Source organism: Lampetra fluviatilis, chromosome 13 (genome assembly GCF_964198595.1).
Source record: "Lampetra fluviatilis chromosome 13, kcLamFluv1.1, whole genome shotgun sequence".
In the NCBI taxonomy this organism is placed as follows: Eukaryota; Metazoa; Chordata; class Hyperoartia; order Petromyzontiformes; family Petromyzontidae; genus Lampetra; species Lampetra fluviatilis.
In genome coordinates, this window is record NC_136287.1 from 6,475,043 (window position 1) to 6,619,221 (window position 144,179).

The 144,179-nt window shown below is 44.8% G+C and overlaps 1 protein-coding gene across 1 annotated transcript; it reads left to right on the plus strand.

Moving 5' to 3' along the window:
- The first annotated feature begins 15,150 nt into the window (after positions 1-15,150).
- LOC144935476 (A disintegrin and metalloproteinase with thrombospondin motifs 7-like) lies at positions 15,151-113,523 on the plus strand. The gene is made up of 24 exons (XM_078862170.1): positions 15,151-15,381; positions 15,935-16,284; positions 16,827-17,052; positions 17,158-17,354; positions 17,914-17,997; positions 18,714-18,841; positions 19,352-19,501; positions 36,664-36,807; positions 37,968-38,115; positions 40,186-40,278; positions 42,471-42,616; positions 57,146-57,315; positions 59,454-59,587; positions 60,546-60,666; positions 61,973-62,217; positions 62,553-62,694; positions 68,667-68,793; positions 79,793-80,006; positions 88,321-89,298; positions 89,574-89,726; positions 92,062-92,235; positions 100,967-101,113; positions 102,048-102,207; positions 112,991-113,523. Exons 1-24 carry the CDS (start codon positions 15,234-15,236, stop codon positions 113,149-113,151), a joined length of 4,740 nt encoding a protein of 1,579 aa, XP_078718296.1. The 5' UTR covers positions 15,151-15,233; the 3' UTR covers positions 113,152-113,523.
- Positions 113,524-144,179: the final 30,656 nt, after the last annotated feature.

A 144,179-nucleotide genomic window follows, 5' to 3' on the forward strand; every position in this document is an offset into this window, starting at 1 on the left:
CATGGAAATCTGCCATATTAATTATAATACAAATACGGCCTAAAACACGATGGCATTATATTGAGGAAATACAAAAACATAGCATTCACAAAAAAGGTCGCTTACAGGCAATTCATATTTGTACCTCGTATAACTCTTTACACATTGGCAGCTCGGCAGGAATTTACTTGAAAGTCGTGATTTAAAGTGAGTGATCGACGGAAATGACTGCAGACCAGGTTTTGTGGCAATATTGTTCGACAGACGAGGGGCAGCCACCGAAAAAGCTCGTTCACCATAACATGTTTTATATACTTAATTTGGAGCTTTCGTGACTGCAGGAATTACTCTTTGGTTCTTTCGGTGAAGTCACGAATAAAGAGAAAATAATAAATTAAACACTACCATACGACGTTTCGATTGCGACACAAGCAATCATCATCAGGTATAAATGAAATGTTTTATATCTGGAAACGTTCGAAATGCAAAAAAAATCCGTTCCTATTCTACAGAGAATGCTAGCAGAGCTAGCCTGTGTGATGTAAACTAAACTCTTACATCCCTCATCTTGTCTCAATGCATCTCCACTTGTCTCTCTGCAGCTCCATTTGTCTCTCTGCATATCTGCTTCTCTCTCTCTCTGCATCTCCGCTTGTCTCTGCAGCCCCAATTGTCTCCCCCTGCAGCTCGGATTTGTATCTGCAGCTGTTTTTTTTGCAGCTCCATTTACCTCTTTGCAGCTCCGCTTATCTCTCGGCAGTCCACCACTCTCGCGAAAAGAACACCGCTCGCAGAGCCATGTCGGAGAGAGACGTGTTTTGGTGACGGAAACAGAGAGCTTCAAAATGGTGTCTCTGTGTTGCGAGGCTTTACCAAAATGTGTTTTTTTTAAGAGCAGGGGTACATGGGGCTTTTGAAAAAAGGTCATTGTCGTGCACTATAAAAACCCAAGCCAGTCTCTATGAAGTGCACAATGCCTAGAATAAATAAATAAAGGTATGAGAGGAATTAGCCGTTTCCAGAAGAGATGAAAAAAATCTGGGGTAAAAACACAGATCTTAGGATCTCCGCCCCCGTAGATTATGGGAGTTGCAAATGTTAGGATGCGTGGATTATTGGAGGGCGTGTTATTTGAGTTCTACTGCATTACAATGATCACGATATCAGTTTCGCATCTGAAATTGTATTTAACATTTTTATCATTTTGTTTTTCTGCGATGACATATTCAAGTATGGCTAAATATTTTTTCAAGTTCTGCAACTGCAGTTAAATCCAACACAAGCCTTTCAGTTTCAGAAATCTTCTATTTAATGTGACTTACAAACCTGCAATTCTTATAATGCACGTGCTGTCAGAAATGGTATTATCATGTAATCACTGTGCCATAATTGCTCCGGAAAGCGTTTTACAAAGCAATACCTCGGTCACAGCATTTTTTTAAAACTTTTATTATTGTTGTTAAACTTCAATTATTAAGTCACAAATATTTTGTTAGCTATTTAAACATTTGAGAAAAATAAAATGCACCACCTTAATCGTGACATTACAATATTTTGTTAATCTAACAATACGATTACTGTGTCTCTTATATCACAGTATTGCCCCATCACAAAAAAACCCTCTAGAACATTTTTATACCGTATTGTTGAAATATTCCCCAGTGAATGACCATGGATAATCCTTTGAAAATACACTCTAATTTAATTGAGTATAAATAGACCTATTATTTAGGTCTCAGTAGATGACTGCTGGAACACGCCTAAGTATGACTGCATTGAACTCGCTTTGTCTCTATAGTCACCACAGGGACTCGAGGGTGTGCTGACAGTATTAACAAATACAGATACTACTCGACTTACGAATTGTTTACGTTCCTTAGACCCGTTCGTAAGTTGATATATTTGTATCTCGGAATTACATATTTAACTGTGCATACGGCCAGTGTTATAAAATGTATTATGGTTCAACGTAAAAGGAATACATACTGCATTGTATATACACCATAAAATAAAGTCACGTGAAAAAAAACAAAATCTGTTTCATTTACCTTGAGTCCTGATGCTGGTTTGTTTGTCAGAAGGAGGATCGTTCCGCCCAACAAAATAGTTCCACGGTTCCGGTTAGTAAGTACGACCGAACGTTCACAAGTAGGATGGTTAAAAAATGATGACGATTAATACGCGCACTAATCAATGTTCCATGTTTCCAACCGTGCATCTTTCCATTGCAGTACTGTTATCACGTTGTAATACTTGTATCACATTGTAATGCTGTTATTACATTGTACTATTGTTATTGCATTGCGATATTGTTATTGCATTCATCAGGTGATGGTGGTAACTGCATGTACGTGTCGTGTAAACGATTCAGAGACATAATTTCTCGGAGGCACTTTCTTAATTAACAACTTTCACGGTCTCGTCCACACACTCTCCACAGTAGCTCATTCTAGCCTGTACACAACACTAGCCTTCTAACACTGACGGCGCTGACTGAGATAGCCAACTACTATCCTTCATAGCGAAATATCCAGCGAAGACGTTTAGAAACGACGGCGACGAGACGACAGCAACGACGAGACGGGTCCATTCCCAAAACCGGCAGCCTCCAGCTCCCCCTCTCAGCTCCTTTTATGCTCCCAGCGCGGCCTGGCTCCGCTCTCCGCACCTCCCTTCTCGAACCCGCTAGCAGGTTCCAGGGGCCTCCAGACAGGGTCCTCCGTGACCCTTGCCCCAGTTCCTCCGCCCTGCCCACACCCCGCACACACCCTCACTGGCATGTGTACTGTCTGTCCACCACAGTTGCCGCTGCTGTCCACCAACTGACGCTATTACACTACATATGTAACATTGAACTTCTTTCGCACCGTACGTAGCCAACCGTGACAATGCAAAAAGCAGTTCAAAGAAATGAGTTCTTAATCTAGACATAATCATGTATCATGCATTCCTAGACATAAGCAACTTTAGTTCAATATTGCTTTGAAGCTTTCGTGACTGCAGGAATCCATACTCTTTGGTTCTTTCGGTAAAGTCACGTAGGTATAAATAAAATAAAATAGTTCAATTAATTATTATATTTTCCAAGTTCATTCATTCATCTTCCAATCCAGATTAGAAATTAACATAGTCTTTGAGTAGTTTTATGTTGTCAGGTTTCTATATATAATTTCTGAAGTGGACCAAACGTAATTGCAGGTGGAACCCCATGGCGATATTCATGCCTGGCATTCACAGTGTGACATATCACACCTCTTACTCAACCCTAAATTCGCTGTCGACCTGAATATTGAACAAAAATTCTGCCTCCGGCCCAGTCGTACATAGTAAGACTGCCATTCTTGATTCAAAACTTTCGTGACTGCAGGAATCGATACTCTCTGTTTCTTTCGGTAAAGTCACGTAGATAGAAAAAAGTAATAAAAGAACACGACGTTTCGGTCGCAACACAAGCTGCCATGTAGGTTGTCGCAGCTGTGCTTAGCTTCCCCGATGTGTTGTCGGGATGTACTCCGTATTGTTCGGCACGATGTCCGACGCTCTTTGTGCTGGAAACATCTTGACGGAATTCATCTCCTCAAAATAATATCCTGAAATATATTTTCCGAAGAAGCTCCAAGCTCGTGGAGTGAAATGTCAGACAATGCCAATCAACATGCGGTACACCCCAGAAAACCCATCAGAGTTACAAATCGCAATCATAACAGCGCAGTGGAAAGCTTCCACTTCCCTGCTGTACTTCAGAATAATAAACTCTCCAGCACACATTGTTAGATTTAATGACAGCACAAACGAAACAGCCTGGCATGGAGAGGCGGAGAGGCCACTTGATGTTTATATATGTGTTCTTTCACCTCCGATGCATCTTGAAAAATATGCATGTTGTATGCTGATGTAATTTGCCAAGTGTATGGTGAACTTCGTTCGCACCATACATAGCCAACCGTGCGAATCGTAGGTGTGGGAAAGTGTGAGATTCCATTTGAGCTTGAGATCAATATAATGGAATTTTGGCATGCGAGTGTTACGAGGCTGCAATGGTTGTTAATGCGTTGGTTTGTAATTGTGACTTCGGATAGCTGAAAGGGACTGAACCGTGTATTTATCTGAGTAATTGCTTGAACTGGTTCATTTATATTCAACCTCAGACATTAAAAGACACCTGCCCATTACACGTTTATTGTTTGTTCATCAATAAATGCACACATTACAAGCAGTTTCATTTACATATGAATTGAAAGCTAATGCTGCATACAGAGATGATTAGTGGGTTTCAAAGCTATGAAAATACATATTATAATAAATACAGCAAGTGCACAATAGATTAGATATTCGGAAAATATGTGTGCTGTGTAGTTATAGTGAGACACCGTACCATGGCTTCTAACAGCTGTCTAGATTTGATGCTTTGAATGTATATTTGTCTCATGAAGTGGCGTGCGGTGAGGTCAATGGTTGGGGAGGCACTGGCTAGTATCAGAGCCAGATTTACACATATATGAACCCGATAGAGGTAGCTTAAATTCACCATTAAATTGGCAGGTTGCACAATGACTATTGGTTAGGCGGCCGTATGTTTCATATTTAATATCAGCATTCTTTACAACACACGCATACAGGTCAGGTACGCATTCGATTCACGTTTTATTGGTGAATGCAGTTCCACTATTCATACTCATTCAACACAAATGAAAAAATATATTGCATGGTCTTTCCTTCTGGACAAATATGTCAGTGACTTTGTTGTAGAACTCCTCTTTATTCTCTTTTAGTTTTAAAAGTCTCTCCGTCTCAATAGAGATGATTGCCAGGGATGAAAGTCGTCCTTGGTCAGTCCGATTCCGACTGTATGTTTTCAGTCGTTTCAAAGCAGAGAACGACTTTTCAACGGACGCTGTTGTGGCTGGTATAGTGAGCACCGGCTGGAGTAACTTTGTCGCCTCGGGAACCGTCGGCATCAGATCGTTCTGGGCCAAAAATCTGAGGAGCTGTCCGAGTGATTTGCCTTCGTTCCTCACTATTTGTGAACTATACTCATCCGATGAGGTCAGCCTTTAGTCTAACAAAGTCAAAGTACCTTGCATATTTGATAGGCTCTGCAGTTTTGTGTCATCGAAATGTTGTGACATTTCATAAATTTCGTGCAATCAACTAAACCAAGCAAAGTTAGCTCACCGAAATGATCAAACCTAGCTTTCATTTGAACATTAATATTGTCCAGAATGTTATAAAACATTATTTTCCTCTCATCTCTGATCGGCTGTTTACTTCGGGCATTGTCTGCCAGGCCAAGTGTGACGCATTTCTGCTCGAATCGATCATAGAAACTGTCAAACGCTTGTCTCTGGCGTTCCACAACTCCCATTGTGTCGCGGATTCAGGCACAGCAGAATCCAATGTCCATTACTTTATTCTGCAGCACACACAATAGTGCATCGGTTTCATTGAAAATGCCCTCATATGCCATTATGAAGAAGCAGGTTGATGCTTTTGACAGCCAGAGATCATATCCGGCGGCCATCATCAGGGTGTCATTGTCCCAACCATTGGGATTTTCGCTCATTATCCGGAACACAGCACGCAGATCAGATTGGTACATGCTGATCGTCTGAACTAGTCTAGAATTTGAGCTCCATCTCGTGGGCGCTGCTCTTGGTAAACGTCGCTTCACAACATCGTCCAGGAGGTGGGTGCGCTTGGTCTACTTATTGAAACACGTCGAAATTCCCTCAACTGTTTTAAAAAACTTTACACTCAGGCATACATTTTGCTGAATGCGAGAGCACCAGGTTCAATGTGTATGCATAACAATGGGTAAACGTGGCTTTAGGTACCTTTTCTTTAATCTTGGCCTGCACCCCATTAAGATCTGATGCCATCACAGAGGCTCCGTCATAAGTCTGAGCTACCAGCTTTTCAACGCAATCGTATTTCCCCAACACTCACAAAACATAATCAGCAATAGCCGGTGCTTGTCTGTCATCACTGACATAATCAAATCCCAAGAACGCCTCCCTCACCTCACAAGTCACCTCACTTTTAGCCACATAACGCAACATTACAGAGGCCTGGGCTTTGTTTGTGACATCCGTTGTCTCGTCTACTTCGACTGCAACAAATTGGGCTGCATTCATCTCCTCTTTGATATCCTTTCTAATTACATCACCGACTGCTTCGATTAAATCGTTTTGTATTCTGTTTGATAAGGCAGAAAACACAGTGGATGTTTCCAAATGTCTAGCTTACTTTTAATCTTTCTCAGCAAAAGCCGGTAATAGCTCTACATAGTTGCCACGATAAGAAGAGCTTGCACTCTCATCGTTACCACGAAATGCTAATTCCTGCTTGGCTAGGAAGCAGGTCGCATTAATAAGGTTTTTTTTTAAACCTGTCGGTTTTCCTTTATCTTAGCATTGTGGATGCTGATATTTAATCTCCGCTGTTCAAAGCCAGATCTATCCTTGAAGCTCCAAAAGTTTCTAAAGCAATTTGGCTTTGAATGTGAGTTGTCGATGTTTCATTTTTTTTTAGGCTCCTAGGTAGATTTTTCAAGTCACAAAATCCCGCGTTAGTCCAAACGTTGTCGGTAGCGGAGAACAGAAGGTAGGGACAGCAACAAAGGCGATTCTTCGTAGCACAGCCACACAGCCAGTCTTTTCGTTGGTACCACTCCATTTGAAACGACCGTGTTATTTTCTGTCCCTTCGTTTGAAGTAGGTCCTTAAGCTCGGGCATTGGTCCTCCATTGTTTTTCACTCACTGTTTTGATTGAAAGTCCAATTTTGAGAAATTTTTAAGGTTAGATATAACGTTTTCCATTTTTGCAGCCGCTGGAATTTTTTTGCTAGAGCTGGCTAACGTGGAGGGAGAGCGAGCGTCAATTATGCAGGCTCAAAACACACCCCCCTCAGTGAGGCAGATGTGATAGCCGCCTAACTGAGGGGGGCGTGTTTTCACTGAGGGAGGCGGGTCTGACACGCCCCACTCAGTGAGGCAGATGTGATAGCTGCCTCCCCTGGTGCTTTTCCATTGCAGTTTCATGACGAGACCAGCGAGCCTAAATATATTTATACACATACGTGAAATAAGTTACCTAGACTATGGAAGGCGAGGACATGAAATGAAGGGGTCTACAAACATTACATTGGTGACATACAGAGAGATAGTACCAGGCACGCGCTTATTGCCCGCGCTCCATCCAGTTTCTGAGGGGTTGGGCAATCAGAGGGGAGGCTGAGCTCGTCGCTGCCTCACCTCTCGTCTCTCTCTGTATTTGCAGCGAAGCTCCGCAAATTTGGCGATTTTGACTAGAAAAAATTATTGGAATCATATAGAAATGACATTTATAACACAAATCAGTGGAAAAATCTTCATATTTATTTTATTATTTACTTTTCGTAACAGTTATTTTCATTAGCGTATGACAGGTGAGGCTCTGCCTCCCCTGCCTCCCCTGACCGCACGTCTCTGGTCTCATGGTAATAGTTAATTTTTAGAAATGTTTACGCGGCATTCTTGATGACCATGACATACATCATGATGTTATAATGTCAAATCCGAAAAAGGTTAGGTAAGTCTGAACATGTTTCATCGTGCACTTTTATGAGTTCAGTTCATCACGAAAACACACAGTAAGCTCCTTGGAAAAACACTGCTTTAAGTCTCTTGCAAAACTGGCACAGACTCAAAGATGGATTCCGATCATCTGCCGGTAACTGGTTACAGGTCTTCGGGTCAGAGACTCTGAATCTGCGCTGGCCGTATCGCACAATGTTTAAATGCAGGTACAGCAGCGCAAGCACCTTGGGCTGCGAATCATAGAGGGTGTCTAATGGGGTCCATTGATGCTGGTACACACTGCTCGGCAACATAAGCTGTTCTATGAATCACTCATTGTATTGAATTGATTATTAAAAGAGAAAATCCCAACCAAGGGTTCATGGTTCAAAGAATGGTCCACAAAAGTGATTGGCAAGGGTTTGGCGCGCGCATAAATGGGTCCTCCAGATATAATCTCAACATCCTGTCCGATGTGTTTTTCGGTTTGTGCCAAGTGATGTTCTGCACGATGATCGACATTCCGCATCGCATTCCAGGAGCTTCTTCAAGAATCTGAAGTTCCTGACGAAGCTGCCAGCACATGCGGCGACTTCACGGCAAACGCACGGCACAACCCAAAAAGCACATCGGAGAGTGGCGCACAGCACAACTGTGAAAAACCTCTGCAATGGCATCTCCACACCTTGTCCACTCCACTCAGCTCCTGACCTCTCTCCACCGTAACCATGTCCCCAATATATTTACATTTGCTGCCAAGTTTCAATTTAAAGTGGCGCAGCAAAAATATTGCATTTGTGTTAGCTGTTTATTTCATCACACTCACTACATCCCAGAATATTGTTATTCCTTGTGTGCCTTCAGCTCAATGTCATTACCCACTGTACACCTCCACTCTTCTGAAAGTCTCGCGTGGCCAAGAGGCGTTAAATGAGACAATTACTTGCTGCGACCCACTCAAGTCACGTGCGGTGGTGGCTGCAAAAGGGTGAGAAGGACTTGCAGCGCAGCATCCCGACTGCTCTGCTCCCAGCGGATAATAATGCCACGGTGTCACGAGCATTGCCATAGTGAGTGCAGGTATAAGCACATGTTACAGAGATCCCTCCAGCTATTGCCGGGGCTGCCAGAGACTGTCGTAAGCAATAAAGGTACTGTCGTAATAATACATGTCATGTTTTTATTAAGGAAAGCCTCCTTGAGTGTGGGATACTGTTTTGTTTATTTCCCCCAAGAGGATCCTGTGTCAGGATGTTTCGCTGGTTCTATTTAAGAGTGGTATGTGGGTGGAAATCAGAATTGCCAGGAGAAAAGCCATGCAACATACAAAGGAACAACACTCAAAGCTCCACACAGATAGACGGAATAATGCACTGCTCTACTGCCGTCTCCTGGCCGCTTCACGGCTGTAGCATACAACGCGTAATATTCTCATGCACTATCCCATCGCAGGGTCAGCTCTACTTAGCGTCCTGGATCTGAACACCCTCTTAATAATGGATCTCTTCAGTGAAGTATCGTGTCGTAGTTGTAATTGGGCCTGTTGTAAACAATGTAATAAATAACAGGTGTTTTAAAACATTGACCCGATTTGAAATCGCTATATCTCTGCAACCACGAACCGCCCATGAATGAAACTCTTACCACTTGAAAGGGCGGGGCATAGAGAGGGCGGGGCATAGAGAGGGCGGGGCATAGAGTTTCAAATGATTACCGCGGGATGCCTCTCCCAGCGCATAAATAGCCCCTCCCAGTGCATAAATAGCCCCTAGCCTAAGTCATTCGCAAGACACACTGCCTCAACGTTGGATAGGTCGCACGGGACCCCAAGACTTGGCGCTACACTCTCGGCCCCCAAGATCCCCAGACATCACACCCTGCGACTTTTTCTTGTGGGGATACGTCAAAGACCGTGTTTTTGTGCCACCATTAGCGACTAATCTGGATGACCTCAAAAACAGAATCACGGCAGCGGTAACTTCAGTGGAAGAAGACACTTTGAGAGACGTTTGGGACGAATTCAACTATCGTCTCGATGTTGTCCGTACAGCAGGTGGAGGGCACATAGAGCATTTATAAAATGGTTAGTAAAATTTGATAACTCATTAAACCGTTTGTAACTTTTTGTGTAATTGTAACACGTTGCCATCGTTAAATATACTGCTTTTAAATTGTGTCCATCTTTTTAAACACCCTGTACAGTATAATAAAACAACTATTCGTTTAAAGAATCAAACATGTATGTATTGTCAAACGAGCACTTTCTTACAAATCCAATGTAATAACTTTTAGACCGCAGCAACATCCCCGATTTTAACTCTAAACTTGAGAAAGAACCTGGTTGAAATATCGGCTCGCTGCCTGGATGTGAACACAGTATCTTAGTGGGCTCATTGCTCCAACCTCTGAGCTACCCAGCCTTCAGATTTAATATTAATATGCTTTGTGCTTTGCGTGTATTAATTGAACAAAAAAAAACATTGTCTGGCATGTACCTTTCAGTATCAAGAATTTTAAAGCAACGCATGTTTGGAATTATCAGCCCAGGAGTGTCACCGTATATATTGTGTTTGAGATAGTGTAAATGCAACAAATATCGATACAGATGTATTCATAATATCGTGAATCAATCGGGCATTATGAATTTTAATATTTTTAATCATAATTTCAGCCGTAAAAACCTACACGTTGAGATAGGTAAAGATAGTGTAAACAACGGATGTTGTGTGTACTGAAAGTCAGCAAATTGTTTCACTGCAGTCTTCAGTGTCCCTTGGGTAACCTCTGACAGACTCAACACCATTATCATCAAAGCAATTATGCAGTGGCTCCATATATTATTTGTGCTGGTCATTTTTACCTCAAAATAATTATTCCATTTGATCTTTGACGTAATGAAGGCACAGTATTTATATTCATAAATTACATTTTTTTTCAAGCACTGTAAAGTTTTTCCCGATTTACGTCTCCCCCTTTCACATCGAATACGTCGTCACTTTACTAGCACCACTACCTGATTTGCGTCGCCTCAAGCTACACTTTCGTCACTGACAGCATCATCCGTCCATGTCCCGTATCCGTCGCCCCTCAGACTTCGCCTCCACCTAGCCCTGCAAATTGCTTTGATTCACGTCGTTTCGAAATTCGTTGCACCTTTCAGGAACGCATGCCCGACCTAAACTGGGATAATACTGTATTGCCCTTTTGATCCTGATTCGATGATTTTTAAAGGGAAGGTTACATCCGATTTGGTGGCGCAGCGGGAGAGCGCACGGATCGAAATTGGAAGGGACTTTGTGAGGAAGTCAACAGTGGTGTGGATATGGATAGCCTCGCCCACAGCATTAGGAATAATCTTGGGTTTTTTCGGTAAAGTCACGTAGGTAAAATGAAATAATAAAAATAATACAAAAAATTATAGAAATAAAATAAATTAAATCACGACGTTTCGGGCGCAACACAAGCGTCCGTCATCAGGTGGGACAACCACAGCAAGAAACAAATGCTGTGGTTGTCCCACCTGATGACGGACGCTTGTGTTGCGTCCGAAACGTCGTGATTTATTATTTTATTTTTATTATTTTTATTATTTATTTTTACCTACGTGACTTTACCGAAAAAACCTAAGAGTATGAATCCTTGCAGTCACGAAAGCTTCATATCTAGAAGCATTAGGAATGCCGGGTTTCCACCAGAGGCTCAGGCCTGCGAACAGGAGACAAGCACCATCTTAATGCCTAATGGAGTGGAAATCCCTTAAATGTTTTGATTGCAAGGTCAGACCAGGAAGAAATGCCGTGTATTCAGCCTGTTGTCTGCAGTGTTTATTTATTACAGAAATCAATAATACCAGATGCTAAATTGGTCATTACAAGGCATTTCCCGAAAGAATTTGCAATGATGACAATCTGTCTTCAATTCATCGAGTGGATGAAAAGGCGCAATCTGCAGTTCAGTTAGGTTTATACTATAAATACGTATACTGTATACAAAATTCGACATCTTGTACCCTGTGAAATTTCACAACGCCACCTCACATAAACGACTGCGTTTTAGTTGCAATGCTTTAAGATATGGCTGCTGCCGAGGTGTAAAGGTTAACAAACTGAACTTGCAATCCAAAGGTCGCTGGTTCAATCTCCGACCAGGGCAGTTGAAACAGCTGTGCATGTTTCTTAAATCTCCACCACCTCTGTTCACCAAGCGGTACAGGTTGGTATTCCACAGTTGGTCAGCAGGTCGGATGTGTGGTGTGGGAAATGTGGGTACTCCCACCCCAAGACGTTTAGAGCAGAGAAGAGTCGACCACATCCCGTCTAGAGGGACTCTCTAGAGCCCTTTCAAGTAAAGGCCCTTATATTCTGTTATTAGTAAGTGGCAATTACAACCGATTTTGTATCCACCTACTTCACGTAATAACCATTATTGCGCTTGTTTACCCAGAAAAGTCTCAACTTTTTTTCAGTTAAGCTTTCTTATTAGGGGATGACAATTGCTACGCAGTTCCCAATTAAGTAATTTTCAAGTTATTATTCTACACTATTTGAAACCTGACCCCAATACCCAATGGCCCGCTTCTTTTAATAATGTCACAGGATCTTGAGTGGCTACCGTGAAACATGGCGCGAATTTTATGGTTTAACAAATCCGCCAGGCGGACTGCTAGGTTTAAACCACGAATCTCTGCAACAAGCCACGTCGCCATCCATTTGGGTAACTTTGTTGACGTTTGGCACATACTACTCGCCTGGCACATTCATTGCAGTGATTAAAGCATCGTAGAGTACTTTGAACGCAGATGGTTGAGACGTTTTCATGTTCCACACACTGACAGCAGTGCCTTGAAATTAATCATGTGTGCCCCCCCCCATCGAGGTGAAAATGGGTTGTCGGGAGTTGAACCGTGAAGAACAGGCGGTACAACCCGGTTTGGTGTAACCACCAAACTGCCTGTTCATGGTACAACCTGACAAGCCATCGCAGAGTTATACCGCAAAACCGCAACAACAAAAACTACCAACTTGTGAATTAAATAAAAAGTTTTTGTTTCTTCCTGGCAGCACTTGGTTTTATCCAACAAACTGAAGTTTGTATTCAGGTGCATGAATTGGTTTAAAAGTAACGACCGTCCAGTGTTGGCTGGTCATGCAAACTGCAGAAGAACCCATTTTTTCCATGACTTGATGCATTATTTACAACCCAGTATTCATAAAGTAAGCTTGATTGTCTCAGCGCAGTCGCCGCGCTTGAGTTAGTTGTGTCCTGCCCTGAGTGTTTACGACCAGGTACAGATTTCGGGCAAACATGAAAGATGGTCTGCCCAGCAGAGGGTGCTCTTTCGGTGCAAAGATGAGGCACTTTAAAATGACACGTGCATGCAGTGCTGCATGCACGGCTGAGATGCGCTCAGTGCTGACTGAGAGACCCAAGATGCAACACAATGTCTGTTCTTTATCAATCTCTTCGGTTGGACATCAAATCCAGAAAAAAGGTTTCAATCATCATTTTTCCTTCAACGATATGAAAATAAAATATTTCAAGGCACAAGCTGCTGGTAAAGTCATGAATGGATATTGCGTTTCGCAAGAGTTACAATTTTCTTGGTTTTTCCTAGACACAAGCGTAATTCTGACCATGATCCTACATGAATAACGCATGAGGCACCGAAAATGGCAGTTTCATTGCTCCTCAAAACAAATTGCATGACCTGATTTTTTTTCTTTTTCCAGAACACCATTGGCATGTATTCTGCATCAGCAAAGACACGGTGTGAAATCCCCGAAACGCAACCTGATCCTTGTATCCTGGGTAGCCTGTGTGCCTTGGTTTCATGATGTGCTTCTGCGGCCGCCTGGAATGCTCTTCCTTCCGATTTTAGGAAGCCACTGGAGTTACGCACTTTTAAATCTAGATTGAAAACTAACTTCTTTGTGTTTAGTTTGTAGCATTGTTTGCTACGTATGGTGCAAAATAAGTTCAACATACATACGTGGCCCACTCATAAATAGGCTCTTTTGACCCAGGAATGACCCAAGAACAGCCTAACAGCCTAAGGCCCAGGAATGGCCTGTAATAGAGCAGGGCCATAGCCTACATCCAGGCTGCTTTCTCCACCAATGGAAGTGCTCTGAAAAAGCAAACCAACAAAATGCTTGGGTCCCCAGGCAATTCAAGAGGCCGCGGATTCATGAAAAAATAGAGGTTCATGAATTATCATGGAAAGGTGTAATCCTAATAAGCATTATGAGATCATTACATATAATACAATCAATCTCTCTCATCTCTATCTTGAACGGAACACTCTTCGCTCATATTACTTTTCTACATTTTTTTCATATTTCTCTGTCAGTTGCGTATTGATGCAACATCACTTGTGACCTTGCATTTACACGTAGTTTCCCCTTCCTTCTAGTATACTCTAAACACCACTTAATAATGAAACGATTTATAATGCGTACATTATCACGAAAATCCAAGACAATTTCTGGTCGCGACCAGTGACAATTTATCTTGTGCCAGTCTATGTCCAAACCCAAAACGTGTAAATTGCTCTCAGCTAAATGATAAATAAATAACGTTTGATATATATGTATGCATACTTACGTATGTTTATTCCTGTTATCCCAACAAAATTACACTCACCTGGCAGAGAAAAATTTCCTGAATTTATTCACAATTTTTGAGATGGCGAACATCACATTCGGCCTGCTCTCTCATGCCCTCTCTCATGACAATCATAACGTTAAATAAAAGAGCATAAATAACTCGGCAAATGAGGCACTAAAAGTATTTTTTTGTGAATGGAAATTCATGGTTTTGTACAACGAAAAGATTTAAAGACACTGATTACATCTGGTTTTCATCAATATTCTCTTGCGGACGAATACCAATTCACTGCTTCACTCGCATTCGCTTCATCTCAGCGTTTCTGTCTCTTTAATTATTAAACTTTACTTCGCTCATTATGATTGCAGCTTTGAGGTGAAGCGTAAGTGACTTTGTCGCGTTGTTCGAATACTTGACTCGCCCTTGGGCAATCAGTGTGATGCTTGGAAAGTAACCTTTGCTCTTCTCGCAAAAACTCAGACCTTATGCACTTTCGCACTTCAACCACACAGTGAACTCATTGCGCCATGGCACACCACTGTCGCTGCTGTTGCTGCAGCACATGGATTCCACTTGGAATAGTCATGGGTGGGTTGGCGGGTGAGTGGGTGGGTGAGAGAAGGGGAACGAAAGGGGAGTGTGGCTGGAGGAGGCGTGGGGGGGAAGGGCTCACATATGCTCTGGACTGAAACATGAATCCATCCCACTGGGGGCCCCAATGCAAGAGGAACCCTGGACATAAATCCAAACTCCCCTCCCAACTAGCTTGCACCCCAACCCCACTCGTACGAGCACGCCTCCTCCCTCCTGCTAAAGCAGCACAACCAGCGCGTGTGTACACTCGCACCAACTCAACTGTACTCCCCGCCATGGGAAAGGACCACTGACAAACGCGGACCTCTTGCTTCCCTTCTTTGTGTCGTTATTGGATTTTTGTTTTCTTGCAGGCAGCTTGAACCCCCACCACCCACCCACCTCTCCGCCGTCCTTCCCTGCGTGAACCTCGTACATGGGGCGAAGGGGCAGTCCCTGCCACGTTGGCCTGACGGTGTCAGGGGGTGTCCTGCAAGTTTCCGCCGCCGCCGCGTGCCATGCAGGGGAGCTGGGGGTGCCACGAGCCCAAGGGGCACAGCTGCGTGCGCGCGCGGCCACCGCTGCTGCCACCGCTGCTGTTGCTGATTTGCCTCCTCACGTGGTGCGCGGCGCTCGGAGAATTTACATTCCCAGACCAACGCCAAGGTGTGTCGTCGCTAAAGTGCTCTCTTAAAAACGATGCATTTATAAGATGTGTTTGCGTACCAAAACCATATATTGTATACATTCGAGTTTATTGAAATGCATTGCTGACTGCCGTGCGCATTTCTTGTTTGTTGCCGGGGGAAGTGCTTGTTTTTTTGTTTGGTGCCATTAAAGGAATGAACGTCACGAAATATTCCTTACGGCAGCCGCAGCAGCAAAACTTGGAAGGATTACAAAATGAAACTTGCATAACAGTGTAGGAAGCGAGAAAATAAATGTTCCGTTGTGTATAAATAGGTCAAGTTGTGACTGCTGAGTGAGTACATTCCAAACGAAGTCATGTGAATGAGCAAAAGCAAGCAAGAGAGAGGCACTTCGGTGGTTGTCAGGTGGGAGAAAGACTAATGTCTGCAAATAAGTAACCTTTTTTTTTTATCATCGCCTGCTGCAATATCAACCACGGCGACAGGCTCTTGACTTCAGGCATACGCGTGTGTGTGTGTTACATTGCTGTTGTTGTCGATCTTATTGTTGTTGTGTGTGATGCTGCCAGAAAGTTTCTTAAGAAGTCTACAAGACTTCCAAGTGGTGTACCCCGCGCGAGTCGATGCTTCGTCGCGCTTCTTGTCGCACGACCTGCTTTACCACGAGCCCCTCCATCAACCTGGTCGGTGGCAGGTGCCAGCGGACGCCTCGTTGCACTACGTATTCGAGCACGATGGCAGGCAGCTACACTTGAACGTGACACTCAACAGTGGCTTGTTGTCGGCCGGGTACGTGCTGGAGCGACAGCAGGGTAAGACCCACCGACAGGGCTCCAGAAACACGTGCCACCACACTGGAGACATCCTGGAGGGAGCGGCTGTCCGAGGAGCTGTTGCTGTCAGCACATGTAATAGTTTGGTATGCTTCTCGACACAACTTGTTTTGTTGTTTTTATTTCACCCCTAAATATGAAAAGCCACCGGCGTGGCCCAATGTGAAGTTGACTTGATGAACGTAAAACAAGACATTGCGTAGGAAATTAGGCATGTAATGGTTTATCCCTTCACCTACCTACCTGCCAACCCCACTCCCTCCACTCTTGCCTCCCCCACCAAAATCGATTCCATGAATTGTCAAAATTTGGGGTCGCGATTCATTTCAAGAAACACTTTGTTTTTGGTCTCGCTTCTACCATCTTTATTTCTGTCCTGTTTTTACAGGTCTGTTTGCTCCATGAGCCAAATGCAACATTGACAGACTTCTTTTATATAATTTGCCTAAATTCGAAGTAATAGATTCTCACGCATGATTTAATGTATCGCAAGTGAAAGACTCGACTTTAACCGATTCGTAAAAGTTGTATAAACATTCCACTATCTCGCATACAACTCACAGAAAATGAAGAAGAAGAATAAAATCTAAAAATACTTTTCTCATCTTCAAATATTTGCCCTCTCCAGACTGGGGTTCTTTCTTTCTCCCATGGAGAGCACTACTTTATAGAACCAGTCCGTGGTGTCGTCAGAACAGAGGGATCTCCACAACCACACGTAGTCTACAAGCGTGACCCGGCAAGTGGCCATCACGTCATCTCCAAACGTCATGCCCTCGTGCACCCTTCACCTTCAGGCGCGGCGATTCCTGGAAATTCCACCTCGACAAAGGGAGCGTCGTGTGGCGTGACGGGTAAGGCTTGAGAACGAGGAGCTCTGTAAGGGCCGGTACAAGGCTCAGCGACAATCGTGCCCATTTGGTTGTAGATTCAGAGGTTGGCAAACGCGTGCATTTCAGATGCCCCACGGCACGCGCAGAATGTGGAAAGGCAGCGGGAGAGGTGGCAGCGGAGGCACGGGCCTCGTCGGAGAATCGCCCCGAGGTCCACAAGCACGGAGCGCTGGGTGGAGACATTGGTGGTGGTGGATCCCAAGATGGTGCAGTACCATGGAAGGGACAACATAGAAAATTACATCTTTTCCATCATAAATATGGTACGGTGGAAAACAAGGTTACCGGGTGGGTAAGGAGGATGAGGCCATTGATAAACCATTGATCAAGCATCGTTTGTAATCTTAAGACTGAAGCGTCTGATTACCATCGAGTACAGAAGTGATGTACAAATAGTCTGTTCTTGCCTTATTACTGTTGCAAATAATTTACAGGTGTGGAATACCTGACCTTTTCATAGCCCTGTCAGTATAGATTAATAGATGTTGACAGTTTTTAGTAATCTGAGAAAAGACACAAAATGTGAATGTGTGGCTCATTGTTTAACTCAGCTGCGTTTATTGTGCTTGTTCCAGTATTGATGAAAACATTCGGTAAATTTTGACTTTATTAAGCCAATATAATGACCAATTGTTTATCATTAATCTCAACACATTAAACACTCTAACCTTAAATGGGAAAAATAATATTGACGAATGAGTTGATTTTTTAAATTGTGCTTGAGCACCACTGCTGTGGCAGTGTCATCAAATAGTGTGTTCATCGTTGCATGACAATTTATTCTCACGAATCTTTTTTGTTATCGCTGTTTCATGCTTGCAGGTGTCTGGATTATATCACGATGCGAGCATTGGGAACCCAATAAACATTGTTCTGGTCCGACTTATCATTTTGGAAGAAGACCAAGTAAGTTGAAATAAGGATTATAATGTCACCGTCATCTGAGCACACTTTTCTGTAACTGCTGAGAATTTTCTTTTTATTTATTGGCAGCTGACAAAGGATTAGTCACGACTGGGAAAATTTAAATGGAAAGAATAAAACAAATGTGTGGAAGTGCACGGCCATGGCTGTAGAGAACCACAGGCAAAATAATACTTTTATTAACTAACGCTGATTTATTTCTGAAAAGGTCAACAAGAAAAATTCAATATTTGGAATACTCTTGCCAAGAGCATATGATAACCCAGCAAAAATGTATTAAAGTCTGGCTGCTAATAAGACTCAGAGGGTTGAAATTGTACAATAGTTGATGGCTTAAACAAGCACTCATTGACATTGGTCTGGAAAGTAAATCAATAGGCTGATAGACAAAAGATACTTTTATTTATGGAGAAAACAGAATGGAGTTCTGTTAATACATAACCTTTTAAGGAATGGCACATTTTCAAAACAAAGAAATAATGGTAAGCTTTTACATGTCCATTTATGTTGACGCATAGATTCGAGCGACGTTTTATTGAGTGCCCACTAATGTGGGCAAGCAATCTCAAGCTTTTCACCACAACAGCAGCTTTGATGAAGCAGCTGCAAACCCGGGCGATGCGGTTCAAACATGGTCTTGTGTTTTTATGATATCTTCCAGCGATCACATTTGCGTGCAACACTGTTCCTTCCCGCAGGAAGGTTTAAAGATCGTGCACCATGCTGACAAGACTCTGGCCAGCTTCTGTAAGTGGCAGAAGAGCCTCAACTCCAGGGAGGAAGAGTCCAACGCAACTCGGCACGACATCGCAGTGCTTGTGACTCGGTATTCAACACGCATGCTCCGCATAACCTCTCGGCGCTTGACATTGGCCAAAAAAGAAAACCCCCAATGGGATTAAACTCTTTACTTAGTTTTACTTTTTATCTCTGGGAACTTTTGGTAATAGTACATTTCAGCATGTATTCTTTAGGATAATGTTCTTTTTGCACATAATCTAAGACAAATTACATGACTACATTGATTTGCTACAGCACAATTGGTGCACAGCTTGATGAAGTGGAAGACAAAAGTTTTTACCCTTTTGTGTCAAAAATCATACCGGCCACATGCCTGGTATATTATGTTTTTTTTTGTTTAAGCAACGGTCCCAATTATATCGATTTAACCTGCAGACGCATTTGTAGAGCATAGTTGAGATGACAATAATATATTTTTACATCTTTGACTCTCACAAGAAATGGGTGTTGTTCCATGTGGTTTTGCACTGTGAGGTGGGAAACTAATGAACAACTAATGATGCACGAATGAACGCTGCTGCTGCTGCTGCTGTAGAAAGGACCTGTGCGTTGGGATGAATCGGCCGTGCGAGACCCTGGGACTGTCCCACGTGTCGGGCATGTGCCAGCCGCACCGCAGCTGCAACATCAACGAGGACACAGGTCTCCCTCTGGCCTTCACCGTGGCTCATGAGATGGGGCACAGGTAACCAAGCGTACCTTATTTCAACATCATCAGTATCATGAGCTGGTGGATGAAGGTCCTCTGCGTGACACTGCCATCTCTCGCGATCCTCTGCTATAATCAGTGGCTGGAGCGAGGCATAGGCGAAATCTTAGGGCCCCAGTAAGCTCAATGGGCTCGATATGCATTAAAACAGATATGGATGTGGAAAATACTATATTAGCTTCAATACAGATCCTAATTACTATAAAATGCTCATAATACTAATAACACTACAAAAAAAACTTTAATTGTATATAGTTTATTACAGGGGTCGGCAACCAAAATAACCTTTTTTTTTTATTCCGTAAAACACTCAATATTTCAAGAGCCGCGATGCACGTGCATACAAGACGGTCCTTAATAAATAATACCACTAAGCGGTCCTGAAAAGAAACACATGCTGCTCCGGAGCCGCATTTGCCAACCCCTGGTCTATTAGCTTAATGATTTCACAAAAACTCTGATATTAATTCGTGTAGCGTGTCCATTTACAATGTTTGTTGTCATGTGACACGCTCAAAAATAATGTCTGCTTCGGTGCCTGCAATAGGTTTGCAGCATGAGTGGATGTGACAATCCACCCAGCACCTGCACACGAGCTGATTTTATCGCTCTCTCTCCCCCTGATGTACGTCCTCCCGGACATGTTCCATTTCTTGGCTGTCACTCCACGATTATTCTTGAACCATTGTCCTTCATCTGTGGTCGCGATGTGTCTTGCCGAATCCCGCTTTCTTTTCTTAACAGTTTGTACGATGTCATCAATTGGAGAACATTCTCTAATCACTAGCCTTTTGCCCGTCCAAGGACGGGTGTATTGCAGTAAATCTGAAATTTGCAAGCGAAAAGCAGACCGCGATGTGATATTCATTGCATCAATGCGTGTGCAATTTGTAAGGCCGTGGTGACACAGACCTATTTCATTTAAAGGTTATAATCCCTTGTTCATCATGACGTCCTTTTTACTTCTATGTCTCAATAGCGTTACAGAGATCGCGTGACGTGAGGGTTCTGCCTTTGTAGTGAGGGTTGTAAGTTGACGCTGTAGGCGCAGCTTTCTTGTTCCAAAAAAATAAGCTACGCCTTAACCTGTGGGAGCAATAAGTCTGACGTGTGTTTCACGTGAGGAGGCGCCTCGCCCCCCCATGTGGAGTGACGTCACCTGCAAATTATTATTAATGAGGGGGGGGTGCTACATGCGGAGTGACATCACCTGCTCATGATTATTAATGAGGGGGGCTGACCGACGTGGAGTGACATCACTCTAGGGACACACTGACATTCTTGGCTCATTATGGTAGCGAATGATGTTCCTGTCTCAAGTTGTAATTCCATGCACGCATCCCGCCATGCAAATCTATTCATACCCTGTTTACTAAACTTAACAAATTTAAACCCGTTGAACATATGGCATGCCTCTAATTTCTCCTGTTAATTTGCTGAAATTAAGACAGAATATGCGTGTTTTTATTTGTTTTATAATGGTTCCCACATTTAGAACAAATATTGAATCGGCCTTTCATTCAATAACTAGTCCTTTAAAAGGCCGCTGAATTCCATACTTAGACAATACAATACGTTTCTAATATTCCTTCATTTAATCATTATAAAAGCACATTTTTATTTCTACCTTATAAATATTGATTTAGGATTTTATATCGCCGTGATTTACATTGTCATTACTAATTACCTTAAATTTATATCACTTGTTTACATGTAAAATATATAATCGTCAACATTTTATTATTTCATTATTTGCTTAATTCATTAATATTTCATGGACGCTGAATTGTTTTGTTTACACTTCTTTGCATTTTGTTTCACGTTACATTTGATCTTGTTTTTATTCTAAAATGCATTAATTGAATTCTAAGCATTCCTTAACAATTCTTCTTCTATTATCAATGGCTTCGTAATAATTTTCAGCTGTGTCAATCCATTGCTGAATGTCGGCCTCCCTGTGCTGTGACAGTCATGGGGGGGGGGGGGGTGTTTAACCTACTTCACCATGTCGTTCAGTATGGATTGGTGAAGGAAGAGGGGGGACATGACCGGTTTACCTTCCATTAAATTATTTCAATGGGCTCTAACCTAGTTTTAAATAAAAGATATTTATCTATGCAACCATGGATGCCACAAATATAGAGGACTGATGAGCAGTGTTAGTTCATGTGCTGTCAATGAGCCATCTCCTCAAGAAATAAATGCAATTATTTTATCATCTTATATGACGTGACATTTCATTCAACAAGATGCCATTATCACTCCGGTGCCTTTAACCCACTTTTCCAGATTAGAAAATGACCCATAATTACGCCATTCTGTAATTATTAACGCATCCTTCCCTGCCTTTCTGACTACAATAAAAACATATCTGTGTTTGCGAGTGGTGGCAGTGGCCTGTGCACCCCTGTTACCCAGCACCAGGGAGGCAATGGTTGGTGGATCACACACATTTCATGAAACTCCCTTCCCGTAGGTTTTGAGATCACCATATCCTGGCTTGCCAGGAGATGGCAGTATGGCAAGTTGACTAATATCCATCTAGTTGCATCTGTATGGGGACAGAGTGTTCCCCCCCCCCTCACATGTGTGGGGTTTTCTCCAGGTGCGGCTGTTTTCCTCCCACGTGTATAATGACTCATTGACGGAGTTGGCAAAACGTCACAATTCAGGTCCACAAGGCTTATAATTTCTCTTCTTGGTTCTTTCGGTAAAGTCACGTAGAAGGGAAATAATAAAATAATAAACATTTAACATAATAACATAATTCTCACGACGTTTCGGCCACAACGCAAGCAGCCGCCCTCAGGTGAAGACCAGGTCTGTCGGGGAGACAGACTTCAGACGCTGTCTCCCCGACAGACCTGGTCTTCACCTGAGGACGGCTGCTTGCGTTGTGGCCGAAACGTCGTGAGAATTATTTTATTGTTTTATTTTTATTATTTTATTACTTCCCTTCTACGTGACTTTACCGAAAGAACCAAGAAGATGAATCCCTGCAGTCACGAAAGCTTTAAATCGAGGCTTATAATTTGTTGTTCACCGGTTCTGGCTGCCTTCCCACGTGTGCGTGGTTTCCCACATCTGTGAATCTACAGACACAATACCGCTACAAGAAAGAGCTTGACCTCAACAACGTCCCTTACTGCCAACTCAGGTCCCGAGTCGGTGGTAAGGAACGTTGTTCTGGGATCGTGCTGTCACCATCCCGGAATCTCATCCAGATCTGTTAGAAGGCTAGTGAACAGATTGGAACAACGTGGACATCCAGAATGAACACCTAGTTTGGAACCCAATCATCGTACCTCCTGGCTTTGACATTTCTCGAAGACACTGGTGTGACCATGAACGACATCAAAATATCAACAGGCCACTGCGCACATCTCCTTCACACAGTCGTGTGTCTGGCCATGCAACCTAAACTATGGACTGTACAATAAACCACTGTAGTCTGCGCTCCTTGAATAGCAAAGAGGAATAGCAAAAGTACACGAACTCTCTCCTCAAGCCCTCTCATGGCCAGCAGATCTCATCATTGGAATTTAGCTCCTGAATATATTGCGATACTCAAGAATAGGATGTAATTGTGACTCAAGCCAAATTGGACAATAGTAGAACATGGTCGGCAAAAATTAAAGCTCTTGTGCATGAGATTATATCAAGGTTGAAGAATGACCACAAGAAAAACATCGGCAGCCTGTGCTTAAATATAATTAATGCATCAATATTTCACAACAACGAATTCCCTTGTCTTCATCATCGGGGTCAAAGATAGAAATGGATTTTTATTTTCAATGACCACTCTCTGTTGGACCATTTCTCCTTATTTAATGAGAATTATTTTAACAAAGGTCCATTATGTGGGTCACAAATATACGTAGCGGTTAAAACCAATTCAGGAACCTTGAATACATCATGACATCGTCAGTGAGCAGTGCTTTGCCTACATAATTACCTTGGGATTATTACAGAATATAATGTGTTTAAATTACTCACGGGAGATAAATAATAAAAGATCAAAACAGCTAATTAGACAAGGGAATAGAGTTCAGTGTCCAAACATTGCTTGGGGCAAGGTTAGGATGAGGTATTGCGACCAGGAGGGTGACTGTACCTCTTGTTGAATTTTATTTCAACCGAGTACCCCCTTGCCTGACCCAACATGGTTCTGAGAAATACATGTATGAATAATGAACGTGAAAATTTTTACCAAATGTCCATTTTGTGAGGTATCTTAACTGGCTGACAACTGCAAGCAAATGCAAAAACATTTATTCGTGCTCGCTGGTTATTTTTGAAAACCACATTGTTTACGATCAATGAGTTTAGAAATGTATTTTTTTTATTGTTCTAGGTTACCATATGTTTTTTTTTATGTTATCATAGTTACTTTATTCTGTCAGAATCATACATGATTATTCACCAATGACTCTCATGTATGATTTAATTTCATACATATTCTTGGTTCTTTCGGTAAAGTCACGTAGATAGAAAACAAAAAATCTAAATTAAAAGCAAAAAAGCCACGACGTTTCGATCGCAAAACAAGCGGTCTTCTTCAGATGGAAAGAAAAGAGGGCAAACCTCAGATGTAGCTGCTTATACGGGCTCCAGAGGGAGTGGGCGGGGAAAAAGGGCTGCGCGAGAGACAGGGGGAGAGAGAGGGGGTGGGGCACATATAGGGGGGAGGGGCGAAGAGATAGAGGTAGAGACGGGAGGAGGTAGGGATTGCACCTCGTTATACCCATCAGACAATGGGGGGGGGGGGGAGGAATGGTGATACACCTGCTGCGAAAGGGACAGGGGGAGAGAGAGGGGGTGGGGCAGAGATAGGGTGGAGGGGTAGAGATGGGAGAGGGGGCATTTAGACAGGGGGAGAGAGATGGGGTGGGGTAGAGATGGGAGGAGGGAGGGATTGCACCTTCGTACACCCATCAGACAATGGGGGGGAGGAATGGTGATACACCTGCTGCAAGAGGGACTGCTGATGGTAGAGGTTGACAAGGAAACACAAATTCAAATCATGACCCAAAGTGGTTGATGACATCTTTCCAATGATTGCTGAGTTTAAAACCGTCGTCTCGGTTGAAATTGTGTCCGCATATATGGATGGCTTCGTGATCGAATCTTTGTTGATAGCCAGTCGGCTTGAAAAGTACCATCGTCTTAGAGAAATCAATTTCATGTGAGCCAGCCACATTCAAGTAATGATCAGCTACGGCAGAAGTATTGGTCCTGCCGTGTTTCAGATCTGCCTTTTGTTCATGAACACGGTCCGAGACGTCGTTTGGTTGCCCCAATGTAACTACTGCCGCAGGTACAGCTTAGCTTGTAGACGCCGGGATATTGCATGTCAGAAATCTTGTCCTTCACAGATGGGATCAGGTCACGAATTTTGTGCACTGTGTTAAATCGGACCTGGATATTGTGTTTGTTAAATATTTTGGAAATCTTTTTGTTATCCCTGCTATGTAAGGTAAGGTGACAGTTTTGATTGGATCTTCAGATGATTCCTTCCTCACGTTTGGGTTGATGGCTTTGCAGATTGTGTAGTCAGAGTATCCATTCACTTTGAGAGCCCGGTGTACATGTTTGAGTTCACTGGTCAGGTGTTCATGGTCGGAGAAACATTGAGCTCTATGGTGTAGCGTTTTGATGAGGGAATTCTTCTGGGATGGATGGTGGTGGGAATCAGGTTTTAGGTAGGCGTCAGTATGGGTTACTTTCCTGTAGACAGAGTGGCTCATTGAGCCATCTGGTCTCCTTTTGATTAAGACATCCAAATAGGGTAGCATGCCATCCTTTTCTGATTGCTGGGTGAATGGAATTGATGTGGTTGAGAAATTGTTTCAGAGCCGGTCGGCCATGTGGCCAGATGACAAATGTGTAATGCGAGCAAGGATTGAGGGGGGGCGGAGTCTGGGTCACGTGGGGAGTGTGTGGAGTTAGGGTCACGTGGGAGAGAGGATTTAGGGGGAGAACCGGAAGGGGAAAAGGGAGTTGAGACAGAGTGAAACAGGAGGAGGCCACGCTGGGCAGGACAGAGAGAGTGGCGCGGTCGCCACGCGGTGGAAGACGTCGACACCGTCAGCCATCGGTGTCAGACGCAGAGAACTAGCGGCTGTGGGAGGCTAGCTGTGTACGGGGCAGCAGTGAAGCTAGAGAGCGGAGCAGCGGTGTGGCTGCAAGGTGGAGCAGCAGGGAGACTGCCTAACGGAGCAGCAGGGAGACTGCATATCGGAGCAGCCGAGTGGCTGTGGAGAGATCGTCGGGAGGGACGTGGGCCTGAGCGATGACGCCGTGGTAACGAGATTCTACGAACCCAATAAAGGACAATGGAGATCGACATCTGAGAGAGAGTCCTTTATTACATTGGTGTCAGAAGTGAAACGGCATGTCAAAACAGCTCAGGAGGAAGACCTTCCCTGCACCATCTTCTGCAGCATCTTCTAACGACGACCTCCCTCCAGCGGTGGCGCTACCGACAATGGAGGAGGAAAGCGGCGCGGGGACGAGCGGGGGTCCGGGCGTGCAGGACGTGGCCGCCTCGGTGGGCCCATCCGCGCGACTGGACGTTGAGGACGGATGGCGACAGGTGGCGGCGCAACTGCAGGCGCTGAAGACGGTGTTGGCGCAGTTGTGTGACCTTGTGACGCCAGCGACGACTTCGGGGAGGCCCGGCGGGGAACAACGGGCCGGGGCCTTGCCGTCGCCATCAACCCTCTCGACCACGCGGCACGAAGACGCCATCTTGGGCGTGGCCGAGGAGGAACGGCGGGAAGCCGCCATCTTGCGCCCTCCGCCGCGGGAAGCCGCCATCTTGCACACGTTGCGGAGTGATGCCATCTTGTCGCTGCCGCGTGAGTCACCATCGGCGGAGGACGGCGGAGCAAGAACCCGCAGCCGTCATTTAACAACGGTCAAAGAATTCTCCATCGGCGGCGATTGGAGCGCATTCGCCTGCCGTTTTCAAGCGGCCGTACGCTCCGCCAAATGGACAAACGCGGAGGCCCTGAAAGTCTTACCAACACTTCTCGACGACGAGTCCGTCCGGTTCTTCCGCTCCATCAAGGCCGACAAGAAGAAGACGCTGCAGGGTGTCTTCGAGGAAATGGCGGGTGCGTACGAGCCTCCGGACGATGCCCATCGTAGATTTGTTCAGCGCCAACGGGCGCCTGATGAATCGCCGGTGGCTTTCAGAGGTGCAGTTCTGGAACTGGCGATGGCAGCATACCCCGAGACGGAGCCGGATTTGTTGAAGCCCCTTGTGTTGGGCAAGATGCTGGAATTGTCTAGAGACCTGGGGATCCCCATGCCGGTGTGCAGCCATGATAAATTGACGTCCCGTGCTGCGGCTAAGTGTTTGGACGCTCAATTTAATCTCCGACGCTGGAAGCAGGTGTCAGCTTGGATGGGGGGCCCCATCGTTGAAGGCGGTGCTACGGGGTGGGATCCTAAGAAGGCGGTCTACGTTCCTGATGACAAGGGTCCGCAGGAGTTGACGGCCGCCTCCGCCCAGTGGCCTGCTCGGGGGGGAACGGGGCCGAGGTCCGGCCTGCTGGCGCGGGAGCGTCGGGACAGAGGGGGTGCCGCGCGCCGGAACGACGTGGAGTGTTTCCGCTGCGGCCGTAAGGGCCACTTCGCCAGGGACTGTTGGGCTCGCATCCCGGGGCCGCCCCAGCAGGAGGCCTCGACCACGGACGTCGCGCGAAAAGACCAGCCAGGACAGGCAAGTCAGTGCGCATCAGACACCCGGCAAGGCCTGTCACCTCATGCATCACCATCGCTGCGCGGTCCGTGTGTCGTTAACAACGAGGTGCCTCCGATTGACCCATGTCGCTCGCTGACGCAATGGCGCCGATTGGCACGGAGGGTAGTTGCGGCCACTACGGGGTCGTCCACGGTACCGGGTTCTATTCAGGGGGTCGAGGTGCGTATTTTGGTGGACTCCGGTGCGTCCGCGACCATTATATCGGATGTCATTTTCCATCTTTTGGGCATTCCGCCAGGGAGAGTGCGAGCGGTTTATGATTCATGCATAGCGGCGAACGGGGGAAGTATGGGCATTGTGGGCCAGGTGGACGCCAACATATCGATTGGGGGGGTGTCGGCTTCAGGGACCGTTTTGATCTCTAGGTCCCTCACGGTACCCTGTTTGTTGGGGACTGATTTCCTGGCGAAAGTGCCCATTCAAATAAGGGTTGATCAAAATTGCATTCTATTACCAGGGGGGCATCAAATTTCGTTCCTACCGTTGCCATGGGGCCGGCCTGCCCCTATTTGCCAGGTGCAGGTGCTGTCCGAAGTATCTGTTGACATTCTACCTGGTTCGCAGATGATTATCCCGTTGAGATATCGGAAGCCAGTACCTGGCGTTGAGGGAGCGGCGGGGGTTCTGTTATCGCCGTCCACGGCTATAACGGGCGGCTCGGTGCTGGTTGGGGCACAAACGATTGTCCGGCCGGGCCAGCCCCCGTTCTTACAGGTGCTAAATGGGAGTGCGGAGAATGTCAGTGTCCTGGCTGGAACGGTTTTGACTCACGCCACGACCGCGTTCACGGCCCATGACAACCGGGCCCGCCGGGACAAGGTAGGGGGGGTTTCGGGGCCTACGGGGCAGGATGACCGTTGGGTTGCCGAGTTATGCGGGGAGAATTCATCCCTGACCAGAGAACAACGGTCCGCGCTTCGCGCGCTGTTGCTAAGTTATTCCGACGTGTTCAGCTCGGATGATTTTGACTTGGGACACACCTCCCTGCTTTCCCACCACATTGATACGGGGGATGCCGCTCCGATTCGGTTGAACTCTCATCGGTTGAGTCCGACGGAGCGGGATCAGGTCTGCGGTGCAGTGGAGGACATGCTGGCCGCTGATATAATATCCCCGTCTAACAGTCCATGGGGCGCGCCGGTAGTCCTTGTGAAGAAGAAGGATGGGAAACTGCGATTTTGTGTCGATTTTCGAAAATTGAACAAGGTGTCCGTCGCAGACGCGTACCCCCTGCCACGTATGGATGATTCCCTCGATGCCTTGTCTGGAGCGAAGTTTTTTTCAACGCTGGATCTCTCTTCGGGATTCTGGCAGCTTCCCCTCGACGAGTCCTCGAGGGAAAAGACGGCTTTCCGTACGCCGCAGGGACTGTTTCAGTGTAATTGCCTTCCGATGGGCTTGAATGCGGCCCCCGGCACTTTTCAGCGCCGCCGGTGCAGTCTATACAGGTGTCTAGAATTAACGAGTTGGTGGCGCTGGATATTTTTGGACCCTTCCCACCATCCGCTAGGGGTAATAAATATTTGCTGGTCGGGGTGGAATATCTTTCCCGTTGGCCGATGGCTTGGCCCTTACCCGACCAGTCGGCGGCGTCTATCACGGACGCCTTCCTATTTGGATATGTGCTGGACAAAGGGGCGCCGGATAGGCTACTCACGGATCAGGGGCGAAATTTTTCTTCCAAATTGTTGGCGGAAGTGTGCGCTGCTCTGGGAACCAAGAAGGTTCGTACGTCTCCTTACCACCCGCAGACGGATGGCATGGTGGAACGGCTTTATCGGACGCTGTCGGCCATGCTATGTCACACGGTTGACGAGAAACAAGCTGATTGGGACTTGCATATACCTGGGGTACTCTCCACGTATCGGATGACGCCTCATGCGTCCACAGGGTATTCTCCATTTTTTCTAATGTACGGCCGCGAGAATGTGCCGCCGGTGGAAGTACAGCTGGGTACGGGGACGAAGGGTCCTGTTAAACCTCTCCCCGAATACATTCAGGACACTTCGACGCGTCGCCGAGGCACAGGAAAGGGCCCGATTGGCTACTGCCAAGACTCAGGCGCGAAACGAGCGTTGCGCCCGGCGCTCGACCGGTACATGCCCCTGGCGAGTGGGGGACATGGCATGGCTGCACTGCCCGCAGGTGCGGCCGGGGACCTCCCCTAAGCTTCACAAACCATGGCAGGGGCCGGTTAAGCTTATTGAAGTCCCACACCCGCAATCCGCACGGGTTCGGTTCGGATCGCGGCACTGGTACGTTCATACGTCTAGGTTGAAGCCCTACGTGGCCCCGCGGACGGATGCGTCATCCCCTGATGTTGCCTTGCCGGTGTCTGTTGCACCCATCGCACCTCTGCCCTTGCCTGTTGACTCTGCCAGCACGCCTGTCGTGCCTTCTACAGACGAACCAGCCGTGACGCAGGCGGATGTGGCGAATCCTGCTCTGGGTGGGCCTACCACGGCGACGGGGCCACTTGACCCCACTGCCCCTCCAACCCCACCACAGACACGGTTGCCAGAGACCCCGGACTTGGGTCTCTCTGGGGGACGGGACCTTGGCGTTGACGGGCCTCCAACAGCGGCGGGCGGTTCTACTCCCGTCGATCTTAAAACCCTGTCGCGTTCTCGGTCTGTGGGGAGACCGCCGCCCGTTCGTGACGGGCCGGCGACCCGCACGCGTTCCAAATCCCTTTCCTTTCGTTGATTGTTCTTGTTCTTGTTGTTCTTGTTATCGTTGTTATATTCTCCATTGTCCAGTGATGCCAGATGGTTACAATGTTGCTCGCATTAATTTATTATATTTATTGCAGCCGGTGACGGCTGCGGTTTCATTAGGGGGGGGGGTCGTGTAATGCGAGCAAGGATTGAGGGGGGGCGGAGTCTGGGTCACGTGGGGAGTGGGTGGAGTTAGAGTCACGTGGGAGAGAGGATTTAGGGGGAGAACCGGAAGGGGAAACGGGAGTTGAGACAGAGTGAAACAGGAGGAGGCCACGCTGGGCAGGACGGAGAGAGTGGCGCGGTCGCCACGCGGTGGAAGACGTCGACACCGTCAGCCATCGGTGTCAGACGCAGAGAGCTAGCGGCTGTGGGAGGCTAGCTGTGTACGGGGCAGCAGTGAAGCTAGAGAGCGGAGCAGCGGTGTGGCTGCAAGGTGGAGCAGCAGGGAGACTGCCTAACGGAGCAGCAGGGAGACTGCATATCGGAGCAGCCGAGTGGCTGTGGAGAGATCGTCGGGAGGGACGTGGGCCTGAGCGAGGACGCCGTGGTATCGAGATTCTACGAACCCAATAAAGGACAACGGAGATCGACATCTGAGAGAGAGTCCTTTATTACAAATGTGTCATCCACGTACCTCTTCCAGTGCGCACCGAGTGTTTTACCACACTACAGGTGTACCGAGGTGCAATCCCTCCCTCCTCCCATCTCTACCCCACCACCTCTCTCTTCCCCTGTCTCATCCCCCCTTCCCGTCTCTACCCCTCCCCCCTATCTTTGCTCCACCCCCTCTCTCTCCCCCTGTCTCTGCCCATTCCCCCCCCCCCATTTTCTGCTGGGTGTGTAGTGTCTTGTAAAATCACTCAGTCGGACACGTTGTTATAGGTCACCTGCTTACACTTTATTACTCTATTCTTGCACCCATTGTAGGCACTTCTGTTTCTATCTATACGGCCACTTTTGTTAACTAACTTCCCCTATCTACTTTACACCTCGCTAACCTGCCTGCGGCAGCTCTTCCTCTCAGCAGCTCCGCACTCACAGCTCCGCACACAGACAACAGCTCTCGCTCTCAGCAGCTCCGCACTCGAGGCTCCGCACAGGGCAGCTCCCGCTCTCGGTAGCTCCGCACTCAGCAGCACTCACACAGAGCTTGCACACAGCAGCGCTCACACAGAGGCTCGCCCACAGCAGCGCTCACACAGAGGCTTGTACACAGCAGCGCTCACACAGAGGCTTGCACTCAGCAGCGCTCATACAGAGGCTTGCACACAGCAGCGCTCACACAGGGCTTGCACACAGCAGCGCTCACCCAGAGGCTTGCACACAGCAGCGCTCACACAGAGCTCACACACAGCAGATCTCACACAGAGGCTTGCACACAGCAGCGCTCACACAGAGGCTTGCACTCAGCAGCGCTCATACAAAGGCTTGCACACAGCAGCGCTCACACAGGGCTTGCACACAGCAGCGCTCACCCAGAGGCTTGCACCCAGCAGCGCTCACACAGGGCTTGCACACAGCAGTGCTCACACAGAGGCTCGCACACAGCAGCGCTCACACAGGGGCTTGCACACAGCAGCGCTCACACAGAGCTCACACACAGCAGCGCTCACACAGAGGCTTGCACCCAGCAGCGCTCACACAGGGCTTGCACACAGCAGCGCTCACACAGAGGCTCGCACACAGCAGCGCTCACACAGAGGCTTGCACACAGCAGCGCTCACACAGAGGCTTGCACACAGCTTCCCTCACTCTGCGCCACTGCCCTCGCCTACGTACCCTCAGACCCGCTCACTCATCCGATCCAGGTGGGGGGATCAACCACCACCTGCCCGGCGACTCACGAGGGTTGAGGTCCGTCCCTGGCTTGAGCGGCAGCGGCGAGATGTCTTCACCTTGGTCCCAGCAACCCGAACTCCCACTCCGCTCTCACGCGCCTCCTTATATCCTCCTCCCAATTATCCAGCTCCTCCCTTGTATCTATTTAGGGCCAGACAGGCTGGCGCCTGTCAGGCCATCAATCACCCCTTATCGCACGTCTCCCTGGCAACACCTCCGGTGTCAGCGTGCAACCCGGGCCGACCCCTTCTGCACCCGATTCTCCCCTTAATGAGGTGGTTTGCTCGTGCAACCTCACGTTGCACACGCGCACCTGCCTGCCCTCGGTTGCCCTCGGCCAACAGTGTGCACCGCGTGTTTTACCACACTATAGGTGTAACGAGGTGCAATCCCTCCCTCCTCCCATCTCTATCCCTCTCTCCTCCCCCCCTATCTCTGCCCCACCCCCTCTCTCTCCCCCTGTCCCTCTCGCAGCCATTTCCCCCGCCCACTCACTCTGGAGCCCTTATAAGCAGCTACATCTGGAGGTTGGCCCTCTTTTCTTTCCAACTGAAGAAGACCGCTTGTGTTGCGATCGAAACGTCGTGGGTTTTTTGCTTTTAATGTAGATTTTTTGTTTTCTATCTACGTGACTTTACCGAAAGAACCAAGAATATGAATTCCTGCAGTCACAAAAGCTTCAAATCAAGATTCAACTTTAAACAGTCGTTCTCAGGGTGTATGCATGAAATGACAGAAATAGTTTTACATCATACATTTATAAACAACCTGACTACCCCTAGCGGTCCGCGTAACCCCGGTTACGCGGACCGCTAGGATTAGTTTCTGAGTCATACTGACTCAAAGGAGCTTCAAGAGGTTATAATGGTAAAAGGTTGCTCGGATTGAGAGTTTGTGATTGTGGTATGGGTCTGGCAGGGATGGTGGATCAAAATAGGGTGGAAGCCAAACTCGCGCAACTCATTTTACATCGAGCCTTTAACTCAATACAATATACAAATAATGAGTTAAATCTAATTTATTTCGTCACAAAATAAGCATTTCCTCTTGCAAAGCAAAATAGTCAAAGAAATATTACAAATAATAAATTTTATTTGTGAGGTCAAATGTCGTAATTATGTGAACCGATAAATTTAATTCAAAAAATTAAAGTGTGTCGTGAGTGAGAGCTGAACAATTTCTTGGTAGAGAATATGTATGCTCATTATTTTCACATTACGGAATTACGTCAACTTGACTGATCATAAGCGGAGCAGATTAGGTATGGCGATTTCAACCGTGAATGTAACACGGCAGTGTTGAGGGAGTGGGAAGACGTGCCAATCAAATCAGTGCTTATAAAAAGGAGGATTTTTGTTGTATACTTAATGATTGGATTGCACCCATCTGAATGAAGACTTGTGAGATTAAGAATGACATACGTGATTTGATTACCGTGCATTTATGGAGAGGAATTTGTGAAGTAGCTGCGAGGGAGTATTCCCACCGCACATGGAAAAGTAGCCAAACGCGAACTTTTGATGAACCATGCCAAAGGATTGGGAGATTAAAGAAGGCTTTTGTGAACACAGGTACCAAAATTAGAAGTATTGTAAAGATATGTGCAGTGTAAGTACAAGTACAGGACCTTAAGATAATCAAAGGCCACCAATTGAAAGAATCCAGACTTAAGCGGATTTCTGTGTAGAGTGGTATTTTTAAATGGAATACACATTGGACTTAATCAGATTATAGTGCGAATTCTCAAATATCACTTCTAATTGTCATTTCACAGCAGTGATTTTATTTAATAGGATCCACTCAGGACGTGGGACATGTTTTGCGTCATATTTCTCGGTCCATAATGTACTCTCACAGTTGGATGAACCACCTTGACTAGTGGGATGTTTTTTTTCCTTCCCTTTTTAATGAGCTTCACAGCTGCTAGGTGTAATCGCATACTAAAATGCATATTTGACTCTTGCGCTTTAAAGATAGGCACACACTGAATGATCCCCCTTCGTTGTGTCGAGTTTGTGGTGGAGCACTGTGGCAGTGGTTCACGCACTGCACGATGCATCCAGCGAGCCGTGTTCGAGTCCCGGCCACGGTCAATGTTAGTGGCGAATTATTTCTGACCCGGGCTTTGTTGATGCCTCTCCTCCGACCTCTACAAACCAACCGTGGTGAAGTATGGTAAAACCAATCCCCATGACTGACGTGGCATGGGGATGCCCTTATTCCAGCAATAGATTGACAAATTACTGTTAGATTAAGTTGATTGCGTGACTTTATTGTGTTGAGTGTCTTGTAAATGTAGTGGAGGGTTTATTTAAATTGGAAAAGCAGCGCTGACTCGATGGGATTGTGTCATGAACGAAGACGTTCGGAAGCGACTTGGTGTGGCCCTCATTGCGGACAAGATGCTTGAGGCAAGGCTTCGGTGGTACGGCCATGTCATGCGAAGTGAAGAGTCATCAGTGGCCAAAACTGCCATACGTATTGAGCCAGAGGGCCGCCGCCCACGCGGACGTCCGAAGAAGCGATGGATGGATCGAATAAAGGAAGACATGAAGACGGTCAACACATCCCCCGAAGATGCCCTGGACCGAGCCAAATGGAGAAGACAATGCCGAAAAGCGGACCCTGTGCCACAGCGGGAACAACGCTAGGAAGAAAGAAAGGAAAAGCAGCGCACATGTCTATGAAAGGAAAACAAATATATAGAGCCCAAAAATACTGTGGAGCATGACTAAAACACATTCCCAGCGAGTAGTATTACATATCCTTGTTAATACTCTCTTTGGTTCTTTCGGTAAAGTCACGTAGAAATAAAATAAAATAAATAATAGAATACGACGTTTCGATTGCAAACATACACAGAAAGAGACGCATAAACAGAGAGACACACAGAGAGAGAGAGAAACATACACAGAGAGACAAACACAGAGCTCTGTGTGTCTCTCTCTGCGTGTATGTCTCTCTATGTGTCTCTCCCCCATGTGTGATGTGTGTCTCTCTCTCTGTGTTTGTCTCTCTCTCTCTCTGTGTCTCTCTGTGTATGCGTCTCTCTCCGTGTCTTTGTTGTCTCTCTCTCTCTATATGTGTGTCTCTCTCAAAGCTTGCATTCATTCACACCTGATGATGGTTGCTTGTGTTGCAATCGAAACGTCGTATTCTATTATTTATTTTATTTTATTTCTACGTGACTTTACCGAAAGAACCAAAGAGTAATCCATGCAGTCACGAAAGCTTAAAATCATCCTCGTTAATGTTTTTTTTACAGAAGTTATATGTTAAGAAGTTATCTGCTCAGGGCATTATATAAGTAATTAGCTATTCATCAAAGCTAACACAGGAACATCCCTTCAGATCAAGTCATCTCATGGGCTCAAAGCAAAGTTCCCTACTTCACAAATCATGTTCGCCATCCTTGTTTTGATTTGTCTTCTCAGATAAATTTCACCAGAGCTTAGAAATAATATACTGCACACCTGCTACAGGGTGGACTTATGCGTGCACATGAACTTGGCAGCCCGAAGTTGGATTCCCAGCCACAGCTAACATTAGTGGCGTTAAATATCTGAACGGGTCCTGGTACTCCCCAATCGTTTCACCAACCCGTAATGACCAGCATGGTGAGGTATGGACAGACAACCATGATTGACACACGGAGGGGGGCCTTCATGCAGCAGTAGATTGACAACTTAATGAATGCCTGCCCATGCCAAGTTGATCATGGTGGGTTTTTTCCCCCTACTTCACCACACTGCTCATTGTGGGTTGATGGAGATCAGTAAACAAAGGGATAATAATACATGACATACACGTAGTGAAAATACAACTTTAAATACAATTCGAGCTTGTTTATCGGAGATAATTGGAATTTTCATGGATTCGCAAAGGCCACCTCTATTACAGCAACGGGATGTCATGACACCAGGTGTGAGTGACTGAGATCTACGTGATGGTAGGATGCAAAGCAATTGCCCCATGCTGTGGGCATGTGACAAGTTTTAACAACATTCAATTCGATTAAATTAACTACAAATATAATCATGATGCTCTTTTGAATCTCTGAACCGTTTATTGATTTTCTAATACAGCCATTCGTTTCGTCATTTAAAATATCCGTTTTTTACAGAACTGCCCCAGAGGATGTCAAAAGCATCAGCTGGGTTACAGATTGATGAGACAGTCTATATATAAGATACAGTACATCGGCACATCATACATAACATGTGCTATAGAGTCAGAGATGGAAGACGTTTTTAAGGCCATATAAATAGACACGGGGATAGGCATGTTTTAATAGCAATGTGTAACGCTCAAGAGACATTCCTGGTTCTGAGTAGGTGGGGCAGCGGTTACAACAAAAACAAGCTTCTGGAAATTTTAAAGGCATTGGGTTATGTACCCTGGATGAGTTTTGGATTTAAACGTTTTAGATTTAGGATTTTCATATATTTTTTAGAGTGATTTGAGATATTTTTTAGGGTCTTCAGATAATTTTGCACCGTGTAATCCTTTCACCTGTCCTCACGCTCACAAAAGTGACATCACCGATGTCGCATTGCCCCACTTTTGGTAATGTAATTCTTTACGATAAATTTGAAACTAACTAAAACAAATTCGGATCATCATTTACATATATATACCCAATTTTGGTTGAGGTCTATATTAGCATGGTTGGCTACATATGGTGTGAAAGAAAATATTTATACATATACACATTTTCAGATGATCTTGGATTATTGGTAAAAAAAAATAAGGAACATATCCAGAATATGTAGAACCTACTAATCGCATCGTATGATTTTCATCCGCAGCTTTGGGATTCAGCACGACGGGCAGGGCAACGACTGCGAGCCGGTGGGCAAGCGGCCATTTATCATGTCCCCGCAGTTACTGTACGACACCAGCCCCCTGACGTGGTCGCGCTGCAGCAAGGAGTACATCACCCGTTTCCTTGAGTGAGCGTAGCACGGAGCCATGGCCGTGATCGATCACACATGTGTGCACCGGTGGGGCCGCGAGTCGATCGCAAAACACAAAGCCACGGAAAGCCAGCGAGGGACGGCACCGTCTCTCGCTGGTTTAGACAGCTATCAACACATAGAGAGATGCGAACTTAAAATAAGTTGAATTGTCTCAAGAATGACATTGTTGGCATCTTGGGGCGTGGTAGGCCACTGCTGTGAATTCTACAGCACTCTGCCTGTTAAGTCACCCAACCAATATGGACACATCACCTTTAATGTGGCCCAACTTTGTGGGTCGCAGAAGCTAAGCCGGTTTATGCCTGGTTAGTACCTTGGATGGGTGACTAGCAGGCGTTGTAGGCATGGTTTCTGTGGGGTGGCTGGGCGATGCGAGTGCTGAGTGTCGCCTCGTAGACGTGGGTTTTCTCTAGACGCTAAGATTTCCTCTGACATTCCACACACACATAACTAGTATTGGTCAGACATTCCAATGCAGGACCTTCCTGAAAACAAAAACAAAACATCTTGAGACATTACTGGGTAAATAATTGGCATTGTTATTAGTATTAGATATAAGGTGATCATCTACGATTGGCAATATTAGTGAGGCTGTAGACAAAGTATTAGCGGTAGACATGTTTAAATAACGTTTAAAAAACGTGGCTACAGTCTTCACTGCAATTCATATTAAACCGTTTAACCCCATTTGGGAATGGTATGAGAGCAGCGCAAGTCAAATTTGCTCATTAATATTTCTGTGCAATATTTTAATGTGTAATGAAAGGGAATCATAATGTGCCACTGCCACCACCCATGCCACAGAGTGCAGTGCATACCATATACGTTGTGTCTCATCGTTAATAATCTCTGACGTGGCCAACATCACTTTCACCACAATCCATCCAAAAAAATATTATGTTTTACAGGCCAGAAAGCAACAATAAGAGGCCATGTTACATTCAAGACTGGCTTTGCACAATCACGAAATAAGTTTTTAAATATTCCAAAAATGTTTAATAAAAAAAATCTGCAGCACATTAGCAGCAACGTTCCACACTTGCCTCGGTTATAAACGTAAAATGATGGCTTTGTTCAGTGCAGAAATCCTTTGCCCCAAATCTCGTGACATTAAACTCTGTTATGATGCCCAGCCGAGGCTGGGGATTCTGCCTGGATGATGGCCCAGCAAAGCCTCATGACTTGTCCGTGCCATCCCTGCCTCCCGGGAGCCTCTACGATGTCAACCAGCAGTGCCGGCTGCAGTATGGGCCGGACTCACGCTTCTGCGATGGAGTGGACGTGAGTTGCTGATTTCGACCACAGATTTTAGTGGTGTCATGGTTATCACACTGTTACAAAGTGATAATCAATTACTTCTGATTTATGCAAATGAAATGCCTATGTTACATATAAGCCAGATAATGAAACAAGAGAATGCAATAGTCAATTCAAAGATAACCCATAGAAATTAGATGATACATTCGTACTTAATTTAATCACGATCCTGATTCGTGACAATTCACCAGAGACCATCATTCATTAAATGTATATCGACTTAGACTCCCAGAGAGCATCCTAACTCATGAGAACATGTTTTTAAAATTATATATGCAGGAGGTTGTTAGGTTCACAACATACTTTTTGTATTCGTTTATTTTTAATGAAAAAGGGCCATTCATCGCCAGTGATATATATTTTTCCTTTTAAGGCCAGAGTGTTATTGACGAATGTGTTGAGTGTTTTGTTACTGTCTTTAGTGACTTGAACTGGCATTCTGCTGCAACTGCAATTGAGTTTCTCATCACCATCTAACAACAAGAGATCAGTGTGACCTGCCAATCCTGCCTCCGAGTTGCAGCAGAATAGGAAAACCACACAATTCCCTGAACATTACGAAGTGTTCATTTTCACACCACTGGCATAGTATTTAGCATATTTTTTTCTACTCGTTTTACGGAACCTTAATGAATATGACATGGAAATGCAAATGTATATGTTTTTCATCCCATACAATGCCCTTTTTTATCACTAATTACTCTCACCAGTTTTTTTGTACAGGGAAAGAAAAATGAAAAGCATTTGCAGGCTTCATTTATTTGTTTACGTAGTTGTTTGAATTTTGCCTCAACTTATCTATGTTGTATGTTGTTGAACTTCTTTCACACCGTACTTAGCCAACCGTGCCAATCGGTGTTTCAACTATGAAGAAAGACACATTGAACAACAAAAAAATACGGTCATTTCTACTTATACATATTTAGCTTTAAAAAAACAAAACCCAATTTGCAGAAAAGGCAAGGGTGCCACAGTGGCAAGATGTTAACTACCTTGCCCGGTGTACAGGAGGTCGTGGGTTCGATCCCGACCCTGACACCTGTGTTTGTGGAATTTGCGGTGTCTCTCTCCCCGTGGTCGTGTGGATTTTTCTCCGGGTCCTCTGGTTTTTCTCTCCACATTTAGAAACATGCTTTTAGAATATTTGGCTGCTATAAATTTCAACGTGACAAGCCACTTCGCTGAGCAATCATTTGTTGCCAGGTCGCTTCTGAAAAAAAGCTATATAGCTCAGTGGGCCTTACCTGGTAAAATACAAAAAAAGCATTGCACAAATGCAATTCACGATTTCCTTGTGTTTTTCTCTTTCAAATGTCAGAGTACGTTTAAAAGCTTGTCTTAAAACACGTTAATACACTTCAACTTGAATCATTCCCCCATTTCTTAGTTTTCAGTTTCACGAGTTATCGTCATGCTGAAGCTGCTGTGTCTTGTCCTTGTATTTTTTTTTTCTTTCATACATCAGAGTAAGTTTGAAAGCTCGTCTTAAAACATTAATTCGCTTCGACTTGAATAATTTAGCCATTTCTTAGTTTTTAGTTTCACGAGTTATCATCATGCTGAGCGTCCGCTGCTGTGTCTTATCCAGTGCTTTGGGATCCTCGATGAAAGGCGCCTGATGAATATAATTATATATCAAGCGTTATGTGTTGATGTTGAAGTGAGCCAGTCGAGGGCTACGGGAGGGACGCCGTGAACATTACGAGACGTCGCCAGCGGGCATTGCCGGATGACGCGTTCCACCGTTTGGCTTCGACGGCCGTGGCCGCTCCTCTATCCTCCGCCGGTGTGACCGGCGGGGCGCCCTGCTGTGCGACGTCCACGCGCGGCTCGAAGCGGACCGTTGCCTTCCTTGGCAGCTCCTACTCCAGCGGTCTCTGTGCCGGGGTTGGCGGCGAGGCTCTCGGTGGGGACGTTGCCATTGTCCCACATCGTTCTCCACCACCGCTCGACGTCGAGAGCTTGAGGGCACTGACTGGTTGAAGGAAGGTAGTAAAAATGAAAACCAAAATAAACCTCCTTGTGCGCGAGCAGGACGTGTGTCGCACGCTGTGGTGCACCGTGGGATCGACGTGTCACTCCAAGATGGACGCTGCAGTCGAGGGGACCAAGTGTGGCGAGGATAAGGTAGGATGATGCCCATCGCGCTGTGGAGATTACCGTGGCCACCTGTCCTTGTTTTTCCTGGATCGTCCTCTTCATGAGGTAGATATCGTGGAAAATCTGCAGGTCTTCCCGGAACATTAAAAGTCCCAATTTTTGTCAGTTGTGTACTAACACACTGCTCAAGACAATGCATTCAAATGTAGTGTTCGTCTCTTATAGTATTGTGAGATATTTTTCTTGCCATATTTCACATTTTCCCCAATCTCAGGGGTGTCAGCCCTTGCGGGGTCGTGCACAAATGCCCTTATTTTGTAATGCAAGTCATATCCAACATGGTTTCCTCCAAAAACGAGTAGAGCTCCTTTGTAGGTTTTTTTTTGGTTGTGCTGGATAGCTGTCCAGTGGAATTTCAAGTTGTAACCCTTGTTTCAACTTGTTACACAGAAAAAAAACTTTGGGAGCAAAATATCAGACGTCATGCCAAACAACACCCGGTAGAACCTGAAAACACATCGGAGTACTATGAACAGAGCCCCTCACCCAAACTTGTTCCCGCTGGAAAACCTCCGATAAGACAACCTATATTGACTTCCCACAATGTAGTACGCGTTTTAGCAACCCCGTGGAATGGAGAGCTGAGTCAAACCCCTGGCTGGCACATGAACTCACAAACTCACGTGAGCCACACATTCTAACCACTGCAGCACCCAGTAAGACTCGCTATGCGTCGTAATCTCAGTCCAAGCAAATCACATGACTAACTTCTTTCCAGGTCCCCCCTCGCAAAAGAGGTTTTTAACCTCGATGATTTTTTTTACCTGGTTAAATAAAGCTTAAATAAATAATCCCCCCGCCACTGGTCCTGATCACATCTGCCGATCAACATATTCGCATGCATCACACTGAATTATACAGGGTGTTTCAAAAACATGTTAACATTTGTATGGGACTATCGTTTTGAATAAAAAAAAGAACGGACAATAATACACTGTGACATGATAACAAATGTCATGTTAATATTTTCAAAAAGTCAAAGAGTCTCCACTTGTTTGCCATCATTGTCAACACATTTTTTTGAAGCACTCTGTACATTATCCAAGTCCTGTTGTTCTACAGTGTCTCTTTCTGTGGGTGATCTTCTAATACATGAGGGGATAACTGTTCTGCAAGAGTTCTGAATTAACACTTCGTTTCATGGCGTTGGCCTTGATAGCAGCATCTTATGCTGTATTTTTTTCAAAGACTCACATTTAAATTTTGGCAATGAGGGACAATTTTAATTGACAGAAACTTTACTTAGAAGTTTGACTTTGCTTAGAAAGGTCATATGAACACAGGATGTAATTATTGATGGTGCCTCGTGGATTAGAAGTGGTGGATTAGATGGGTGAAACAAAGCTCACGTCAGTGTCTATTAAGTTTGTATGTCGGGGAAGATTAATACAATTGTTGTGGTTCCACTCTCGTAGGTGCTAAGCTCAAAATCAAACCGTTGCTTTTGGGTACACTTCTGTAGTTCTAATTAACATCTCAGACAACTTGTATTTATCCATAATAATAATTATCCATAATAGAGGTTTTTGGGTTAGATCGCATAAATATTCACGTGAAAACCTGTATTATGGATAATATTGGTTGTGAAATCCTACGTGTTAAACTAACTTGTATTTAGTCTGACAAAACTCGATGAAAAACATCAGTAATTCCTATTGCTCTGGATTATTTGGATAATCTATACAAAATCTTCAACGTTCAGAAAAATGTCCCATAATTGTCACCGAGGACCAACAAAACAACATGTTTTAATGTATTTGTGCGTGAATTGCATATCAATAATAAACCATGGATATAATTTCCAAGGCATGTGTAAATTCAGAATTTCATTTCAGCAAGAACTGTCTGCAGCCAGATTTCTGTCAGGGTAGCTTGGTTGTTGTTGGGAGGCACTGTAAAATATCCCATGAGAAATTAAGCCCTGTGTGCTTTAATGCTCTAAGTACAGCTTTCAAAAAAGGGCCACGACCCCTTTTTGCTTCACATTCATATTTTGTTTACCTTGCCTGGCCTCGACACTGGTGCATATGGTTGTGTGCAATCACGTATTGCCATTCATAAGCCTACGTATTAAAATGTATTGCCATGCGTGTGTTCCTGCGTGTGTGTGCGCGCGTGTGCATGCACGTGCGCATTCGTTCGTTCCTGCGTTGGCCCAGTGGTGCTTCCATGGCGAGTGCGTGACCGTGGCTCAACGCTCGGGCTCCATAAACGGCGACTGGGGAGCGTGGAGCTCGTGGTCGCACTGCACGCGCACATGTGGCGTGGGCGTGCAGTCAGCTCTCCGCCAGTGCAACAACCCCACGTGAGATAGGCACCGCACACCCATGCCCGCCAAGAGCACTGCTCCACCGAACCTCTACCCAAGCTTTCGTGACTGCAGAAATTATACTCATTGTCTTTTTTCGGTAAAGTCACGTATGTAGAAATAAATAAAATTGAAATAAATAAAATGAAAATAAAATAAATCGTTTCGAACGCAACACAAGCGCTCATCATCAGGTGGAAATGGGGTGAAACATATAGCGAGGGAACACACAGGGGGACACCACGTACATAGCACATAGAGAACGGCAAACTTCACGTAAGCAAATGCAACAATACCCATGCGCGAGATGAACGTGATTAAAGAGGTGGCTGGGTATTCCTTTCCAGCTCAGACCCCACGTGGTGGCCCATATATAACCTTGTTGTAACGGCTCTCTCGCTGGTTCAGCAGTTCCACTGCTGGATTATATATTTTTTTCCGCCTGAGGACGACCGCTTGTGTTGCAATCGAAACGTCGTGATTTATTTTATACCTACGTGGTTTTACCGAAAGAACCAAACAGTATGGATTCCTGCAGTCACGAAAGCTTCAAATCAAGATTCAACTTTAAACAGTCGTTCTCAGGGTGTATGCATGAAATGACAGAAATAGTTTTACATCAACCAAGAAAATAAGAAGTGAGAAAGACGTTTGAAAATAACTAAACAGAGAAGGCAATTAGAAAAATATTTTCAGTCGAGATTTGAAGATTCGTAGTGTATTGGAAGTCCTGACCTGTAAGGGCAACGAGTTACAGAGTTTAGGTGCCGCAATTGCAAAAGCACCTTCACCCCCAAGTGTGAAGCCGATACCGTGGAAGAGTGAGAAATACACAATCTGAGGCTCTTAATGATCTTGATGGTATATATGGCTGAAGGAGGTCATGAATGTAGGGATGATCAATTGCATTTAAGGCCTTTAATACGGGTACAGAGGGGAGCCAGAAAAGGGACATCACAGGTGGGATGTGATCGTTAAAGGGTATACCAGTTAATACCCTGGCAGCCGAAATTTTGAACATACTGCAGCCTGTTTAGGAGCTTGAACGAGGTTCCAAAAAGCAGGGCATTGCAGTAGTCAATACGGGAGGAAACAAATGCATGCATCCGTATTTCAGTATCTGCAATGTTAGGGATGTGATGGAGCCGTGATTTGTTTCTCAGGTTGAAAAAAGAGGTTTTCACGGTTCTGTTGAATGGGACTCAAAGGATAAAGTTTGATTGGCAACATGTGTACATGTGTATGTCCCTGTCGAGATTGTTGAGCGAGCCAATGGATGGCTTCAGGAGTAGCCGACTTATGAATATCTAAAAAGCGAATGAGTTAAGCTTGTCGTGGTATGCTATGTCATGAGCCGGCACCTCTGAGACTGAAAGTTTTGTTGCAAATGATCTATTCAACATTGATATAGAATTATGTAACTTACGGCCAAATATAGCAACATCTTATTTTGTGGAGTAGCTGTGAAGATGTCAGTTCTGGGTTGTACAGGAACACACCTGATGGGATAAGCAACCATCCTTTTAAGACTGTGACCCTACTGTCAAGCAGCCAGCAACAAACAGCACTAATGAAGGTACAATAGATACTGCGTATATATATAAGACTACTACTGTGAGCTCGGAAGTAGATCTGTAACATTGTCTTCCACACTATTCTCTGACACGGGGTGATGCAGTGCTGGATGCAGCTTTCCCACATTGAAATGTCTTCGTCTCCATGAAGCAACGTTGATCAGAGTGCCATCGCCATGTGATTGGGGGAAAGGGCCAAAAAATTGACGAGAAAATAGACCAGCCCAAAAAAATACAAACCAATCAAAAAGCTAATTATAATTGTATTGTAATTTTAATTACTGAACTATAAATGTGTAAATTAGTTGGTGGTTGTTGACCCCTTCAGCTATGCTCTTTTAATAGTTATTATTTTCTAAAATAATAATCTTAGTTTTGTGTATTATTGTGTTTCTCAAAATATTTAATTCTGTAGTCCAAGAACGAAGCAGAGAAGTAGTTATGTCTATTTAAATGAATGATGACAATAATCATCATTTCTCAATTCTCGACCCAGCCATTGCATTTCCTTTTCACGGTGTGCAGGTAAAATATTCACAAAGGCACTTTTCAGAGAATTCTACAGAATCACAATACATGCTCCTTTGAATTTAATGAAACTGTCACGGTAAATATAATCAGATGCATACGGTGAGGGAAAAAAGTATTTGATCCTCTGCTGATTTTGTACGTTTGCCCACTGACAAAGAAATGATCAATCTATAATTTTAATGGTAGGTTTATTTGAACAGTGAGAGACAGAATAGCAACAACAAAAATCCAGAAAAACGCATGTCAAAAATGTTATGTTCAAATAAACCTACCATTAAAATTATAGACTGATAATTTCTTTGTCAGTGGGCAAACGTACACAATCAGCAGGGGATCAAATACTTATTTCCCTCGCTGTACATGCATGAACAACAAAGAATGCAAAGCCAAATTTAACATTATATATTATAAAAAAAGTGTCACTTTTACTAGTTTTACTACATTTCAGAAAAATGTTTATTTGTATTTTGTGCACTCTTAATAATAATTTACAGCCCCTTTTCAATTAACCAGTGAATGACGGCTTCCCTTCACCTCGTCATGCTGGTCATAAGAAGGTTGTTGAAGCATATTTCACCATGCTGGTCAGTGCGGTCCTTTCAAGGTGGGAGAAGCTCAAGACCAGTTCGTATATCACTCACTAATGATGTGAGCCATGGTCGGGAATCAAACCCAGGTTACCGGGTTCATAGCGCAGTGATTGAACGACTATGCCAGCATAGATTTACAAGCAGGAAATATGCCGGTCTAAATTACGTAATTTGTTATGTTTTTCATTCTGTTGTAATTACTCTGGGTGGGGGAGGAAATTTAGGGAGTAGCTGTGAAAATCTGAGTTCTGGATTATAAAGGAACACGCCTGAAGGAACAAACAACCGTCCTTTATAACTTAGTTTTTTTTCACCCAAATATATCCTCTTTTATATGTGCAAATGGCTCGAGGTCAGAAATAAGAGACGTAAGTAATAAGATGTGTGTGTGGGGGGGTAGTCTGTAAAATGTGTATTCTGCACTTATGCTCATGTATTCTCTCAAAAAAGCATTAGCAGCTTCGTTAGAATGAACTTTTGAAAAATGGGTTCGAGTTTTTTTTTCCTATGCCGTTGAGTTCCTAACTGCCTGCCAAGTACAAACAGCAATGTGGCCATATGTCACGCAGATGTAGCTTGAAAAATCTTGAATTTTACAAACCCCCCACCACGTCACGTGGCTCACTCTCTTGGGTGCCTTATATAATGCAGATTATAATTTCCCCTTCTGTTATTATAGTTGGTTTTCTAATTTAAAAGACATTCTAGTGGTTGGTTAGCACATTGGACTTGCGATCAGAGGTCGCCATTTGGAACTACGGCACGGAAGTTGAAACAATGGTGCAAGTTTCTTAAATCCCACCTCACCCCTCCCTCTGTCCACCCAGCTGAACAAAAATGGGTTCACCGCAGTTGGATGATCGTTAGCAAGTGTGGGGTGAGGTAAAATATGTGTAATCCCACCTCCCCCATGAAGGCATCTGGGCAGAAGGAAGGGGAGGCCTCCACTACAGAGGCCCTTCCACCAGCAGTAGTGTGATCAAGCAGTTGCAGACCTGCACCTTTACCTTGGCCTCTTACAGATATACAAACACGTGTTTACGTGAAACAGATTTTTTTTTCTACTCCCATTTCTCGGCATTGCATGAATCTGGAATATAAACACAGCAGTCTGTGGCATGCATTATAGTGCCTCGTATATTAAATTGGCTGGAATGGTGGTGGTGGATTGGTGCTGTGAACCTGGTGACAGGATTTTTATTCCTGGCCAATGGCAAACATTACTGACAAATTACATCTGAACAGGTCCTGGTTGCCCTTTCAAAAAACTGCACTGATCACTATAGTGATGTATGTGTAGTGGTGGTATTGACGTGCGCCGACTGTGACAGTGATGGATCACGGGGCGGCGCGGGGTGCGGGGTTGGGCACGCGTTGTGGGCGTGGTGTGGACGCGCGCGCCGGGAGTGACAGATGACGGGGCGGCGCGGCGTGAGTGGTGAGGCACGATGAGATGTGGGAAAAGAGGATCGTAGCCAGCGCCCGGCGATTGGTCGAATAAGTGGGTGCTCGCAGCGACGTCCGCAGGTGGGGTATAAAGGGGGACGCGCGAGAGCACTCGGGGAGAGTTACCCAGTTGAAGACCCGAAGACGGAGCTGAAGACTTAGTCGCTAAGTGGATGTTAGTCATCCGAGTAGCTCAGTGGCGTTAGTCGCCGAGTAGCTAAGTGGATGTTAGTCATCCGAGTAGCTCAGTGGCGTTAGTCGCCGAGTAGCTAAGTGGATGTTGGTCATCCGAGTAGCTCAGTGGGCGTTAGTCGCCAAGTAGCTAAGTGGGTGGTTGTCACCCGAGTACTAAGTGGATGTTGGTCATCCGAGTAGCCCAGTGGCGTTAGTCGCCGAGTAGCTAATCGGATGTTGGTCATCCGAGTAGCTCAGTGGGCGTTAGTCGCCAAGTAGCTAAGTGGGTGTTTGTCACCCAAGTACTAAGTGGATGTTGGTCATCCGAGTAGCTCAGTGGGCGTTAGTCGCCAAGTAGCTAAGTGGGTGTTTGTCACCCGAGATACAAAGTAGGTGTTAGTCACCTGTAACCAAGTTTGATAAAATAAAGAGTGTGTTACCCGTGAAGTCGTCTCCCGCCGAGTTACTACACTACAACTGGCGTCAGAAGTAAACCTGTCTTCAAGAAGTATGGACACAAGGAAGACTACCCGTACCCACGAGCGAGGTCGGGATGACGACGGCGTACCGGGGACACCGACCTCGGGAGTAGAGGACGAGGAGTTGCCGCCGATGCAGCACTTCGCGGTGATGGCCGACGCTCCGCTTGCCTCCGACACCGGCCTCCAGGACGCGCACGCCCGGTTGGCGGAGTTGCTACTCGCCGCCGCCGCTGTCTTGGCCGACATCTCCGTTCCGGCGAGCGGAAAAACGGCTGCGGGGGTCGTGGAGGAAGCGGCGGTGGAGGATTCCCGCCAAAAGGCGCTTCGCGCCAAAAGTCTGGAAGTTGCCGCCGTTTTTGGGGGGCCGCCACCGATTGGCGGGAAAGACGGACGCCACGTGGCCGGACACCTCCGCGCAGCGCAGCCCACGTCATCGGCGCGCGCCGGAGCCCTCCATTTTACGCCTGACAACCGAGCCGACATTTTACACAACTCCAGCGGAGCGCGGGAAAATCTCTCCGACGTCGACGACGATCGGGTCCTCCAGCAAAGATTGCCCGCGCTGTCGGCGTTCAAGGCGGATGGGGGCGACTGGGGAGCCTTCCAACGAAGGTTCCTCGCTCATCAGGAGATGTCGGGGTGGTCCGACACCACTGCCCTGCGTGCGTTGCCAGCGATGCTTGACGACGACGCGCTTGCAGCCTTCACATCTGCTGCAAGGTCGTCCCGCTCTACGCTCCAGGCCGCACTACACCTGATGGCGAAGGTGTTCGGGCCGCCCTCCACGTGCCGCCACCAGTTCTACGATCGGCGGAAGGTGGCTGGGGAAACGACGCTAGCCTACCGCACGGCACTGCTCGCCTTGGCGGACGCGGCTTTTCCCCGCATGGATAAGGAGGGGAAGGACGCCATGGTGACGGAGCAGCTGCTGGTGTTGGCCCACGAGTTGGGGGTCCCCATCAACGTGGCAGACGAGATAGTGATCTGCTCCCTGGCGATCGCCACGAGCATTCACGCGTACGAGGTCCTCAAACGCAAGCCGGGGGTCGTCTGCAAATGGCCGGGGAATGCGGCACTGGCCGCCACGATCGCCGAACCTCAGCCAGCTGCGGTGCAGGAGCAGGGCTTCGCTGCATCGTGTCCGGGGGAGTGGAGAACGGGAGGTCGTTCGCCCACACGTTCGCCCCGCAAGCTGGAGCAACCGAAACCTACGACGTCCGTCGTCTGCTACAACTGCGGCCTTCGGGGTCACGTCACAGCCGGGTGCCGGGCCCCGCGTCCGCGCGCCGCAGGACCACGTCGGGACGACGACCAGGGCCACAAGTCATCCCAACAAAACCCGGCAAGTCGCGGCACCTCACACGTTCGGTCCACAAACACGGCACATTCGGGTCGCCGCTTCGCGGTGGGGGGTTCGCGGCTGGGTGCCGGGGGTTCAATTCGGCGAGGGGGGTCCGTACGCGGCCCGCAAGCAGTCGAGTGGTCCGAATTGGCCCACAGGATCGTGGCTGCGTCAGCCGGGTCGTCCGTGGTAACGGGGTTCATTGACGGGGTTGAGGTCCGGGTGCTTGTTGACACGGGTACGTCGGCCACCATCATCTCGGACCTTATTTATAACATTCTTCCCGTCCAAAGTAGACCCCTTCTGCCAGTAGACGTGCCATTTTATGCGGCGAATGGGGGATCCCTGGGGATCATCGGCCAGATTCGGGCGACTATTTGCATTGGGGACATTAAATTAGCGGGCCCTATTTTTGTATCATCATCGCTGGCCGTTCCCTGTTTGCTAGGTACGGACTTTTTGTCAAAAATGCCCATCACAATTCTTATTGATCAGGCCTGCATAGAGCTTCCGTCAGGTCGGCGGGTTGCCTTCTTGTCGAGCCCTATCAAAGTGCGCACGGTTTGTGCGACGGTGCAGGCGCTGGCGACTCACACTGTACGGGTACCCCCGGGATCGCAAATGTTAGTACCCCTTCGGTTCAGGAAGCCACTCGAGGTGGGTGCGGAGGCACAGGGGGTGCTGTTGGGGCCGTCAAACAGAGCCAGTAAGGGCCTCGACTTAGCGGTTGCTCAAACCGTGGTGAGAGGGGACAGTGAGCCGTTCGTAATGGTCCTGAATACGGGGTCGCGGCCGGCCGTAATTGCGCAGGGAACGGTGCTGGCTCACGCCGCGCCGCTGCCCGTTGAGGAACGGCTCGTGGCTCAAGCAGATTTTACTGTCGAGTCGCATCCTCAAAGTGATGAGGGGACTGAGTGGTTGGACTCGCTGTGTGCGGGTTCTGCTAACTTGTCCGGGGTGCAATTGGGAGCATTGAGGGGTTTGCTCATCGAGTTTGCTGACGTGTTCAGCAAACATAAGTACGATATCGGCTGCACTGACCTGTTGCGCCACCACATAGCTACAGGGGACGCGGCCCCTATTCGTCAGAATCCCTTCCGGCTCAGCCCGGCCGAGAAGGAACATGTGCAATCGGCGGTTAATGATATGTTGGCGGCCGATATCATTTCGCCCTCTTCTAGTCCGTGGGGTGCTCCTATTGTCCTAGTAAAGAAACAGGACGGGTCCTTGCGGTTTTGTGTCGATTTCCGCCGCTTAAACAAAATCTCGATGGCGGATGCGTATCCGCTCCCCAGGATGGATGAGTCGCTGGATGCCTTGGCGGGAGCGCAGTTTTTTTCCACACTCGATCTGCTTTCTGGATTTTGGCAATTGCCACTCGATAACGAGTCTAAACCTAAAACTGCTTTCCGGACACCTGGGGGCCTTTTTGAATTCAACCGTTTGCCCATGGGCTTGCATTCCGCTCCCGCCACGTTCCAGAGACTCATGGAATTGGTTTTGTCGGGCCTCCAATGGGATACCTGTTTGATTTATCTTGACGATATTATCGTCTTTAGTCGGACTTTCGAGGAGCACCTCCAGCGACTGAGAGCGGTGTTCCTCAGGATGCGTTCCGCTAAGCTTAAATTTAAACCGGCTAAATGTTTTCTGCTTCGGGAATCGGTCAGGTATTTGGGCCATATCGTGAGTCGTTCAGGGATCTCGACGGACCCTGCTAAGACGCATTGCGTCAGCTCATGGCCAACGCCAACCTCGGTCACGGAGGTTCGTAGTTTCATTGGTTTTGCCTCCTATTACCGTCGTTTTGTCAAGCAATTTGCCACCATAGCCAAGCCCCTGCACGCTTTGACGGCTAAGGGTGTGAGGTTTCACTGGGGGGCAGAGGAGGAGGATGCGTTCTGCTCCCTCCGTGACGCTTTGGTGCAGGCTCCCCCCTTGTGTTACCCCGATTTCACACAACCGTTTTTGCTTGACACGGACGCCAGCAATACGGGTATCGGGGGGGTGCTCTCACAGTTGGTCGGGGGGGTTGAACGGGTGGTCGCCTACGGTAGTAGGGTTCTTTCCCCCGCAGAACAACGCTATTGCGTAACTCGTCGTGAATTGTTAGCCATTGTGTTTTTTACACAGCAATTCAGGCCGTATCTTTACGGCCGTCATTTTACGGTCCGGACGGACCATGCGGCTCTACAATACGCTATGCGCGTGGCGCAGCCATCGGGCCAATTGTCCCGATGGTTGGAGCTCCTTCAAGACTACCAATTCACGACGATTTACCGCAAGGGGTTGCGGCACTCAAACGCGGACGCCTTGTCGCGGTTGCCGCCGTGCACGGACTGCACATGTTTGTTGGGATCAGCGCGGTGCAAACCCCCGGTCGCCGGCACCCCGGGAGTTGCGCTCGCCGCCACTGACACCCCGGGAGAGGACGCCCCCACGGGGAGGGATTCGCTGTTGTCGTTGCCCCTCATTGAGTGGGGCCGCCTCCAGATGTCCGACAGCTCCCTACTTACGCTGCGTCGGAAAGTTGGCGCTCCCGAACAAGGGGAGGCGCGGGTCGGTTCCTGGGTGTGCAGACAGGGCCTGTTGATGAGGTGGGACAACATGTCCCGGCGTCACGTGCTCGTTGTGCCTGTTGCTATGCGGGGTAGGGTTGTTCTGGCAGCTCATGAACGGCTCATGCATCTGGGTTTTCACAAAACGCTCGCCCTAATCCAGCGAGACTATTATTGGCCGGGGATGGGTAACGACGTGGCGAATATTCTTAAGGGATGCGTAGGGTGCGCCAAAAGGAAACCGCCACCATTGGCAGCTAATCCACCGCTGCAATCCATTCAGGTTTCGCGTATAAACGAATTGGTAGCGTTGGACATCTTGGGGCCCTTTCCGGTTACACCAAGGGGAAATAGGTTCCTGCTGGTTGGCGTGGAATACTTCACCCGATGGCCTATGGCATGGCCGCTCGCCAACCAGTCGGCTGCGGCGGTGGCGGACGCCTTTGTCCAGGGTTATGTGTTGGACAAGGGCGCCCCCGAACGCTTGCTGACGGATCAAGGGAAGAATTTTTCGAGCGTTTTGTTGCGCGAGGTGTGCGACCTGTTGGGTACAAAGAAAGTGCGTACTTCCCCCTACCACCCGCAGACTGACGGGATGGTTGAGCGTCTGAACAGAACGATTACGTCTATGTTGTGCCAACAGGTCTGCGACGATCAGGTTGATTGGGACTTACAGGTGCCGGGGGTACTCGCGGCCTATCGAATGGCCCCTCATGCGGCGACAGGGTTTTCCCCATTTTTTCTTATGTATGGGCGGGAGGCCGATCCGGCCATGGACGTCCAACTGGGGATTTCCCAGCCACGTGCAAAATCTAAATTGGCAGACCACATCAAATTTAATATCGCCAAATTGACTGAAGCGCGGGAGGGGGCAAGGTTGAATTCGCGGTCGCGGCAAATTGCAAACGAGAAATTGCATGAGCGGAGGGTGCATACGCATGATTGGAAACCAGGCGATAAGGCCTGGCTGCATTGTCCACATGCACCGTTGGCTACGTCCCCCAAGTTGTTGAGACCTTGGAGGGGACCGGTGGAAATTGTGCGGGTTGCACGGCCCCAGAGTATACAGATTAAATGGGGGAAACGCCGTTGGTATGTGCACCCCTCCCGACTGAAGCCCTATGCGGCACCGTGTGACCCCGTTCTGTGCCGTGACGACCGGGCGTGTGATGTGACCGTCGACTCGGGGAGGGAGGTGTCGCAGGCTGATCCTCACGTGTCTCCACCTGACCCACCCCCAGGTGCCTCGGGCTTGACGGCTGCTGACCGTCGAGAGCCTGAACCCCGGGGCACGCACGAGTCCTCGATGCCTGGCCGATGTCTTCCTGAACCGCCGGCACCACCGGACGTTCAACCGCGTCTGGTGCCGTACGACGGACCGGCAAGGCGGACTCGGGCTAGGTCTCAACAATTTTCATGAGGACGGTTTTTTTGTGCTCTACACCGAGCTCGCCCGGTGTTCCCCTCTGCCGGGGTAATGTCCCGTTGTAGGGACGCTCGGAAGAAAAGGGGACACTGCACGAGTCGAAAGAAAAAAAAAAAATTTCCATTTATTTTTTTTGTATACACATTGCTATTGTCACTCGCCGGTTTGTATATATTGTTCTATTGTCGCGGTGGCATTGGTTGAGGGTTGCGGATGGTGGTGTTCGCGTCGTGTTGTGTTGTTAGCTTAGTTGTTGTTCTTGTTGTTGTGTTGTGTTACGGGGCACACAGGGAGGGTTTGTATATTTTTGTAGCAGCCGGGGCGGCTGCGAGCTATGTGGTAGGGGGTGATGTAGTGGTGGTATTGACGTGCGCCGACTGTGACAGTGATGGATCACGGGGCGGCGCGGGGTGCGGGGTTGGGCACGCGTTGTGGGCGTGGTGTGGACGCGCGCGCCGGGAGTGACAGATGACGGGGCGGCGCGGCGTGAGTGGTGAGGCACGATGAGATGTGGGAAAAGAGGATCGTAGCCAGCGCCCGGCGATTGGTCGAATAAGTGGGTGCTCGCAGCGACGTCCGCAGGTGGGGTATAAAGGGGGACGCGCGAGAGCACTCGGGGAGAGTTACCCAGTTGAAGACCCGAAGACGGAGCTGAAGACTTAGTCGCTAAGTGGATGTTAGTCATCCGAGTAGCTCAGTGGCGTTAGTCGCCGAGTAGCTAAGTGGATGTTAGTCATCCGAGTAGCTCAGTGGCGTTAGTCGCCGAGTAGCTAAGTGGATGTTGGTCATCCGAGTAGCTCAGTGGGCGTTAGTCGCCAAGTAGCTAAGTGGGTGGTTGTCACCCGAGTACTAAGTGGATGTTGGTCATCCGAGTAGCCCAGTGGCGTTAGTCGCCGAGTAGCTAATCGGATGTTGGTCATCCGAGTAGCTCAGTGGGCGTTAGTCGCCAAGTAGCTAAGTGGGTGTTTGTCACCCGAGTACTAAGTGGATGTTGTTCATCCGAGTAGCTCAGTGGGCGTTAGTTGCCAAGTAGCTAAGTGGGTGTTTGTCACCCGAGATACAAAGTAGGTGTTAGTCACCTGTAACCAAGTTTGATAAAATAAAGAGTGTGTTACCCGTGAAGTCGTCTCCCGCCGAGTTACTACACTACATATGGACAAAACTACCAGCATGACCAACGACAAAGAATGGAGGCCTTTATCCAGCAGTAGATTGGCAAAACGGGACAATAAAATAGTATTTCTTATTACGCACATACTATTATCATGGTTGGCTATGTATGGTGTGAAAGGAGTTCAACATACATATCTATTAAATATGCAGGGAACAAAAGCTAAATCACAACTCCTAAAACACCAAAACATAAAATGTCATATCTATCAATGATGAGAAAACGCATCATGTCTTGCAGTGCACATTTTTGCATCCTGTTGAAACTATCTCTTGTTATGCCATTGATTGCAGAGGATTGAACCCCTTAGCAGTCCCATGTGTTAGTACCCTTCATTTAACCAATACATTGAGACTGTGATATATTGCCTCGTTTGCAAGGGGGACCTGAGTTGTTATAGTGATCATTAAAGTAAAGAAAATGTATACACATTTTTAAATGTGACACATCTAAAGACTAAATGTTACAATAATTTAATACAGATTTTAATAAGTGGGACGGGAAGTCAGCCAAGAATGGAAGACACATGGGAGGAAGCCGGTGTTGGCAAAGCACGTGTTACATACACATGAGAACACGTGATACGGACGGTCGAGTATGGAGGCTGGCGAACATTCGAGTGGTAGGATGTTCACTGGCGAGCACGCACATGGATGCTGTTATACAAATTATCAACAAAGGGCCACGTGCTTTATTAATGTGCACCGGCCACCATGGAAATTCTGCCACAATTCTATCATCAGTGACCACGTCACAGTATTCAGCTGCCAGGGTGGATTATGGAACACGTAAGCTCATAAGCCTTGGCAAAAAAAATTAACGTTTAAACTGCAGTGAAAATGTTGTGCACAGTGCCTGGCGTGCTAATGACTAAGGTTTTCAGTCTTGAGTTGAATTACTTCATGCAAATTCACCTCAGATGTGATGTTTTTTGTCGCTGACTGGACTGTAGTCGTCCTTGTGTGTAGAGATGGAATCTGATCTGATGAAGCTGCATGAAAGTAGTCCTTGTTGCCAGTCATGGCCTTTAGCCTCCGACTTCCCCACGCGCGTTCCCACCCCCGCGCTCCATTCAACTGTTGTTCAAAAACATTTCACAGCGGTCACTTTTATTTTTTCAAACACCAGTTGCTCTGTAAAGTAGGGTTGTACCATCGGATCAGATTGGATTGTATCGGAAAGTGTGCAATCCCCGACCCATCCTGTCTAGCAGTTTGGGAGATTGCCTTTGCCTTACCATTACAGCGGATTGCAAATTATGGAAAAGAAAATAACATCATATTAAGTCCAATCTCTATCTTAAAAAACACATATACCCGCATTCATTGATTTCATGTGCAGCGCAACAGTTTTAACCTTTTAAAACACATTCAAATGGCTATAATTCGTACATAGAATAGTAGTTAATCACGTAAAATGTAAAAAACACGTTTGAATAGAAATATCATTAAATTGTGAATGAGTAAACTAACTTGTGAACAACCTCAGAACCGCACAGTTATGTCATTGCAGTCGGTGGAGTTTCAGGACAGGTGGAGAATATGCATCATGTGCTGAATTTTATGTTGAAATAAACCATGGCAATTATCATTGACCCCTCTTTGAACGTGGATATGGAGCAAATAACTTTTTTTGAATGACATTAGAAACAAACTATTCTGCAAAAAAAAATCACCCGCCACTGTTGACCTGACAATATTTCTTCTTACAACATTGAAAAATATTGTATTTCACTCGGCAAAGATGAAAAGTTCTTTGATTTTTTTTTTCATCGGTTGGGTCCATGTGTGTGAAAATAAAGTCCTTCTTTGATCAAGTCCTTTGAAAATCACCAGAGGTTAACGTGCTTCTAAAATTCTAATTTCGGTTATATTTTATTCTGAAGCATCAATAGTGACGCCGGGAGCCATACAAACTCTTAATCCTGCCAACGATGTCATACCCTCCAGGGCAATTCCACGTCCACTGTGAAGCAGATGGCGCATATTTTACAATCATTACACCGCAGTAACCAGGGCGGCCTGCGGGATTTGACCCGCAAACGTCTGCAACAGATGCCGAATGTGTTACCCACCATTTTGAAATGATGTCCAAACCACCTCGGTCTTGTTGTCTCCAGCCAGTGCCTAACGCTGAGTTCACAGTCAACATATTTTCTTTATAATTAAATTTAAGTACTCTCATAGTGAATACAGTTGTTCATTCAATTGGTTTCCCAGTAATGTTTCATGTACAGAATGGCAGCGCTAAGCATAAGCAAACCAAACAAAAGCTTACGGTCCCATTCAGCTAAAGGGACCCAAGTTCATGAGAAAACTTAAAATAAACTCGTTTTTATAAAAGCCTTTTTTTTATTCACGAAGCGCTGAACAATTATGCAACAGTATTGTGGCCACACGAGTGGTCGTCCGGGCCGTACGGAAAAGAGAGAGACGTGTAAAAGCTTTAACAATCACAGTGGATTATGACGAGGGAGAACCAAAAGCCTACAGAAAAAACATTGATTTTGAAGCGTCCCTTTAAATTATGAACAGAGGCTGAGTTACGGATGTGAATCGTGAGTGCATTCCATATGCGGGAAGCCACGGCGCAGAATGCTTTGTTACCCTTAGATGCAGAGGTGGGACAAAGTCATTGTTATGCAAGTCCAAGTCGAGTCGCAAGTCATCAAATTCATGACTCGAGTCTGACTCGAGTCCAAGTCACATGACTCGAGTCCACACCTCTGCCTAGATGGAAGACGTCTCCTCGCGATGTGGAAAATAAAACGTTCTGAGGAGCATAGGTGTCAATATGGTGCACGTTGATTCAATAGGTCACGACTATACTGCAGGTCGATGCGAGCCCTCTAAATGCTTTAAAAGTTAATAGTAGAATCTATGCCTTACTAAAAGCCAGTGGAAGGAGACCAGCACTGGTGATGTGTGTTTGGAAGGAGCAGTTTCGATAAGAGGTTGCATCATGAATCACCTAATTTTTCAAATCATAATAACAAGATCGTTCATGTTTAAAAAAAACCTAACTCATCTCTACACACATCTCTTCTCTTATTACGCTACATCTCAATTTCTGCCTGCATTTTTCTTACCTCGCTACATCTATATCTCTTGTCGAAATGTCTCCTGTCATCTCAATGGAGCCCAAATATTACTTCTATTTCAGCACCACCGGAGCAAGTCCATTGCCCTCGCTTTTTTGCCAACCGTCGCGTCGGCTCTCCGTCTGCCCTCAGGCCTCGCTTCGGCGGACGGTACTGCGTCGGCGAGCGCAAGCGCTACCGGACGTGCAACGTGCAGCCCTGCTCCGCAGACGCCATCTCATTCCGGCAGATGCAGTGCAGCGAATTCGACACGGTGCCCTACCGCAGCGGGCTGCACGAGTGGGCGCCACTGTTTGGCACAGGTGAGCAGCGGGTTCGCCAATGTTGCTCTGCACGGGCGGCACCAATTAGCCGTGCCTTCCCTTCTGCGGTTACGTCAATATGTTGCTCGTGATAGAACGGTGTAATGCTGTAAAACTGGGTAAGAACACAGAAGATAGATTTATGTATTGTATTTCGCCGAGTTAAAGATTCATGGCATGCACCGATCATGAATCATTCAGTTTACACTGATAGTATCTGAATTTTTTGGAAAAACTGCAATCTTACAAAATAATAGATTTTTTCCTAAATGTGAAGCAAATTTAGCTCCCAAATGTAATGAATTTGACTTTAAATGTTAAATGTCATTTTCAGAATGCCTTAAAAAGTGTAATCCCCTTGCTGTCATGTGTCCATTATATTTATTTATTCATTAATCAACTTTGAAATTTCAGTGACCACTTTTATTTTATAAATATTAAAATAAAAAGTCAAACGGTTTCAAACTCCATTGTTGAAAGGCATGTATATACTTCATCTAATCTACACACATAATCCACAAACATTGTGTCCGTTGAGTTCGGTTAACTGTGAAGGAATGTTAAGTTTTTCAAATTATAGACCCATTTTGTTCCACATAATATTTTTATAACGAAACTATTTTTTTTTCCAGGTAAGGCCGACTGAACTACTGTATGTAGCTCTTTGTCAGAAGTGACCTGGCCACAAGTGATAGCCCAATGAAATGCCTGAGCATGTGGAAATGTATTGCAGCCAAATACTCTAAACGCATGTTTCTAAATGTGGAAGGAAAACCAGGGGACCTGCAGAAAAATCCACGTGACCACGGGGAGAACATGCAAACTCCAAATATACAGCCATCAGGGTCAGGATCGAACCCACAATCTCCTGTATAGCAGGCAAGGTAGTTAATATCTCGCCACCGTGGTGCCCCATGCCATATAGGAGGTATTATCTCAAGTTAAATTGCTCTGACATAAGATGGCATTGAGTACACTGCCTTTCGACCAATCCACTTCAGGATGAAGGTTTTACCATGCTGTCAGTTGTGGGTAGTTCTTCTTGGTTCTTTCGGTAAAGTCACGTAGAAATAATAAAACTAAAATAAAACATAATAAAATAATTCTCACGAATTAGGGTGCCACTTCCGCCAATTTCAGACTCTGTCTTATCGACAGACCTGTTCTTCACCTGAGGACGGCTGCTTGCGTTGTGGCCGAAACGTCGTGAGAATTATTTTATTATGTTTAATTGTATTTTTTATTATTTTATTATTTCCATTCTACGTGACTTTACCGAAAGAACCAAGAAGATGAATCCCTGCAGTCACGAAAGCTTTAAATCGAAATTGTGGGTAGTTGTTTGACCGTACTCCACCATGCTGGGTAGTGTGGACTGGTGGATGTGGGTGGGGGGCAACTAATGACCGGTGCATCTACCACTCTCCACTGATGTTAGCCGTGAGAGAAAATGAAACCCGAGGCCTCCAAGTTTCATAGTGCTGCGCATGAGCCAACGCACCACCCTTAAACCCAAGAGGGAATCACTTTCACCACAGAGCGATGCTAGTTGTGTCCCTTGAAACCAGCGCTCGCGTGCTTTACTTTGTTTCATTTTTAATCACCAGGGGACACTTGTTTCGATGAAATGCCCTAATGCATGGCATGATGGCAAACTGTGCAACGTGAGGGTGCCACTTTCGCCAATTTTAATAGCAACAAATTGTGATACTGCATTAGCAGTAGTGCACAAACAAGGAATAACAAAAACGGAACACGGAGAGATAATCTCTGTTATTTAAAAGGGCCATTGCCCAAAACATTGGTATTTTTTTAATATATAAATACTGTTATATACATCAGCGGTGGCCAACTGATGTCTCCCGAGCCGCATGCGACTCTTTCATCCACCACATGCGGCTATCTATCGAAGTGGCATAACGTAGAACATACTATCACAGTAGCAAATAATAATACATTAACGTTATATAAGTTGTATGATATAATAGTATATATATACACTTGGCTCTTTGCATAACTCAAGGGTACATTTTGGCACTTGGTCTGTTACAGGTTGGCCAGTTAGTGATGTCTGTGTTGAGTTCTGTTACTCACCAAAGTTGGGCTCACGATCTCTCCTCCATCTCTGCATGTGCCAGCAAACTTGTGTGAGCTGCACTGTCGACCTATGGTGGGCTATTTTTCCGAGAAGATGCTGGATGCCGTGATTGATGGAACACCCTGCTACGAAGGCAATGCGAGCCGTGACGTTTGCATCGATGGCATCTGCAAGGTGCCGGCTGCTGGCAGGATTCCTGCAATTTTATTTAATGCCACACGTAGGCACAAGAGTTATTCCTAATCAACGGACCATGTCTTTTTAACTCTCAGTAATGCTGAAAAAAGAACTTTGTAAATACCACTTTTAGTTTGCAAGGAGATTGCGATTTTCTATTTGGAATTGAACTATCTTTGTGCCACTATGAACTTTATTGCACTTTTCTCATCTTATTGTAATTTATATAGTGTCTTTGCCAAGGCGCTTGACAGATAATTACCAATTAGAATTCAAAACCTTGAAGACGTCAAATTCATGAACAAAATTACCTTACAACACAGTTCACAATGATACATTTGTCACTGTGTTAAAAGTATTAACATTTTTTACTTTTTTGCAGTGAATGCTCACAAAATAGATTGTTTTAAACTCAACATAAAATTATTTATTACATATATATAGAATTTTGTCTTGCTAATTGCATCGTGCTCTTTGAGATACGCTTCTGACAGCCACTGGAGCTACACACTTTTTAATTTAGATTGAAAACGAATTTCTTTAAAACTGCTTTCCATGTTGAGTTTGTAGCATGGTTGGCTACGTACGCTGCTAAAAAAAGAGTTCAACATACATGGCCTACTCAGAAATAGGCTGTTTTGGCCTAGGAATGACACAGGAACAGCCCCCGAACCTCTAATTAGCACGGTTGGCTACGTACGGTGGGAAAGAAGTTCAACATACATACACACATAGACTGACACAGATACCAGTAGGCTCACACAGAGACCCACAGTATGTTGTCTTTCCCCCGCACCTCCGATTAGAACAGTTGGTGCAAAATAATTTCAACATACATTATGATTATACCTAAACCGCCATCCCCACCCCCGCCTCACATTTCCACAATGTGGGGATGAATCCTGAATGAGTTCTGTGGCTAAAGCGGACGTCTGTTACAATTTCCCGTTGCCAGAACGTAGGATGTGACTACGAGATCGACTCCAACGCCATGGAGGACCGCTGTGGAGTCTGCCAGGGTAACGGTTCCTCCTGTGAGACTGTCAAGATGACCTATGAAGAGACGGAGGGGCTCGGTAAGGGAGTGGCCACCATCGCACAGATTTTAATGTCCGCCTGGCTGTGAGCTGCAAACACATGTCAATGTGTATTCGTGTGTGCGCCATCTCAACATCGTAAAAATAACATTGGTGCGAAAACCAAAAGATAGTTCCACAGCCTGGCAATAATTATATATCCTGCTTGCCGCATCACGTTGTTGTTGTTGTTAATAACAATGCAAGCGACATGTACTCAGAAGTATGCCGTGTTGATCAGCCAATGTGTGCTTTTATAATGTCATTGTTATTTGTGACGATACATTATTTAGAATAATAATAGTCACAGTATAACGTATATGACATCTCACAACATAACAGAAACTCCCAACTTGCTGTACCTGTCATGATGACTGTACCATTCCTGTGGATATTGAGCACACAGCCTTGCCAGCTCCAAAGGGGAGCTCGTGTGTGGACTTTTCATTTCTGGCAGCAATTGGACAACTCAACACCCGAATTCTGGTTTCGTTATTATTATGACTCATCAGTGCATTGTCTACATCTACCATTTAGGTCTTAAGCAGTGAATCTCCCCCACTACAGTCAGCCAGCCAGCCAGTCAGTTGCTTTTAACCATATTGGCTATCGTCCCATCTGATCACTACCAGTTCATACAACCCCCTCCATAGATTTTTTTTGCAGATGGCACCCACTGCATATGTGATCTCGACACCATCATCTACGTGTGACCTAGATACTGTGTACAAATCTGGACACTGTCTCAATATTGGATGTTAAACAAAGAGTGGACTTTAGGTAGGACACGTTGCTAGAGGGCATGGTGGCTGGTGGCAGCTAAAAGAGGGCGATCGAAACTCGTGGTTCGTTTTTATTTTTCATTTGTATTTTATTATTATTACTGAAAGAACCAAGAATAATTCTACATTATACACTGCCAGTACACTCATCCAGCTTAATAACCATTGCTACAGTCTACATTATAGACTGCCAGTACACTCACCAAACTTAATAACCAGGCGACAGTCTACATTATAGACTGCCAGTACACTCACTCCGATTAAGAACCAGGCTACAGTCTACATAAGTGTTTTTATTTTTTATTATATGTATTTTCTTTTATTCACTTTATTTTCTATTTTTATTTTTCTATCCACGTGACTTTACTGAAAGAACCAAAGAATAAGCCTGACCACTGCAATGAATAAATCACATCATAAAGATGATGAATAAATATATTAATTTGTAAGTAAACTATGTTCAAGTGTTACCAAGGCCCCGGTGCATATTTTACACATCCGGTGGCGACCATTCGTGCTGGCAGGCTACGTGGACGTAGGCCTCATCCCCGAGGGGGCCCGGGACATCCGAGTGGAGGAGGTAGCGGAGGCCAGCAACTTCCTGGCACTGCGGAGCGAGGATCCCGCGCGCTACTTCCTCAACGGGGACTGGGTCATCCAGTGGAATGGAGACTACAAGGCAGCGGGCACCACCTTCACGTACGCACGCAACGGCAACCTCGAAAACCTCACCGCGCCGGGCCCCACCATGGAGCCCGTCTGGATACAGGTGGGGGCTTCTCTGCCACTCTCGAGGTATCCGCGTCGTTACACACGCCACACGCGTGCAAGTGCGGGTCTTTTGATACAACACCAAAACGCTGGTCAGTGCGGGTTTGGAAAAGAGGGGTCCAATGACCGATTCAAATCTCGCTGGTCATTGGCATTAAATGTGGCCAAGAATCAAACTCAGGTCACCAAGTTCCTAGAAAGCATGGATTCATTGTTCATAATTGCGGTGATGGTACTGCTTTGGCTGCTGCTGGTGGTGGTATTGGCAACTCTTTCTCGATATGTATTAAGACTTGTCACCTTGCATTTGTTGCCAATGTGTGCCTGGAATAGCTGCTTTTCCAGGAGAAGAATCCAGGCATTCGCTACGAGTACACCATCAGGAAAGATACCGACTCCGACAACGAGATTGATCCTCCTGAGCTCTTCTGGCACTACATGCCGTGGTCTAAGTGCACAGTGACGTGTGGAGCAGGTGAGACGTGGATTTCTACTTTCCGTTGTGTTTGTTGCTCAAAGCAAGCCCAGGGAAGCAGAGTGCATCCCATTAGTGGCTCGATGTTTATGTCGATTTTAATCACCGAGCAAAATGAGGGTGGCGTGGGGGGTGAGGTGATATCCTCAATTTTCAGCTCAAAACGAGATTGACCATGTCGTAATGTAATTCTGACTCTAATGCTCTTCAGTGGGTGGACAAAAATAAGGCACTGGGTCTATTAGAGGGGAAATTAAGCCTGATTGCTCATTTCCATGATAATGCTGAAAACGCCACGTGCACTTTTGGCTGTTATTCATTTGTGCCATTAATTATACATGTGTTGTTTTCAGTGAGGAACGTGGCGACCAAATAAATACCCTCAATCCCTTCCTCCCTTTCCAGAGATGTCATGAATTGCTGTGACTCATGGCCTCAATGACTATCGAAGAATATATATTATTGGTTTTTTCGATAAAGTCTTGCTGTGGTTTTCACACCTGATGATGATTGCTTGTGTTGCAATCGAAACGTCGTGATCATTTTATTGTTTTATATTTTTATTATTTTATTGTTTCCCTTCTACGTGACTTTACCGAAAGAACCAAGAATATGAATCCCTGCAGTCACGAAAGCTTTAAATCAAAATATTGAAGAATATATTTATTTGGCTTACCACCATGGAACTTGCGTTATCTCTTATTTCGTAGTAGTAGTACTGGTAGTAGTAGTAGTACAAGTAGTGTGTCAATTCACTGCTTTACCACATTTGTTAAGTCCAGGTTGGTGTTGTTCCAAAACTAAAACTCGGATTGCCCGGTTTATATAGCAATGCGCTCTTCACTGCGCCACCATTCCACCGTCGTGCCAAAATAAACTAAGGAAGACAGGTTTAAAATGCACCCTTTGCACTGAACATTTGACACGGCTATCTTGGCAAGGCAGATGCCAAATCAAGAGCAGACTTTCATTCACCTGGGCCACATTGGCAAAATATTCTTATTATTAAATAAAAATATAAAGAGCGAATATATTTGGAGCTCTAAAATACCAACTGCTTCATTTTAAGTTTCATAAGGTGTAAAATCATTCACCCCCATCTGTTTTTTTTAGAATCCTGTTTCTGAACCCAATAGCTGAAACACATTCCTGAATCGATAAAGCCCTGTCAAGTCTGCTGAGTAGCAATTAATATAAGAGCTTTCTCCCCATTTTTGTGGCTGTGCAAAAGCACGCTTGAATACAAATAACAGTTCAGACAAGAGGCCGCTGGGTTTGAACCATCACCTCTTGAGTTGTGTATAAAGCGACAAGGCGAGCACTATTTTATGAACATGCATATGCACAAAAACGTTTAATTACTGCACTCTTAAGTACCGTTAACTTTTGACCTATGTTATTTTAAAGTTTAATAGAGCATTTACATTTCTGGAAGCAAGCCAAAAGCTCCCATTTTTGCACATTACTCTTACAACGTTTGCCAATTGATTCCATGTGAAAAGCATTAAAATGACAGAGGCAAATATATAAAACCAATGGAAAATGTATCTAAATTACACATGAACTTTTATGTTAAAAAACATAATCCAACTGTAATAATTGTATGAAAGAATGTGTTAATTATTATGAGCCACAGTTAGCTATTCAGATTAATATTTATAATCGTAAGCTCGAGTATATACACAAGTTAACGAATATATGAGTTATACCGCTTATTCTTAGGTTTTTTCCGGTAAAGTCACGTAGGTAAAACATCAAAATTAATAAAAAAATAAAATAAAATAAAAAATCACGACGTTTCGGAGGCAACACAAGTCTCCGTCATCAGGTGGGACCGTTTAATTTCAGAGTTAATTTTGTTTTTCCCATGCAATTAGTTTAGCTTTTTCCACATGAATGTACGTACCAGAGGTGGTCTAACTTCTCGATCCTATAATCCACATACAAACAACATCTTCATATGGCCAAGAGCTGCAAGACACAGAAGACTTTGCACATGGCTGTGGAGTTTTGAATTAAGAAATCTGAGTACGCCCCAGGCGTTCTCACTTCTAGCTACACTGCCAGGGGGCTAGTGTCCCGGGCTGCTTTAGAAATCTGCGGGAGCACTCTAGGAGTGGCTCATGGATAGCTTCACCGCCAGGGATGAGTGACCCCCGATCAGCGCTACTGCCGCAGGATTTTTTTCCTGTTTGAAATAAAGATGTATTGAAGTTAGAATTACCAGCGTTTCTCTCTCAAACTCACCGAGAGCCACATGCAGACTCACGAGTCGCGGTTTTGACCACCCTCAGTTGATTACTCTCAGGCTTAGAATGCAGACACGGCAGTTGCCACAAGGGCAATATTTTTTTGTATCCAAGCATACCTTGCACAGCCATAGGCAGGTGACAAAGGCACAGGTGTACAAACTAAATTACCAGTGTAGCTGCTGGACATGAGTGGAATGTACTGAAACCCACCACACGGGTCTGGTTCACTCCACACGAATCCATACTTCAAAGACCTCCCCACTACCTCCAAACCTCCACTCCACTCCTCCCACTCTTGAAATTGCCTCAAGCACTCAAAGAGCCTTTTGCCCCACTCTTAATTAAACTCTAGATGCCTTGGCTAGACAAGGTAAGACAAGGTACATTCCTAAACCTCATGTAATAACAAAGCACCATAAGACAAATCCTGAGAAAGAAAATTTACCAAATGTCAACACATAACTTTTAAAATATAACCCTCTACTTGCCGGATGTTTTAATCTGTGCACAAAGCTATAAATAATATTATCTCCAAAAATCTGACACGTTCCTGAGCGTGATGATACATTTTTATTGAAGGGATAGAACAGCGGCGCATTCGTTACCACACTGCACTACGAACATCGGATACTTGAGTTCGATTCTTGCCCACATTTAGCACTGATGGCGAGTGAACTGGTCCTGGGCCAATATTTTAATCAACATGCACTGGCCAGCCTGGTTAAGTATAGTCAAACAATGCCCATTATTAACACGGCATGGGCAGAGCTTAACCCAGAATGTGATTGACAAAGGGCTGCAAATAAGTATATTATTGTTTTTACATACCACAATCATAACAGAATGATGCACTTATGCATACCACAATCATGGACTTATGCAAACAATAAAATATAGAAAATGATTACACTTGACTTTGGAAATAATAACAAGAATCCAATTTTTTATACTAGGTTTACAAAACTGTCCTGCATCCGATTTGACTCGATGGTTTTAATGTACAAATGACCTCAACTTCGCAGTGAATTTGCAAGCATGATTTTGTACTTGTGTTTTTGCAAGAGTTTGTCGTCACTGGCAAGCCCTTGAGTTGTATCTGAAAATAATGCATGAGCTTTACTGGACATGCGGATGGAATGTAGAAACTTGCAGATAAACCCACGAAATAAAAAAAAATGTTAAATCTATTCCAGATGGCGGTTTAACCAGACAGCTTGAAGTCTTTCAATTCGCCTGGAAAGGATTCAGCAGGAACTTGTAACGAAAATATTTTCCGTAAACTATCTTGCGGTTTGTTCTCCTATTTATTATAAATCACCATATTTATAAAAGGCAAAGTTGTGAATGTGTGTCTGTTCAAAATGTTTAGCGTACTTCCCGACATGCAACAAACTGGAAATTTGCCATGTGGGTACTTTTCAGACTGTACACCATGCAAAAATTATAACAATACACTTTAGTTTTTGTTTTTTGGGGGGGGGAGTTCAATAATGCATATATTTTTTGCACAGCAAGTGAGCTGTGACGTCAAATCTGTCACGTGACGCACGCATGTGGAAGCGTAATGCATTGTAGTGTAGCGGTTAGCGCGCTGCGCTACGAACCCGGCGACCCGAGTTCGATTCCCGCTCACGGCCACCACCGGTGACGATTATTTGAACCGGTCCTGGGCCTCCCCTAGGTCGACTCAGCCTCAAACGAGTAAATGGTGTGGTGGGGAGACAAAGGCGGCGTGGTGAATCCAGTGAAGCTAGTATATTATATGGGTCATATTTTCAATTACATGCATGGGTGTTTCCTTCAGACTCTGTCTTCCCGACAGACCTGTTCTTCACCTGAGGACGGCTGCTTGCGTTGTGGCTGAAACGTCGTGAGAATTATTTTATTATGTTTTATTTTTATTATTTCCCTTCTATGTGACTTTACCGAAAGAACCAAGAAGATGAATCCCTGCAGTCACGAAAGCTTTAAATCGAAAAATTGGATAGAGATACTAATGGTGTAACGATTAATCGATTCTTAAACTTCTATCAATCCTTAAGATTCCAACTTGAATATATGTAATGGATTCACATTACCCCTGCATCCACTAAAGGCAACTACATTCACTACAATGTAAAAACAATAATCTGGAATGGAAATGTGACCCTAAATTTTGAGAAGTCACAATAATCATTACACCCCTAAGAGATACAATTTGTCTTCAATATTCACAATCATTCCTGGACTGCACATGAATGAGAACAAATTAATACAAAATATTTACACAAATACTTGAAATCCTGGGGTGGAGTGGTGATGCAATGGTTAGCACACTGCACTATAAACTCAGCCCAGAGACCTGACTTTGATTCCAGACCACAATATCTGTGCAGAGGGATATCTGTACCAGTCGTCATATCTCCCTCTTCACCAACCAGTAGTGACCCATAATGGTGAAGTATGGTCAAACAACGCCGACATCATCGGGAGGCCTTAATCCAGCAATATTGATCAAGGGCAGAATAAAAGAATGATTGTTATTGACTTGAGCTCTTGCTGCTATACAGTGCCAACTGAGAATGTGTTGACATGGAGGCATTTATTTTGAATTGTATTCATATCAGTAAGCAACAGTTAGTTGTTCAATAATGATATGAAAATGTGGTAATGACCTTTGGATGGCTTGCATGGTTTTGAACAGAGATCAGTGTCCTGTAAATATTTATTTTGTCATAAAGGGCACTCTCTAATATGTAAATATAGAAAAAAAAAAAAGCTCCATCTCACCCCAGGCCAGATTTCTATTGCATGTGTGAAGTGTGTCAAAGAAAGCAAATGAAGACAGTGTCCATCAAACTCCTCTAAATCCAGCAGGCAATTCCACCACAAAGCTTGCCTCTCAACATTGTAATTACATTACCATGTTTTCTGACAGCACTGTACATTTTTTGCAATTAAATTAATTTCACTAACCTTTACTACAAAGATTGTACAGCTTTTGGAAAATTTTCGATTTGTAGAAATAACTTTATAACTATTTTTTTTACTATTTTGGTTTGTTATTTTAATTGGGGAAACTAAAGTGTAATTTTATGCAATGTGTATGAAATCCATAAAAATGGTCGCCTTTGTCTCCCCACCACACCATGTGGTGCCACGTTGCATTTTTTTTTCTAAACCGTGTACAAGATAGCATGGTGCTTGACAGTTTGATGAATAGTTTCATACAAGACTATCACATCACTTTTTTGGGGGTACTTGGGTCCTTTTAGCGCAAGATATGTTACAAAGAAACCATAGACGGGTGATGAGTGGATGGTGATGGATAAGATGTGTGGCAGATGGTGATGGAGATCACACGTGGTGAATGTGATGGAGATGACGAGTGGTGATTGAAAAAGATGGTGGTGGGGATAATAAGTATATTTGTCATTCACTACATTCTTATAACACAAAAATATCATGAAGGTACAAGCTAGGTGTATACCTCGTAAGCTTTACAGAAAATTTATGTCTTGAGTCTAATGCAGAACTGGCTGACAGTGACAAATCACGGACAGTGACCTGCACTAACTTACATGTAGATGAATGTTATGGATGATGATGATGATTATGTAATTCGTGATGAAGATGATGACACTGAATGTGACTGATATGATTACATAATTGAAGACAGCATAACCGCTACATGTCGTTCGTTGACCAGGCCAGTGTGCGCGTTCGTGTGTGTCCCACCAGGTGTGCAGCGGCAGACAGTGAGCTGCCTAGAAAGGACGGCTGGCATCGTGGAGGAGAAATTCTGCAATTCCACAACACGACCGGACGATCGCCAACGTGCGTGCAACGAGCAGGAGTGCCCCTCCCGGTGAGCATTCCTTCGTGCACGCCCCCTACCACCCCTCCTGTATGGCAAGCGGCTATTTATATAGTTAGCTAGCTTTTTTTTTTATGAATCACAGTTGCTAAGCACAGGCCCAAAGGCCCAGCATGCCAAAGTGGGAAGCAACAAACAACACTCCTGATCGTTTTGAAGGTGTAATAGATGGCTGAGTAGTGTGCGCGGCTCGCAATCAGAAGGTTGCCAGTTCAAATCCTTGTTGAAAATAAGTATCACTTTGTGTGGCGAAGTCAGCAGTTGTCCGTTGGATGGACTTTCCCCCGCCATAAGAATGGGAACATTTCCACCTTTGACTGGATAGAGCAGTTGAGCACCGCCTCAATGCTTGTACACATATATAATAGCCCAGATCTGTCCTTCTGTGACTGTGATTAACGCCCCCGGATTGGTTGAAGTGCGTCACGTGACAGGGAGCCAGCAGCCAACCAGAGGTGCGCCCCTCCCAAACATGTACGCTCCCGGATTGGTTGAAGTGCGTAATGTGACCGCAAGCTGCCCACTTTGAGAAGCAGCAACATGACGGCCACAGCTTCGGAGACGCAGCCACGGAAAGCTGACGGTCGATCCCCTCACACACGGCTCACTCATACACACAGCTCACTCACACTCACACACAATCGCATGCACCTCAGAGGAGACGGGTGATTCAGAGTGAGGTAGAGCCGTGCTCCGTCCACTGCTGCCCTGAGGGACCCCCGTGCTCTCCACTGCTGCCCTGAGGGAAAGCCGTGCTCTGTCTACGTCTGCCCTGAGGGACCCCCGTGCTCTCCACTGCTGCCCTGAGGGAGAGCCGTGCTCTGTCCACTGCTGCCCTGAGGGAGAGCCGTGCTCTGTCCATTACATTAGTACTCGAGGTTTTTTGGTGCTTAAATCCACTGCTGGATGAAGGCCCGCCGCACGCTGTGCGAGTGGATCGTAAGGATTTACTTGACCAGTCTGTTGGGGTCCGCCGTACGCTGTGGTTGTTGGGGGGTACCGCAGGCTGTGGTTGTTGGGGGGTGCCGCAGGCTGTGGTTGTTAGGGGGTGCCACAGGCTGTGGTTGTTGAGGGGTGCCGCAGGCTGTGGTTGTTGGGGGGTACCGCAGGCTGTGGTTGTTGGGGGGCCGCAGGCTGTGGTTGTTCGGGGACGCTGCAGACTGTGCTTGTGCGGTGGCGCCATAGGTGCCCCCCAACAACCTAATAATATGCAGGTAATCAATAGCAGGGAAAGTGGATCTCTTCAGCCTTGGAAGGCCGTCTACCTAGGAGAAGGAAACTCTGATGTAAAACCTACGGCCCGAGGACCTCGCTGTCACCGTCCCAGCTTGCTAGGCCATGGCAGACGAACCCCGGGTTTAAAGGGTGGGGTCAGTTCTGCGCACACTGCACTCCACTTGAAAGCTCCTTTGCGCAGGCAAGAAGGAAATCTTCACGTCTACCCCCCCCCTCCCCCCGGTCTCACTAAGTCCTGTAGCGATGGAAAAGGGGCGAACTCGGCAGGTGTAAGATGACACTGGCAGCCGCAGTTTCAATCCTGCATGCAGGCGGCTCAGGCGCAAGTGGTCGTCTGATGATGACCTGGAAACGACATCATCACCCGGCAGCACCCTGAGCGACCAAGCAGCCTTTTCTAGGGACAGCACTGCTTGCTCCACACGGAGAGGGGCCTAGAAAAGGTGGCCTAAACAAAGCTCGTCTCCTCCTCCCTCAGTTGGCTTACCGCCATCAACGGGCATCTTCATATGCGGTCGAATTACATCAAAGAATCGACGGCGCATCCCACTCGCCTTAAAAGGTGGGAAAGGACTCAAACTCGCATGCTGGAACATCAGAACCATGCTAGACTCAGCTGACAGCACTCGACCTGAGCGACGATCTGCTTTAATTGCACAGGAACTCGCTCGGCTGGATGTTGACATCGCCGCCCTCAGCGAAATCCGCTTTTCAGAGGAAGGCAGTCTGCGGGAGCATGGCGCAGGTTACACTCTCTACTGGTCAGGTAAACCAGCGACAGAGAGACGCCGTTCAGGTGTCGGCTTCATGATCAGGGACTCTATCGCTACCAAGCTTGCAAGCCTGCCAACTGGTCACTCTGACCGCATGATCTCAATGCGTCTACCACTTTGTGACCAACAACACGCAACGCTGCTCAGAGTGTACGCTCCAACTCTCCAGGCAGATCCCGCTGATAAAGACAAGTTTTACTCTGACCTACGCAGCCTTCTGCAGGATATCCCAGCTGACGACAAGATTGTCATCCTTGGCGACTTCAACGCCAGAGTGGGCAGAGACTCGGAAACCTGGAGAGGCGTACTTGGAAGGCACGGCGTGGGCAGCTGCAACGACAATGGACGCTTGTTACTTGAACTCTGTGCGGAACAGCAGCTTTCCATTACCAACACCATCTTCCAGCAGAAAGACAGTCTGAAAACAACCTGGATGCACCCTCGGTCAAAACATTGGCATCTCATAGACTACATCCTTGTGCTCCAGCGTGACCTAAAAGATGTCTTTCACACCAGGGTAATGCCCAGCGCCGAGTGTCACACAGACCACCGTCTTGTCCGCTGCAAACTCAGCTTTCACTTTAAACCCAGACCAAGGAACGGTGGCGCCCCGAGGAAGAAGCTCAAAGTCTGCAGCCTTCAGTCTGCCGCGGTCAAAGCAGCTTTCCAGAAAAGCCTACGATCTAGGCTAGAGGAACCGAGCTGCCTAGGAGACTCGCCTCCGGTTCCTGAAGTGCTGTGGGACCGCATCAAAACTGTTGTTCTGCAAACATCTGAAGATACCCTCGGATTCTCCACGAAGAAAAACAGAGATTGGTTCGATGAGAACAACTTAGAAGTCCAGGAGCTGCTGTCAAAGAAGAGATCAGCACACCAGGCCCACCTGGCCCGACCATCCTGCCCGCACAAAAAAGCAGCCTTCTGCCTGGAATGCAGCACCATCCAGCGCAAGCTTCGAGAGATTCAGAACGAGTGGTGGACCAACCTCGCAGTAAAAACTCAGGTTTGCGCTGATACTGGCGACTACAGGGGATTCTACGAAGCTCTAAAAGCGGTATATGGCCCCTCGTACCAAATCCTGAGCCCCCTGCGGAGTGCACACGGGAAAGAACTGCTCACTGAAAAGGACTCAATCCTGAACCGCTGGTCTGAGCACTTCTACACGCTCTTCAATGCTAGCCGCTCAGTCCAAGAACCAGCGATTGACCGCATCCCACAACAACCAGTGAAAACAGAACTGGATGTGGCACCAACATTACAAGAGACTGAGGAAGCCATTAAACAGCTGAAGAGTGGTAAAGCTGCAGGAGTTGATGGCATCCCTCCTGAAGTATGGAAGAACGGAGGCCCAGCACTGCACACCAAACTCCATGAATTCTTTGTCTGCTGCTGGGAGCAGGGTAAACTCCCTCAAGATCTCAAAGATGCAGTCATCATCACCCTGTACAAGAACAAAGGGGAAAAATCAGACTGTTCCAATTATCGTGGCATAACACTTCTGTCCGTCGCCGGCAAAATCCTCGCAAGAGTACTGCTGAATAGACTGGTACCCGCAATAGCTGAAGATCACCTCCCAGAGACCCAGTGTGGCTTTAGAGCCAACCGGGGAACCACAGACATGGTGTTTGTCCTGAGGCAGATTCAGGAAAAGTGCCGGGAGCAAAACAAAGCGCTGTACGTCACCTTTGTGGACCTGACAAAAGCGTTTGACACCGTGAGCAGGCAGGGACTTTGGAAAATCCTGGACAAGCTAGGCTGCCCACCGAAGTTCCTCACCATGATCGTCCAGCTTCATGAAGACCAGCTTGGACAAGTCAGACATAGCAACAATCTCTCGCAGCCCTTCCCTATTGCAAATGGCGTGAAACAGGGCTGTGTTCTTGCTCCCACGCTGTTCACCATTTTGTTCAGCATGATGCTCCAGCAGGTCACAGAGGACCTCGACGACGCTGATGGCGTATACATCCGTTTTCGTCTCGACGGGAGCGTGTTCAACCTGAGGCGTTTGCAGGCCCACACAAAGACCATGGAGCAACTGATCAGGGAGCTGCTTTTTGCTGACGATGCCGCCCTCCTTGCTCACACAGAGGCAGCTATGCAGCGAATTACGTCTTGTTTCGCGAACACAGCTCAGATCTTCGGCCTTGAAGTCAGCCTGAGGAAGACTGAAGTTCTTCATCAGTCCGCACCCCATGAGGAGCACCATCCACCAAGCATCTTCATTGAACAAACAGAACTGAAAGCTGTCCACCAGTTCAGCTACTTGGGGTGCGTGATCTCGTCTGACGCCAAGATCGACAACGAAGTCGACAACAGGCTGGCCAAGGCAAACAGTGCATTTGGCAGACTATACAAACGTGTCTGGAACAACAGAAACCTTAAAAGAGCCACAAAGGTCAACGTCTACAAAGCTGTTGTGCTGACCACTCTCCTGTATGGCGCTGAGTCCTGGGTCACGTACCGTCGTCACCTGAGTCTCCTCGAGCGTTTCCATCAGCGCTGCCTCAGCACAATCTTCAATATTCACTGGAGTGACTTCGTCGCCAACACTGAAGTCCTCAAGTCAGCGAAGGTCATCAGCATCGAGGCCATGGTCCTCAAGACACAGCTTCGTTGGGCAGGGCACATCGCCAGGATGGAGAACCACCGCTTACCTAAGATTGTGCTGTATGGGGAACTGTCCTCTGGCCATCGCGACATAGGGGTACCACGAAAGCGATACAAAGACTCCCTGAAGAAGTCCCTCACTGCTTGCTGCATCGATCACCGTCAGTGGGCAACACAAGCAGCTGATCGCAACTCCTGGCGGCACACAGTCCACCAGGCCACCTCCTTCTTCGAAGATACACGCAGGGCCCGTATGGAGGACAAAAGGAGAAGGAGGAAGAACCATGATCCCTCAGCACCCATCCCAGATGAGACCTATACTTGCAGCTGTTGTGGCAGGACCTGCTTGTCCCGCATAGGCCTCTTCAACCACCAGCGTGCCTGCAGAAGACGTGGATGTCCTTCCTAGATCTTCGTTCGCGAAGCCAAGCCATGATGATGAATCAATAACACATGGGCTTTTTTAATACATGAGAACTATGTTGCAATAGTGAAATATAATTAGTATTGATTTTAAAACATCATTCGTAGGGGTTGCTAGTAGAAAATAACTTTTCCGGTGGGAATGTGTTCTGGAAAAAAAAAGGGTCTAGCAAACTTATTTTGAAAAAAAAAAAATACAACTAGGCACGTAAACATGCATCAATTCATCGAATAAAACACAATCTTTCACATTAACTTTTATTTTTTACTTTGCCTCATTCGTACAAACTCTATCGCAACAATGCTGCACATTCTGCAAAGCACGAATGGGCATATTGATTTAAGATGTTTTTAGAAAATTACTGAGTGTTTATACCTGTGGGATAATACTGGAGCACCTGGAGAAAACTCACGCAGAAAGGGCAACACGATATTCCATAAAGATGGGACAGATGATTTCAGTCTGCTCATCGCCGTACCGCCTTCTGCTGGCGAGCGAGGGTACGGCATCTCTATGGCAACAGGACGGAAGTTGCCGTACATTTGTGTGGTTCCCCCAACCCTTGCCACCACAGCGCTGCATATTGTTGCATGCCTATGTAATTATTATCATTTACAGTGTACAACGGTCTATATATGTACGACACAAAATAGACATTCGTACAAAAGCAATGTTTTCGCATTTGAATTGTCTGCATATTTGCATAGAATGTATTATGTTATACCCAGGGGCTGGCAATCAGTGCAAGCTAGTGAGTATTCATATTCTTAGGTGAGTGATGGGTTTGAATTAAATATAATGAAGTGGCTGAATGGCTCAAGAGGTCAGACCACTGAGTCAGTACCGCTGAGATCCTGAGTTTAAATCCACGCAGCTACCTGTGATTAAACCGGGTTTTCAAGTGCAGTAAGTTGACGGTGTCAGCCTGATCACCAATAACTACAACAACAACAACAAAATTCAACACATTACAGTTTTTGTGAGTGTCTAATTTGGCAAAATTCAGCTGTGAGAATTCATATCGATTTGACCGTTATGTGAAGAACATTTATCTCATCTTATCTGAACGTAATTTATATAGTACCTTAACCAAGGCGCTTTACATAGAATTAAGAATGGTACAAAATGAATATAATGGTAGAGATGAGGTGAATACAATATATGAGAGGAAGTAATGGACAAATCTGTGATGCGTGAATTAGGTAAAAGCAAAATTGATGAGAGCAAAGATGATGAATCGATTTAATGGATGGAGAATGAGTGGTGGCCATGTAGAGAGGTGATGAAGAGGGAGCCGGAACGATAGTGGTTATTAAGGGGAGATTAAGGGGTCGTGGGGTGAGCTAAAGAAAAAAAGTGAGTTTTGTGGAAGGAGCAGAAACTCCTGAGCGATGATGACTGCTTGAACGTGCAGCGTTAGTGGGAATGTGCTGCCGTTTATATTGTGGGCCAGAGGTCACTTGAAGGAATCTCACAGGTAGCTCTGTGATTCCTGCATCTGTGTCCCATTCTCTCACGAAGAATCGCATTGCTCTGCAAAATATCTGAATGAAAATCTTTGTCTCATTACATGATACCAACAGCACAATTGGTATAAAACTAGGGGAAAATGACAAAGATTGTAAAGTAAAAAAATTGCACGTAATCTTCCAAAGGGATTATTTTAAGATTGCTTCCTGCTGTAATAAATTTCACCACAGCTGCATACTGACTTGCGAGTGAAAACAGGTGCAATTACCCCAATGATGAATTGCTAGATCTGTTAAGTATAAATTCCGTTAGGAAATTACAACATGGGTTTGCACATTAATGACAGATCAGGCGCTGTATTCATACAACAATACCAGAATAATAACTTCAGCACTGTGGTGACAGATGGTAAAGGTTTGTTGATTCAAAAATGTATGCAATTTCTGCTCAGGAATGCTGAACTGAGAGACCTCATCAGTGTACACCATCTGTTGGAATGTAGGTGTTAATAGATTGTGTGAAACTTACATTGAATAATAATACTATGGTAAGAAGACCCCATGCCAAATTTTGGGGGGGGGTATCCTTTGGAAAAAGTGAACTTAATGAAATGCAACCTACGAATGTGTCTCAAGAAGAAAGATAGGAATCAATGCGTGCTACCTGCTATAACGTGGCAAAGAAAAATGTATGTTGACGAAGAAAATATAAAAAAAGCTGAGAGAATGTGCAACACAATTCTGAAAGGTGCATGATTGGAATTCCACTGAGAGATGAAAAGAGCAACACATGCACAAGTTAGAAATACAGTGATTGTTAAGGAACATGAGTGGGCTTGGGCACGACGCGTCATGGCTAAGAAGGGGACAACGGAGGTGGTCGCGTGTGATGGGGTAATGCGTGTGTACATCTGACCAGCATGGAAGGATAGGCAAAAATTCCCCTTTAGAACTCCCTCGAGTGGAGATCTGTCTGCCAGCATTAGCAAGTAATGTCAGGACTGCACCTTTATCCTCTTACCTGTTATCCATATGTATGTTTTACCGTGAGGATAAAATCAGTAATTTGTATGAATAACAAATCAGATAAAATAAGTATTTATCTCTGTCGCAGTAATAAATGATCAGAATAGTAACAGACAATATTTAGCAAATAAAACTTTGTAAATGCTGTAGACACAAAATGATAAGTTTCTACTTCCTACAATCACAAAAAATAATAATTTATAAATATATTCAAGTCACACAACATGAACTTTATTATCACAGATTTATTGTGAAAGTCCCATTGTGCAAAAAATTGCATTTTATTTTATACCCAAAGTATAAATTATTCAAAAATGGAAATGCAATTGTAAGGCATACAATGCTTGAGCAGCTCATGTCTGAGAGTTCAAATACACGCAGGCTTAACTTACCATAAAATCTGCATAAAATAAATAATAAATTACTAAAAAAGAGTGTTAAGCCGGGAAATGCTTTGTAGCCTGTTGCCTACCACTATTGTCCCTGAGATGAAGAACATTTGGTTCAGAAATAAAAACCCCGAAGGCATTGAACATATTTATCTGCACACATAAAATCAGAACTGCTACAAACTATACACAACTTCAATCGAGGAAAGAGATATGTGAAAGTCAAATATCCACATCAAAAAAATTTGTTTCAAACGAAATACAAAAATAGACCTCACGTCGTATCTCCACATTGAAATAAAATTTACATTTTGTCCATCATTATTGGAAATTTTATGTAACCAGCAGAATTTGTTTAACAATTATATTACGTCTTGATTTGAAGCTTTCGTGACTGCAGGAATCCATACTCTCTGGTTCTTTAGGTAAAGTCACGTAGATAGAAAAAATAACAAAAGAAAACACGACATTTCGGGCGCAACACAACAGCAGATAATTTTCTCACCTGAAGACGGACGCTTGTGTTCCGACCGAAACGTCGTGTTTTTTTTGTTCTTTTTTTCTATCTACGTGACTTTACCGAAAGAACCAGAGAGTATAATTATATTATGGCCTGCTTTCAATACTCTGGATCAACAAACCCGTCTGCTGACGACACCTAGGAGATCAAAACCGCGCAAGAATTTAACTTGCTTGATTAAATGGTGCTGAATAAAATATGTGTGGAAGAACTAAAATATATATTTTATGCATTATTCCAAAAGAGTGATCGATATACTTTTTATTTAGACTATATTTAAAAACAAGCAAGCTTCCCTATTAGCAAGTCGCTGTCGCCTGCCAAAGTGTGTGGAGGTCAGGACAAGCAAAAAAATAATGCAATTCAAGAGAGTGAATCGTGTGTTTAGGATTGGCCTTCCATGCAATTATTGTGTTGAAAATTATGAAATTAGAAATATACGAACAAGCATCGCCGCAAATGTGAAATCTTGGCAAGACCCTCCTGAAAAACAGTCACGAAACTCGTGGTAACAAAAAATTAATTGGGATAATAATGGGGCCTTGTGAGTTTTGCAGATTCTTGCCATTATGCTGTTTAACCTAAATATTTTGCTTCCGCACGCATTACAGGACAATACTGTATATTTAAGTGAGTATAACATACCTCGGAAACCACTCCCAACTTATAAATTGCATGCATATACTGTAACTATTGAACAGTTCTGAAATTGTATAATGTCAATTGTTTCCCTGGAAAAGCATCACTGAGTCTCAAACACTAATAATCAGGAGGGTCCAGCTACGTACATTGAGATATTTGGCCAATCCTATTACAGAGTGTTTGGCTTTGTAGGAATAAACTGGAGATACGACAGGGTGACATTCACAATTGCCATCTTATGTCCACCTCAAGACACATGGTGTATTTTTTTTAATAAACATCACCATACAGTTTTGCCATCATTTTGAAAAATTATGTTATGAAGTTCAGTTTATCTTCTTGGTTCTTTCGGTAAGTAATAAATAATAAAAATAAAACATAATTTTATTAAGTTTTATTTTTATTATTATTTTTATAATTTTATTATGTTTTATTTTATTAATTTATTACTTCCCTTTTACGTGACTTTACCGAAAGAACCAAGAAGATGAATCCCTGCAGTCACGAAAGCTTTAAATCGAAAATTGAAGTTCAGTTTGTTATTTTTCTATCTTAACAGAAAGGCACACGTGTTGTCAGCTGTATTTGACAGTAGTCAAATATGGCACAACATATCACACATTCTGGCAGAAGACCATGTACCAGAGCTCAATCTACACACATCCACTCAATAAAATTGAGCAATTATTTTGTCTTTTGTCTGCCTTTAGATGGGTGGAAAAAATTCCACGACACACCTGCATGCGTACGTTTGTTGGAAAATATTGATTTATTAAACAAATATTGAATGATATGGACAAAATTGCGGCTCGTGGGACATTAAGGATCTTGAGCCTTCCTTAATTATTAAAAAGGGGGAGATGGATGACAGTATCCTGTGCACAATTCTGCCGCAGATTTTCCATATTGGGTCAAGAATAATGTTTAAAATATGTATACACCCTCTGTATTCAAACGTGCAAAGGTTGCTTACGCTGTACTTAAATGATACAGACGTTTCAATGTAAGACTCGCTATCATCATTGGTGTCACCTATGACTTCAGTGGTAATTTTTATTAGATACAAGAAACCATGGCAATATATGAAAACATTAATCGCTTTATTAATGTGGCAGCTAACCTATCCATGCTGTTTATGGTAGGCAATACTTCATGTTGAACATAAATCAAAACCAGAGGCTCTTCCAAAATTGTACTTACATCTTGTTTAAAATTATAGTCCTGTCGGTCCACTGCTGGGTGAAGGCCTCCCATACTGTCAGTTATGGGAGGGTTTTTGTTTACCATTCTGCACTACGCTGGTGAGTGTTGATTGGTAAACGGGATTGGTAAAAGAGTCCAGCACGTGTCCCAGTATTACTCGCCACTTCGTTAGCCATGGCCAGGAATTGAATTCAGGTCACCATATGCAAAGCACAGTGAATGAACCACTGAACCACCATGTCTGCATTTGTTACGGTAGTCTGCTTTTTTATTTGACCCATACATGTGTTGTAAATTAGGCAAAAATTGAATAAATCTCATCATAATGTGATGTGTGTACAGCAGACATACAACTGTAGTAATAACCTCTATTCTTGCAACAATGTCTTTCTCTTTCTGATATTAACTTCCCCGCTGCTTAGGCCCTATCTACTCCTGTGTCCTCGGCCATCCACACCCAATACTCAGCTGTTTTCATATATTCATATATTGCCATGCCCATTTCATGAGTCGAGCATGAGTCCAGAGAGTGTTAAACCAGGACAAAAGTCCAGAACATCACGAATACTTCATGAGACATTGGAACAGCCTTTCAAAAACAGGACTGATCGGGACAAACCAGGACATTTCGTAGTCATAGCAATGCTTTAGCAACCGCAAAATTGAGTTGGTGCCCCTCTCCTCCTCCCTCATTTCATCAGGTGGTGGGCAGGAGACTGGCAGAAGTGCTCTGCCACGTGTGGACGTAATGGCACGGCGCATCGCACAGTCCTGTGCTTGCGCAGCATCGGGCCGGATGCACAGAAGGCTCTGCCCAACTCCGAGTGCGAACATCTGCCCAAGCCCAAGCTGCAGAGCCCCTGCAACCAGCACGTGCCGTGTCCCTCGCGATGGGTGGTCGGCAACTGGACTGAGGTCAGAACGGGAACCCGCAATGGCATTCAATCACTGCGGGAGCAGCCATCCACAGCCTCTGCTCCCTTGCCACCCTGTGTATTTGCTTTCAAGCATTTGCGTTGGTAGCTCTGCGATGTGCTTTTGACTTTCACCACATGTTGTTCAGCAGGGTGTTTGCCATTTCGCTCCACGTGCTCAGATCTCAATTCTGTTTCTGAAGAAGCACCCAGCAGGTGGAGCATAATGTTGGACATCATGCCAAACAATACAAGGTGCAACCTGAAAACATCAGAGCTGTAACAGAACAGCCACAAAGATCTAAGTAGTTGTATTTTTTGTTGTTGATAACCGATGTGGTGGAATGTTGCCGATGGTGAGCAAATAAGGTTGCATGTGGGTCAACAACTCACATATTTGTTACAAATAATTTTGAAATGTATTTGTTGCACATACAACAAGTTCTCTTGTTTGCCAAGTGGGGTCATGCGGTGATCATGGCAACCCAACTTCTATATCCATCATGCTGTAAATGACGTAACCTCAATTGTTATTTGTTATGTTCACATTTTTTCTTATTCTGTATATTCAGAGGCCGAGCAGACACTTTCCCTTGCCTACATTGTCTGCGCTCCCCAGGCCAAACTGCCCAGGCAAGAGGGGAGGGTAGGGGTCAGGCCTCCCAGGGGTTTTGTTTCATAGACATCGTCTGCTGTGATTTTTCAATTGGAAGTAATTTTGTTGCGTCTCTTCCCTGTTGATTTGTGCAGATAATGTTGTAATTTGGCAAAAATGGACCAATATGCCAGCTCACGTGGCTATACCCATACGTTATTAATAATTGTAGATTTCGAGATTAACTGTAATGGCTCAGTAATGTGCAAGCATGTTGGAAAAAAAACAGAAGCAATAACGTTCCATTGTTCAGAATTGGGATTTGTAAAACATTGGAATGCATGCAAGAAAGTTGTACATCAGAAACTTAAACCTGTTTATCGTCGGCTTGACACGTACTGTTACATTGCTGTTCAAGTACAGTGTACAATGTAAGCATACAACACACAGGGTCACACGTATACAGTCCTGGGCATGTACACACGCTTGTGCATGAACATATACCTGTGTACATATATTTGTCACGTCTATGCATATTCACACTCAGACACACGTGGAGGTTGTGTATATTGGGGGGGTGTTGTAAACCTGGTTAAAAAATAATTATCCGCAATCAGGAATGCAGCCAGTATCGTGACAGCCCGAGAAAGTTGTTCTACATAGAAGAGTACTGAGTGCCAAGACGTGAGCATTATTTACACAGGTTTTTGGCCAACACTGCCGAGATCCGCAGGGTCATAGTGCAAATAATCAGTGAGGAGCTTTGAGGGAGCCAGTGGCATGCATGGAAGGGAACTCATTTAGCGCCTCTCAAGAGAGTGAGCATAAAAGCCTATTCTGTAAACCCAAGTTTCCATGACGGTGAGAAATGAGGCAGGAAAGGCAATGGTCTCCACAGGATGTGGTTGATTCTTTGCAGCGCGTTATTTTAGCTTAAATGTGTTTTTTAAATACATATTTTTGTCTAATCTGATGGTAAAGTGGCACAGTGCTAATACGTGTGCCTCACAGCAATACACACCTGGGTTCGATTGCTAACTCAAGTGTCTTTTCTGTGAGAAGTTTGTATGTTATCCCACTGTTTCGGGTTGGTTTCCTCTGAGTTGGCCAACGATCGAAATGCTGAAATATTACCTGCAAATTACTGAATTGGGTTTACTCCCCTCAAGAATCTTGAGATTCAATTAGGCTTTCCTGCGTGAACAAGTGTATATATGATAAAAATTAATATGGACAAATGAATATAAAATAGCCTTTGTAGACTATGAAAATTACATTTAAAGGAAATTAATTCAGTTTAACACGTAGGCTTTCGCGACCAATATTGTTCATAATCAACGATTTTTGGGTTTAGATCGCGTTATTTATAAATGTGTCGTAACAGGAGTGAATTATCCAGCATTTCTGAATCGCTAAAGCATTTACATTTAAATATAAGCAATAGTGTGTCCATGCATGATTGGAATATAATCGATACTATAACACAACAATCGGCTGATAATGTGTTTAATCTAACAAATGCTAACCAAATTAACAAATTTTCTAGACTTTACAATAAACAAATCCCTATTAAATACGAACAATTTAAAAACAAAACCGTAATGAACTTGACTAACACTGATTTAACCACTGACATGATTTCTGTCCTTTCTAAAGGCCTTAACTTTGCCGTTACCCCACGCACAATTCCAGTGGATGAGATAATTGCTGAGGTAGAATCAGCAGTAAGACTCCTTCCACATAATGAGGCAGAGATGACTAGACACGAGGTTGCCAAAATAATTGAGAATAGTAAAGTACCGAAAGTAAATATTAGCTCGAACGAGGCAAAAGCCTTAAGAGAGCTTCGTCTAAATAAAGATATTCAAATCCTAGCAGCTGATAAGGGCCGCACTACTGTAGTGATGTCACGAGCCGATTATGATAATCAAATTAAAGATTTATTAGAGGAAAGTACCTACATTAAAATTAAACGAGATCCAACTAATACTCTGGAACGTAAGACTACTGCAATCATTGCAAATTCATTAATCCCAAAAAATGAGCAATTCCTAATTAAGCCAAGGGCTTCAAAACCACCTAGACTGTATGGGCTACCAAAGATCCATAAAATCGGCATCCCTTTACGACCCATAGTCAGTACAATTGGCTCTGCCACATATAAATTAGCAAAATATGTAACTAAACAAATACAGCCCTACATCGGTAGGACATCATCATTCATAAGAAATTCAGAACATCTTGTGAATATGATCAAAGATATTAAACTTAACCCTAATGATATTTTGGTGAGTTTTGATGTGATTTCGCTATTCACTAAGGTTCCAGTGAGCGAGTCGCTTAAATTACTTGATACACTGGTAAAGAATACAGATTTACCAAAAGATATTCCGAAACTCGCTGACCATTGTTTAAATAACACTTACTTCTTATGGAGAGGTGAATTCTTTAAACAAAGGGAGGGAGCAGTAATGGGCTCTCCTTTATCTCCTGCTATAGCAAATTTGTACATGGAAAACTTTGAAACCAGAGCACTTGCCTCGAGCACATTAAAACCATCCTTTTGGTTTAGATATGTGGATGACACTTTGGTTGTCTGGCCACATGGTAAAGATACACTTAACGATTTTCTAAATCATCTCAATGCACAAAACCCGGCCATTCAGTTCACCATGGAAATGGAGGTGAATAACACACTCCCGTTCCTGGATATTTTACTTGGGCATGGCCTAAATGGTAAAATAACACACAGCGTTTACAGAAAGCAAACGCACACTGATGCCTATCTGAATGCAAAATCGCATCATCACCCAGCTCAGAAATCCTCTCTTATCAAGACGCTCATACATCGGGCTAAAACAGTGTCAGATGATGAAAGTCTAGTGAGAGAGATTAAACATGTTAAAGAAGCACTAAGACAGAATGGCTATAATAATGCTCAAATTAACAGAGCACTAAATGCCAAATCACGATCGCAAAGCAACACTGCTGAAAGCGATCAGATTATTAAAACAATAAAAATACCATTTATCTCAGGAGTAACTGACAAATTAGCCCGTGTTTTGCAAAAGCAAAACATTACAGTAAGATTTGGTACAGTACACAAAATTCAACAACTAGTAACGTGCACTAAAGACGAATTACCTAAATTATCAACAGAAGGTGTATATCGGATTAATTGTGTATGTGGCAGATGCTATATTGGACAGACAGGGCGTAACGTTAGTGTAAGACTAAAAGAACACCAGAGAAATATTAAACTATCGCAAACACAACTGTCGGCAGTGGCAGAACATGCTTGCCAACAAGGACACTCAATTGATTTTGACAACGTTGAAGTGTTGTGTAAAACTAGTTACTACTGGCAAAGACTAATTAGAGAATCCATTGAGATTGAGAGAAACAGAAATAATTTTAATCGCTCAGACAGCTACAGGCTTAGTGCGGCCTGGAAGCGTATTATTAAATAAGATGCATTACAATTCCTTATAAGGGAAACAAGCACTAACTGATTATTAATGTAGCATAATCACAATAGAACACATTCCAAATGATTACTAATCTACAACTCGCATCGTAACAATAGCCTTATTACTAATCAAGTATATAATTACAATAACCCCCCCCTCAAATCTTTGCACCTGATGAGTTAATGAGTTAATGATGACGTCACCCTGCTGCTGCTCTATATAAGAACGGGAGACACAGCAGAGCCTCACCATTCTGGCGAATTGCCCGATGATGCTGGATGCAATTATCAGCGAAACGTCGTACTCAAATTGTAAATGTTGTGGTTTCACGCTTCAACACACCGGTGGGCTAAAGCAGTGAACTATTTGTCTTTTGTCAACGTGACACTTTTTTTACTGATTGGCCGTGTCGGGTGGTGGAGGGTTACGACACATTTATAAATAACGCGATCTAAACCCAAAAATCGTTGATTATGAAGAAATTCAGTCATCAAATTGATTGAAGCTATCACAAACCAAGGCCTAAGTTTAGAATTTACAAAAATCTAGAAATGACAAAAAGTATGTACAAGTATGAAATATGCACAATGGGTTTGCACGAATAAATAATACAGTTTGTAATAAGAAGAATCAGGCAAAAGTTACACGTTCTCACCAAAGTTATTCACAGTAACATATTGTTTTCCAAAATTTATAGATATACTTCAATGGTAGATGTTTAATCATGCATTATTATACTCATATTACGTACTCCTCGTTATTAACGAGAGGTACGTTCCGGAGATGCTCGTGAATAACACATTTCATGGATAATTATGTTGGCTTATGAAAACCAATCTTTGAAACAAATCACCTTAAATAAATACATAATACGTGAAAATTATCTCATCACTTTATGTAATTACTTTATCTTACCACTTTTTCGCATCACATTCTCTCTCGTAGATTTATCTCATCACTTTCTCTTCGTGAAGAACGAGGGAATACTGTTTCGGGGTAGAGTGGGACAGTTTCTGGGAAGCGGGACATGGGATTGGCCGAGATGTTCATGGAATTGGGAAAAAAGCGAGAAAACAGAATGATTGGTGGAGAAGAGGAGAAGATGACAGATAATCTGTCCAAAAGTATTTTTCAGGCAGCCTAGGGAAACGTTATGTCTTGTGCAACGTAAACCACTTTGATTCAGTCCGGTAAATGGCAGATTTTTATTCCTTTAATTTAGGAGCTCCCCCTTACAAAACTCAGCTCACACAAAAGTTTAGGAAGTGACGCCCTGCTATGGCCAGGGGCTTGTTCTTACATGCTGTGTGTACATTAATATGCATGAGCACACCTCGCATGAATATGCATAACATGTTACATTACATCGAGATGAATATACATGAGCTTGCTCCATGTCACACCTAGGTCCATCAGAACGGTGTACAGTTCAACACAATACCACCAGATCTCAATACAAATCAACTCCTGCCTACTAAACACGGATGCCATTTTCCGAGCTGTTCGGGTCACAACGGACTCATGGCAATCCAGAATGTTGGCAACCCGACATTAACACGACCGCTGCAGTGTCTAGAGGCCACTATATTAATGACAATGTTGAAAAAAATCTGATCTTAATTCACATCATGACCATGAATTTCAATAATTTGTCCCCAAAATTTGGAAAAGGGGTGGGGGATCATAATATCTCTAATACATCTTATGAAATGTATATTTTCAACAAGGGGCCATCTTGTACATGCTTCTTCTTATGTATGGCTGACGTAAATGCAGAGCAACAACTACAATTTAGCATTGTTTGGCTCTGACGAGGGCCCTTGGCGTGGCTTGTGTTGTTGCTCTGGAGACTGGGAAATCAATGGTTGATGTTCGGTCGCCGCGTTGATGCCATTCGATGTGATTTCTCACTTAACAGAGTGGGTCGCATGAAGTCTGCCATTAGCAGCGTGAAAGTTTCCTACCACCATATCGCCTTGTCCCAGATTTCATTGGATTTCTCACGATTCCCAATGCTAGAATGGACACGTCAATTGCACACAGGAGCCCATTTAGCACGGCCTGAAAGCAACCCCGTTAAGGAGACATTGTCACACCAATTATTTCCAGATGCCAAAATATGGGTAAAAAAATATCCAAATGTCATTAACCCTTCACCGAGAGTTGCAACAATGAGGTTCAAAGTACAATTTAGTTCTATATATATATTTTCTTTTTCTCTCTTTCCATTGTTTTTGCGTTCTCATTGTTTCACAGATGATAGCTGAGGACTACTGTTGTGCTGGTTTGCCAAGGTCTATTGAGAGCATTGCACCCTGGTTCTTTGTCTCTTTGTACATTCATAATGAAAGGAAATGTTACAAGTGGGTCAGTTTGGTTGCTGATTACTAGCCTGATAAACTAAGCATACAAAAGATGTTAAGTTATGATAGCAGTTGATGTAAGTTTGCTGTGAAATCAGTGATAATTTGCTGTTTCACACCTTTGTTCCATAGGGCATTTAACATGGCTCATTGGGTGCTGGCTAACTGTAATTTTCTACATTATGCCTGAAGCAAAGCTTCTTTCTCACCATCTTCCATTCTTTCCCTTGAACTGCAGATATCCAAAAGTGCTCATTAGTGGTAAATATTTGAGCAAATATTACTTTATTTCATTGTGAGACAGAATTGTCTAAGTTATGGCAGTGGAACCAAAAAAAAAACATACTTCAAAAACAATTCTGATTGCTGTTTACGACTGGATATGCTGAAAAGTGCCGTACTTTTCAGACGTTAAAATAGAGGGCACAGCTCAATAATTTGTGTGACAATTCCCCATCTCAAACATTTGAAATGCAGTGAACGCTGCCGTGCAAAGTTGAGAAAAACTGTGCAGTTAAATGCATAAAGCGCAACTTAAATAGTTCTAAAATCGGCATTGAGTTTAACATTGTGATTGTATCATTCAATTGGGTCGACTATTCCTGTTGTTAAAATGTTCATCAAAGAGCAGAATTGCGTTACAAATTAATCCTATATCAGCATTTATACTTAATTAATTTTACATTTAAGAGGAATTACTTTCACAGACAATAGGATGAAAACTCCTCTTATCTGCAAATGTAATTATCCGTGAACACCCACCACCACAAATTCAGTACAAAATAGAGTTCCACATCAATATGCCGTGTTAATAAATAACACGAGAAACCAGTGGGCCTTTGCAGTACCAGCAGTACACAGAATCAATGTAAAGCAGTCAGGTTTGACTGATGACCTGGAACACACAGATTCACTGCGATCACTCGCTCGTCAGTGGCCAGTCGCATCCTTATCACCCTCGTATCACTACTATCGCCATGGTCACAGCAACACATTCCTCCACCCACATTGAGGAACTCGCTCTCCCAACCAGACTGACGTTCATGTCACCTGTGACGTGTTCAACCACCACACTGCAGGTCAAAATAATTATCTTTCTGCTTCTTCTCTCAAATTGCTCGACTTTGGAATCCCTCTTCCATTGTTTCTTTTCCCCAAGTTCGTGTAATCTTGCTCAATTCACAGAACACATAAACGCTCATCGCGAATAAATTAAAGTGCTCTTTGCCCGTGGGAGCTTGGCATTTTGAAGCTTTGGACCCTGTGCTCAGCAAATGTGTTAAATAAATTGTTTTTATATAGAACTACCAAGCTTTTGAATTCCCATCTGTAGTCTCTTCTACAGTTTTTATAATCTTACTCACCTCAAGATTAGTGTAAGTATTTATACTGACGATAAGCTCACTTGGTGCGTGAAAGTGTTTTTGTTTAGTGGATTTGTTAAGCGCACTTCCCCTTCTCCCCCCACCCACCCCTTTTTCCCTTTACTTGTGTTGCTCTTCCCTTGCCTTCCCTTCCTCGTATAAAACTCTAAGCTCCTGCTTGCAGTCCCTACATGAGCGGGGCATTGAGCCCAAACGTCTCCCCTTCCTAGAACCCAGGAGCAATGAGCTCAGGCATCGGGCTGAAACATTTGTGTACCTCCCCCCCCCCATTGGTACAGTTTGTGCCTTGTACCAAGTTCTTGACAAAAATATATTGTAAGCCTTATGTATTACAACTTCAATAGTGCTGTATTATTGCTGAGCTTGTGCTCAACAACTGTGATTTGATTTTCTTTGTTAAATGTATATATACAGTCAAAACACAGTGCTGCGTTGTGTGCTGTGTGCACAATGACACCTTGCTGCCGGCTCGACGATCCTTGTTCACTTATGTGTGTCTCAGTGCTCGGTGACGTGCGGTGGCGGAGGGGGGAAGAGGACGCGCTCGGTGGAGTGCGGTGACGATGCTGGTGCCACCTGTGACCGTGACACGAGACCGTCCTCCGAGAGTGCCTGTAGCACGTCGGCGGCCTGCCCTATTGGCGGAAAGGAGGCAAACTCTGGCGGTCCCCTGAAAAAGCAAAACAGCAGCTTCCCGGGGAAGCAATTTGACGGCCTCGCTAATCGCAGATTGGAAGGCGACCAGCTGCCCATTGCGCATGGGACTGTGCCTTCCTTTGTTGCGCCCCAAGTCTTTCCATCTAATAATGTGGCATCAGGTAATGATGACTATTATGTGCAGCCCACTACAGAATCCATAGAAAATAGTGTCCCAAACAGCCAAGCCACACATCCCACAGTGGGAAGTTTGTATGATGACTATAATTTTATTGGTTTCCAGGAAGACCTCCTCTATGATGCTGATACTAATGACCCGATAATCAATGGCAGCAAATTACCTCTTGTCTATGACGATGAGTTACTCAGGTCATCCAACAAACCACTGGGGGAGGAGACCACAACTACTTCAGCTACGTTTGCACATTCACCAGCCCATGTGGGACAAAAATGGCCGTCTTCAGAATCTAACGAATTAAACCCGACTGGCAATCCAAGCACGGTCACAGGAGGGTTAGTAGTAAATGTTGAAAAACTCCACAACAATTCATCATCTTCCAAAAGTCAAAACAAGCTGACAAGGAATAAGAGTGGCCACAAGAAGAAGAAAACTCCCCTCGGGGCATCTGTGGCTCCCAGTGCGAAGACCGCAACGTCGACCTCACTGGACACTTCGCTGCCACCCAACGGCAGTCGCTTTTCCCATCCGACTTCTTCTTTCCCAACTCGGCCTCACATTGAAAGCACTGTGTCAGCAGCAAAGAACATGGTCCACCCTACTCAAGATCGAGAACCCCGCTGGGTGGTCGGCAACTGGAGTGAGGTACTGAGAATTTCTCGAACAAAATACAAAGTGGTCAAAGACTCCCCTCCTTTTCTGCCACTCTGTCGTTAGTCTCAACCACTAGCCATTGTCCCGTCTAGCCACATCCTGTTCAAGCTCACTTACTTTTCTTAACAGATTATCCCATTTCGACTTCAGGGGAGATGATTTGTAGAGGAAGCATTCAGGGAGGGGACAGGGCAGATGAGTGGGGGAGGTGAGTCAGATTCTGAACTTTCTGCGGCATGAGAGTCTTGATATGCGCTTGTTTGCAGTGCTCAGTCACGTGCGGCCTGGGGTCCATGTGGCGCCGGGTGGAGTGCAGTGCAGGGGAACCGTCGCTGTGCACGGCCACAAAGAGGCCCGCCCCAGCCCGGCGCTGTCACGTACAGCCCTGCGCCACCTGGATCGTCGGCGAGTGGACCAAGGTGGGGCGACGGAATCGGTGGCGTAGCCTGGTTGGTATGGGCACTGGTTAGGTTTGCCACTTCTGATGTGCCAAAAAACCGAGATAAATCATGGGAAGAAGAATATCTCACAATACCAGAATCGGGGAGAACTACACGTGAATGCGTCGTCTTTAATGGTGTATTGCACAACTGACAAAACTGGGACGTTTGATGTCCCAGGGGAGATTTACAGATTTCCCAGGACATCTCCCTCGACGAGAGGACAATCCTGGGAAAACCAGGACAGGTGGCAACGCGAGTCCTGGTCCAAGGAATGAACCGGAGCCCCCTGTGCACCCTCTCCCTCTCCGCTGCCCGGTGCCTGGGTCTCTGCAACCCGAGAGCCCAGTTGCACCACCTGCACCATTGATAGCTGCAGCACTGGTTACAGTAATTAAGGTGGTCTGAAAAGTGGTAGGTGGGAATTGTTTGTGCGGCGGTGCTAAGATAATTAGTCTCCCCTCTGTGCATGTGGGTTTTGCCGATCATCCGGCATAGTTAATCGTTAAGGCGGACGAGTTTATTACTTGTTTTCATTCATGTATTCATTTGAGAGCAACAGGAAATGCAGCTGCTTCCCTTTGAAAGTTTTCATCCCCATGGCTGCGCTCATTTTTCCCTTTACAACAGGAGATTTAACAGGCAGTCAGAGCAGTGTTCAACCAACCACAGCATTGCAATAATTTCCCATAAAGTAGGGCTGCCATCATTCACCAATGCCCCGCTGCACAGTGATCTCTAGGCACGTCAGGCAGGATAGAAAATGTTTACGTTGAAGGTCCCGCCATTTTCATCAACACGTTTTCGTCAAGGCTACACAATTAGACAACTGTGTTGTGGATAAAGCGTAGAAACAACCATACATTTGGTTTTATATAATAACAAACTCAACTATATGTTTGAAAATCTCTTAAGGTTTATGGACTTTTTCTAAGGATTAAATGAGCCTTTAGAAAATTTATTTTTTTACATTTCGTATGCCTTACACTTTAGAGTGTTTTAGCGCGAGCTATTATGAACATGCCATCAAACCCAACCTTGCCTTAAAGGCCCGATTCATGACGGACACAACCAAATACACATTGCACGCAGGCTCTGTTGAATGCGATTCATCACGCCTCATCACGTTCCGCACATCCACGTTCAGTTTGACCGATTCAGAGGCAAGTTCAGCTTTTGCACACAACAGGAAAAATCGTCTTAGACCAGAGAACGCCAAAAGGCGTTTTGGCGTCCTTTGGTCTAACACCGTTTTGAGACTCGGCTAAAAAGAAAGCTGTCTCTGGTGTGGACCAATCAGTTTCAAAGACAATGGCATATATTATCAGAGTATGTTTTTTTGTTTGCATTCTGACCACAAGTATTGTGGTTAATGCAGACATGATTCCTTGTAAAACGTTTTAGTTTCGTATTCTAACATCTTAACACCTGTTTTTTGCCAGAAAAAAAGGGGAAAACTTATTCTCATATTTTGGTACTGGCAAAGGAGGTCCCATGATGTAATTTTTATAAATGTTTAAATGTATTTGTTCTTACCTTGTCTACTTCCTTGCTGTGCTTAAGTGATTTGACCTTTAAAAATAAAACTCACTGACTTTCTACTACGTTGTACAGTCGAAACATCACCATGCAAAAATATGTTCAGTTATGTTGGAAGAGGTCATAAATGACATTTCCGTGTCGTAAATCTATCAATGGTGGCCTCATACTGTATACATGTGGTAAACGTGTGTCGCATTACATGCGGGTTTGTAAACCGGATGTAATGTTTCCCAAATTTTTAATCAACATCTTTTTTTTTAAGATTACACACACAGTTGCTTGCCACAAATGAACCACAATACCTGGCTGATCTCGTCAAGGAGCATAAACCATCACGCGAACTGCCGGCATCCTCGCAGTCGCTTTTGGCTCGTCATCGAACAAAGACGGTCACTGCATCACGCGCTTTTAGATGCGCTAATGCGGCTGTCTGGAACGCTCTTACGATATTAGGAAACCACTGCAGCTATGCACTTTAAATCTAGATTGAAAAGTTATTTATTTAGAACTGCTTTTTATGTTATTTGTTGTCCTTCCCCCTCATCTCCAATTAGCATGGTTGGCTATGTATGGTGCGAAATAAGTTAGTTATATATATTTGTACACGCATACCTAAGGGTAAACCAAATGCCCTCTAGAAAGGTTCACTGGAGCTTTCTCTAGTGGAGGCCTTTCTGCCAGCAGTGGCATGAGCGAGCAATTCATTACAGGACTGCATCTTTTGACTCGTCCCAGATGTAGATTGTTGTCTCCTACGTGGCACGTGGTGCAGTGCTTGGAGGGCTGCGGAGGAGAGCGGCGGACGCGCGAGGTGCTCTGCGTGGACAAGCGGGATGGGCGACCCTTGCGACCCTTCCACTGCCAGTCCCTGCTGTCCCAACCGCCCGACTCCATGTCCTGCAACACCCCGCCGTGCCTTGCCTGGGACGCTGGACAATGGAGTCCCGTAAGTGGCAGGGACTCGGCCCATTAGGGCGTGCAGACAGTGAGTGGATTGACGCTGCATAGCACAAGCCGCTTGGGGTATTCGCGAAAATAATTTCAACAGTATGGTTGTGAAATGCGGTCATGGAATTGGAATATTTTGGGCAGTTTTTTGCAGGAATTACCATTTGTTTTGTGTGACATCTCATGGCTCACTCCCTCTTTTAATCGGAGGTGATGACAAGAGTGAATGTTTGACATCCATTTTCATCTACTTGTCTAGACAATGTCGGTACATGGTTAAAGGCTGTTGAGTAACAATGCAATAGTTGCCAGAGAGGAATTAAACAACGAGGTGTAAGTGCTTGGACTACTCAACAAGAGACGATGCTTTCCACAACAGTGAAAAAATATATTTTCATTCAACTCACAACTGCATGAGACAATATAGTGCATTTTAATTGGTTTCTATTCCAAACTTTGTTGGTTTCTTGAGAGTAATTCTTTGTATTGTTTAGAACTTGACCATGAGGAGCTGGTCAAAGCTGAAGATGAGGGTATGAATTAGTTATTTCTTCCTAAATTTGAAACAGATGATACTGGTATACATTTGTAGTGGCGATACGCGCTGGGGTAGCGATCAGGTGCCAGCGCGTCGGGATTGGATGTGTGTGTGGTGACGCGCGCTGACGGTGAGGGATCAGGGGTCAGCGCGGGATCGTGTGTTGTGTGGTGCTGATTGGCTGGGTGCCGGTGACGCGCTGGTGTGGGAGTGATCGGGTGGCAGCGCGGCGTGATTGGGTGATGAGTGGAAACACGCGCTGGGGGAAAGCGGATCGTAGAGATAGCGCGTCGTGATTGGTTCACTAAGGAGCGATGCTCACATCGAGGTCCGCATCCGCTCCGTCTCCTGGGAGGAGGGACTATATAAGGTGATGCGCACAGGCGCACGGGGAGAGTGTAACCAGCGAAGACTGAAGACGGAGAGGAAGAGACAGGGCCCTGCGGTACCCAGTCCCGCTGTCCTGTGAGGACCCGGACTCGGTGTAACCCAGAGGCGGAGTGTAGGGGGAGCATGCAGTGTCAGCATGCGGAGTGTGTAGCCAGAGAGCTAGAGTCTACATGAGACGAGTGATGTGTGTAGCCAGAGAGCTAGAGTCTACACGAGACGAGTGGAGTGTGTAGCCAGAGGCATAGGGTCTACACGAGACGAGTGATGTGTGTAGCCAGAGAGCTAGAGTCTACACGAGACGAGTGACGTGTGTAGCCAGAGAGCTAGAGTCTACACGAGACGAGTGATGTGTGTAGCCAGAGAGCTAGAGTCTACATGAGACGAGTGATGTGTGTAGCCAGAGAGCTAGAGTCTACACGAGACGAGTGGAGTGTGTAGCCAGAGGCATAGGGTCTACACGAGACGAGTGATGTGTGTAGCCAGAGGCCTAGAGTCTACACGAGTTAAGTAAGAGTGTAGCCAGAGGCAGAGAGTCTACACGAGTTAAGTAAAGTGTGTCGTCGGAAGAATAGAGACCACACGTTGTATTGTGACAAGTCAAGATTTAATAAAAAGTGTGTTACCCGTCAAGAAGTTTCCTGCCGTCATTTCCGATACTTCAACTGGCGTCAGAAGTGAAACTGTCTTCCAAGCATGGATACAAGGAAGACCAATCGGACCCACGGGATTGACCGCGAGGACAACCTTGACGACCCGGGCCAGCTGCCGTCGGGGGGTGAGGATGAAGAATGGCCCACGCTGCAAGATCCGCCGACGGTGCCGGAGGAGCGACGGGGGACCGAGGCCGTGCTCCGTGAGGCGCACTCTCGTCTGGCGGAGCTGCTGCTCGCCGCCGCGTCCATCCTGGCGGAAATCAGCTCGTCGGCTGGAGCGGAGACGGCGGCGGAGATTCTACAGGGTCGCCCCGCAGATTCCCGCCAAAATGACTTGGCGATTCCCGCCATTTCATCGGCGTCGACTTTTGGCGGGAACGGCGACCGCCACGTGGCGGCGGTTCTCCAAGCGCGCCCTCTTACGTCATCAACGCGCGCTGCGGACCGCCATCAGTCATCCGCCATTGGGGCCGCCATCTTACACACCGACGGAGCGGCGGGAAGGAACCACGACGCGGAGGACGACTTCATTTTTCAACAGCGCCTCCCCGCATTGTCAGCCTTCAAGGCGGAAGGCGGGGACTGGGGCCAATTTCAGCGCAGGTTTTTGGCGCATCAGGAGATGTCTGCCTGGTCCGATGCTACGGCGCTGCGGGCACTGCCTGCCATGTTGGACGACAACGCGCTCGCGGCCTTCATGTCTGCTCGGAGGTCGGGCCGCTCTACGCTGAAGGCAGCGCTGGGTCTCATGGCCAAGGTCTACGGACCTCCCTCGGCGTGCCGCCATCATTTTTACGCGAGGCGGAAGGCGGACACGGAGACCGCGCTCGCCTATCGCACGGCGTTGCTGGCTCTCGCCGATGCTGCATTCCCTCGGATGGACGAGGAGGGCCAGGATGCGATGGTTTTGGAGCAGCTGCTTAAGTTGGCGCAGGACCTGGGGGTCCCCATCAACACGGCCGACGAGATCGACATTTCTTCCTTACGGGTCGCTACGAGTATACAAGCGCACGAGGTCCTTCAACGCAAACAGGGGATCGTCTGCAACGCTGCCGTGGCCTCAGCTCCGGGTCCGGTGATCACCGAACCCCAAGTCGTCGGTCCGCGAGAGGATGCGTTCGCCGCGGAACGACCAGGGGACTGGAGGTCGGGGGGTCGGTCGCCTCTGCGATCGGCCCGCAAGCTGGAGCAACCGAGATCACCGACGACCCTCATCACGTGCTATAACTGCGGCCTCCGGGGCCACGTGGCGTCCGGTTGCCGCGCTCCCCGTCAGCGCGCCATGGGATCTCGGCTGGACGACGACCAAGGCCCCAAGGCATCTCTACAAACCCCGGCAAGTCGCGGCACCTCACACGCTCGGCCCACACACTCGACATGCATGGGCCGTCGCGGGGCGACGGAGGAGGGCCGGTTAGGGTTCGGGGATTCGGTTCGGCGAGGGGGTTTCGGCCGGGACCGGGGAGACATTAAATGGTCGGAGTTGGGGCACAGAATTGTGGCTGCTTCAGCGGGTTCATCCGTCGTCGCGGGTTCTATTGATGGGGTCGAGGTCAGGGTATTGGTGGACACGGGGGCGTCGGCGACTATTATATCGGACCTCATTTATAACATTCTCCCCGTACAATGCCGTCCGCTGCTCCCAGTGGATGTGCCATTTTTCGCCGCAAATGGGGGATCGTTGGGCATTATCGGTCAGATTAGGGCATCCATTTGCATTGGAGATATCAAATTGTCGGGACCCGTTTTCGTTTCGTCTTCTTTGGCGGTTCCTTGTCTATTGGGCACTGATTTTTTGGCTAAGATGCCCATTAAAATTCTAATCGATCAGCGTTGCATTGAACTACCATCGGGTCGCCGTATTTCATTTTTGACGAACCCTACTGAGATTCGGACGGCGTGCGCCACGATACAAGCGTTGGCGACGCAGACCGTGCACGTGCCCCCGGGTTCACAGATGCTAATTCCCCTCCGGTTGCGGAAACCATGGGTGGAGGGGACTTTGGAACAAGGCATGCTTTTGGGTCCTTCTAACAGGGCTGTCGGGGGAGTCGATTTGTCGGTGGCTCACACTTTGGTTCGGGCGGACAAGGATCCGTTTGTAATGGTTTTAAACGCTGGGTCGCGGCCAGCCGTCATTCAGCAGGGTACCGTGCTGGCTCACGCGGCGCGGGTTCCTGCGGAGGAGCGGCTGGTTGCGCACGTTGATCCGAGCCCCACGCAAAACATTGAACCAAGGGAGGACCTTGAATGGGTCCATTCGCTGTGCGCGGGCTCGGACGATTTGTCAGGTGTGCAGTTGGGTGCGCTGCGCGAGTTACTCAGGGAATTCTCTGATGTGTTCAGTAAACATAAATATGACATTGGGTGTACGGATTTGTTGCGCCACCACATTGACACGGGCGATGCGGCGCCGGTCAGGCTAAATCCCTTCCGACTGAGTCCTGCGGAGAAGGTACATGTTCAGTCGGCCGTTAACGATATGCTTGAAGCCGACATTATTTTGCCTTCCTCCAGTCCTTGTGGAGCACCTATTGTGCTGGTTAAGAAGCAAGACGGGTCCTTGCGATTTTGCGTAGATTTCCGTCGCCTGAATAAGATCTCTGTGGCTGACGCGTATCCGCTCCCCAGGATGGACGAGTCCCTCGATGCATTGTCTGGTGCGCGATATTTTTCGACTCTTGATTTATTATCGGGATTCTGGCAGTTGTCACTCGACGAAGAGTCTAAACCTAAGACAGCATTTCGGACTCCAGGGGGCTTGTTCCAGTTTAACCGGTTACCCATGGGACTTCACTCCTCTCCAGCGACGTTTCAGCGTCTTATGGAGTTGGTTTTGTCCGGCTTGCAATGGGAGAGGTGCTTGATTTACCTTGACGATGTCATTGTTTTCAGTAGAACATTTGAGGAACACCTCCAGCGATTGAGAGGGGTGTTCTTGCGAATGCGATCGGCTAAATTGAAATTTAAACCGGCCAAATGCCACCCTTTTCGTAAGTCCGTTAGATACTTGGGTCACATTGTCGACTCTTCGGGGATCTCTACCGATCCCGCGAAGACGGACTGTGTCAGTTCATGGCCGACACCCACGTCAGTTGCAGACGTGCGCAGTTTCATCGGTTTTGCTTCGTATTACCGCCGATTCGTTGAGCACTTCGCCACTATTGCAAAACCCTTGCACGCTCTAACGGCGAAAGGTGTGAAGTTCCGATGGGGACCGGAGGAGGAGGCCGCGTTCTGCTCCCTCCGGGACGCCTTGGTGGGTGCCCCACCCTTGCGTTATCCGGATTTTGCGAGTCCCTTCTTGCTAGATACGGATGCTAGCAACACGGGCATTGGGGGGGTACTGTCCCAGGTCGTTGGGAGAGTCGAAAGGGTGGTCGCTTATGGTAGCAGGGTGTTGTCTCCGGCGGAGCAGCGCTACTGCGTCACCCGTCGTGAACTGCTCGCCATTGTATTTTTCGTACAACAGTTCAGACCGTATCTCTATGGTCGTCACTTTACGGTCCGGACGGATCACGCGGCGCTACAGTATTCGTTGAGGGTCGCCCAGCCCTCAGGCCAATTGTCACGGTGGTTGGAAGTCCTCCAAGACTATCAGTTCACGACCACGTACCGTAAGGGGTTGCGACACACAAATGCCGATGCCCTGTCGCGATTGTTGCCTTATCAGAAATGTGCGTGTCTATCGGGATCGGCGCGCTGTAAACCGCCGGTTGGGGAAGATAGGGGGGCATTGGTTGCGACCGCGGACACACCAATCGGGGATGTTCCCGCTACCTCTCAGGATCGGGACTCGCTGCTCTCACTGTCGCTGAGTGAGTGGGGCCGCCTCCAAATGGCGGACAGCTCCCTGCTAGCGTTGCGCCGCAGGGTGGGAGGTCCTAACGAGGACCAGGAGCGAACTGGCTCCTATGTACTTAAACAGGGCATGTTGATGAGATGGGACAGTTTGTCCCGGCGGCATGCACTGGTGGTGCCTTCTGCTGTGAGGGGGAAAGTTGTTTTGGCCGCACACGAACGCCTCTTGCATTTGGGGGTAAACAAAACGCTTGCCCTGCTTCAGCGTGATTATTATTGGCCGGGAATGGGGGGCGACGTGGTAAATATTCTGAAGGGATGCGTTGAGTGCGCCAGGTGGAAACCACCGCCCGTGGCAGCTAATCCACCGCTGCAATCCATTCAAGTCTCGCGCACTAACGAGCTTGTTGCGCTCGATATTCTGGGGCCCTTTCCAGTCACGCCTAGGGGTAATAAGTACCTGTTGGTGGGGGTCGAATATTTTACCCGGTGGCCTATGGCGTGGCCACTCGCCAACCAGTCGGCGGCGGCTGTGACGGACGCCTTTGTCGAGGGCTACGTCCTGGACAAGGGGGCTCCCGAACGCCTGCTGACCGACCAAGGGAAAATTTTTTCAAGTAAATTGCTGCAAGAGGTGTGCGATCTGTTGGGCACTAAGAAGGTGCGTACTTCCCCGTACCACCCGCAGACGGACGGGATGGTGGAGAGACTCCACAAGACCTTGACTTCTATGCTGTGCCAGCGGGTGTGTGAGGCACATGTTGATTGAGACCTGCAGGTCCCGGGGGTCCTCGCCGCGTATAGAATGGCCCCCCATGCAGCCACGGGGTTTTCCCCATTCTATCTGATGTACGGTCGGGAAGCCGACCCGCCAATGGAAACGCAGCTTGGCCTGTCCGCACCACGACCTAATTCTAAATTGGCAGAACATATTAAATTTAATATTCATAAGCTGACAGAGGCAAGGGAGGCCGCACGGCTTAATTCGCGGGCTCGCCAAATTGCTAACGAGCGGTTGCGTGCACGAAAGGTGTCCGTGCACGACTGGAGACCGGGTGACAGGGCCTGGCTGCATTGCCCTCAGGCGCCTTTGGCTACGTCGCCTAAGTTGTTGAAGCCATGGCGGGGACCCGTGGAGGTCGTGCGTGTTGCACGCCCCCAGTGCGTTCAGATAAAATGGGGAAAGCGACGGTGGTACGTCCACCCCTCCCGACTGAAACCGTTCTCGCCTCCATATGGCCTCCCCTTGTGTCGTGAGGGCCGAGCATGTGACGTGACCGACGACCCAAAGGGGAAAATGTCCTTGCCTGATCCTCACATGCTTCCGCCTGATCTCCTCCCAGGTCTCTCGGAACTGACAGCTGCCGACCACCGGCGGCCGGATCTTCACGGCGGGGCCGGTCCTTTCAGGCCCGACCCGCGCCGTCTAGAGCAACCGGAACCACCGGACGGTCGTCAGCGTCCCGTCCCATATGACGGACCGGCCAGACGGACTCGCGCCAAGGCGCGCTACTTTTCATGACCTACCATGTGAGGAGTCGAGGAAGTTGGAGCGCCTCGTCGCTGCGGTAGTCACGGGGACGCCGGGCGCGTTCATTTTCTGGAAATCACTTTTATTATGTTGTTCGTCGGGCTGTATATAGCTTTTTATAAGGTGTTGTGTGTTATTGTTGACTTTTCTTGTGTTAATTGTCAGATTGTACATAGGTTGCTGTTGTTGTTGTGTTACGGGGCACACTGGGGGGGTGGGGGTTTTGTTGTGTTAACGGTGTGTGAGGTTGTGGTTAGCAGCCGGGACGGCTGCGAGCTATGTGGGGGGGGGTGATGTAGTGGCGATACGCGCTGGGGTAGCGATAAGGTGCCAGCGCGTCGGGATTGGATGTGTGTGTGGTGACGCGCGCTGACGGTGAGGGATCAGGGGTCAGCGCGGGATCGTGTGTTGTGTGGTGCTGATTGGCTGGGTGCCGGTGACGCGCTGGTGTGGGAGTGATCGGGTGGCAGCGCGGCGTGATTGGGTGATGAGTGGAAACACGCGCTGGGGGAAAGCGGATCGTAGAGATAGCGCGTCGTGATTGGTTCACTAAGGAGCGATGCTCACATCGAGGTCCGCATCCGCTCCGTCTCCCGGGAGGAGGGACTATATAAGGTGATGCGCACAGGCGCACAGGGAGAGTGTAACCAGCGAAGACTGAAGACGGAGAGGAAGAGACAGGGCCCTGCGGTACCCAGTCCCGCTGTCCTGTGAGGACCCGGACTCGGTGTAACCCAGAGGCGGAGTGTAGGGGGAGCATGCAGTGTCAGCATGCGGAGTGTGTAGCCAGAGAGCTAGAGTCTACACGAGACGAGTGATGTGTGTAGCCAGAGAGCTAGAGTCTACACGAGACGAGTGGAGTGTGTAGCCAGAGGCATAGGGTCTACACGAGACGAGTGATGTGTGTAGCCAGAGAGCTAGAGTCTACACGAGACGAGTGACGTGTGTAGCCAGAGAGCTAGAGTCTACACGAGACGAGTGGAGTGTGTAGCCAGAGGCATAGGGTCTACACGAGACAAGTGATGTGTGTAGCCAGAGGCCTAGAGTCTACACGAGTTAAGTAAGAGTGTAGCCAGAGGCAGAGAGTCTACACGAGTTAAGTAAAGTGTGTCGTCGGAAGAATAGAGACCACACGTTGTATTGTGACAAGTCAAGATTTAATAAAAAGTGTGTTACCCGTCAAGAAGTTTCCTGCCGTCATTTCCGATACTTCACATTGATAAAAATGAAACGTACCGGCTGTATACAAACACCACTGTCCCTGGTCGTCTCACAATCAGGGGAAGAGTGTTAAAGGACATCCACAACTCTGTAGCGTCACCATGTGTAAAGGGGGAACCATGCAAAAACTAAAGGGGGCTGAGCCTTCAGAAGGTGGGAATCAGCCCCCCTCAGCCCACACATTATGGAGGTGGATATCCATTATTACACAAAAACAAGTTTAACGTTTACTTTTGTTTAACCAGATTAGAACTCATGTGACCACGATACTCTTATTATGTATATATGTTGAACTTATTTTGCACCGTACAAAGCCAACCGTGCTAATGTCATGAGCAACAGTGACTTGAGGCATTTGTCTGCCAGTAGGGGGGTGATACTTGCCATGTATAACCCCGGTTGAGTAATTTGTGGCTACATTTCAAAGTTGGCAAATTTTGACCCTGACTCCAGCACACAATGGCATAGTCTTGCGTATGTTCGCTGCAGGGGCCAGACACAAATATGATGGACGACAACCATGAGTGAATGCGTGCTTGTGGAGAAATTAACAACGGAGTGATGGGTTCCTGCGGTCTCCGTTCCGTGGCGGCAGTGCTCACGTGCGTGTGGGGGAGGGACGCAGCGGCGCCCCGTTCTTTGCCCCAAGCCGGGACGATGCTACAAGAAAATGAAACCTGACAGCAGCCGCGCTTGCAACCTGCAGGCCTGCGCCGAGTGGCTGAGCGGACCCTGGGGCGAGGTGAGGGAATTGACAATTGCAAATCTGTTATCTTATAATGTATGCAAACATATGCACAAAGCTTCTTTGTAAATCACTAATTATGCTCTCTTTAACTTTTTTTTGTTTAATTTCAGGTGCCTGCAAGTTTAATGTATATTGCTGATTTTATCCAAATTTGTAGCATAATCTTGGATTTATATTGCAAACAGATTTGATAATTAACTTTTTATATTCTTCCAATATTCAAATTGTGCCATCAGTCTCATGAGACAGTGTCCAATCGGAACTCTTGCAGAGCCATGTATCACTCCCCATACGTTCGAGAGTGGTCCATGGAGAGATATATCACAGAACCGCGGCACTTTTGACATCCCTTAAAGTGACATTTTTAATCAACACTCAAGGAGTTGCACTTCCCACATGCCGTGCTCCAAAAAAGTGTTTGTCTCACAGTAATCAAGCTAATATTGTTTTAATTCTTAGAGCTGGAATTCGGCCAAATTAGGTAGAAAACCAAATTTTACGTGATGGGATTTTTTGTTGCATTAAAGGGTCGAGACCATCAACTTTGCTTACACTTGAGAACCTAGTTGATCACAGGCAGGTTACCCAGATCTGAACAAAGAATCTCAGTGGTGCCAGCTCAGGCCTCTAAACTCTGATCCACCAAGCCACGACAGTTTACAAGTGTATTACAAAAAAACGCAAACGTGTGACAATAAAAAAAAAATTCTGCGGCACATATGAACACATCAACACAACAAAAAAACTAATTTATAAAATGCCACGCCAACAAGGGCATTGTACAGATCACTTTGAGTCCCCCACACACACAGCACAGACAGTCAGCACATCTGTAAAGCATCTCAGGCACCTCTTTAACCTCGCTGACACATCGCTTCTCAATGTCCCACCCCACAACTACCCTCCTCCCAACCCCGTGTTTTCACAGTGTTCGGCAGCCTGTGGGGGAGGCGTTCAGAGACGGCTCGTGAAATGCGTAAATGCCACAACGCGCAGAGCAGAGGACAACACGACCCTGTGTGAGCACGTGCCACGGCCGGACAATGCTCAGAAATGCAATATCCATGAGTGTGAGACTCATGACCCAAGTAAGTATAGGCAAGGCTTAACCCCACTCACCTCTGCATTCCTATATCCTCTTAAGTGTTTGGTGTGCTGCAACACTCTTAGAGAAATTGATTTGATTAAAATAAGTTAGGAATTCTATCCTTGCACGAATCACAATTCTCCAGGCTGTGCGCTACAAATTCCAGTGATCGTTGTATCTCCAAGTAATGGTCTGCAGAAAAGCTTTGGAAAATAACTGTAGATGCATCATCACTCTGGCACTCGCATGCAGGAAGTGATTAGGTAATGCATCAAAACGAAACGAAAAATATAAGTTATCAACACTGCCACATTGAACTTGAGGATTTATATACTACGAGCTATATGGTGTGCCTGACCATCCAAAATCAAGTTATATACATTAATTAGATTTCAATCATAACTACAAAAGCTAGAATTGTATCTACTACTTGGTTGATCATTGTAAAACCACTCACTTTGCTTTTATATTATGTACTCTATAACCTGCCGGCTCACGAAATATAATTTTAGATTTGCTTCTCTCTCCAGTTAAACTAGACTTTGCATTTACATGAGAAGTGGTGCATGAGTGTGGATTTGTTATACTGACAGTTCCAGTTTACAAACACCTTATAAATCTGCAGTTTGGCTGATAAGACAGCTGGTAAAGTATATCAGAATATATCTTTTTTTGGGTGAAGGTCAGGCTGGGGGAATCGTGCAGTTGTCTTTCTAAAATGCCACCCAAGAAGCATGGATTGGACGTATGTAAACATTAGATGGCACTGCCTCTATTGGAAATGAAAAACAAATTTTGAAAGCCTGCAAGACCCAGGCAGCTTTGTACAGTGCCGAGAAAACGTTTGTGAACCCCTTAGGATTTTCACATATTTTACATATTTCAAACCTAAAATGTTATTAGATCTTAATCTAAGTCCTAAAAATATGTAAAGATAACCGGATTAAGCAAATTACACAAAACATGATACTCTTTCAACGTGTGTTTATCCTCAAATTATTCTACATTCAATAACCATGTGTGAAAAAGTAGGTGAACCTTTAGATTTGATCACTAAGCAGCAAAGACTGCAACTCAGAATTTCCTGTAACCGTTAGTCAGTCTCTCGCATCGGATTTGTGGAATTTTGGCCCATTCCTCCTTACAGAACTCATTCAACTCGGTAACATTTGAGGGTTGCCTTGTATGGACAGCTCGCTTCAGGTCCTGCCACAACATTGTAAATGTGGTTTAGGTCCGGACTTTGACTAGGCCATTGTAAAACGCAAATTTCATCTTCTTCTTATGCAGATATATTTGTATGTTTAGGATCATTGTCTTGCTGCAAGAACCACGGTTCAGCTTCAGCTCACGGGCAGATGGCCTGACATTCTCGTCTATAATCTTCTGATACAATGTAGAATTAATGGTTGTGTCAATGATGGCAAGCCATGCAGGTCCTGAGGCAGCAAAGCAGCCCCAAACCATCACATTCCCACCACCATGCGTGACGGTTGGAATGAGGTTCTTCTGTTCGAAAGCGGTGTTTGGTTTTCGCCAAACATAACATTTCTCATTGAAGCCAAAAAGTTCTACCTTTGACTGGTTTGTCCAGAGAATAGTTTCAGAAGTCTTGTGGATCATCTAATGTGCTATTTGGCGAACTTCAGACAGGCACCAATGTTCGTTTTGCGTTTTGGAGAGCAGTTGTTTTCTCCTTACTATCCATCGATGAACACCATTCTTATTCATTCTTTTTCTGATAGTTGAGTCATGAACACTCACATTAGCCAAGGCGAGAATGGCCTGTAGATCCCTGGATGTTTCTCTGGGGTTCTTTGTGACTTCTTTGATCATTTTCTGGTTTGTTCTTGGAAAGATGTTTTTAGGAAAACTGCTCCTGGGTAGAGTGACTGTGGTCTTGAACTTTCACCATTTGTAGACTTTCTTACAGTGGTTTGGCGGAGCCCCAAATCCTTATAAATGGTTTAGTAACTCTTTCCGGACTAAAGCGCCCTGGAAAGGACAGTATATAAATCCGAAATAGAATAGAATAGATGAACATCAATCGTTCTTTTTCTGAGGTCCTCAGAGATTTATTTTGATCATGGCACGACCTGTTTCCACACACCTTTATGGTGAAGACCAAACTCACAGTTTCTGATCTTTATATTAGGGTGGGCCTCCCAAACTCACCTCTGAAGATCTAACTAAATATTTAAACACCTGATTCTTATTATTCCCTTAATTGAGCTCATTAAACCAGGGGGTTCGCTTACTTTTTCACATACCCTGAACCTTAATTACTCAGTTTGTTGAATTCATATATGATTTTGTTTCAAAGAACACGGAATTGTTTAATATAAATCCTATTGTATATTTAAGAAAAAAACGGTTTTGATTCAAGAACGCTATGATGGTAGAACTATGGAATTTCCATAATTATCATTGGGGTTCACAAACTTTTTTGGCACTGTATGTATGTAAATTGAACTTATTTCGCACCGTATGAAGCCAACCGTGCTAATTGCAGCTTTCAGTGCGATATATAAATCTAGACTATTGTTGACAACCATTTGGTGCTGTTATTTGTGCAAGAAAGAAAGGCCTTGATTTCCGTGCACACAACAAATGAAAATTAAAATGCCCTTTCCTTGATATATTCCATTCAATTTCTCTATTTTAAATAAATATACGTCTTTCGGTAAAGTCCAAAGAACCTATCTACGTGACTTTACCGAAAGACCCAAAGAATATGAACACCGTGACATCTTTCATTACTTTGGGTTCAAAAAGTGGGCTTTAAAACACACACACTTACTTGAGTGACATGCTGCGTGCGTGGCTGTGTGTGTCAGCAGTATATGTGCTCGCCAATAGCACTTTACTCAACAGTCTGTAAAGGCTGTACGAGGGATGTTTGTCTTTGTGGGCAGCATTAGCGCAGTGTTTACACCTGGCGACCTGTGTTCAATTCTTGACAACGGCTACCGTCAGTGGCAAGTAGGCCTCGGCATGGTAAGGTAAAAGTTAAAAGGTAAAAACAACGAGCCTACCTTTACCCTACCTTTTACCTTACCACAATACAATCACTCTACCCTACCTTTTACCCTTTAGCATGTAAGGTAAAAGGTAAAAAGCAACGAGCCTACCTTTTACCCTACCTTTTACCCTTACCCCATACAAATTACCCGATTACAGGGTAATTACTAGGGAACTACACATGAACAAGGTTTATAACGGTAAATGCTAGGTAGAGCGCTTTACTCATATAAAATACTCTCGATGATTCCAATTTTACACGCTTGTTGTTGTTGTCATTGTTGTCGTTGTTGTCGTTGTCATTGTTGTTGTTGTCGTCGTTGTATCCTCAAATCTTGTAACTACATTTTTACCCACTTCCTAATATGGTATCGACTGCAAACTTGGTATACTTATGTCATACTGATGACAATATTATATTCTATCATAAAATCATTTTTAGATGTTATGTTTCGGCTTGGGTCTAATTGTCCACGGTCAACTGACGTTGGCTGTAAATCACCACGGCCCCTTACGTCATGGCAAGCTTCGGGGCCACTTCCTGGAGTCGTGGAGTTCTGCCATTACTCGTACATTTAATAAAAGTGTTTTTTTTAAGTTGTTTTTAATATTACTTATTAAATGGAGGCCACGGACTGCGCCACGGAGCTTTTAGCGGTAAACAAGGCACCGTATTTACCGGGTAATACTTCACACTACCTTTACCCTACCGGGTAATTCTTCCGAGCTACCTTTACCCTACCCTTTACCTTACCCCTTGGCATGTCGACATCTTTACCCTTTACCTTTACCCTTTTACCCGGTAAAAAGGGTAAATTACCTTACCTTGCCGAGGCCTAGTGGCAAGTAATATCTGAACTGCACCTGGGCCTATTTAGAATCACAATTTTATGAGTATCTGGTGCAGTGTATCAACATCGCCACTGGGGAGACAAAAGCACTGGTCTTGGGCACACCACCACACTCTTACGAGCCATGTTGACGTTCATAGGTGCTCACTAACAGCAATTACCTACTATAATCACCCAGAAATGTCTGTCCGTCCCGCGCGTGGCGTCCCTCCACATGAGAACCATCCCCCAACCTGACGTCACTCCACACGAGGCCCACCCCCACCATTAATATTCATGAGTGAGTGGATTTTTACACGAACGCAGAGGAAGGTCGAGCCGAATTAAATAATTTATAACACAAAGTCGCTTCAAATATGACGTTTCTTTACAGAAAGTGACGGTAAAAAATAAATCTACGCAGCACAGTGCGACATCCGTGCATGACGTCACTGCAAAAGACCCCCCCCCCCCTTCATTAATATTCATGCACGTGTGGAAATTTACACTAACGCACAAGAAGGTCGCGCACTCCACATGCCGCACCCCTCCCCTCATTAATAATCATGAGTGGGTGACGTCACTCCACATGCCACACCCCTCCACATGCCACACCCCTCCCCAATAACCATTAGCGGGTGAAGTCACTCCACATGGGGCAACACCCCGTCCTCATTAATAATCATGAGCTGAACAATTTTTCTATTGAATATTTCAGATTTACTGCAATATACCACCCGTCCTTGGACGGGCAAAAAAGCTAGTTGCCCCAATAGTCTGTTAAGGCTATACAGGAGATTTTTGGTCTTTGTATGTGTAACGACATAAATGGCGACAGTGGGTGTACTATGCACAAAGGCTCACTAGAGGGCAGATTCCGGATGTCACGGAGGTCGGGTCAGGACATGATACTGTGGGTGAACCCGTGAGAGCACGTGACCGGACGAGGGGGCACTGGGGCCCCCAGAAAGGGGGTGAGCGGGCCACGTGATGTGGACCTAGACTCTTCGTGAAGGATCGAGAAGGGGGCGTGCCCAGTGGCGGAGCCCGGTCACGCCACAGGAGATATAAGCTGAGCCCCGAGAGGGAGCATGGCTGTTCAATCCGGGGAAGAAGTCGTCTTCTCCGATCTTCGCTGCTCAGTACACAACGAGACGACGGCGTGTCGGCAGTTCTCGTTCAACCATATCGGGAATCTGTTCAAGTGGTTAGGTGGTTAGGAACGGTGGCCACCACTTACGCAGTTAACCTGTAATGTACATAGTCGCTCGGAATGTACATAGTTAACCTTGGAACGTTGAATAGTGTTGGTTGTGTTAGAGAATACAACGTGTTGCCTCCCAGTCTTGGTGTGTGCCTGATTAGAACCCACTACATGTGGATATGATTATGTACATTTTTGCATATAAGTCTGTGTTTGTGTGGGTGGGAGCGGTGATATTGTGCTTATCGCACTGCGCTACAAAACCGGCGACCCGAGTTTGATTCCTGCTTATGGCCAACACCAGTGATGATTATCTTAACCGGTCATGGGCCTCCCCTACGTTGACTCAGCTTCAATTGAGTACCTGGTTCGGTGTGTAAACTTCGCCACTAGGGAGACAAAGCCAGGTAGGCGTGGTGTTGGCCACCCACTCCCTTGTGTGCCGTGCCGGCCTTTATAGGTGCTCGCTAACAGCACTTGCTCCTTCAGTCTGTTAAGGCTATATGGGTGATCTTTGTTTGGTTTTTGTGTGTGAATTTCTCAGAGCTTTAATTTTCTGCCACAAATGGGAATTCTTTCTTGATGCCAGTGCCTCCATTTAGTTATGGCAATTATCATTAGAGCTTTTCAGAGAATTACATTCATAAGAACTGCCCCATTGGGCACTGCTGTTCTTGCACTCACGGATAAAAGGGAAGCAAAGAGGAGTTTTTTTAGTTTTCAGTCAAAACATCCAGAATCTGTTCTGACAGCCCAGATTTCAGAAGGCAGATGTACTCTTTATAGAGTTCAACAAATTTCGCCCAAGGTCCCTGTGTCTCATAGCTGTGGCATGAATCTCCAAGGGATCATTCACACTTGTCTGCTCCTTCTATTGTGCAGCAGGCAATCAATTAAAGCGTGAAAATGTGCTTTTTTACAAGGGCACAATTTATTTCATGCTCATTTGTGATGGCATTGTATGCCTATTGTCGACATTCCAGTTATTTTTCAGTACCATTTTTTCCCCGTTCGGAAATTATTTGACAGTTATGATGAGGTCAAGGATATATCATTTTTTTATGAATGTCAAAAAAGCAGCCTCAGTTGCAGAAATATAACAATAGGCACTAACATTATTACAACTCTAACGCTATCATAATATCACAGTATCCCAAATGATGGTGCTTTAATGTAATACGTAAAATTTTTACTTAAAACTTTCGTAACTGCAGGAATTAATATTCTTTGGTTCTTTTGGTAAAGTCACGTAGATAAAATAATAATAATAAAAAGAAAGTGAATAAGAATAAAATAAAAACAAAAAACCACGACGTTTCGATCATAACACAAGTGCTCATCATCAGCTCTTAAGGCTAACTGTTTATAAAGGTTTAGAGATGGGCGTAGCCCAAGTGTGTCAGCAGCATGGGCGGAACAGCTAATGTTAATGTAGGAGAAAACAACGAACCGGCAGTGGGTCTCCACCAATCAAAGGGCCGCTAGGCAATCATTGCACCTCGCTCCACACACCCACACTGCTGACGGTGGAGGTTGACAAGAAAACACAAATCAAGTCATGACCCAAAGTGGTTGATGACATCTTTCCAATGATTGCTGAGTTTATAACCATCCTCTCGGTTGAAATTGTGTCTGTATATATGGATGGCTTCATGAACTAATCTTTGTTGATAGCCAGTAGGCTAGTAAAGTACCATCGTCTTAGAGAAATCAATTTCGTGTGAGCCAGCCCCATTAAAATAATGATAATGAGGCTAACCCCCCTTCTCCTGATGACTACCACTTGTGTTGCGATCGAAACGTCGTGTTTTTTAAATCACTTTACTTTTTATTATTATTTTATCTACGTGACTTTACCGAAATAATGATAGATTACTTATATCCATCCACAACTGCCTTTTATGAAGTTATACCACAATTGCAATATGGGAAACATTTTACATCTCATTATCTCCCTCCACTCATACATTGCCTGTTACCAAATCACCTGCAATGGGCCCAATCTTTGAAGCTAAGCACGGGTTGTGGTTGTTGTTTGACTTGCATCCCACTGGGATTTTTGCCCACAGTGTTGGTGTACGGTGCTTTTTCTGCAATATTTTGCTGTCTTTTCTTGGATTTTCTGTTTGCACATAGTCACTTTAAGATGTCTTCTTGTTCATGTTTTTGTTTTTTTGTTTGTTGCGGTTGCACCCGATTCAAGAGCCGAATGGCTCACAGGGCTATACCTAATAAATTAAACTTGAAACTTGGGTTGAGCCTGGATAGCGCGTGCCAGGTTGTCACGGGGGACTGTGTGGTCAGCAACACAGCAACTCCATTGTTATACAAAACTGTACTGTAGTTCAATGCTCCTCGCCCTCACTAACCGGCACTTATCAGTGCGGTTGAAGTTTGGTCAAATAACTCCCATGACCCAAAGGGTGTTAAAATAAAATTTATAACCTAGGATATGTTTTTGTTACATCACAAATATCTGCCTTGTTACTGACAGTTCTGCCTTGTTTATAACAGTATTGAGGTGGGAAGGGGGGACATTTTATTCTTGAAAATATTTAATGGTTCAGTGTAATTGTAACCATTTGGATTTGGCGTGGGTTATGTATGAGATGTTGACATCTCAGTTTGCTGTGTACATTTGTGGCTTCATGTGGATAAAAACAAATCACAAAAGTTGTGTGCACACATGCTGCTTTGACCTTCCTATTCAAAGCAGCAGAACTGACAAATTTAACAACATGAGTGAAACTTTCCCCTGAGAATGTAATAAACTACCACTGTGCATCTCCGTTATTTCTCCATCCACAGCGCACTGCATAATAAGGCATACTAAAGTAGTAACCTGCAGAAAAATAATTACAAGCTCCCAGGTGTTTGTAATACGTACTTTGTTCCAAACGGTATTTTATATTCAGAAATACATATATAAAGCTGAGATATATATTGTAAATATGTAACAATTAATAAAAACTCACTGCCATATCACAGCTGATGCCGATAATTATTATGAACATGAGAATAAACTAAGCTCGAGTCTGCCTAACGATTTTATTCGGAACGTTATATATGCAGCACTTAACAAATAACACAATATTGCTCATAATATACATTTCTCTCCTGAGATTTCACTTGCTTTGAATTATGCAATTAATATCAACAGAAGCTTCAACTTAAATTCCTCCCCTGGGAAGGAAGGTCATCGGATGCAGTATGCCATGTTCAGCCTGCTTTATCATCACTTCAATATTTCCCCTTCCAATTTAGCTTTCATTTCGAGCCTTATAAGCAGGATTTACTGGAAATCCCCAAGTGTATTGATGTGTGTTTGCTGCTATCTGTCATAATGAGTTATTTAATAGTACTTGCACGGTAATGGCATCATGCAGGTATACTTTTATTTATGCGATTGAGAGATTAAAAAATATATTTTGCTCCAACACACCTCATTAATTTTTTATTCTTATTTCATCTTAATATTGTAATAGATGCGTATTGGTGTTTATTCATCTCGTAACCTTTGTCCTCCTTCACGGTTCGATACATTTTCTGAATTCAGGATTCGATTTAATATTAAATTAGGTATTGGCCATTGTGGTTAATTTGTCAGTAGTCAGAAGGTTATTTCCAGCCCGTTTAGCTACACATCTCTTTTTCAAGAGTAACCCAGCCAGTGTCAGCAAAGTGTTATTACACATTACAAGTTATACACGTGCTTTATATGTATTTATATATCGTTAATTACAACATAATCTTTAAACTAAGTTTTTCTGCAACTATCTACATTCACAGGATTGCTTTAAGAGTGTATCTGGTGGCTGCATGCTTTACAGAACCAACCGAATATAACACATACAAATAGAAAAAAAATCATCATTCAACTGTGCACAGTTCAATACATGTATCGTGAACATAGCCACTGATCGATGCATTAATGCAAGCATCGTGCTCATGGAGAGCAATTTGTTGGCCGAACTTAAAAGTTAAATGTTAAAATACACCAATAAAAAGTGTCGTACCAAAATGTTGTGGTCAGGAAACATAATTAAGGAGATGTAAAAAAAATGTAAGAAGAAATTAAGGAAGGAAATGGCGTTCCACCGTGTAGATCATCACAAGCATAGAGACACTGTGTGTCTATGTTGTGTGTCTCTCTCTGTGTGTCTCTGTGTTGTATCTCTCTGCTTGTGTGTCTGTCTGTCTCCGTGTTTGTGTTTTGTCTCTCTCTAATTTAGTTCTACCTGATGACGACTGCTTGTGTTGCAATCGAAACGTCGTATTATTTAATTTATTTTCTTTCTACGTGACTTTACCGAAAGAACCAAAGAGTAAGTCATCTAACTCTTAGATATGAATTGATGCCGTCCTTCCATGTCTGCAGTGGTCTTCCTCTTTGAGTTTAGTTTGTTGTCCTTCCCCCGCACCTCCAATTAGCAAAGTTTGTTACGTACGGTGCAAAATAAGTTCAAGATACTTACATACATAGGCATACTGTATTCCTTCCTTGGCTTGCAACAATTAACCATAACAATGTTGGTTTTGTTGCATTCCCTACACTGCTGCTCCTGCTGTCACTGAGAAAAACGACAGGGGGCAGTAAAAAAGGCGACAGCAGTTCTAGTGTGAACTATGCCTGCTACTCCTATGCAGAATGTCCCTAAGAAGTGTGGATAATACAATATTTCAATCCAATTTCCCATCGAGTGTTCAACTGCTCCATTGTGCAATTGGACTTGGTGTGGCAGTGAAATGCATTGATGGTATCAGAGCTGAACCCCCATTTCTTCTTCCTGCATGTGCTTCTTGATGTTAACTACAGGAGGTCGTGGTTTTCCATTTCCGACCCTGATGCCTGTATATTTGTAGTTTGCACGTTCTTCACGTGGTCACGTGGATTTTTTCCGGGTCCTCCTTTTTCCCTCCACATTTTGAAACATGCGTTTTGTGTATTCGGCTGCAATAACATTGCACAAAGATAAACCACCTCGTTGAGTTATCATTTGTGGCCAGGTCCTTTCTGAAAAAGAGTTATACAGCTCAATGGGCCTCACCTGGTAAAATTAAATGAGTAAATAGTAGTAATAGTCTACATGGATCTAGAACTTTACCAATCAGTGAAACCTTGTTTCGCATTGGTCATTTCTCAGAAGAATTAACAAACCCAGTCCATTTGAAAAACATTATTCAAGTCAGCATGATCATTTTCAGTTTTTGAATATGGGATCCACGGGCTCATGGAGCCAAGGTGCCAGGCTATGAAGAGGGTGGCCTAAAATTACAATTCTGTGGTTGAACTCTGGCCTGCCTGCCTGTTAAATCTCCGGTCTTAGAAGCAAGGACGAGTGAGGCCATGGGTGCGAGATCTTTTCATGGGAAGCAGCTGCATTTCCTGTTGCTCCCAAATAAATACATGAGTGAAAATGAATACACTTTTCCTCAATAACACTTAATTGTGCCGGATTATTGGCGCCAGATGAGAGACTCACGATCTAAGCACTGCCGCCATGACCACTTTTCCACTCATTGCTTTGCAGATCGCCTTAATTACTGTCCAGCTATCGCGTATGAATGCTGTGTGACTACACAGGGGTCCACAGCACAGAGGAGTCCAGGTGCCGGGACAAGTTTTTTGTCTCCGTGCCACTGTTCCGGCACCTGGACTCCTCTGAGCTTTTACTCATTGCACGAGGCTCAGCAACTGCCCCCATTGCTTGTTGTTGATTTGTCTACAGAGCACACGTGCGAGAAGGACCGAATGTCGTTTACATTCTGCCGGCGTCTCAAGCTGCTGGGCCGATGTCAAGTGGCAACCGTGAGGCTCCAGTGCTGCCTCACGTGTCACCGAGACATTCAACGCAGCCGCCCGAGGGGCAACGAACACGTCTCCAAATAACGACCAAGGCAGCGTCTGTCAAAACCTGTGCTCTCCATTTTAGTTTCATCCAGTCCGGCGAGACTGCTTAAGAGTCACATTAACACCACCGTTCGTTCCCTTGGCCCTGTCGAAACGGCTGTGGATGAGCGATGAATAACTCAAGGACGCCGACAGCAGTAAAGGGTAAAATAAGTCCGTTCATGTTCTGTATGCTGGTTAAAAAAAGTGTTCAAAGTGGTGCCCGTGTTCTGCTACGTGTGTACGTATGTTGAACTTCTTTTGCACCGTAAGTAGCCAACCATGCTAATCGGAGGTGCTACAAGCATGGAGTGTCTCATATGCAATTAGAAAATATTTGACAAATAGGACAAGCCATTGAGGGCAGTTGTAGCCTTGTTCTTGGACCATGTGATTTAGTAATCTTTTGTCCTTCATGTACTATATGCTATCCAGAGGTCCTTAATGACTGTAATACATTTCAAGTACTTGGAAATGTTTGTACGTCACACTATTAATATGTTTATATCGATTTTGACTGTAACCACTACAATTCAAGATGAAATGTGCTCACATATTCAAAGAGCTTACGTGCACTCAAATGTTTGGTTCCAGGTTTTTGTTTTGTTTCAGTGGTACCGAATGAATTAACACGTGGTGCTATGAAAATGAATTGGTGTAAAATCCCTGTGGTTCAAAGGGTAATAACCATGTCAAGTGGTGCTGATAGTGTACTGTATATCCACATGCATGCTTGTAGCTGAGTAATGTATGGCTTTGTTATTTTATTGTGTACACCCTTAAAACAACTGAAGTTTATACCGGATACATAGTGCTTATTTCTTTGTAGCTGTAAATTATTTCTACACTTGTGCTAAAGCAGGTTTCATACCGATTTCTTTTTTTCAAATTTAAATCGCCTCTCACTGCATATGTACTCAGGAGGCAGGTGCCACCTCATCTGGGTTCATCCTCGGGCTCCAAATTAATGCATTGGATAAAATATAAATTAAAATCTTGATTTGAAGCTTTCGTGACTGCAGGAATCCATACTCTTTGGTTCTTTCGGTGAAGTCACGTAGTTAGAAAGAAACAACTGCTGAAGAACTCTTCAGCAGTTGTTTCTTGCTGTCGTCCCACCTGATGACGATTGCTTGTGTTGCGATCGAAACGTCGTGATTTGTTTTATTTTATTTCTAACTACGTGACTTTACCGAAAGAACCAAAGAGTATACAATTAGATTCTTGTGGGTTTTCAGATTACTTTTATTCATTGTTGCAACATCGTAATTGTTACCTATCACCTACCACTGCTATATGGAAAATGAAAATCTTGATAATGGTAAACAATCACAAAGAATGGTTAGGGATTCCATAATACAATTGAAATCGTGAGGTATATTACTGAATCCAGACTGACAGGAAGTGCGAGGGATTAAAACAAGTATAGTCTTCAGTTTTATATTACTATAACATAGTTTATATATGTAGACTTGAAGTTCATGGTTACTGATTTTAATCGGTAATGATTTGTGCCTTGAATTTCCTTGTGGTGCTCTGCTTTGGACTTCGTATGGATTTCTTTTCAAAAAGTGTCATCTTTCCACTGAATGTTGGTAAAAAAAAATATTTAATAAAGAAAATCAAAGACCCTCCAATCACGTTGATTTAATTATTTGAGGAAAATGCTTTTCAGAACTCCGCCAAAGTGAAAATTCTCTTTACTCAGCAGAAGGGAACATTCACCCCAAGAAGCAAATAAAATGTGGTGAACGGTAAAGGTGCAGCCCTCCAATTTCTTCTTCTTGCCACTGCTGGCATAAAGGTCTCCAGTAAGGAGTATTTTGGCCAACTCTTTCACGCTGGCCAGACGTCTTAGAAGAGGCGAACGTACATACACTTTACCCCACCAACCCGACCTCACGATCGATTGCAGTATACCGATGTATACTGCTGGGTGGACAGAGGCAAGTGGAATTTGAAAAGGTATTGTTGTTTCAACTTCCATGCTGGGAGATTGAACCTGTGACCTCTGGATTGCAATTCCAGTGTGCTAATCCCTATATCATGACAGTAATCCATCAAGCATTGTCATTTATAACACAAGGGGTGGAGTTGGTAGCAAAGTGATTATCACATTTCACTAGGAACCTGGTAACCTGAGTGATTTTTGGACACAACAAACAACAGTGGTGAGTGATAAATCAACTCTGGTCAGTTCTGGGTCCTACCACCCCACTTCAACCCACAGACTAACATGGGGAAATATGGTCAACTAACTCCTGTGACCAACATGGCATTGGGAAGGCTTTAATCCAGCAGTGTTTTGACAAACAGCTCCAAAAATAAAAATACAAATTTATTCGTACGTCTATGACACCAGAGCAGCAAACAAATGTCCGTTTTTTATAGACCATGTTCTGCATCCTAAAATATGTGTAAAGAAGAGCCGACACAAGATTGCAGGGGGTTCGTCTTTTAATCCTTTTCTCCCATCCACACCTGTCCCCAGCCGTCCCAATCTCGTTCCCGCCAAAGGCCCCTTCTTCCCGCCCGTTCTCCCCTTATATCTCCTCGATTACCCCTCCCACTAACCCTCCTATTGGTGGGAATCCTTCCCCTGACACCCCTACAGATGTTTAAAAAAACATTTCCTGAAGAAGTGCATTCTGGTCCTTTTATCTCAGGTCACCATCAAAATACATCAATAATATAGGTTTTTTGGGGGGTTAGATCGCATAAATATGTGTGTCGTTAAACCCGCCACCACCTGACAGAGCCAACTAGTAAGGGTTGTCACGTAAATAGAACATGCCAATTCGTTACTTGTATAGCACACTGGTGTGTTGGAGAGCAAAGCCACAACATTTGCAATCTGAGTACGATGTTTCGCAAATAATTACAATTAGCTTCATCAGGCGCTCTCCAACACACAGGTGTGCTGTACTAGTAACGAATTGGCATATTCTGTTTACGTGACAAACCTTACTAATTGGTTGTGTCGGGTGGTGGCAGGTTTAATGACATGTATATGTACGCGATCTAACCCAAACAAAATCCTACATTATGAATTTTCTTGGTCACAAAAGCCTATGGTGTTTAAATACATACATTTAAACAATTGTGACTAGGACTGCTGCTGCGACTGAAGACAAGATGAACCACAATGCACTTTCAAACTAAACTAAAACTTAACAGGTAAGGCCCACTGAGCTGTATAACTCTTTATCAAAAGCGACCTGGACACAGATGATAGCTCAACGAAGTGCCTTATCATTTGGACATTTATAACAGCCAAATACTCTAAAAGCATGTTTCTAAATGTGAAGGAGAAAGCCCTTAGGACCCGGATAAAAATCCACAAGAGTACGGAGAGAATATGCAAACTCCAAATATACAGGCGCCAGGGTCGGGAGCGAACCCACGACCACCTGTATCCAGGCGAGGTAGTTAACATATCGGCACCGTGGTGCCCAGGGAACAAAGGATGTGTGCTTTCAGGTGTTTGCATAAGGCACAGAGTGCTTTATGTACAAATGTCTACGTGTTGTTTTAAAATCTTGGGGTTTCCTGCCTTCGAATTTATCCGTTACGATGGGGGGTTTTTCCCTAGAAAAGAAGAGATTTGATTCTGCACACGTTAGTATATTTAACTTTATTTCACATTGTGAAATTATATAAATGTAGTGCTTGAGATAAGCGTCACACGCTGAAGTCGGTGTGCGCGCACACAGCGTATAGTGGGAGCAAATGAGGACACTGGGCGCTGATTGGCTGGTCGTTGTTGTTGTCCCAAAGGAGGTGGCGTGATGTCTGAGGATGGTAGTAGGTGGCAGGGAGTAATTAAGGGTACAGGGCGTTGATTGGCCGAGAGGGTGTTGTTGTCGGAGAATGGCGCCGCAGTGTCTGGAAAAACATGGCACGTGGCAGCGGGGGCTGGGGCGAGCGGCGTCCCAGGGGATGCCTCTGATTAAATGGGAATTAATTGGCTCGGGGATAAAGTCAGGGGTTTTAGAGGAGACGGGAGTTCGCGCCTGGGAGGAGACAGAGGATGGAGAGTCAGAGCAGCAGAGTGAGTAACAGTATAGGGTAGCAGTGGAGAAGTGTAGGGTAGCAGTGGAGAAGTGTAGAGTAACAGTGAGACGACGAAGAGTAGGAAGCGGCTGGAGTGTGGAAAGAGAAGCTGATGTAGTTATGACGGAGCGGGACGGCGGAGCTGATAAAGAGCAGCCGAACTGTGGCGGAGAGAGTGGAGAGGAGAGTCGACGGAGGAGTGAAGGGGAGCGAGTGAGGCCAGCGGAACGCGGCAAGCGAGTGGAGAGCGTGGAGGAGAACTGTGGATCGGTGTTAGCAGGAGGAACGTTGAGCGATGTTGGATGGAGGAGTGTTGAGCGAAATACGCAAAATAAAGTAACGAGGAAAGACAAGAAGCTGTCGTGTCGGTTCGAGCACTACATATATGCACGTGTATTCTAATTAGGTTACGTGCCATTTTCAATAATGTAGTGCAAATAAGACTCAGCTTATGAAAGAATTTATTAAACCAACCAACCGTGCAAGGTTGATTGCAAGGTCGTGTAAATTTGTAAAAATTGCTAATCCTTTTCATTACATGTATCACTTCGACACTGAATTGTAATTATACTTAAAGTTGATTAAAACAAGCTATAATTTGAGCAAACATGAATATGATTGTCATTAATACAGCCACACATGTTTTATATAATGACACATAATTTGCACTTTCCTCATATAATTTTCAGGTTTTTTTCAAGTTCTGCAAATTTATTTCTATCAGACAGTGTCCATTCAAATCAATCACACGTTTCATCACGGCAACCTCTCTATCCCTGCAGGCAATGACGCTTTATTTCGTTCCACATTGTGACGACGACGACATCAAGACCAGTGATGCTGTTGCACCATTTCTCAAGAGCAGGCTTTCTGAGTTGTGTTTTCCACACTTGCACCTTCATGAGCCACATAAAACGCACATATGCATTATTGAGCTCCCCCCCGCCCCCCCCAAAAAAAACACACACACACAAAAGTGTATTTTAAAAAATGTTGCATGGTGTACATTCTGGAAAGTACCCACATGGCAAATGTCACGTTTGTTGCATGTCGGGAAGTGCGCTAAACATTTTGAACAGACACATTCACAACTTTGCCTTTTATATATATGGAGATGTATCGGGTCAGGAAGACGGCTCGGAAAGAATATGTGTAACGGTAAAGCTCATTACGAATAACATACATGCGCACTATTTTTTTATTTTTAAATTTATTCTGTCCTCTTGGTTGATTAATTAATAAATAACTGAATAGATATCTCTTCACTTTTGTTATGGATGTTTGGGAATTTGGGCAAAATGCCATTGGCACATTTTGGTCTGCTCATTGTACATCAATGTCTGGTCTGCTCATTGTACAATTCTGCATAAATTGCTGGATGATGACAGAATCCTTATCGTGAAAGCCACAATTACCGGCTCAGCAGCAAAGGATGCCAAGAACAAGGTTGAAGACTTTTATTTATAAAAGATGCACGCTAATTCCCAACATTCCAAATGCCAAATTTTCAATTAGCGATGTTTATCTGCCTATCATTTATGCAAGAATTCTAAGGTAAACACAATGGTTGCACTGTAATGCGGAAAATATTTTCAGTTTTATCCTTTGTGTGTATTTATTCGAATAATAATCCACTTCTTTTAGTGGCTATTTACAGTTCAGATATTGCTCTATACTTACGTGATCCGTAGCTTGAAAATTGTTTCCCCCCCTCCCCCCACGTGGCACAATAATGGATATATTTTTCACGGCAAGTGAGCGGTGACGTCACATCTGTGATGTCACCCGCATGCGGCAGCGTCACGCAGTGTGCCTGCTGACGTCACGCATCACCCCCACTTGGCTGGGGGCAGTGAGCCCAATTTTTTTGTCCCCCTTCATAGGGCCCTGTCGTGCCGAGACCGGGTTGATGTCGTGAAGTTTTCTGTATCCCCTCTTGTTTTGCGAGCGGCGTATATTGTGCAGGGCACGCGTTGAGTTGAAATGAAAAAACAACAGGTCAAAAGAAAAAAGGGTTAGAGGCAGGCTGTGCCAGAAATCAGTCTGTACTTTGGTTGGCCATCGAACAAAGAAGGTCACTGCATCACGCGGCGCTTTCAGATGCGCTTCTGCGGCCGTCTGGAACGCTCTTCCTTCCGATATTCGGAAGCCACTGGAGGGATGCACTTTTAAATAATTTAGGTTGAAAACTGATTTCTTAACAACTACTTTTTGTGTTTAGTTTGTTACCCTTCCCCCGCACTTCCGATTACCAAGGTTGGCTAAGTACAAGTAAACACGCATACATTTTAACATGCAGGATTTCGCGACCAATATTATTCATAATGAAGGTTTTTTGGGTTAGATCGAGTAAATATAAATGTGTCCATAAACCTCCAACACAACGGTGGGCTGAAGTAGTAACTATTGCCTAGTTGTTTACGTGACAAACCTTACTGGCTTTATCGGGTGGTGGAGGATTACAACACATTTATACTTACGCGATCTAACCCAAAACCTTTATTATGCACGCATAAATTGTCTGCCAGGCGAGTAGCCCTTGAAAAAAAATATATATATATCTCTTTACCTCAATCGGCTTTACTCGGGAAATATACTTCTGATTTTGAGACATACAGACAAGCCGCTTATCATGTAGAACGAGTGAGTGTCCGACTCCATTCAACTTGCGCTGACCACAGACGCCCTGACACGTTTGCCTGTCGCGACGCACAGACGCAAAGGGGCGCAAGCAGGAAAACGACTGTGAAGTGAGACGAGCTTAAACGATAGCTCTTTTCACGCGGACATCTTGGCAGGACGATGCTAGATTAAGTCTATTGTGCGACGAACGTCCCAACAGCTGAGTTTCATATTGATATTTCATTTTGTGACATTCAATGGATAAAAACACTGGCTATGAAATGGAAGTCAAGGCAACGTGACTCGCTCAAAGGATGACTGACCAAGGCTACAATTCGTCGATCATAATTATAAGCCGACAAGAAGTCGGTGGTGCACATCTGTTGTATGCATTGTGTTACATGGGATACATTCTACAAGGTAATGATATATGGTCAAGCAGTTGAAAGGGGGTTTTCATTACATTTAAAGGTATCTAATAAAAAAAATGGTAATTCCTTTGGGAAGTCTTCAGGATCAGCATATGCATTTATATTGGAGGAATCTGATGAGCTATAAAGCTCATTTTCACAGATGTTCAGTATGGGCAGGTCAGAACGTTACAACAATAAAACAATACAAAAAACATGATAGGAGTGCAAAGTGAAGGAAAGGTAAGAAAATTACTTTTTATAAATAAACAAATAAAAATCAACTATGTTTTTCTTACCAGGTAAAGCCAACTGAGCTTGGGAGCTTATTTTTCAGAAGCAATCTAGTCAGAAATTATAGCTCAACGAAGTGGCTTATCACGTGGAAATGTATAGCAGCAACATAATCTAAACGCATGTTTCATACAGCGGCGGATTGATGATTGCTGATGATGGCTGATAATGAAGAGTTTATTGGATACAGTCACTGGAGTATAAACAAAGCGAAAGGGAGCCAGGGCGAAGTAAGACAGCAAGATTAACATAATGAAGCCCTTAATAGTCTGGAGGGCCTGAATGATTGATAGTACTGAAGTGTAAATACGAGTCCAAGCTTAAGTGCCGATGCTTCGGAGTTAAGAAAGAACATTGGTTATAATTGCATTCATCTTTACAATGGTGTCATTTGACGTTGCAGACAATGCATTGTAAAACGCTCACCTTCCTCCTGTTGTATGAATAATAATTGAGACCTAAAACCTAATTTGTCTAAAAAAATTTTTATTGACCTGATATTTTAAAAAATGTATATGAATGCAAATGTGTTGATAATCTTGATATTTTTCCACATAGTATTCACATTGTTCTGTGCACTTGTGCTAATTAGGAAGCAGAGCCCGGTATTCCTTCATTGTAAGAGGATTAATTAGCATCGCATAACCGTCCACAAATAGCATCCTGTACAGCAATGTCAGGTACATAATGTTTCTTTGGCCGGCCTTCAAAGGGACACAGATCAAAAGTTAAGGGGAGCAGATCTGGACTTATATTGGGTTGCCAACTGATTTTCCCACGATCATGGTCCCCTTGTTGATGTGCTGGGAAAACTCTTAAGTCTTCCCCGGGGACATTGTAAGTCTCATTGGACCCCACAGTACACCACTTCAATCATCCACTGGCAGCATCTCAGACATTCATCAGGCTATTTTTTTGACCCCGACATGGACAAAGACACGCTCCTGATCAAACTCCCCACCATGAGAAAGAAGAAGACCCCATCTTAACGAGGTCTGTGGTGGTCACCACAGAACCTCGTCCACAAAAAAATATATACACACAAAATAATCAACAACAGTGCAAAATATACAGAGCTAAAGGTAAAGGTGCAGCCCGGGAATGCATTGATAAAGCCACTTCTGGAAAAAGGGCCGCCAATAGCCTACTCTTCCACGCTGGCTAGGAATATTACAAGAGGTGGGAGTACCCACACTTTACCCCACCACACGCGACCTGCCAATCGACTAATTGTGGTGTACCCATTTACACTGCTGGGTGAACAGAGGCAGGGGGTAGGGTGGGTTAAGAAACTCGCAACGTTGTTTCAATTGCCGCGCCGGGAGATCGAACCGACGACCTCGACATTATAAATCCCGTGTGGTAACCATTGCACCACGGTGGCAGTAGGCTTTATACAAAGTGCCGAACTAGAATAATTCGCAAATATTTTTGAACCATTTACATAATCATCTCATGTGTTGTGCACAACCTTTTAAAGAGAGGTTAATCATTAGTATTGTAATGAACACAGCTACGATCGACAACTTCGCGACAACATGTCTATATTATTCCAAAGTACCAAAACACTGCCAGAGTTGTTGAATTGAAATCTGCCTTCCTTCTTCATTCGATAGTCAATTAATAGTCATGTGTAACTGAACTCGGTGTACTTGGCTCGAGAACCGGCGTTTATACGGTTCCATAAGCAGTCACGACTTTAACACCTAACGGAGGTGCGTACTTTCCTCGTGTTGACACTTTCATATCCCGTTCCCACACCTGCACATGCTGGATAAAAATGGTTGTGATAAACCCACTATAGTAATGACCCTTGGAGACAGAGATGTGCAAGCAGAAGATTAAATCGTAAATGTAGAAATGGCTTTTAAACTAAATCCAAGTATGTAAACAAATAACATGTCGATAATTAATTTTTGTGTCGCTATAAAACTCCATGCAAAGCAGAATGCGTTAGTCGGATTATATTCCTTGCATGAAATTTCACGACTGCTAAATAAATATTTGTTATTATTCTGGATGGAGACAGGAATTAGCAACTTGACTTAGGTTTCACCTTGAGAATAGTGTTGTAATAGCAATGCATATTTGCCTCCTGATTTAGCATACCTGTTTAAGTGTCTGGCTACGATGTGTTATCACATAGAGGCAGTGCTTGCACATACAAAACAGAACACATGACATGTAAATTATTTCAAACGACAGTATTTGAGAAATAAAAGTTTTTTAAAGGTTTAAAACCTATGCAGGATTTCATACCAAGTTTGAAGGTATTTTTATTACCCAAACCATTGTTTGGCATGCTCTACCGTATAGCATTAACAGACTATTGGGGCAAGTGCTGTTAGTGAGCACCTATGAAGGCCGGCACAGCACACTAGGGGGTGGGTGGCCAACACCACGCCCAGCCGCCTTTGTCTCAGTTAATCGTCACTGGTGTTGGTCGTGAGCGGTAATCGAACTCGGATCGCCGGGTTCGCCGCACAGCTCATACACATTCATACACACACAGATCTATCTATATAAAAGTAAAAAATTGTCTTTGGATTTGTTTGTGGGTTTGTGTGTGTTTGCACGCTTGCGAACAATTTGCCTCTCCAACGGTGGTTTTACGTAAAAAAAATATCCAGGTACCACGCTGTAAACCCCACGGTGAGCAAGCGCTATTCCTTTTTCACATCCGTCAACTTTAAATTAGTTTAATTAGCGATTTAGTCCGATTTTTGTGCGCTTCCCTTTTATTTATTAAAGACGCGTGCACGACCATACCAACTCACGCGCCTTTGGTGGGGGGGATGGCCCATGCCAAGTCGCACGCCTTCGGTGGGAGTGAGAGGGACATTTTATTTTGCGTAAAAAATGCTATAAAATACACTAAACGCTGACGTTATTTCTTCACTGTGTGATGTCCCCCCCACCCCGATGCATGAAGTTATTACTACTATACAGTCGCTAAATGCTACCACTATAGGCCGTAGATATTACTGCAGAACGGCCGGGGAGATCGTGGCTGGGGGGAGGGGGTAAGGGGTAGCAGCCCAGCCTGCCAAGGAGCCACCTCAGCCGGCTGGACAATCTAGGCGAGGCCGGAGGCTCTGCATGGGACTAGGCCTCACCACACCACTCTGTCAGGTGAGTACTTTGTGCTATACAGTCGATAAATACTGCTATAGAGTCAGCATGTACGACTGTAGTGATAGCAGGTACCACCACAATCGGTATGCACTGCTGTAATCATAGCAGGTACCACCATAGTCAGTACGCACTGCTGTTAGATTTTTAAGAGTAGTTTTGAAATATTTTTAAGACCCGGGCAACGCCGGGTACTTCCCGCCAGTTAAATATAAAGCCCAATTAGACAGCTTGAATACAGACAGAAGATTTTTTATTCTATATAAACTATACATATATACGTCGAATATTTAGCAAAAACATCGGCTCGTGTGCAAGTGCTGGAGGGAAAAAAATGCTGCATGGCACGTTGACAAAGCACAGCCAATGAATTCTGACAAAGTCCCCGCTCCCAGCTGCCTGCAAAAAAAAATCCGCCATTATGAACCGTCAAACAGCCACAACTGAGGACCCTTTGTACTCTGTCACCCTTCGCAACCGCTCAACGTTCTGCATCTTTCTGCTCAGGTGTTTCATTACGAGAATTCAAAGCATAGATACATGCGTGGGTTTTCTTTTTCTGACCTCAAAAAATAAAAGTTGACAACCAAATGAACTTGAACACGCGTTCCCCTTATACTTGGCACTCCGATCGTTTTTTTTGTACTGTTCTATCTTTCTGACCTGCCACTGTTGGGCATCTGTGAAAAAGATCTTCATAGCTCATCGGATTTCTCCACGATGAATAAAGATTCTGAGAAAGATTCTGATTCTGAAATATATCGGAATGGAACCCCAAGCAAACTGGCCATACAGTAAATACACTTAACTGCACTGGAAGTGGGAGAAACTCTGCTCAGTGGTGTCTTGTTCATTTGTGTCCATTTAGCATTTTAGAAATGTCTCCTGGGGTTCAAGGGCAGAATGGTAATTGGTAACCCGGGCTCATTCGGCAGCACATCGATGCCCACTTAAATTCCCTCGTCGGGAAACCTATTGTTAACCTCGTTAGCAAAGCCCTCAGCTGGAAGTGCCAAAGTCCCACTACAAGATAAACAATTGATTTTGTGTCATTGCTTATGTGGTGGGTAAATGTCAGGCGTAATACACCGGTCACCACTACTGGAAGTATGTAGCTCCAGCCATGGGCCAACAGGGGGCAACAGCGGGTCCGTCCTGTACCAAGTAGGGCTGTTGAGTCAGGCAATCTGGAGGGCAGTTAGGAACCGGAGGTGGACACCCCAAGCCCCCAGTGGGGGCTGGGGGATTGCACAACAATCTAGGTCCATCCAGAAGGTTCCAGAGAGTGGGCGTGGCCAAGGGCGGAGTGACCCTGGGAGCCCCATAAAAGCCGGAACCCAGAGCGGCTCTGGCAGTCAGCGTCAAGCCGAGATCGAAGAGCTCGCCTGAAGACTGGACCCTGAAGATCCCCGGACCCGAAGTCCTTATCAGGGCCGGGTCTAAGTGGGCCAGTGGTCGAGACCTGAGGCCCTTGGCTGGGTCTGCTGTAATCATAGCATGTACCACCACAGTATGCACTGCTGTAATCATAGCAGGTAACACCATAGTCAGTACGCACTGCTCTTACGTTTTTAAGAGTAGTTTTGAAAACAAATTAAGACCCGGCCAACGCTGGGTACTTCCTGCTACTTGTTAAATAAATACGTGTTGCCTCCTAAAGAAGACTCCGTCTCCATACAACCCACTACACTTGTACCAACAATGCGGCACTCACATTGGAAGGGGCAGAGAGAGATTAACAAATTGTTCTCCGACAACATGACATCACAACTCAACGACAACTGTGCGACAGTTCAAAGTGGCTCTCGCGACCACGCGTGGCATCTTTTGTAAATGTCATCGAAGGACATCGGGATGAAGATTTGTTTATGTTTGTAGTACTAGTACATGTAGACATACATTAGATTTAACCAACCCAGGGACAACTGAGATGACGGGTCTCGTTGCAAAAATGTGCAAGATGCAATAGCAAAGGAAGAATATAAATACATGTATGTACAGTAATTGTACCCACGGGATGGATATGTGGCAAAGTAGTTAGCGGACTGCACTATTAATACACCATGTTACGTGAATTTCATTCCTGGTCATGGGCTAACATCAGCGGCAAATGATATCTGGAGCAATCCTGCCCTCCCGATCTCCTTCACTCACTCTGCACTTACCAGCTTGGTGAAGTATGGCTAAACAACCCCTATGGCCTAAAGAAGTTGGGAGGCCTTTATCCGACAGTAGATTCCTGCACTATGCTCAATAGCAATATCTTGAGGATTATAACATTATTTGTCTGAGCGTAGTGGTGGCTCATCGATGTATATTCAAGTGTTGCGTGCACAACTTCATAAAAATAATCAATCTAATAAATGTATGTATTTGCAACACCTTTTATTAATAATATACTGTTAGCTTTTCATTGACAGCGATGATAGAGGAGCTTTTTTTACTTTATCACATAGAAAAAAAAGCAACACAATTACACCCTACAAGTGCAATGCGAATAATCTAAAGGCTGGACAGAATTGTGTACACGTAATGTTACCCTCTTCAGACCGCAAAGGATTTGCCTCTGATATCTCAAAACTGTCAAAATGGACATCAAGTCAGTACTCATCTGTCATTTACAGCCCTGAGCCAGTGGTGGAAATTCCACTTTCCTATGGCAGGGGCGGGTTTATCTAAGGGATAACCGAAATACCCAAAAATATGGAATAACCGCTGTTGCTCTTCCACGCAAAGTTTTTTTTTCCCCCCAAAAGTATTTCACTGAATAAACGATTCAGGGACACACAGAAGGCGTGTATGGGAATTGATACCAGTATAGACACAATGTGAAGTACAATGATTATTGATAACGTTTGATATTTGAACCTGTCTATGTGTTTCAATAAACTCTATATCCCTGGTGTTTAATTCCTTAACTCGGAAAACCCTCTAGGAGTCTAGGGAAGGATGGGGTGGGGGAGAAGTAAATGGAGGGTGGGCGAAAAGGAGGGGTGGGCGAAGTGGTACAACTTTTATCGAGGGAGCTAGCCGAGCGAAGAACAGACGAGTGAGGGTTCGTGTGAAGAACCCAGTGTAGGACCCCTACCCCTGGGGAGTGTATCGGAATCCCTTAATAAACCTCTGGCGAAAGTCCTTAACCAAAGACCTGCCTTAGCATCGTCATTTGCACCTCAACACATTGACTGCATTTCCGTGTGTTTTTTGTGAGGTTGTAAAAATCGCAGGCTTATCATTTGCCGGTTTGTTTTTTTCTCCGGGTTAAATGCAAATCTCGAAACCACCTATGGGAGTCAATGATCGGTGGGGACACTAACACAACTTCACGCTATCCCGCAGGCAATATTTTTACGTGGCATTGTCGTAATTTCAATTATTTCCAAATGCAGCGCGCAAGTTGTATCCCCGCCCACCCCTGAAATATTATTCGCTCTGTGAAACATTTTGTTGTTAATGAAAATAACGTATACACCACCCTATAGGGGAGGCCTCTTAAAGCTTAAGGAGCTTTCAGCTTCAGGAGCTTTCAACTGCAGATTGTGATAATGAAGAAGATTATGATGGTGGGCCAGTATCATCCATCGTTATATTAATTCCCTACGGAATTAGAACAATACGCAACACGACATTCACATCTCCAGTAAGGAATGCATTATACTGGAATTCAAATTGACTTTTAATTTGCTTCAAAGGAGGTTAATAGTTCGAATATTATCGTCACAATTTCGATGTGTTCTCCACTGCTGGACAAAGGTCTCCCTGCATCGTCACCATCCCTCATGATTCAACCCTGCAACCCCATCCATTTCACTCCTGCACATGAACTCATCTCATCGCTCCATCTCCACAGTAGTCCTCCCGGAGGTGTTCTCTGTCCATCGGTCATCGTCCCGGCAAGTGGTGTGTCAAGCCAATTTACTTTTCTCAACAGTCGGTGTAATGTGAGACAGATTTGTAGATGTGCCTTCGGTTCACGTGTTCCCTTTTCTGTCTCCAGGTGAAATTATAAAAGTGCATCTCTCTCCATGCACGTTTCCTTTATTCTTCAGACGTACTGGTACATTCCTTTGAATCAACGCCTTTTCACAACTGAAAAAAAAGCCAACCGTAATGCTATTTGCTATTCATTTGTGTTTTTTCTTCTTCTTCTTCAAAGATTTGATTAACAGTTCCGTAACTGAATTATCATCTTACCGAAATGCAATTTATTTAGTGGTTGGTCGACCTCTAAAACCTCCATTCATCGGTTCCCTAAAATCCTTGTGAAAAATGCATATACCTGCATTCGGAGGCTGATTGGTCTGTAATTCTTTGTATTACGTTTTTTGTCACCCTTTTTGAAAAGAAAAATGATTGCGACATCATTGCACGACCAAGAAATGTAATTTCTGTGCAAACCTTTTCATGAATACGTTAAGACATGTTATAAAAGAACACATCCCTTTAACCAAGTGATAACAGGGTTTTCCCAAGTACATTTTGTTCTCAATGTATTCGAGCAATGAGTGTTTCATTTCCTGGCGAAGTTTGTACATTGAAAATGTAATGGTTTTATTTTTATTTTGTATGCAGGAAGGATTTATTTTTCATACTGCATAGGGTCTTGGGGAAATTATAGCAAGAATAGACACATCAAAACAATCACTTTTCCAAGAAAATACGCCAGGTACCATAATTAATAAGCCAAGCTTGCTAGGCGTTTTCTGTGAACTTCATTATACCTTATTTATCCAATAATTTATTCCAAAGTGCAATATTGGCATTCTGTGATAATTAATGTTCCGAAAGCAAGATTTAGTATTAAGTTGGTTCGGATGTTTTTTTTAGATGTAACGGAAAAAACCTAAGAATATTTTTTTAGATGTATTTAAAATGTGAATCTAACTGCATAAATATGACAATTGTCCTATTATAGGTTTCTGCGTACTTAAAAAAATTCCACTCAATTTAATCTTCAAACAAACATGGGAAGCAGGGCTCATCTACTGTTCACATCCCTCAACTGACGGTGGAAATTCCACATTCCTATGACAGACATGCATTTATCCATTGGACGACCAATGTTAACATTTCAGAAACTTCACAGTTCCTGTAAACCAATGCAGTTCATACATTCTCTCCGATTCTATGATCTTCATATCAGGTCGTTGGGGCCATTACCGAGCAGTTGTTTTCAGTCGTGATCTGCCACGTTTTTTCGGGTCCTCCTCTCTCATCATTTTTACCGATGATGCCCATTCCACACACGTCCTCTCAGCTGTTCTATCCCCGCTATCCTCATTACATGACCACAGCACTTCATCCTCCTCTTCCTCTTACAAGCTTTTAAGAATCTCAACCTGGTGACTTTTTCGAGCCACTTCATTCCCATTATTCCCACAAAGTAGTGCTCGTCTTATCAACGCTAGAGGAGAGGCATCAAGGTGTGATTTGAGCCCTGCCAAGCTTTGCACTCGCAACCGTGCGACTTCAACACAAGGGTTGCCACCCCTGAGGCCTTGAGGCATAAAACCACCAGGACATATCATGGGGTGGGGGGGGGATTACCTCCTAATTCTGGAAGAGGGGAAAACTGCATGTACAGTAAATGCCCTGTCTTGAGTGGTGGAATATTATTATGCAACTGACAAAAAAACGTGTTTTTTGGGGGCGGGGGGGGGGGGAATGTCTTTTGTCAGATTTCCCAAGAGGACAATCCTGGCAAAACCAGGCCACATGGCAAAGCGATGCGAGCCATGTGCACCAACTACTGCAGCGGACAGCAGAATGAAATCATTAAGCGTACTCTTTCAAAATAATAGTACAACAGCACACACTGGCCTGCGTGCTGATGTATAGTCAACAACAAGATGGCGATTTCATGCAACGGTGGATTGATAAAAGGCTGTAAATTGTAATTATTATACATAAGCCTTGATCAATCCACTACTGTGGAGGCCTCTCCGAGCGGCTGCCACCTCTCACGATCCTACGATGTGGAATCAGGAGGCGTCCAAGACGATGCCCGCTTGGTAAGATGGAGCAATGAAATCAGCTCATTTGCAGTTGTTGTGTGCATACAATAAATACAGTATGTGCAAATCAAAAGGCCGAAAAAAATCCGTTATCGAAAAATTTACTTTTAATAGTGCTTCGTGTACAGCTCGTAGAGATGAGTCGATTGCCGCATCGCCGACTATCAACAGACTAAAATGCAGAGGTGTGGACTCGAGTCATGTGACTTGGACTCGAGTCAGACTCGAGTCATGAATTTGATGACTTGCGACTCGACTTGGACTTGCATAACAATGACTTTGTCCCACCTATGAGATGTGGACTCGAGTCATGTGACTTGGACTCGAGTCAGACTCGAGTCATGAATTTGATGACTTGCGACTCGACTTGGACTTGCATAACAATGACTTTGTCCCACCTCTGCTAAAATGACTGCATCACGGACATCATGCGATAGCCGGGGTCCTATGGTACCCCGGGGTGCCGCCATAAGGTTATTTTGCCAAAATCATTGCCTATTTAAAAATTATATAATTTCGTTTAATGGTAGTGTTATTGACGAATCTGTTCACTTTTGGTCGTGTTCCCTCTTGTGCAAGACTGCGAATGCGGTTTGACAAAACAAATGTGCACTCTATATGAAGGGCCTCTTTTCAGAACCACACATTGTAAAATTCCAAGGAACAAAAATTACCAAGTACAGGTACTGTAATTCGATTCTTTGTAAGCAGTTATTATGACCCCCCCCCCCGCCGCCGCGACACGATGCAAACTGCAAATTGACTTAGACCACAACATTCCGTGCAAATATAGAGCGTTAAATGCCCCTTATTGAAAAATAAGACCAAGCTTCAATTACCATCTGGGAATTGTGTAGTAATATATATATAAAAGAGTATTAATCATAAATATTGGGGACAACTGTGGTGCAATGTTTAGTACACGGCACTATGAACAGTCATCCGAGTTTAATTATTTTTCGTATAATTAATTTATTACAAACAATCGAATAAGACTACTATATGAACATTTAATTATTATTAATATAAGTAAACTACTGTATTTGAAATTATAACATTAATAATCAGCATCACGGATAAAATGCCATTTGCTGAACATGTGCTTCGAGGCTCAAGTGGAAAGATATTTCTGAATATATTGGAAGGAAAAAAATGTGCAGCTGAAGCAAGTGGACTGTGTAAAATAGATTGATGGTTGTCATCAGATAACTGATGTCAGAGGTGTGTATCCATTAAGAATACAGCAGAAATCACAGACGCTTGAAGGTACATGACAACTGATGATGATGAAGATCATGATTTATATTAGCCCCAGTATAGTAAAATATGAAGGTACAGCCCTACAATCGCTTGCTCACACAACTGCTCGTGGAATGGTCTTTAGAGATTGAGGGTTTTTGGCCTACTCTTCCTTGCTAGCCAGGCTGCTTGGAAGAGTACCCACATTTACCCCACACCGCACACGCCTATTGACCGTGTACAGTGTAATTTTCATTGGTGAGCACATTTCATTAATTAAGTATTCTAACAATTATTTTCTTGAAAATAAAACATAATTGTCCAAGTGATTTCACAAAAAACACAACTACCACACTCCTATTACGATGGTGTCTCATTATCTATATATATAAAATCGCAAATTCTCTGTCTGTATGTGTGTGTCTGTCTGTCTTTGTGTCGCCGGACCATACGCAGTTTCGTTGGACGAAATGTGAGGGATTTGCGAGAAACGATTGGTCCGTTTGGTTTACCACGGCGGTTGCTCCTGGCAACGGGTAGCGACGCATTCGCTGCGGGGTGGACGCCATTTTTAATTCCCGTTAAAAATATGCGCACGCATTAACACGCGACTCTGAGGTAAATTCATCAAAGTTTCACGTCCTCTTCACTCCCCCCCACCCCAATGTGTGCAATTACTATTATAGGGTCGGTAGATAATAAAATTATAGCGATTAGACAGTATTATTGTAGCGCGGGGGGGGGGGGGGTAACGGCCCCAGTACCCAGCCTCAGCCGGGTGGGCAATTTAGGCGAGGCCGGAGGCTCTGCACGGTACTAGGCCTCGACACCCCACCACACTATAGGCCGTACATATTACTGCACAGCGGCCGAGGAGATCGTGGCTGGGGGGGGGGCAGGGGTAGCAGCCCATCTGTGTATATATGTAAGGTTATTAAGAAATATATTTTTCACCCGGGCAACGCCGGGTCCTTCTGCTAGTATACATATAAACTACGTGCGCATATCATCTGGCATTGTGATACACAGAGGCTTAGCACTGCTGAGGCGAGCAAGGTCAATTTATTAGCTTCTGGCTGGCTATGTGCTGGCCAATTCAAAATTAACTGCATTTTTCAGAAATGAATACACATGTTTGAAGCAACATTGTTGTTATAGTAATAATTATTACTGTGAATGCAGCATTGAGAAACAAGAATGGAAAGCATGTTTTATTGTATCAAGCATTTTTATGATGGAATTATCAACCTCAAAGCACAATGCGCAAACGATTTCTATTCACGCACTCATATTGATAAATAACGCGTCACTGGGAAAAGTGGCTAACAGTCTCGGGGAACTGGTGTTGATTGCCGCATTGCAAAGTGGATTTTTTTTTCATTATCCAGCTTATGATTTCCGAAAAAGCACTTGTTACATTTCTAATGGACAAATCAACGGCATTTTATTTTATATTTGAATGGATGCATTGCGTATGCAACACTGGCAGACATCCAGATCTACGTGGCATGAATTCGTATTGATGAAGATAATCCCAAAAAATACGTGCAATTTGTTATATTTTTTAACTATATATAAATATATTACAAAGATTAATCATCACAGCAAGACAATGTATGTCTCCGCTACCTCAAAACCTAGATGACTAATGTAGTACTCGGATTTTTTGTATTCTTTACTAAAGGAAATACAGTTATTTAACATCTTTTGTAATGCATTTTTGAGCCGACCTTGAGAGTGATTTTATTTCAGTTTTCAATCAGCAATTTAGGGTTTTAAATGTGCTTTGATGGTTGGTTGAGTGACGGACATAAACGCTTTTTTTCGATGCGTGTAATTTCTGCATCAGCAAATCTTCTCTGCATCTTACAAGGACATTCGTTGAGAAAACACGTCTATAATAATAATATTTCTGCCTGTCATTACTTCACAGGCAAGTGCTTGCTCGCAAACCAGATTGAGAAGAAGTTGAGCGCAAAAGTTGGAGTAAAGCCTGCTATTTTATGATTGTGGTCAACGGAATGCCGACTTTAAAAAGGTGGAGAGATTGCACACGTTCACACACATCGCTCCTCGTAATTAAAATGTTAACACATTTGTCATTTTAGCACAGTGTCATACTGTGCTTCAAATATTGACGTGAAAAATGCATTACACTCACTCTCCATTGGCAAGTTCAGGGAATTCCATTTCCAGGAACAGCAACTGTGCTGGCTTTATGCACGAGTTACGAGAGAGAAGTTGTCACATTTTAGTCTTAAACATTAAGCAAACCATCCGAAGTGTCGCATGGGAGTGTCAAGGGGCGTAAATGGAGGGACAGGCCAAATCTTGTGGGTGTGAACTAGAGATGTGTTCCCGATGTTGGTATTCAGTTGAAAAATCTAAACAACTGGAGTAGATTCATAATTGGTTTATTTTGGGTTCTAACGTGTGGGTATGGCTTTTTTTTATTAAACTATATCACCTGACAAAGCCAATCAAATCAAGTTGTCACGTGGGAAAATATACAAATATATTTTAGTTTATTAGCAAAAAAACATGAAGTTGAAATGCAAGCAAAATGTTGATTATATCCAGCATCATCAGGTTGTTAACAAGAGCACCGATCGGAAGTGAAAGTGCTTCCTGATCAGGGTCCTTAAGTCGATGCCATGAGGTCATTGGTACATTCATGCACGTAATGTTGCACAATTTGTGGTTTGTCCTGGCGTCCATGCCTGTGCCACGTGGATTGTGCCCTCCATGCCGCCCACGCTTGGTTTGGTCCGTTTCAGGTCAGTCCGTGTCTTGATCAAGCCTGGTTACTGCATAGGGTGGTTCAGATTGAATTCTCTAAAACGTAATATTTTATTAAGCGACGTTTATTTAAAACAGAACTCAATATGGAAAGAGGAAAAGCAAGTTTAACATGGAGGTTTTCGCGAAAAATATCATAATACAGGTTTTTTTTTAGGTTAGATCGCATACATATTTACGCGTATTATGGGAAAAAACTAATTAGGGGTCAATTCATTGGGGTAAAACGAGACATATGGCCCACCCTGTACTGTGCAGGATTATCACCCTTTTTTTACATTCTTCAGTAAAAGTCAAGATGTCTGAGGCCATTAAGTGCAAGTGACAGCAGAAGTGCAAAAAGAGACGGAAAAGAAATCACTGTGCCATATCTTGCTGCACCACAACATCATAGGGCGATCAACACTGTTTCTGGTAATTACTGTACAGTATTTTTATTTTGTGACTTATTTTGAGTATTACGACCATATTCATATACTGATGTAATGACGACTTGACTCACTTCTCTTGAGATGGCGCTTTTTTGAAGACACGTTCACTTGACATCAAGCGGAGGCCCCACTGCAACAGCCCCGAGTCTCCTGCGCATCTCCCCCTTTTATATACCAACACAAGGCCACGCCCTCCTTCTTGATCATTCTCGCTGACTCTGGACGCTCGCTCTACCGGCAGACTCCACCGTCCTCTTCCGTCACCTGACTACGTTGCCTTCGCGAACATTCCCGTAGCCACCAGTCCCTTCGCACTCACAACTGATACCCCTGTCATAACCTCCCGTGGCCATTAGTGCATTCGTACTATAAGCTGACTTTCCTGTCATTACCTCCCATGGCCACTAGTCCCCTCACACCGCATGCAGGCTCTATTGTCATTACACTAGCAAAACATTATGAATTTCCCATTAAATGTGCTTGTAAAGGGTTAGCTGCATTCTTAAGTGTGACTATATTATGTCTTGGGGCTCAAATGCTTTTTGTAGGAACACGTCTCCACTTATATAATTGTAATGCGAGCGTAAATGGGGTTGTTGCTGGGCTCGGATCCAATCACACGGCCCGGGGTATTGGGGGGCGGAGCCTGGTCTGCGGGGCGTGTGGGAGGGGCCACCGTTCACCTCGGCTCCAATGGGAGGCGAGGTGAATGGGGGCGGAGCCAGCGGGGTAGTATGGGAAGGCCGGATCTGACGATCCGGAAGGAGAGGAGTCAGGGTCACGTGGGGGGAATGTATATAAGTGGGAGCCCGGAAGAGATCGGGGCAGTCGGGGGAAGTTAAGAGGCTGAGCCACGTTAGGTGGTGAGGAAAGATCCGCGCCATCGGCCACGTGGCCGAAGGACCTCAGCACGCCATCGGCCAGCGGTGTGTGGAGTGCGGGAATAGAGGAGCTAACGGAGGAGCGTGCGGGGCACGTGAGAGAGAGCGGGCCGTAGTACGCGAGAGAGAGAACGTGCGTGGCACGCGAGCGAGAGAGCGTGCGTGGCACGCAAGAGGGAGCGTGCGCGGGCGCGCGCGAGACGACACTGGTCTGAGAGGAGGCCAGTGGGGGGTACGGAGAAGAACCTAAATAAAAGACAAGCGGAGACCAGCAGTGCCTGACGGAGCCTTTTATTACATAATGGAAGTCAAGGGGAAAAGAAGTTTGATTTACAGAATTTTGCTTCATGGACAACTTCTGAGGATCTGTTCCATATATCGAAGGACGCCCATATTGTGATTATATTTAAGTGGTAATTGAGTTAATTAACTAAAATTATCTGGATGAGCAATATGTGGAATCGGTGATACAGATTTAAGATATTGGTGATATATTATAATAAATGGTCAATCGATTAAGTCTTAATGGTTAGAGCTCAGCTGCTGAGCTCTCCCGCGATATTTCTCACCTGATGACGATTGCTTGTGTTGCGATCGAAACGTCGTGATATGGATATTTTTATTTATTTATTATTATTTGATCTATCTATGTCACTTTACCGAAAGACCCAAAGAATATGGTTAGAGTTGTTCAGTCATAATGAATTTAAGGTAAACGCTTAGGCTTTTATAAGCAGTATTATTCATAAGGTTGTCATGATAATGGATGTGGGTGTACACCACATTTGCGTGGTCTAACCGAAACCATTTTTTTATCATAAATTTAGCTAAGTGTTAATTTAGCACTATGGGCTGAGCACAATGAGGATTTTGTCATAAGGCTGATTGTAGAGGTTTAGTATGTAATTATGAATGTAGTTAAGTATTATTGAATTTGGTCAGTTAATTTTTTATATCATAAAGATTATTTATAATTAATTTCCATGCAGCATAGCTGTCGGCTCTGTTGGAGTATTTTCTTTTCCATTTCAATTGATTTTCTAATTATTTTTTGCAAGTAATAATTTATTTTAAATACATGCACATTATGCAACCACAGATAATTGAGTCAGATTATTAGATTTGTTATTTAAGGTGTGTGCTAATTTTACAACTTGTCTCACCAATGTAACATTTGAACCTTAAGGCAGGACCCCGGGGTCCCATAGGCCCCCGGCTGTCGCATAAACTGCATTGCGACGCCATTTTATGTCTGATGAAAGCGAACAATACGGCAAGTCATTCTTCTCGATGGGCTATACATGATGCACTTATCAAAGTTTAAAAGTTTTGTTTCTTCTGCACATTCGTCCTCGCTGCACTTGGACGACACGACAACAGAATTATCCGCGCCAGGTGGAGTCTTGAAAAATAAATGAATTAATTACGATTTGGACTTATTCGGAACCCTGGGGTCCTGCCATAAGGTTAAATATCCCCCACAAATACTTATCTGATATACACCCTCTGACCCTGTTAGGTCATTTAGTTAAGTTAACAAACGGTGTATTTTATATGCAGTTACAAATCTCACCTTAATTTGTTGTATATCTAAGAACTGGGCTATTTTATTTGTTAATCCTGTAATATATGGAAGTTTCATTGCTTTAATCATGTTACTATTTTCATAATTTGTTTTGTTTATCGAATTTCTGTTACACATTGCTCGGTTTATTTGTTGTTTACTGTGCCCATTCCAATGCAGGGCTTGCAAAACATTTAATCTTGTATTTTGGGACGCCTTGGTGATGAGATGTTAACTACCCCGCCTGGTATGAAGGAGGTCATGGGTTCGATCCTGAGCCTGATTTCTGTATATTTGGAGTTTGCATTTTCTCCCCGTGATCGCGTGGATTTTTGGCCAGAGCCTCCGGTTTGTCCCTCCACATTTAGAAACATGCGTCTAGAGTGTTTGGCTGCTATAAATGTCCACGTGATAAGCCAATTCACTGGGCTATCAAAAGAGCTACATAGCTCAGTGGGCCTTAGCTAGTAAAAAAATGTTCAGGTGCTCATCAACTGACGCAGTTTTAGCCCGATGCATACGCGTCTTGATGAGAGAAATATTTTGTCGTGGGTGATTTGATTGTTCGTTCAAGTAAAGCATCCATCAGAATGTTCTTGCAGTATACACCATGCGTTATTTTACCTTGTGAGCCACGTCCAAGTGGGACATCCAGGAATGGGAAGGTGTTGTCCTCCTCCACTTTCATGGTTAACTAAATGGCTGCATGTTGTGAGTTTAGGTGGTCTAGAAATGTATTGCCTCTGCCATGAAGCCAGACAAGTCATCCAAAAAAAGAAACTAATGAGATGGTTTAAGGACACTCGATGCCAATGCGTGTTGTGCTTTAAAAGTGTATATGTAGAGATGAGCAATTACTGGGGATAAAGGAGAGAGCATTGCAGCTCCATCTATTTGTTTGTACATTTCTGAATTAAATTATTTGATTAAACCCACAGCTTCTAATCCACCGAGTCTATATAGATTACCAAAAATACATTAACCTAATATCCCACTTACACCAACCGTGAGTACAACATGTGTAGATACATATGTAGTGGGTTTGTAAGGAGACGGAGTCTTCATAGAGACAACACGTATTTATTGTAACAATAACAATAACTCAAGGTCCCTACCACGAAGGGGTAATGGCCCCTTCTACCCACAACCTAGGGAGGTACAGCCTCCGGGCTATCGTGCCCTAACAACTGGGCTAATTACTCTGAGCCCTCCGGCTAGCGGGACCTAGGGGAGGTTGACCCGACCCAGCCAAGGTCCTCGGGTCTCGACCACTGGCCCAAACAGACCCAGCCCTGAGAAGGGCGTCGGGTCGGGGGATCCTCAGGGTCCTAGCCTATTGACCACTGGCCTCACTGAGCTCCGGCCCTTATATGGACGGCAGGGCTTGGGGTCCAGGGTCCTATCTTCAGGTGGATTCGGATCTTCGGCTTGAGGCGAACTGAACTCCGCCGCTCTGGGGTCCGGCTTTTGGCTTTTATGGGGCTCCCAGGGTCACCCCGCCCCTGGCCACGCCCCCAATCTGGAACCTTCTCGAGGGACCTGGATTGTTGCGTAATCCCCCCAGACCCCCACCCGGTGCCCTGGGGTGTCCCCCTCCGGTTCCCAACCGTCCCCCCGGGATACCTGATCCGCGAGTCCTGCGTAGCACCGGCCGGACTCGCTATTGCCTCCTGTTGGACGCTGGCTGGAAGTACCAACTCAACCAAGTGGTGGCGGCGTATTACGCCTAACAATAACCCACCACACATATAAGTCTGCAGAATACATTATCAAACACAATTTCATTTAGAATGATGAATTCTCCCTCATTTCAATTGACATAATTAAATACATCAAACTAAATGAAAATTATTTTCTGGTTAGCTTTGACATAATATCCAAGTTTACTGAAGTCCCAATTCGTGAAACTATTAAAATATTGAACAAGGAAATGAACAAAGGTTTAATAAAAAATATCCTACAATTAACCGAAAATTGTCTAATATGTACCTATTGTCTCTGGGCAAAATAATTTTAATAACATGCTGGATGTAATCTCCAGAGAAACATTGTATATGAAATTGTCAAAATGTTGCTTACGTTTTAAGATTCCGTTTTTCTAATAAACCACATCAATTTTCTTATTTGCCCACGTGACAACTTGATTTCATTTGCTTTGTCAGGTGGTGGTGGGTTCTAGTAAAAACAATGGCATTATACCTAGACGATTTAATCAAAAATAAACTGATTATGAATCAATATTGGTCATGAAAGCGTAGTATAAAATCTGGAAGAGATATGCGATTTCAGATGATCTGGACATAAACATGGTTCCCGATTGAACCAATTGTGTTCTGTCAACGGAATAGTAATGTCACCTTCATGATGCCAGTGCCATGATTTTTCCATGAAAAGTGGCATCGGGTGATGTCACTTTATTAGAATTAAGAAGTACTAAATTAATACAAAAATATTATTTTAAAAAATCAGAAAAAAAATCCTAAATTGTCTTTAACAATCTTTATTCTAAAACTTCATCCCTCGTATGAAAATAAAACATTTACATTGAAGGCTTAAGTCCTTATACATAAAATGGATACATTATTTTCAAATTTCGTACTCCACACCTAGTTACGAATACCACTCCATCATATATCAATGTACTATATACCATTTTAATTAGTTGACATTTGAAATCACAATTCGTGGCGTGATTAGACCAAACATACTTACACATTCATCTCTATGTCTTACTAGATCAGAGGTACAGATATGGCAGCTTAAAAATTGTGGAAAGTGGTGAAAACATGGCTTAACGGATTTAAAAGTAATATACAATCTAGAAGCAAATGCACATATCCATGGTATAAACCATGAAACACAGCATTCTCACAAAAATCATGAAAAGCCTCACAGGCAAAACCAAATTCATAATGACGACTTTGTGGACTTCAAAGTATTACTATTTTGAGTGCCCGTTCTTTGATGCCTTCAAACATCTGTTTCTATACACTCCTTCCTAAAAGAAGTGGCACTTTTTTGCTGGAAGGGACAGTTAGCTGAATTAGTTAATATTTTAAATGGTGAAACATGATTTTATAGTAAAAGTTAATATTTTTAAACTTTATAAAAAATGGAAAACGAGGAGTGTTATGACTAAAGGTCATTCATTCTCACTAAACTATTAAACAAACTAATCTAACAATGCTGTACGGTTCATCAAAGACACATACACATCTGGTTAAATTATTGAAATCCCATCGAAAGCTTCGAATCTAGTTTTATATGAAGTTTCCATATACGAGCGAAGATCTAGGAATGCATCTACTTTGTACATCGAGATGTTACTGTATGATAGTGCATGGATATGGGTGACCACCATGGGCAAAGAAAGTTGGCATAGGGCATGCAGGTGCTACGTGGTGGGTAGCAGAGGGGCAGTGTAGCAAAATACAGGGTGACCCAAAAGTCAGGACTCATAGGGTTGTTTTCAATGTTTTTTTAACACTGGCATTCAGACATTTACATTTTGTATTCTTTGAGGTTAATATTTTATCTGTTATCATTATTAATACATAAAAAAATGCTTCCTTTTCAGATGACATTTAAACTTGGAAAGAAAAGAACGAACGAGTCCAAATAGTTGGTATGTGCGGTATCCTGCATAAAAAAAAAGTCCAAAGGGAATTCATGCATCATGCATTCATGTTCATGGACGTCAGTTTGAAATTTTTATTTAAATAAATGCATTTTTGCTTATCACCTTGTGCATTGTTGTACCATACATCTGGCTCCTACATCTCTGCTTCCTGCCTCCACTAACATGCGGTGAGACCAGTGTGGTGATCAGTTCCAGTATTGCCCACAACCAGCAGTGCCACAGAGAGGCCCTCACACAAAAGTGAATTGACAAAAGGCCTGTATATACTGTACACAGCCAGTCATAGGGAATTCTCATTTACAACATCACCTTGCATGTTTAGCTGTTCCAACGTTATCCTTGGAAGAAAAATAAACTTCAAGCACAAAACATGGCCATGCTATGAGAGGCTATTCAACACGAGACCCGAGATAAGATACAATATTACACACTGCCCACTAGATAAGCAACAATTCTATCCAAATGTCTGTAGCTTTTAGAAACTAGTTGTGCTTCTCTCCGTATAATTAATAGCTATCGTAATCGAACTTGGCAGCCGAGTAACCAAAGTGACGAACACATTCAGCACCAGAACAGTTTAACAACTTTAGTCAGCAATTATAGTGCCTGCAGCACAAGCTGTCTCAACAGTGTGTAGAGCCCGTCTCGCAGCCCCAAAAGAACCGGAGGCATTGCGCACATGTACATATTGTGCATTAATTAACTCAAAAATAAATACCCTGGGACATCTTTCACAAGACTGGAACATTGCCTGTGATCGTCAGTGCCCAAATGCTCTCGGTAACTAGGGTTAGGGTTACCGAGGGCATTACTAGGCAACTAGAGTAACCAAGGGTATTCGTGTAAACGACATTGACAAACACGGCACATTCAGAGCACGTGCCTCGTGGGTTAATTGTCAACATGAAAATCACTGGCCCTATTTCATGCCTCATGTTCATTGGAGGAAACAAAATTGCGTCAACTTCTGTTCCTCGATAAAAGTCAAAGTCATTTCCTGCCTTTAGGAGCATTTGGGTAGTGCTCATCTCCTGTTTACTGCCCTGAGCCAGTTGCGGGAATTCCATATTCCTATGGACAACCACGGATGACTTCCTCACAAAGTGGTATTCATTTTGTTGACCCAAGATCATATGATGAGCAGAGACATGACGGAATGCAAAATGCATTATAAAATTCAATCACCAAAAATGAACATGTAATCACCCAAAGTACAACCGTTAATCTTCAACACAGCTGGATAAGCATTAGAGGATGCAAATTGGCATTACGTTTTCCAGATTGTTTAAATATGAGGCGTTATTATAGTTGCGGAATATTGACGTCTGGTCGCTCCCCACGCATGAAAGGAAGCTTTTCAAAACTCAGGTGGTGCTCATGACTCACCACTTCCCACATTTTGACATTTACCAACCTTTTCAAATTAAAATTAGGTAATTATACCCTCCGTATACCTGATGATTATTCAATACGTCCCACGCGATGTAGAAAAACTGATTTTGAATTACAACATAGACAGTTTGTGAGTGCATTGTGGTGGTGCAGTGGTTAGCTTTGTGCTATGAACCAGGCTACCTAAGTTCGATTCCCGACCACGGCTATGGCAAGTTACGTCTGGACGAGCTTTGGACCTCCCCTTCTTTGATTCAGCTATAAATGAGTGCCGAGTGTGGTGCATAAACATCAGCACTGGGGGGAGGGTGGCCTAGCGTAACACTACCCACATCACCACTTTCTCATGTGCCATGTCAGCCTTAAAAGATGCTTTCTAACATCACTTTCCGCAGCAGTCTATTTGGTATGAATGGAGCGTAACATGTCATAGAGAGCACCGATTCAAGTTAAGATATCTGACGATTGGTGTTTACCAATGATGTGAAGTGGAGGCCCTTCCACTGCAGTGGATGTCAGTCCCGAGTATGAAATTACCAAAATGCATCGCTCAGGAAAAAGCCTGCTTGAATATTTAAGGCACAAGTGTTGGTGAGTTTTCTAATGCTGAACCTCAATTATGCAAGATTTGAAATTTGAAGATGATAATTGAACACCGCCCACAGATGAGGTTGCTGAGACTACAAGCAACAACTCTAGTAACAAATGTCCCGGTTTGGCCGGGACAGTCCCAGTTTCAGAGATTGTCTGGGCGTCCCAAAGCATTTGTGAAGATTGGGATTTTGTCGCAGTACAAAATTGCCTGGCTTTACGCTTCACTGAGGGCAAAGGCAATTTGAGCAGTGGGCAAGGTAGGCAAAGCAAAAACAAATAAAGAGTCGATTCCCTTAATCAAGAATCGGTTCCCTTATAAATTGTGACAAAATTCGTCAATGCTTTGATCCAGTGAACATTAGAAGTGCTCAGGAGTCAACGCCGAACACAACCACAGTAAGCTCTCTGACAAAAATGGCTTCGGGGAACACGCTACTAGTACCCAGCGTGCTCTGTCAAAGAGTGCACGGCAATATGGTAATACTGACAGCACGTATGATACCAAGTTTGAGCTATGCCCCGAGTTATAAGATCACGCCGGCAATGCAGTCGATTTTGACCGTTTACAGAAATAATTGCTGTAGATGCTGCCATTCCAAGTGAGAGAGGCAAGTGGATGCAGGAGTCTGGGAGAGGAGAGAGGAGATTAACAAAATCTGACAATAGCCACCCAACGACTATTTATTGAGTTAGGGTGGATTATTATTGACAATATGTCAAGACAAGAGGCCATACATGTCAAGGCCTCTGGGATAATTGGAGCAGAGGGATTTTGGGCAAGGGAAGAGACCCCAGCTGAGGCCGGCAGGGGCACGTTGTTCTTTGTGTATAAGCTACAGAAAAGCATGCGCACGTAGGAAAATTACTTTTGTGAAAAGTTTGACACGTTATTGTTGCCTTCCTTTTGTGGTTGTGGTGTAGTTTTATTTTACAAAAGATCAGACAAAACAAGTCAATTATATGAAAGGATGCTGCATGCATGGCTGCACGTCAATAACGGAGAGAAATTGCAAGCCGTGAATGGGGATATAATATACACTCTGAATAAACCATAATAACTCGTGCAACATTTCTCTCTGTCGATGAAAATCTGTCCAATATTAGTGCTTCCTATTGGCTACAAAATATATGTTCCATATATTTACTTACACCATACATAGTGCTACATGCACATTAATCATAATTTACACTTTTCAAGCGCATTTCACCCAGAGGTTGCAAGGCGCTGCTATGACCCCCCCCCCCAACCCACATACCTAAAACACATAACCAAAATAATCAGGAGAAAAGGCCTTGAAGAAAACAAGATTCTTAAGGCAGGATTTAAATAAAGCGAGGGACTCAGCAGGTCGAATATTCGATGGAAGTGAATTCCACAGCTTGGGGACAACATGGGAAAAGCCACCGGGTCACCCATTGAATGGAGGTGCGACCTCAGCACACACAATAGTCCTCCACTCAGACGACCGAAAAACTTGCGTTGGGACATACGTGTGGAGGAGGTCACGGATGTAAGTGACAAGTAGGATCTTGAACTCCAATCCGAACCTGACCGGTAACCAATGGAAAGACTCAAGTACAGGAGTAATGTGCTCAGTAACTGGTGTTCGAGTAAGAACTCTGGCAGCTGCATTCTGCACGTACTGGAGGCGGTTTGACAGCTTGAGAGAGATTCCAGCTAATAATGCATTGCTAAAATCGATGCGTGAAAATACATGCGTGAACTAGCTTTGTAAGGTCCAATAACGAGAGAATGTGGTGCATTCTGGCTATATTTCTGAGATGAAAGAAGGCAGCCTTAATAACCTTGTTAATGTGCACTTCGAAGGTTCGTGAGAGATCAAGCACAAAACCAAGGTTGCAAACTGTCTGAGCAGCACCGACATTGTGGCCATATTAACCCGCTGACACGAGCCAGTCTTACACAATTGATGATGGGACCCAAAAAGCAGCACCTCTGTCT

Bases quoted from the DNA above. Each gene is read 5' to 3' on its own strand.
- LOC144935476 (XM_078862170.1), top strand. From the start codon at position 15,234: ATGCAGGGGAGCTGGGGGTGCCACGAGCCCAAGGGGCACAGCTGCGTG. The intron at 17,355-17,913 runs GTACGGTGGAAA...TCATGCTTGCAG, and splicing joins TCTTTTCCATCATAAATATG to GTGTCTGGATTATATCACGA. The intron at 40,279-42,470 runs GTAGGATGATGC...GCGTTGGCCCAG, and splicing joins CCAAGTGTGGCGAGGATAAG to TGGTGCTTCCATGGCGAGTG.